The sequence below is a fragment of the Heterodontus francisci genome, chromosome 4, assembly GCF_036365525.1.
Source record: "Heterodontus francisci isolate sHetFra1 chromosome 4, sHetFra1.hap1, whole genome shotgun sequence".
NCBI lineage: Eukaryota > Metazoa > Chordata > Chondrichthyes > Heterodontiformes > Heterodontidae > Heterodontus > Heterodontus francisci.
In genome coordinates, this window is record NC_090374.1 from 15142922 (window position 1) to 15246040 (window position 103119).

A 103119-nucleotide genomic window follows, 5' to 3' on the forward strand; every position below is an offset into this window, starting at 1 on the left:
GCCGAATGGCCTACTCCTGCTCCTATTTTCTATGTTGGGCCTAGTTGGCCAATTAGGAGGAACGGTGGGCCTGGGGCGGCCAATTAGGAGGAACAGTGGGCCTGGGGCGGCCAACAAGCAGGACAAGGGCAGCAAATGCATGGGAACACCACCACCTGCAAGTTCCCCTCCATGTCACACACCATCCTGACTTGGAACTATATCGCTGTTCCTTCACTGTCGCTGGGTCAAAATCCTGGAACTCCCTTCCTAACAGCACTGTGGGTGTACCTACCCCACATGGACTGCAGCGGTTCAAGAAGACAGCTCACCACCACCTTCTCAAGGGCAATTAGGAGTGAGCCATAAATACTGGCCTGGCCAGCGACGCCCACATCCCATGAATGAATTAAAACAAAAAGGTGGGCCGGAGGTGGCCAATGAGGAGGATGGTGGGGCCCAAGGCGGCTAATTAGGAGGCCGTTGAGGTAAAATTGCCAAGACAGACTCACTGCCGGCAAGTGCAGGCTTGGGAGCCGCTTTTCACCCCAACATTGGGTGTCATTGCGAAGCCCCGCAATAAAATTCAGCCCATTCTCCCCACACAGATACTGAGAATTTCTGATTTCCAGTATTTCATTTATGTAAATAAGTTTCATAGTCACATTGGAACATCTGATTACTTATTACTTCCCTGGACTGATCTTGTAATTTAAATATGAAGCAAAGAACCAAATCCACTGCAAAACAAGTAGATTGGGGTTTTTTTAAAAAAAGAAAAGCAACCAGAAGAAAGTAGTTCTGGCACTGAACAGGTGAATAATGAAAGTGAGGGAACTAGACATTGACCAGCTCCCGGAACCATTCACTGACTCCCCACTCGGGGCTTCCCCATTGATAAGTGCAACGTGGTGTCTGAATTCGGACTTTCCAAACTTGTATCTTCCCCCACCCCCCAGAGATTTTTTTAAAAATACACACAGAAACTTCCAGCAATGCTACAACTGTCCCTTAGAAAAAAAGCAATAAGAAAAGGTGTCATTTAATTTGTTCCAGCTGCTCACACATAGGTCAAATCCCAGAGGATTCTACCCACAGAGGGAACGAGAATAAATTCCCCTTGGCAAAACAAAACAAGATCCCTTAAATTTAAATTAAAAGAAAAAATTCCACAAACAGTCAGGTCAGGTTCAGCCTCTTTGGAGAGTTCAGTCAACTGCTGTGTTAACTCTGCACATTTGCTGGTGAGTGAGGACAGGACTGTCGCTTATTACACTTTTTGCAACTGACTAGAGGAACTTACCCTTGAGAGAATGACACCAGTGAAGGAGGGACTTTCGGGACGCTTCACCATAACTCTGCTTTCGGTTATAAAGGAGGAAGCGACATGACTTCCTGGTTATATTGTGAAAGAGAAAGACTTTGAGACGGCTTCTGCAGTGTGTAACGATGAAAGCTCTATCCTTGCTGCTCCCAGTGCTGTTAGCTGTGCTAAGCTCCGGTATGTATTTGTGACTGGGTCTCTGGAATTAACCGACCACTCATACAGCCTCGGAGACGGGCAGAGTAAACAAGGTATAGGGAGGGGATGTTCTGTTAGATTAGCTCAGTGACGCGCGTTTCGATCAAGAAAAAAAATTGAGTGTAGAAAGTTGGGAACATTCCCCTCTTTTCCCTTTTCTCTAATTCTGTTTGCTGTTCCTCTGTGATATCTTTCAGTTCTCAGGACTTTTTAAAGGGTGAAATTGTGAAGACGGGTTTCATAAACTTGGCTTGTGTTCCCTCCAGTTTAAGGGTTGATTGAGGTTTTTGAATTGTTAAACGGGGGGGGGGGGGGGGGGGGGGTTTCTATGGGGGTGGATACCCATCTGGTAGATCTTGGTGTCATATATGACCCCGAGATGAGTTTCCAAACACATTTTAGCCCCATCACTAAGACCACACATTTCCAGCTCTGTAACATCGCCGGACTTTGCCCCATCTCAGCACATCTCCTGCTGAACTCCTCATTCATGTCTTTGTTACCTCTAGACTTGTCTATTCCTGGCTGGTCTCCCACATTCTACCCCCTGTTGTCTGTGTCTTATCGCAGCAAGTCCCTTTCCCCTATCACCCCTGTGCTCGCTGACCTACACTGGGTCCCGTTCAAGCAGCGCCTTGATTTTTACATTCTCAACCTTGTTTTCAAATCCCTCATGACCTCGCCCCTCCCATATCTCTGTCATCGCCTCCAGCCCCAAAACCCTCCCAGATATCTGTGCTAAAATTAGAGGTAGGTCAGGCAGGAGTGAAATCAGGAAGCACTTTTTATACAAGAGGTCGTGGAAATCTGGAACTTACTCCTTCAAAAGGCTGAATGTTGGGGGAGGGGGGTGTCAATTGAAGCCTGCAAGACTGAGATTGATAGGTTCTGTTCAGGTAAGGTTATCGACGAATAATGTAGTCTCACTTGTATTATCTGCATAGGCAGTGTCTAACCTGCTGAGCGTTTGCTGTTTTTGTGTGAGATTGTGGAGAATTGGGGATTTTGGGTTAAAACTAACTATTTAATAAGGAAAAAGGCAGAGGAATCATTTCTGAGGAGCTAAGAGGTGGAGAGGCGTATAAAGAAATAGGAGCGAGAATAGGCCATGTGGCTCCTCTAGCTTGCTCCACCATTCAGTATTGACCTGTACATGAGCTCCAGTTTCCCATCCTGTCCCCATATTCTCTTAGAGTCCAAAAATTTATCGATCTCAGCTTTGAATATACTCAATGACCAAGCATTCACAGGATTCCAAAGATTCTTTTTTTAAATTCATTCATGGGATGTAGGTGTCGCTGGCTAGGCCAGCATTTATTGCCCATCCCTAATTGCCCTTGAGAAGGTGGTGGTGAGCTGCCTTCTTGAACCGCTGAAGTCCATGTGGGGTAGGTACACCCACAGTGCTGTTAGGAAGGGAGTTCCAGCATTTTGACCCAGCGACAGTGAAGCAACGGCCGATATAGTTCCAAGTCAGGATGGTGTGTGACTTGGAGGGGAACTTGCAGGTGGTGGTATTCCCATGTATTTGTTGCCCTTGTCCTTCTAGTTGGTAGAGGTCGCAGGTTTGGAAGGTGCTGTCTAAGGAGCCTTGGTGCATTGCTGCAGTGCATCTTGTAGATGGTACACACTGCTGCCACTGTGCGTCAGTGGTGGAGGGAGTGAATGTTTGTAGATGGGGTGCCAATCAAGCGGGCTGCTTTCTCCTGGATGGTGTCGAGCTTCTTGAATGTTGTCGGAGCTGCACCCATCCAGGTAATTGGAGAGTATTCCATCACACTCCTGACTTGTGCCTTCTAGATGGTGGACAGGCTTTGGGGAGTCAGGAGGTGAGTTACTCGTCTCAGGACGTCTAGCCTCTGACCTGCTCTTGTAGCCACGGTATTTATATGGCTACTCCAATTCAGTTTCTGGTCAATGGTAGCCCCGAGGATGTTGATAGTGGGGGATTCAGTAATGGTAATGCCGTTGAATGTCAAGGGGAGATGGTTAGATTCTCTCTTGTTGGAGATGGTCATTACCTGGCACTTGTGTGGCGTGAATGTTACTTGCCACTTATCAGCCCAAGCCTGGATATTGTCCAGGTCTTGCTGCATTTCTACATGGACTGCTTCAGTATCTGAGGAGTCAGGAATGGTGTTGAACATTGTGCAATCATCAGCGAACATCCCATTTCTGACCTCATGATTGAAGGAAGGTCATTGATGAAGCAGCTGAAGATGGTTGGGCCGAGGACACTACCCTGAGGAACTCCTGCAGTGATGTCCTGGATCTCAGATGATTGACCTCCAACAACTACAACCATCTTCCTTTGCGATAGGTATGACTCCAGCCAGCGGAGGGTTTTCCTCTGATTCCCATTGACCTCAGTTTTACTAGGGCTCCTTGATGCCATACTCGGTCAAATGCTGTCTTGATGTCAAGGGCAGTCACTCTCACCTCACCTCTTGAGTTCAGCTCTTTTGTCCATGTTCGAACCAAGGCTGTAATGAGGTCAGGAGCTGAGTGGCCCTGGCGGAACCCAAACTGAGTGTCACTGAGCAGGTTATTGCGAAGTAAGTGCCGCTTGATGGCACTGTTGATGACACCTTCCATCACTTTACTGATGGGCAGCACAGTGGCGCAGTGGTTAGCACTGCAGCCTCACAGCTCCAGCAACCCGGGTTCAATTCTGGGTACTGCCTGTGTGGAGTTTGCAAGTTCTCCCTGTGTTTGCGTGGGTTTCCTTCGGGTGCTCCGGTTTCCTCCCACATGCCAAAGACTTGCAGGTTGATAGGTAAATTGGCCATTATAAATTGCCCCTAGTATAGGTAGGTGATAGGGAAATATAGGGACAGGTGGGGATGTGGTAGGAATATGGAATTAGTGTAGGATTAGTATAAATGGGTGGTTGATGGTCGGCGCAGACTCAGTGGGCCGAAGGGCCTGTTTCAGTGCTGTATCTCTAAATAAATAAAAAAAAAATAAGTTGGCTGATGGGGCAGTAATTGGCCGGGTTGGACTTGTCCTGCTTTTTGTGCACAGGACCTACCTGGGCAATTTTCCACATTGCAGGGTAGATGCCAGTGTTGTAGCTGTACTGGAACAGCTTGGCTAGGGGCGCGGCAAGTTCTGGAGCACAGGTCTTCAGTACAATTGTCACGGCCCATAGCCTTTGCAGTGTCCAGTTACTTCAGTTGTTTCTTGATATCACGCAGAGTGAATCGAATTGGCTGAAGTCTGGCATCTGTGATACTGGGGACTTCAGGAGGAGGCCAAGATAGATCATCAATTCGGCACTTCTGGCTGAAGATTGTTGCAAATGCTTCAGACTTATCTTTCGCACTGATGTGCTGGGCTCCCCCATCATTTGAGGATGGGAATATTTGTGGAGCCACCTCCTCCAGTTAGTTGTTTAATTGTCCACCACCATTCACGGCTGGATGTGGCAGGACTGCAGAGCTTAGATCTGATCCGTTGGTTATGGGATTGCTTAGCTCTGTCTATCGCATGCTGCTTACGCAGTTTGGCACGCAGATAGTCCTGTGTTGTAGCTTCACCAGGTTGACACCTCATTTTGAGGTATGCCTGGTGCTCCTGGCATGCCCTCCTGCACTCTTCATTAAACCAAGGTTGGTCTCCTGGCTTGATGGTAATGGTAGAGAGGGGGATATGTCGGGCCATGAGGTTACAGATTGTGGATGAGTACAATTCTGCTGCTGCTGATGGCCCACAGCGCCTCATGGATGCCCAGTTTTCCATTGCTAGATCTGTTCGAAATCTATCCCATTTAGCACGGTGATAGTGCCACACAACACGATGGAGGGTATCCTCAATGTGAAGGCGGGACTTCGTCTCCACAAGGACTGTGCGGTGGTCACTCCTACCAATACTGTCATGGACAGTTGCATCTGCAGCAGGCAGATTGGTGAGGACGAGGTCAAGTATGTTTTCCCCTCTTGTTGGTTCCCCCACCACCTGCTGCAGACCCAGTCTAGCAGATATGTCCTTTAGGACTCGGCCAGCTCAGTCAGTAGTAGTGCTACCGAGCCACTCTTGGTGATGGACATTGAAGTCCCCCACCCAGCGTACATTTTGTGCCCTTGCCACCCTCAGTGCTTCCTCCAAGTGCTGTTCAACATGGAGAAGTACTGACTGATCAGCTGAGGGAGGTAGGTGGTAATCAGCAGGAGGTTTCCTTGTCCATGTTTGACCTGATGCCATGAGACTTCATGGGGTCCAGAGTCGATGTTGAGGACACCCAGGGCAACTCCCTCCTTACTGTATACCACTGTGCCACCACCTCTGGTGGGTCTATCCTGCTGGTGGGACAGGACATACCCGGGGGTGGTGATGGCAGTGTCTGAGACATTGTCTGTAAGGTATGATTCCGTGAGTATGACTATGTCAGGCTGTTGCTTGACTAGTCTGTGTCACAGCTCTCCCAACTTTGGCACAAGCCCCCAGATGTTAGTCAGGAGGACTTTGCAGGGTCGACATGGCTGGGTTTGCCGTTGTTGTTTCCGGTGCCTAGGTCGATGCCGGGTGTCCGTCCGGTTTCATTCCTTTTTATTGACTTGGTAGCAGTTAGATACAACTGAGTGGCTTGCTAGGCCATTTTAGAGGACATGTAAGAGTCAACCACATTGCTGTGGGTCTGGAGTCACATGTAGGCCAGACCAGGTAAGGACAGCAGATTTCCTTCCCTAAAGGACATTAGTGAACCAGATGGGTTTTTACAACAATCGACAATGGTTTCATGGCCATCATTAGACTAGCTTTTTAATTCCAGATTTATTAATTGAATTCAAATTCCACCTTCTGCTGTGGTGGGATTTGAACCCATGTTCCCAGGGCAATACCTTGGTTCTCTGGGTTACTAGTCCAGTGACAATACCACTGCGCCATTGCCTCCTCTTTGAGTGAAGAAATATCTCCTCATCTCAGTCCTAAATAGTCGACCCCTGATTTCAAGACTGTGTGACCCCTAGTCCTAGAATTTCCAGCCAAGGAAAACAGCCTCTCAGGATCCAACCTGTTAAGTCCTCCAAGAATTTTACGTACTTCAGTGGTTTTGAACAATAAAGAGTCAGGGTGTGAAGCTACCCGGCCGGTTTCATACCAATCTATGAAGAGGTTGATTCAAAGCCCTCAGGCCCTTCCTCATTGCAATGTTAGAAGTGTTTGCTCATGGCTTCATCAATGGAATGTATAGTATGAACTGGAGAATGTCCCTAAATTGTTTGCGTACTGCGTCTTGTTGAGAACCCCTGATTTTATCTCATTCTTGCTGAAACCCTAACTGAGCCTCACCTTCTGTCTGTCTCCAAGACTATTTCTGCCTCTGAAGCTCAGTCCTCTCTATTCCCCTCCCATTCACATCTGAAACCTTTAACCATGCTTTATCTACTTTGAGGCATGATTTCCCCAGTATCCTGGTGTTTGGGCACTGAGTCAGATCTGCCACCAACTCCACTGAACATTCAACCTGTCCAAGACTCTACCATGGAAAGGATGTGAAGGATGAGAAGAGGGTACAGAGAATATTTACTAGAATGGTACCAGGGAAGAGGGAGTTCAGTTCCACGGAGAGACTAGGATTATTCTTCTTACAGCAGAGAGGTTTAAGGTGAGATTTAATAGAAGGGTCCAAAATTATGAAGGGTTTTGAGAGGGTAAATAGGGTAAAGCTGTTTCCACTGGCAGATGGATCAGTAACTGGAGAACACAGATATTTGCCAAAAAAGGCTGTGGGTGGAGTTGTTGGGGGGGGGGGGGGGGTGGGGGAGATGAGGTAATTGGATATATAATTAAAAAGGAAAAGATTTGCAAGGTTATATTGAAAGAGTGGAATAAATTGAATAGTTCAGGGAGGTGGTACAGGGATGATGGGCTGAATGGCCTCTTTCTGTAGGACTTATTGTGCTACCTTCTGTGTCTCCCATTGCATCCCGTTCAATCATCATCCTTTTCCTTAGACTTTCAAAGTACTTAATTGGCTGGAAAGTACTTTGGGACATCCTGAGGTGGTGAAAGGTGCTATATAAATGCAAGTCTTCCTTTCCTTAGTGACCCTGTTCCCCCAACATGCCAAATTCAAAGTCCTCGAGCTTGTTCACTGATCCCTCCATCACCTCCCTGGCTCTGCCAACTATTCCAACCTTCCACCAGTCTGCACCCCTTTGATTGCCCTACCTCCACTGACCTCCTACTAACCCCATCCACCCTCCCTTTGTTTCACTAACAAAGGGGGGGAACTTCAGCCGCCTCAGCCCGACCGAATCCCCTCCACCTCTGCTCAAAAGCCTTCCCAAACCTACCTTTTGGACCTAAGATTTTAACATCTCTGCAATTCTTCAGCTACTGCTCAGTATCTGTGGTTCTGCTGTGAAACACTTTGGGAAATTCCACAGTATTGACACAGTAAAACTGCAGATTAATGAGTTCCCTTTCCATCCTTGTAATTCCCACATGAATGTTGTTAAACTGCACAGTTTATTTCTTCCTTTATATAGCATTTCCACCCTGTTTTATGGGATTACATCTGGTTGGTGTGTGTACACGAAATGTATACTATTGAATAGTCTAAGCCTATAGTCTCTAATGAAGAGCTGGAACCTGTCATAGCCGCTAAGCGCATTGCACTGTTGAACTACAAGAAAGCCCCCAGCGATTTAACATCCGCAGCACTTAAAGCAGCCAGAAGCACTGCACAAAGAACAGCCAGGCGCTGTGCAAACGACTACTGGCAACACCTATGCAGTCATATTCAGCTGGACTCAGACACCGGAAACATCAGAGGAATGTATGATGGCATGAAGAGAGCTCTTGGGCCAACCATCAAGAAGATCGCCCCCCTCAAATCTAAATCAGGGGACATAATCACTGACCAACGCAAACAAATGGACCGCTGGGTTGAGCACTACCTAGAACTGTACTCCAGGGAGAATGCTGTCACTGAGACTGCCCTCAATGCAGCCCAGCCTCTACCAGTCATGGATGAGCTGGACATACAGCCAACCAAATCGGAACTCAGTGATGCCATTGATTCTCTAGCCAGCAGAAAAGCCCCTGGGAAGGACAGCATTACCCCTGAAATAATCAAGAGTGCCAAGCCTGCTATACTCTCAGCACTACATGAACTGCTTTGCCTGTGCTGGGACGAGGGAGCAGTACCACAGGACATGCGCGATGCCAATATCATCACCCTCTATAAAAACAAAGGTGACTGCAACAACTACCGTGGAATCTCCCTGCTCAGCATAGTGGGGAAAGTCTTTGCTCGAGTCCTGCTGAACAGGCTCCAGAAGCTGGCCGAGCGCGTCTACCCAGAGGCACAGTATGGCTTTCGTGCAGAGAGATCGACCGTTGACATGCTGTTCTCCCTTCGTCAGATACAGGAGAAATGCCGTGAACAACAGATGCCCCTCTACATTGCTTTCATTGATCTCACCAAAGCCTTTGACCTCGTCAGCAGACGTGGTCTCTTCAGACTACTAGAAAAGATTGGATGCCCACCAAAGCTACTAAGTATCATCACCTCATTCCATGACAATATGAAAGGCACAATTCAACATGGTGGCTCCTCATCAGAGCCCTTTCCTATCCTGAGTGGCGTGAAACAGGGCTGTGTTCTCGCACCCACACTTTTTGGGATTTTCTTCTCCCTGCTGCTTTCACATGCGTTCAAGTGCTCTGAAGAAGGAATTTTCCTCCACACAAGATCAGGGGGCAGGTTGTTCAACCTTGCCCGTCTAAGAGCCAAGTCCAAAGTACGGAAAGTCCTCATCAGGGAACTCCTCTTTGCTGACGATGCTGCTTTAACATCTCACACTGAAGAGTGCCTGCAGAGTCTCATCGACAGGTTTGCGGCTGCCTGCAATGAATTTGGCCTAACCATCAGCCTCAAGAAAACGAACATCATGGGGCAGGACGTCAGAAATGCTCCATCCATCAATATTGGCGACCACGCTCTGGAAGTGGTTCAAGAGTTCACCTACCTAGGCTCAACTATCACCAGTAACCTGTCTCTAGATTCAGAAATCAACAAGCGCATGGGTAAGGCTTCCACTGCTATGTCCAGACTGGCCAAGAGAGTGTGGGAAAATGGTGCACTGACACGGAACACAAAAGTCCGAGTGTATCAGGCCTGTGTCCTCAGTACCTTGCTCTATGGCAGCGAGGCCTGGACAATGTATGCCAGCCAAGAGCGACGTCTCAATTCATTCCATCTTTGCTGCCTCCGGAGAATACTTGGCATCAGGTGGCAGGACTATATCTCCAACACAGAAGTCCTTGAAGCGGCCAACATCCCCAGCTTATACACACTACTGAGTCAGCGGCGCTTGGGATGGCTTGGCCATGTGAGCCGCATGGAAGATGGCAGGATCCCCAAAGACACATTGTACAGCAAGCTCGCCACTGGTATCAGACCCACCGGCCGTCCACGTCTCCGCTTTAAAGACGTCTGCAAACGCGACATGAAATCCTGTGACATTGATCACAAGTTGTGGGAGTCAGTTGCCAGCATTCGCCAGAGCTGGCGGGCAGCCATAAAGGCAGGGCTAAAATGTGGCGAGTCGAAGAGACTTAGTAGTTGGCAGGAAAAAAGACAGAGGCGCAAGGGGAGAGCCAACTGTGTAACAGCCCCGACAAACAAATTTCTCTGCAGCACCTGTGGAAGAGCCTGTCACTCTAGAATTGGCATTTATAGCCACTCCAGGCGCTGCTTCACAAACCACTGACCACCTCCAGGCGCTTACCCATTGTCTCTCGAGATAAGGAGGCCCAAAAGAAAGAGTGTCTAGAGTTCAGAAGAATGACCTCATAGAAACAGATATGATTCAGAGAGGGTTTGATAGGATAGATGCTGGGAAGCTGTTTCCCCTGATCAGTCTTGGAATAAGGCATCTGCCATTTAGGACTGAGATGCAGAGAAATTTCTTCGCTTAGAGGATTATGAATCATTGGAATTCTCTATCCCAGAGAGAAGTGGATGCTCCCACATTGAGTATGTTCAACACTGCGATTGATAGATTTCTGGACTCTTAGGGGATCCAGGATAGGGCGATAAATCAAAGAGGTGCAGCTGAGGTTGACATGATTGTACTGAATGGTGGAGCAGACTCGAAGGGCCGAATGGCCAACTCCTTCTCCTGTTTCTTATGTTCTTGTGTATAATAAGCAGTGATAGAGGTGGGGAAGCCCCACCATAACTCATGAAAAAATTTGGCCATTACTTTATGGTGACTGCATTATTTAAATTCCGTGGGATTCCAGAAATGTGTTCAGAGATTTGGGGTTTTTATTCTGTAATTTCACCCTCTTGAAAACCACAAACTAGAGGTCAGGTCACATGCCAGGATTTGATAATAAATGAAATGCGTTGAGTGTTGTGTAGGCTGTGTATGTATCACATGACTGCAACACAACCCCCTACTTCCCATTGCTCGTTCTCACAATGTGAGGAATACAGAAATGTGTTGTGGCTTAACCACAATGAAGGAAATCTCCAGGATTAAGTTCCAGTCTTATTCTTGCCTTATGATTCATCAGAGTGAGAATCATGCAGCTCAGAAGGAGAACATTCAACCCATCATGCCAATCATAGAATAGTTACCACACAGGAGGAGGCCATTCAGCCTGGTGTGTCTATGCTTGCCCTCTGCAAGAGCAAGTCACCTAGTCCCACTCCCTTGCCACTTCCCAGTAGCGCTGCAGAGTTTTTTCTCTTCATTAACTTATCCAATTCTCTATTGAATAACACGATTAAATCTGCCTCCACCACACTCTCAGGCAGTGCAACCCAGATACAGCACAGAAACAGGCCTTTCGGCCCACCGTGTCCGTGCCAGCCATCAAGCCTATCTATTCTAATCCCATTTTCCAGCACTTGGCCCGTAACCTTGTATGCTATGGCGTTTCAAGTGCTCATCTAAATACCTCTTAAATGTTGTGAGGGTTCCTGCCTCTACCACCCCTTCAGGCAGTGTGTTCCAGGTTCCAACCACCCTCTGGGTGAAAAATCTTTTCCTCAAATCCCCTGTAAACCTCCTGCCCCTTACCTTAAATCTATGCCCCCTGGTTATTGACCCCTCTGCTAAGGGAAAAAGTTTCCTCCTATCTACCCTATCTATGCCCCTCATAATTTTGTATACCTCAATCATGTCCCCTCTCAACCTTCTCTGCTCCAAGAAAAACAACCCTAGCCTTTGCAGTCTCTCTTCATAGCTGAAATGCTCCAGCCCAGGCAACATCTTGGTGAATCTGCTCGGCACCCTCTCCAGTTCAATCACATCCTCCCGATATCACATGGAGATCTGCTGCATGCTGCAGTTGGTTCTTTTGCCAATCACCTTAAATTGGTGTCCTCTGGTTTATGGTTTTCAAGAGGGTGAAACTGCAGAATAAAAACCCTGAAACTCGGCGAACATTTCTGGAATCACACGGAATTTAAATAATTCAGTCACTGTAAAGTAATGGCCTATTTTTTCATGTGTTATAGAATACAGTGGGGTTTCCCCACTGCTTTCATTGTTCATTGTACACAGGAGCTTAAGAAACAGAAGAAGTAGTCGACCATTCGGCCCTTCGAGCCTGCTCATCCATTCAATATGATCATGGTTGATCCTCTACCTCATCTGCGCCTCCTTGGCTTATCCCCATATCCCTGGATTCCCATACAGCCAGAAATCTATCGATCTCAGTGTTGAATATACTCAATGTTAGAGCATCCACATCTCTTTGGCTTGAGAATTCCAAAGATTCACAATACTTAATGTGAAGAAATTTCTCCTCATCTCAGTCCTAAATAAGACTGTGACTCTGTGTTCTAGAGTCCCCAGTCAGGGGAACCAGCTTCCCAGCCTCTACCCTGTCAAGCCCTCTCTAAATGGTATATGACTCTCGGGAATATAGGCCTAGACTATTCAATAATATACATTTTGTGTATGTACATCAGCCAGATGTAATCCCTTAGAACAGGGTGGAAATAAACTGTGCAGTTTTACAACATTTAACAAAATTCTTGTGGGAATCACAAGGATGGAAAAGGAACTCATTAATTTGAAGTTTTACTGTGTTAATACTGTGGAATGTCCCAAAGTGTTTCACAGCAGAACCACAGATACTGAGCAGTAGCCGACGAATTTGTGCAGATGAAAGAGAAATAAAAAGGTCTTGCATTTATATAGTGCCTTTCACAACCACTGGATTTCCAAAATCGCAATTAGTGCTGAGGTTACTTTACATCCATCTGAAAGAGCAGACAGGGCCTTGATTTAACGTCCCATCCGAAAGATGGCACCTCCAACACTGCAGCATTCCCTCAGTACTGCACTGCAGCATCAGCCTTGATTTTTGTGCTCAAGTCCTGGAGCGAGACTTAGACCCACAGATTTCTGACTCAGAGGTGAGAGCCCGACCAACTGAACCACAGTTGAGACTATGAGCAAATGGCATCTGAAAATTTTGCAATTGTGCCCAGTACACCCAATTCCTAGTCATTTAAATATATCAAAAAAAGCAGTGGTCCCAGTACTGACCCCTGGGAAACCCCACTGTCTACCACCCTCCAGTCCGAAAAACAACCATTCACCACTATTCTCTGTTTTCTGTCTTTTAACAAACTTCATACCATGCTGCCACTGTCCTTTTTATCCCACGGGCTTCAATTTTGCTGACAAGCCTATTATGTGGCACTTTATTAAATGCCTTTTGGAAGTCTATGTACTCCACATCAACCACATTACCCTCATCAACCTTCTGTTACCTGATCAAAAAACTCAAGCAAGTTAGTTAAACACAATTTCCTTTAACAAATCCATGCTGGCTTTCCTTAACTAATCCATACTTGTCCAACTGACTGTTAATATTATCTTAGATTACCGTTTCTAAAAGCTTTCCCACCACTGAGGTTAAATTATCTTGGCCTGAAGTTGCTGGGTTTATCCCTATAAACAAGGGTGTAACATTTGCAATTCTTCAGTTCTTTGGAACCACCCCTCTATCTGAGCAAGATTGGAAGATTGTGGCCAGTTCCTCCGCAATTTCCTCCCTTAATTCCCTCAGTAAGCTAGGATGCATCCTTTCCAGTACCTGCTCTTCCACAGTTTTCAGCCCATCCAGTATCTCACAACATCCTATTTCGCTATGACTTAGGCAACATCTTCTTCCTTGGTAAAGACAGATGCAAAGTACATAGGAACATACGAAATAGGATCAGGAGTAGGCCATCCGGCCTATGTACTTGCCTGTGTACGTTGCCAATCTTAGAACATAGAACATTACAGCGCAGTACAGGCCCTTCGGCCCTCGATGTTGCGCTGACCTGTGAAACCATCTGACCTACACTATTCCATTTTCATCCATATGTCTATCCAATGACCACCTAAATGCCCTCAAAGTTGGCGAGTCTACTACTGTTGCAGGCAGGGCTTTCCACGCCCCTACTACTCTCTGAGTAAAGAAACTACCTCTGACATCTGTCCTATATCTATCACCCCTCAACTTAAAGCTATGTCCCCTCGTGTTTGCCATCACCATCCGAGGAAAAAGACTCTCACTATCCACCCTATCTAACCCTCTGATTATCTTATATGTCTCTATTAAGTCACCTCTCCTCCTCCTTCTCTCCATGAAAACAACCTCAAGTCCCTCAGCCTTTCCTCGTAAGACCTTCCCTCCATACCAGGCAACATCCTAGTAAATCTCCTCTGCACCCTTTCCAAAGCTTCCACATCCTTCCTATAATGCGGTGACCAGAACTGCACGCAATACTCCAGGTGCGGCCGCACCAGAGTTTTGTACAGCTGCAGCATGACCTCGTGGCTCCGAAACTCGATCCCCCTACTAATAAAAGCTAACACACCATATGCCTTCTTAACAGCCCTATTAACCTGGGTGGCAACTTTCAGGGATTTATGTACCTGGACACCAAGATCTCTCTGCTCATCTACACTACCAAGAATCTTCCCATTAGCCCAGTACTCTGCATTCTTGTTACTCCTTCCAAAGTGAATCACCTCACACTTTTCCGCATTAAACTCCATTTGCCATCTCTCAGCCCAGCTCTGCAGCCTATCTATGTCCCTCTGTAACCTACAACATCCTTCGGCACTATCCACAACTCCACCGACCTTCGTGTCATCCGCAAATTTACTAACCCACCCTTCTACACCCTCTTCCAGGTCATTTATAAAAATGACAAACAGCAGTGGCCCCAAAACAGATCCTTGCGGTACACCACTAGTAACTAAACTCCAGGATGAGCATTTGCCATCAACCACCACCCACTGTCTTCTTTCAGCTAACCAATTTCTGATCCAAAGCACTAAATCACCTTCAATCCCATACTTCCGTATTTTCTACAATAGCCTACCGTGGGGAACCTTATCAAACGCCTTACTGAAATCCATATACACCACATCCACGGCTTTACCCTCATCCACCTGTTTGGTCACCTTCTCGAAAAACTCAATAAGGTTTGTGAGGCACGACCTACCCTTCACAAAACCGTGCTGACTATCTCTAATGAACTTATTCTTTTAAAGATGATTATAAATCCTATCTCTTATAACCTTTTCCAATATTTTACCCACAACCGAAGTAAGGCTCACAGGTCTATAATTACCAGGGCTGTCTCTACTCCCCTTCTTGAACAAGGGGACAACATTTGCTATCCTCCAGTCTTCCGGCACTATTCCTGTCGACAATGACGACATAAAGATCAAGGTCAAAGGCTCTGCAATCTCCTCCCTGGCTTCCCAGAGAATCCTAGGATAAATCCCATCTGGCCCAGGGGACTTATCTATTTTCACACTTTCCAAAATTGCTAACACCTCCTCCTTGTGAACCTCAATCCCATCTAGCCTAGTAGTCTGAATCTCAGTATTCTCCTCGACAACATTTTCTTTCTCCACTGTAAATACTGACGAAAAATATTCATTTAACGCTTCCCCTATCTCCTCTGATTCCACACACAACTTCCCACTACTATCCTTGATTGGCCCTAATCTAACTCTAGTCATTCTTTTATTCCTGATATACCTATAGAAAGCCTTAGGGTTTTCCTTGATCCTATCCGCCAATGACTTCTCGTGTCCTCTCCTCGCTCTTCTTAGCTCTCCCTTTAGATCCTTCCTGGCTAGCTTGTAACTCTCAAGCGCCCTAACTGAGCCTTCACGTCTCATCCTAACATAAGCCTTCTTCTTCCTCTTGACAAGCTCTTCAACTTCTTTAGTAAACCACGGCTCCCTCGCTCGACAACTTCCTCCCTGCCTGACAGGTACGTACTTATCTTCTACCTCAATGCTATTTTTCCGCATGATCCCCATGTCCCTTGATATCTTTAATATCTAGAAATCTATCAATCTCTGTCTTGAACAATGACTGAGCCTCCACAGTCCTCTGGGGTAGAGAATTCCAAAGATTCACCACCCTCCGAGTGAAGAAATTCCTCCCCATCTGGCCTACCTCTTACTCTGAGACTGTGTCCTGGGTTCTAGAGCCCCTGCCAAGGGAAACATCCTTCCTGCATCAATCCTGTCGAGCCCTGTAAGAATTTTGTATGCTTCAATGAGATCACTACTCATTCTTCTAAACTCTGGAGAATTCAGGCTCAGTTTCCTCAATCTCTCCTCATGGGACAATCCCGCCATCCCAGGAATCATTCTGGTGAACCTTTGTTGCACTCCCTCTCTGGCAAATATATCCTTTCTTAGATAAGGAGACCAAAACTGTACACAATACTCCAGGTGCGGTCTCACCAAGACTCAAATCCTCTTGCAGTAAAGGCCAACATACCATTTGCCTTCCTGATTGCTTGCTGAACCTGCATGTTGGCTTTCAATGACTTATGAACAACGACGCCCTTTGGACATCAACACTTCCCAATCTCACACCATTTAAGAAATACTCTACATTTCTGTTTTTCCTACCAAAGTGGATAACTTCACATTTTTCCGCATATATTCCATCTGTCCTGTTATTGCCCACTCACTTAGCCTGTCTAAATCCCCTTGAAATCTCTTTGCATCCTCCTCACAACTCACATTCCCATCTAGTTTTGTGTCATCAGCAAACTTGGAAATATTACATTTGGTCTCCACATCCATATCATTGATATAGATTGTGAACAGCTCATTTAGTGCCATAGCTATGCTCTCTGCCTCCATTTGTCGGTCTGTAATCAGCCCGCCCCTCCTTTTACCACCCTTTTAATATTTATGTGCCTATTGAAGACTTTTGGATTCCCTTTTATGCTCGATGCCAGTCTCTTTGCATACTCTCTCTTTGCTGCTTTTATTGCCCTTTTTTGACTACCCTCCTGAACTTTCTATAATCAGCTTGGTTCTCACTTGTATTATCAACCTGGCATCTGTCATGTGCGCCCTTTTTCTGCTTCATTTTACTCTCTATCTCTTTCATCATCCAGGGAGCTTTGGCTTTGCCCTACCTTTCCCCCTCATGGGAATGTACATCATTGGACCCGAACCATCTTCTCTTTAAAGGCAGCCCATTGTTCCGTTACAGTTTTGCCTGCTAATCTTTGACGCCAATTTACCTGGGATAGATCCTTTTATCCTGCCAGTGAAATTGTCTCCCTCCAAATAATTATTTTACTCTGGATTGTTCCTTGTCCTTTTCCATAGCAAACCTAAACCTCGTGATACTATGATCACTGTCCGTTCAGTGTTCCCCTACTGACACTTGATCCACTTGACCCACCTCATTCTCGAGAACTAGATCCAGCAATGCCTCCTTTTGCATTGGGCTAGAAATGTACTGATCAAGAAAATTCTCCTGAACAACTTCAGAAATACTTCGCCCATCTGCCCTTTGCACTGTTACTATCCCAGTTTGCCAAACCTCTGGGTAGACAGTGATTCACTCATGAGGGACATTGGGAGGGATGGATAGAGTCACAGGTCAGGCTGTGATGCTTCCTTCTGTCCAAAGATGAATAGCTTGCCAGCACTCGTCGTTGGACTTGTACATGGTGAGCACCAACCTTGGACAGAAGCTGGAGCCTGGCCAGAGCTCATGGAGTTGCACTGGGGCATGAGTCACATGTGCAGTACAATACAGAATCTCTTAGGCTAATGCTCTGGGGACGTGGGTTCGAATCCCACTATGGCAATTGGTGAAATTTGAATTCAATTAATGAATCTGGAATTAAACACTAGTCTAATGATGAGCATGAAACTATTGTCGATTGTTGTAAAAACCCATCTGGTTCACTAATGTCCTTTAGGGAAGGAAATCTGCCGTTCTTACCTGGTCTGGTCTACATGTGACTCCAGACCCACAGCAATGTGGTTGACTCTTAAATGCCCTCTGAAATGGTCTAGCAAGCCACTCAGTTCAAGGGAAATTCGGGATGGGCAATAAATACTGTCCTAGCCAGTGACCCCCACATCCCACTAAACAAATAAAACAAAATTACTTTTCTCTGATGCCAGGTGCCCTGACCTGCTCTGGTGAGATTTGAAGTCACAACAAGAAATGTTGGAAATACCAGGCAGGTCTGGCAGCATCTGTGGAGAGAGAAGCAGAGTTAACATTTCAGGTCAGAAGAAGGGTCACTGGCCTGAAACGTTAACTGTGCTTCTCTTTCCACAGATGTTGCCAGACCTGCTGAGTATTTCCAGCATTTCTTATTTTTATTTCAGATTTCCAGCATCGGCGGTATTTTGCTTTTATTTGAACTCACAACTTCTGGGTGGCTAATACCAGAGCCACTGCATTACTGTACCCAATATTCAGTCACACCCCGAACTCTGTCCCTTCCTCCTGCATAGTGTCTGATACCCCCTCCAAGGTGACCCTGGAGAAGGACCAAAGGGTATCTGCCAAAGGCTTTCCATGACTGGAGTGTGGAGGGGAGAGTGCAAATAATAATGCAATTTATTTATAGTTTGGGTTTCTATTAGTTGTCCCCTCTTAAAAAGGGGGCACTTTTATCGTAGAATGGTTACAGCACAGAAGGAGGTTATTCGGCCCATCGTGTCCATGCTGCCTTTCTACAAAGGCAAATCAGTTAGTCCCACTCCCCTGCTCTTTCTCTGTAGCCCTGAAAATTTTTTCTCTTCAGATAAATATCCAATTCCGTTTTGAAAGCCACGATCGAACCTACCTGCACCACACACCCGAGCAGTGCATTCCAGATCCTAAACACTCGCTGTGTAAAAAAAAAAAGTTTGTCCTCATGTCGTCTTTGGTTCTTATGCCAATCGCCTTAAATCAGTGTCCTCTGGTTCTAGATCCTTCTGCCAATGGGAAGCTTCTCCTTACCTACACTGTCCGGAGCCCTCATGATTTCGATCTCCTCTATCAGATCTCCTCTCAACCTTGTCTTCTCTAAGGAGAACAATTGTTGATTTGTTTTGGCCTCCTTCTGGCTTCGAAATGAAAAGGCAAAGCAAACTGGTCATTTGGTTGAGGGACATTTAAACAAGCAGTTGATTGACTCACTAACTCTTGTATTCCTGCAGGAAGTGATAGAGTGTCAGTGTCTGTGGAAGTACCAAGGAGAGTGGATGGTAGTGCTGGGAACTCTGTCGTTCTCCCCTGCAAGTTCAGGTCTTCCTATGCGGATTACACTACCTTTGATATTACTGTCATCTGGAAGATGAAGGTGTTTTATACAGGACCAGTTCTCTTCAACTCGACTAACAGACTAAAGACCAGTAAAATATTTGAAAATGTAGTTCACACTAACATTAATGGCCGATACAGACTGGCTGGGGACCCCAGAAAGAAGGATGCTTCATTAGAGCTGAAGAATGCCATGTTAGATGACAACAGTGAGTATTTCTGTCGTGTGGAAGTGAAACGTCAGGGATTACCTCCTTACATGGATGAAACCAATCCTGGAACCATCCTGAAAATAACAGGTAAATTCAACATGAATTTAAATTGCTGGTGGATACTGAATAGAATTAGACCTGCCCTGAGTCTGATAGACAGGTGAAAATCTCTCTCTCTCTCTCTCTCTCTCTCTAGAGTCATTGTCTTTGGCTACCAACATTACCCCCATACCTTTTACTAGTGACTCCACACCTCCCTGGACACTATCTCAAGCTGAACCACGTCTGTTCAATCCCAAGCTGGGCTTCTAACCCCATATTCTCGATCACAAAGACCATCTAATTCCACCTCCATCCCCTCCCTCAGCCCATCAGCTGCTGAAACTGCCACCTGTGCCTTTCTCACCCCCAGACCCGATGGTTCTAGTGCTCCCCTGACCGACTGACTGACCTCCCATCCTCCTGGCCAGGTGGCTGCCTTGCTGGCCTCACGTTTTCAGCCGGAGGTCTTGGGGTCAAGGAGCCTGTGCCAGGTCACTGACTTCTTCTCACCTCTGGCTTGTGCATGTGCTGTTCCACCGAGTGAATATGTCCACTCCCCAGGCAGACGTGCAGCAAACGTACTTGTTTGAAGAAGTGTCCGCTCATCTTGACTCCAATGACGCCAGCAAATGTATCATCCTTGGTGGAGGGGAGAAATTTCAACAGTACTCTTGACTTGAGGGACTGCTCCGGCATCCCGCATAGCCGGGTGGCAATAGAGAGGGCAAGGGACTGCTCCGGTACCCCGTGCAGCCGGGTGGCAATAGAGAGGGCAAGGGACTGCTCCGGTATCCCGCATAGCCGGCTGACAATGGAGAGGGCAAGGGACTGCTCTGGTACCCCCCGCAGCTGACTGGCAATGGAGAGGGCAAGGGACTGCTCTGGTACCCCCCGCAGCTGACTGGCAATGGAGAGGGCAAGGGACTGCTCCGGTATCCCGCATAGCCGGCTGACAATGGAGAGGGCAAGGGACTGCTCTGGTACCCCCCGCAGCTGACTGGCAATGGAGAGGGCAAGGGACTGCTCCGGTACCACGCGTGGCTGCAGGGTCAAGGGGGATGGAGGGGAGTGATGGAGAGAGTGAGGGATTGCTCTGGTACCCCACCAGATTGTTGGGGGGAGGGGTGGTTGGAGTGATGAAGAGAGTGAACAGTACTCCACATGGATAGGGGTGGGTGGGGGGTTGATGGAGAGAGTGAGGGGCCACTCTGAGATCGGCCGGCTGACAATGGGGAAGTTGAGGAAACTGGTTAACTCCTACAACTCGATGGACGTCTGGGGAAATCTCCCTCCCGTACCAGCCCTTTCACTTTCATGCAGTCTGAAGGAGGAGGGTCAGGAATCGACCTCCTTTACATTTCTCAGGCGTTCATCTCTCGTGTTCTGGCAGCTTCTGTGCAGCTGGTGCCGTGCACTGCCCACCACCTGATGTGGGTGGAGCTGGTGCTACTCTCCATGTGAGTGGAGACATTTTAACAACCTGCTGCTGGAGGATGAACGGCTCCAGGACTCGGGATATGGACAAGGCCCGTGTCCATGTCTTCTGTCAGAAGTATGCGAGGGGGTCGACCAGGAGGCAGAAGACCAGGGTTGAGCGGTTGGAGTAGGAGGTGCTCGACCTGGAGTCCTGTCTTGGTCAGGCTGGTGAAGACCCGGTCCTGCAGAGGTCTGCAAAGAGAACAGCACGTTCATGAGGTTGCGTGTTCGATTCCTCCAAGACCTGGACCATGCCTCCCCCTGCTCCTACTTACTGGAGAAAAGGCAGGGGGTTTGTAAGCAGATCCTGGGGCTGCTGGCCGATGATGGATCCCTGGTCTCAGATATAGAGAGCATCGGTGCCCAGGTCCTGGCCTTTGCTCTCTACAGATCCATTCAGCGAGGCTGCTCGCAGAGATTTGTGGGAGGACCTGCCAAAGGTGGGCTTGGAGGGTACCGAGCATCTTGATGCTTCCCTCAGCCCTTGAGGGGCAAGTCCCCAGGGCTGGATGTACTGATTGTGGAGTCCCACAGCGGGTGGGGGGGGAGGGGGTCACCTACCCATGGGTCCTGGGGGAAAGTCTGGTGACCAGGGAAATTCCCCTCTCTTGGTGTAGGGCCATCATTGTCCTGCTGCTCTAATCTCCATCTGCTTAAGAACTGGTGCCCAGTCTCCTTCCTCAGCATGGACTACAAGATCTTTGCCTGGGCTATGTCTACCCGCCTGGGCTCTGTGCTGGCCCACATGATCCACCCTGACCAGTCCTACATGGTCCCGGGCCGGTCCATCCAAGACGACATCCACCTGCTCTGGGACCTGATCCACCTGTTCCAGAATACTGGTCTGTCAGTCGCCTTCCTTTCCTGAATCATGAGAAGACGTCCAACAGGGTTGATCACAACTATTTTTTAGGATTCTGCAGGCTTTTGGGTTCGGGACGCATTTCAGTGCCCAGATCCAGAGTGTCTGGTTAAGCTTAATGAGTCCTTGATGACACTTTGGGAGTGGAGTGCGTCAGGGGCACCCCATATCTTGCGGAGGAGATTGATGGGACTGGCTCTATGGGGGCTGGGTGGGTCATCCTCATGGCTTACACCAGTGACGTCCTCCTCATGGTCACGGATCCTGTTGACCAGTGGAGGATGTGCAAGTGTCAGCAGGTCTACTCCATGGTGTCCTCCGCCAGGATCAACTGAGAGAAATGTGCTGGACTCCTGGTGGGTCAGTGGCGGCTGGATTCCCTGCCGGAGGAGCTCAGGAGCATCATCCACCTCCTCTACCTGGGAGTCTATCTTCACCCTGCTGGGGAACTGGCAAGAGCTGAAGGCCAAGATCAGTATTTGCATAGCGCGTGGGACAGATCTGCTCCCAGTGCTGTCCGACAGGGGCCGAGCGCTGGACATAAACTAACTGGCGGCCGCGATGCTGTGGTACTGCTTGGTCACCTTGGTCTCCCCTCCCCCACCCCCCCCCCCCCCCACAGAGTTAGTCGCTAAGATACAGAAGAAACTGGTCGACTTCTTCTGGGACAAAAGGCAGCAACTGGCTCTCTGCCACGGTGCTGGGTCTCCCACTTCGGTCAGGTGCTGGTGTGCCTTCGCACCCAGGCAGTGACTTTTCACCTTCGACCCTGCATGTTGAGGACCCTCCTAGATGGTGCCGCTGGAGACGTATTTCTTCTGCCAGCTGCTTGGCATCAATTACGATGGGCAGCTGCTGTTTATTGCCCTGGGCCTCCTGTCTCCACGCCCCCTTGCAGGAGCTGCCTGTCTCTTACACGGAACTGATCAGGGTCTGGAATATGGTTGCCTCCAGCCGGAGCGTTCCCCATCAGAAGTGGTGGCTATCCTCCGGAAGCCGCGGTTCAGAAATCGATCCGTACAGGTTCATGTGACTGATGGAGGAGGGGACGCTGGCTGCCAAGGTGGCCAGAGTCAGGATAGACTGGGCTGGATGGTGCTGGAAGAGTTGGCATAAAGTGCATCCTTGGGTGGTGGTCCAGCTCATGGCCAAAGCTATTGAGAGTCTAAAGAAGTGGTGCTCAGCCCTGACTGCACTCGAGGTGTCGAGGTGGCTGAGGCGGGTGGAGGACTTTCCTCACAGCTGATCCCCGTTTAGACAGAACATCTCATTGGAAATCCCCTCCGTGCCATTCCACTCTGCACCGACTGGTCTCCTGTTCGGGCTGCTTTTGCACACCCTCCATTTCTCAACTCTCGTTGGCTATCCAGAGGAGGTGAGGGTCCCCGGTGGGAGGCTGTCCAGTTGGGAGTCTTGCCGATTTGGTGTGGAGGGTGTTGCATGCGGCAGTTCTGTGCACCAGGTTGTCAAAGTCGATTCACGGCCTCCCGGGCTGCCTGTAATTTCTGCGGCCTGGAGGAGCCCATGTTTTGCACCTTTGTCAGAGGTGAGAGGCTGCAGCCCCTCTTTTTCATTATCTGAGGAGGCTGCTCCTCAATTTCTGGCTGCACTTCAGTCCCAAGCTCCTGATCTTTGCCACCTGGTGCAGAGGGGAGTGGGCAGATCGGAGGATCTCCTCATGGGATTGCGTCTGGGCCTGGGAAAGTGGTCATCAATAGGTCCAGGCAGCGGGCAGTTGAATGGGTCATTTTCCCTGACTGCCTGCCTCTCTTCTATGGCAACATCCATGCACAGGTGTCCCTGGAGTTGGAGCACATGATGTCCGCTCGTACGCTTCAGGTTTTCCGTGACCAGTGGGCAACAGGAGGCTGGAGTGCATCATCGCCCCTGGGAATCTGATTAGTTCGGCTTGGTGTAAAATGTTTGGGATTTTTTTGTTACCGTATATTAGTGGGGCACCTTTCAGAAGGGGCACTTAGTTCCTTTTGATTGCCGACCTTCTGATTGGATCAGAAGAGGTATAAAAAGGAATAGACTGAAAGTTAGGTCAGACGGTGCATGTTTGCAATGTGTATCTCTGTAAATAAATGCTTATAAAGGGTGTAAAGATTGGCTCCAGTTCTATCCTTCACCACCTGGATTTCCGGAGCACAAAACATCCGCACCAAACTCTCCGTTCCTCTTGACTCTTGTGCATTGCTGTTCGATCAACCCAACTGTATTAAGTATTATGGAACCAAGGTGGGTAGAGGAAGTTAAAATTCAGATCAGTCATGACCTAATTGAATGACAGACAGGCTAGAGGGTCTGAATGGCCATTCTTTTACCTGTGTTCCTTCCTAGGAACCACCTTCAGCTACCCAGACCCCATGCTCTGGAATAAAAACAGAAAGTGCTGGAAATACTCAGCAGGTCAGGCAGCATCTGTGGAGAGAGAAGCAGAGTTAATATTTCAGGTCTGTGACCTTTCATCACAGAGTCACAGAATTGTTACAGTGCAGAAGGAGTCCATTCAGCCCATCATGTCTGTACCAGCTCTCAATGAGCATTTCACCAAGTGCCATTCCCACCTTTCTCCCTGTAACCCTGCACATTCTGCCTTTTCATATAACAGTCTAATTCCATTTTGAATACCTCGATTGAACCTGCCTCCAACACACTCTCAGGCAGTGCATTCAAGACCTTAACCATCAGAACTGGCAAAGGTTAGAAATGTAATAGGCTTTGAGAAAGTGAAAAGGTGGGGGGGGGGGGGGGGGGGGGGAGGGGGGAAGAAGAACAATAGGGAAGGTGTGTGATAGGGCAAAGGGCAGGAGAGATTAAATGACAAAGATGTCACGGCACAAAGGCAAAGGGAGTGCTAATACATAGATTAAAAGACAAAGCATTAGTCCAGAGAGAGTGTTCATGGCAGGACCCTGGAATTCCCTTGCCGAAGGTCTCCACCTCGCTGTTTTTCCTTAGGACTCTCTGTTGCAGCCAATGGAAAACCCAGCAGCCAATTTGCATGCAGCAAGCTTTCACAAAGTGGGTCATGGCCAGATAATCTATTCTGGTGATGTGGGTTGAGGGATAAATATATACCAGGATACCTGGGAGAACTCCCTGCTCTTTGAAATAGGGACTCTGGGATCCTTTATATCCACCTGAGATTAGCAGACAGGGCCTCAGTTTAACATCTCATCCAATAGACGGCACCACCAACAGTGCTGCACTCCCTCAGTACTGCAGTGTAAGTGTCAGTCTGCACTACAGGCTCAATTCTCCTAGAATAGGACTGAAGTATCATTTTTATATCTTCCTCTTTCCAGTCTCACAGATAATGTCCGGTCACATGCTTCCTCATCTAGCCCAGTGTGTCATTCAGTCTGGCTTCCTGTCTGTCTTTAAATACACTGGCTCGATGCGCTAGTCATGAGGTAGATTACTTCAGCGTCTTATTTTAACCACATATCTATCCGCTTTGTTCTCAGGTCCGCCAGCCATTCTCAACGTCTCTATCCAAACCATTAATGACACGCAGTTCACCATTGTGTGCATTGCCCAAGGAGAACCCTCTCCAAATATCATGTGGATTGATCCCCAGAACAACAGAATTCCCATGAATGGCAGCAACACGCCGGTAATGCGAGGTCCAGAGAAATATCAGATCATAGGGAGACTACATGACCCGAAGCTTGGAGGCAACTACAGCTGTGTGGCCACCAATGACCGGGGCAATGTCACCCACACCATCTACTTCACCAGCTTCAATGAACAGTGGCGTCTGCTCAAAATAATAATTTGTGCTTCGGCTGGAGGTCTCTGTCTGATAATCCTGATTGTTATTGTCGTAATGATCTGGAGGCGAAAGAGAGGTATGTTATTATAATTTAAGAATGTAATGTAACATTACAAAGGATAGGAGGGCCTCACCTCAAGTTACACAAGAAGCTACAAATCAAAAGGTGAGGGAACTGAAAGGAGATAGGAAATGAGAGGGAGAGGCATTGGAGGAGGTAGAAAATTGAAGGGAGAAACCTGGGAGGAGACAGGAAATTGGAGGGAGAAGCCAAGTCAGGATAGTGTGTGACTTGGAGGGGAACTTTCAGGTGGTCATAATCTCAGCTGCCCTTCGCAGGTTTGGAAGGTGCTGTCGAAGGAGCCTTGGTGCGTTGCTGCAGTGTATCTTGTAGATGGTACACGCTGCTGCTGTGCGGCGGTGGTGGAGGGAGTGAATGGTGTGACAATCAAGCGGGCTGCTTTGTCCTGGATGGTGTCGAGCTTCTTGAGTGTTGTTGGAGCTGCACCCATCCAGGCAAGTGGAGAGTGTTCCATCACACTCCTGACTTGTGCCTTGTAGATGATGGATAGGCTTTGGGGAGTCAGGAGGTGAGTTACTCGCTGCAGAATTCCCAGTTACAGATCTGCTCTTGTAGCCACAGTATTTATATGGCTGGTCCAGTTAGAACCATTTGCATGAGACAATGCACCAAACTAACTATTAACACCACAGTGAGAGCCTGGTAACTGAAATGCTTCAAATATTTTTCCTTTCTTTCCCCATTCAGGAACAGCAACGTTTACCCCACAGGCAAAAAGGTACGATTCTACCTTTCAGTTTTTCTAGATTAAATGTGTTCTATCTTCTTAATGTTATATCATTACAACAATCTATGTCAAATTAACATTTAATCTGCATGCCTTTTTTAGCTGTAGCCATATTAGACTCCCATGGGAATGGGCTTTAAATATCCCTCAGATTCCCATGGGAATGGAGCTCACAGCTGTTGAGAATTGATGCACACAATGGAATACAATACCTGCAAGGGCGGTGGAAGCAGATTCAATAATAACTTTCAAAAGGGAATTGGATAAATATTTGAAAAGGAAAAAAAATGCAGCTGTCTGGGGAAAGAGTAGGGGGATGGGACTAATCAGAAAACTCTTGCAAAGAGCCTGCTCAGGGTCGATGGGTTTCTGATTACATTCCAGTGAACCCTATTGGATTTCAGGATTGGATAAGGTATGACAGCGATTCCCTCCCTGACCGAATAGCCCGATGGCGCTTTCTGCCTTTGCTCCCAGGTGAATAATGCCAGGTGGGTTTGTTATTGGTGGCTGGTAGTGCTTAAAGACCTGTACCGCAATTAGAGAGCAATCCTCTGGGTGAAAAGGGGAGAACATTTAGGAAAATACTTATACTGTTTCACTTTGAAATTTCTGGGTACTTCTGACTTTAGGGAGAGCAATTTTAACCTAACTCTCTGATTGAGAAGCGGATAGTATCAGCAGCAATGCTAGTCTCACACCATCCGTCCGAATTTATACTCTACTGAAGTTGTTATTGTGTAATATCAGGCAGGGTGTCAAACTGGTATTCCGCCCAATCCCAGGGGTTTCCCTCCAGGTGAAACTGGTTAAAATAACTCTCCAGTCGCCGAGTCTGTGGGCCCTCTCTATCACAAAGATGAACTGCTTCCATCTCTGATATCATCTACCTTAGCCCATCTGCTGGTGAAACCTTATCTGTGCCTTTGTTGCCTCCAGACTCAACTAATCCAATGGTTTGCTGGCCAGCCTCCCATCCTGAAGTCAGCTCATCCATGACTCTGTGGTCCTTATCCTATCAGGAACCAAGCCCTCCTCGCCCGTCACTCCTGACCTCACTCACCTTGTTTGTCAGTCCTTTGATGCCTCAAAGTTTAAAATTTGCATCCTCGTGTTTTAATCCTTTTAATGTCTCTCATCTCCATCTCTGCAACTTCCTCGAGTCTTGCAAACATCTGAGAACTCTCCATTCCTCTGTCTCTGACCTTGATCCTCCATAATCCTCACCTCCACCCATGCTTTCAGATGCCTAGACCCCCCTGCTTGAGAGATCCCTCCCTAAACCCCTCCTCTTTTTACTCCTTTTAAGATGCTTAAATACCCATTTGACCAAGGTTTCATCACCAATCCTAATATGTTTTTGGCTCAACATCCAATTGTTTTGACCCTGCCTTGTGAAGCATCTTGCGGTGTTTTTCTACATTAAAATATTATATAAATGTAAGTTTTGTGCCATCACCACTGACACAGTTGGATAGTTGTGTGTCTATGGGTCACTGAGAGTGAGACCTGATATAACATGGGTTCAGTGGAACTTCTTGTGAATATTGTGTCTGTCCGTAATAACGTCTGTAGTTTGATTTCTTCTTTATAAATGCAAATCTTTCTTTTTCTTATCTCTTAGCTACCAGCCAGATTCATCCACGTATTGTAAAGTTAAACTGTATCAGCAGCAATCAACACCAGGTATCTGTGGATCCATTTATAGTGACTTCCAAAAATTAGATAACCATTCAATTATTTAACTTGAAGCTGGGATTATTCTCCTTAGAGCGGAGAAGTTTAAAGAGAGATTTGATGGAGGTATTTAAAATAATTTGAGGTTATGATAAAGTAAACGGGGAGAAACTTTCCAGTGACTGAAGGGTTTAGTAACCAGAGGTCACAGTTTGAAGCAAATTGGTAAAAGAACCCCAGAAGGGAGATGAGGAATTTGTGTTTTTTTTTTAAACTTAACGAGTTGATCTGATCTGGAATATACTGCCTGAAAAAGTGGTAGGAGCAGAATATGCTAGAAAGAATCTTGGAGCGGAATGTACTGGAAAGAAATAACAACAACAACTTGTATTTATATAGCACTTTTAATGTAATAAAATGTCCCAATGCACTTGACATGAACATTATCAAACAATATTTGACACTGAGGTACATAAGGTAATATTCGGTCGGATGACCAAAAGCTTGGTCAAAGAGTCATAGAGTTATACAGCACAGAAACAGGCCCTTCGGCCCATTGTGTCTGTGCTGTCCATCAAGCACCTATCTATTCTAATCCCATTTTCCCGCACATGGCCCGTAGCCTTGTATGCTATGGTGTTTCAAGTGCTCATCTAAATGCTTCACAAATGTTGTGAGGGTTCCTGCCTCTACCACCTCTTCTGGCAGTGCGTTCCAGATTCCAACCACCCTCTGGGTGAAAAAGGTTTTCCTCAAATCCCCTCTAAACCTCCTGCCTCTTACCTTAAATCTATGCCCCCTGGTTATTGACCCCTCCGCTAAGGGAAAATGTTTCTTCCTATCTACCCTATCAATGCCCCTCATAATTTTGTATACCTCAATCAGGTCCCCCCTCAGCCTTCTCCTGCGCCAAGGAAAACAACCCTAGCCTTTCCAGTCTCTCTGGTGGAGCGATTAAAATCGGGGATGCTCAAGAGGCCGGAATTAGAGGAGCACAGCTATCTCAGAGAGTTGTGGGTCTGGAGTAGATTACAGAGATAGGGAGGGGTGAGGCCATGGAGGGATTTGAAAACAAGGATGAGAATTTTAAAATCAAGACGTTACTTGACCGGGAGCTGATGTAGGTCAGCGAGCACAGGGGTGATAGGGGAACAGGACTCTGTGCGAGTTAAGACCCAGGCAGCAGAGTTTTGGATGACCTCAGGTTTACAGAGAGTAGAATGTGGGAGACCAGCCAGGAGAGCATTGGAGTAGTCTACAGGTAACAAAGGCATGAATGAGGGTTTCAGCAGCAGATGAGCTGAGACAGAGGCGAAGTCAGGCAATGTATACATTAAATATGTAAAGCTGTGTTAACTTGACAAGGTGAGAACTTTCTTCCAGACAGACAGTGAAATTATCCCCAATCCTGAAGTAAATTCCTTCCCTTTTACAGAGTCAACTTGCAATGCCGCAGAATCGCCTGAAATGAACAATCAATAATTGACCAGTTTTAGCGCATGTGACCCTTGACTGCACCTTGGGACTAGACATCGCAGAAGGGAGGTTACCCCAAAATACAACAACTCAAGATCTGTTTCAGCGGAAAGGGATCAGATTCTGCGTGAACCCGTCATCATAAAAATGACAGCCCTATTCTGTGCATTGATACAATATGTGCGTTTGGGTGAATTGAGACTTCTACGGGTGTTTTTTAGGATTAGCTGGTTCCCTTGATGCACGCGAAGAGCCATCAATCACCAAAGGAATCTACTGTCTGATGGAGGATCCACAGTCTCATCCTGTAGGGCAGAACATCCCAGTTACCCATGTGAACCTGTGGACAGGTTGGCAAGAGCTACTGATTTGGAGCATCGAGTGTGTGTGTGAGTGAGTGAGTGTGTATCTGTGCCCGGGCCGCCGCCTTGAACTGTTGCCGTCCTTTGTAGCGGTTTGATACAGCTGAATGTCTCAGTGGGCCACGTCCGAGTGAAGAGTCATCCATGTTGGTGTGAGACTGGAATCAGGGCAGCAGGTCTCCTTCCCTAAGGGACCTAGTGAGCTATTTTGGTTCTTATGACAATCCAACAGCTTCGTGGTCACTTATACTAATACCAGCCTTTAATATCTGGATTGAACTGAATTCAAATATTGCCATTTGAACTGGCGTGCTCTGGATTATTAGTGCAGTAACATGAACTCTGTGCTGTGATACAGTGATCATCAGGGTAGAATATTGGGAAGCAGCTTCATCTGCTGGGACAAGCCAGCCGATTAAGCTCTGGGTTAACGAGCAAATCCGAGACCTGAGAGGGCTAAATCTCAGTACCGAGTCCTAACTAGGAGAACTGTGAACCTACTGGATCATGGAATTTACCCCAGAGCATAGACTCAGCTCTTGAAATAACCAGAAACCAGAAATAACAGGGAGCCAGCGGCCCTAAACTATCCCTAACAGCCCTAACCCCAGAATCTAGCTTCCCCCGAAGGAACATAGCCAACAATGTAAAATGCATAATTGTATTAGAAGGGCAGTGTCGGTTTATGCTGGTTAAGGGTATCAAGCGATAAGGAGCAAAGATGGGGAAATGGAGTTGATGTAAAAGGTAAGCCGTGATCTTATTTAAAGCTTGAGGGGCTGATGGCCTCCTCCCATTTCTATGTTCCCACTGCTGCCAAGTTCATACCCACTTACGCTATCCTCTGTGAATACCTCACACTGATTGCCAAGAGTTCTTTTCTCCAGTTCTCCTTGGATAAGACGGTTTGGAATGCGTGTCACACCAAGGATGTGCATTCTAGCAACTAGGGTACACCATGCAGGCCTTCAAGCCTGTTCGGTCATTCAGTCAAATCGTAACTGGTCTGCATCCCAACATTCTGTTTTCTTTCTAGGTTGTAGGTGGCCAGTATAGCACTGTGCTGCCCCCCTCCATCACAGTCTGTAAATAAAGTATGCATTTTGTAATAGTAGTGCACTCATATAATCTGTCTCCTCTCAAGGTACTGAAAGACAATAATTTCCAATAGACCTGATTTGTATTTGGTGTTTCAGCTGAAAGAAGCTTCATCTGACTAGTATTTACTCATAAATCTGTTCCGAGTCACTTATCTTTCTTGAAAGTCTACATTGGGAAAAATAATCCCAATTTTAGGGCATTTTCAATCGTTTGTCTTACCAGTTAGTCATCAAAGCTCAGCTTCTCTGCACAAGCCAACATCTTCAGTGTTCCATTATTCAGGTAATATAATTGTGTGGCACATAATGGTCAAATATATTTTTATAATTTAAACCTTTAAACCTCTGTAGGCAGTTTCTGACCCTTTTTCTCACGTACACCACTGGATCTCTAGTAAAACTTTGTGTCCATTTTGGTGGGTTAGTGCATAAATGGTTGACAAAGAATCTTTTTTTTTTAATGGGATGTGCGCATTGCTGGCTAGGCCTGCATTTATTACCCATCCCTAATTGCCCTTAAGATGGTGCTGGTGAGCTGCCTTCTTGAACTGTTGCAGTCCATGTGGTGTAGGTACATCCACAGTGCTGTTAGGGAGGGAGCTCCAGGATTTTGACCCAGTGACAGTGAAGGAACGGCGATATAGTTTCACATCAGGTTGGTCTGTAGCTTGGAGGGGAAATTGCAGGAGGTGGTGTTTCCATGCATCTGCTGCCCTTATCCTTCTAGGTGGTAGAGGTCGCGGGTTTGGAAGGTGCTGTCGAAGGAGCCTTGGTGCGTTGCTGTAATGCATCTTGTAGGTGGTACACACTGCTGCCACTCTGCGTCAATGGTGGAGGGAGTGAATATTGAAGGTGGTGAATGGGTGCCAATTGTTACGACCTACCACCCCAGTCAAAGCCCCCAATCAAAATATACGATTCTGATCGTGGTGGGAGAAACACACTGTTAATTCAATCCACAGATCGCCTAACATATCATTTTAACTTTCCAAATTAAAGAAAGACCCAGCCAAATGGTACCATCTATTAACCCCTGAATGAGGCTAACCAAACCAGATGTCTTTAAATCAACAAATTAACTGTTTAATTGAAAAAAACTAATTTCTTAAACACTATGAAGATGTAAACAACATTTAAAATAGAAAAAATTGGATTCCTTGCAAATTTACAGTCCAATGTTGCTCGAAGTCCTCACTGCCGTCCAATGGGGGAGAAAGGTTTTTCAACAGTAGAACAGCCCATAGTCTAATTCCAGCAGTAATTGGTGCTTTCCTTCTCCAGCGATGGATTTCAACAATTAACAACTTGCAAACACTTTCAATAGAATCGATCTGGCTTTAGAGTTTTTGAGGGATAAAAGATTGTCGCAGTCGAACTTCCCTTCTTCAGTTTAAATTATCAGAGATCTCTGTTTTGGCTTGACTTTTTTAGAATTTTGAGAGATAATAATTAAACAGATTAAATTCTCTTCCTTCAGTTTAAATGGCTGGGAGCTCTTCTTTCAGGTGTTAACACCAGCTGTCTGTCTGTGTTCTGTCAGAACAGACTGACTTCAACTAAAAAGCAGTTCAAAAAATAATTGCAACATTGTATATCCAGTCACGGGTCCCTCAATGGTTGTTGCAGGGTAACCAGGATGCATTCTCTGAAGCTGGTTGGTTCCCTCGCCATATGGTTGTATCCAAGGGCAACCAAAATGCATTTTCTCTAACTCCTGAGACTTGCTTGTTCTTGAAGCTTTTTTTCCAACCTGAAAGGCACACTGCGTTCTTCACAAAAAAAAGCTACAGGACCATGACAAAATCAAGCAGGCTGCTTTGTCCTGGATGGTGTCAAACCTCTTGAGTGTTGTTAGAGCTGCACCCATCCAGGCAAGTGGAGAGTATTCCATCAGGATGGTGTGTGACTTGGAGGGGAACTTGCAGGTGGTGGTGTTCCCATGCATTTGCTGTCCTTGTCCTTCTAGGTTACAGAGGTCGTGGGTTTGGAAGGTGCTGTCTAAGGAGCCTTGGTGAGTTGCTGCAGTGCATCTTGTAAATGGTACACACTGCTGCCACTGTGCGTCGGTGGTGGAGGGAGTGAATGTTTATAGATGGGCTGCCAATCAAGCGGGCTGCTTCGTCCTGGATGGTGTCGAGCTTCTTGAGTGTTGTTGGAACTGCACCCATCCAGGCAAGTGGAGAGTATTCCATCACACTCCTGACTTGTGCCTTGTAGATGGTGGACAGACTTTGGGGAGTCAGGAGGTGAGTTACTCGCCTCAGGATTCCTAGCCTCTGACCTGCTCTTGTAGCCACAGTATTTATATGGCTACTCCTGTTCAGTTTCTGGTCAATAGTAGCCCCTAGGATGTTGATAGTGGGGGATTCAGCGATGGTAATGCCGTTGAATGTCAAGGGGCGATGGTTAAATTCTCTCATGTTGGAGATGGTCATTGCCTGGTCCCTGGGTGGTGCGAATGTTACTTGTCACTTATCAGCCTAAGCCTGGATGTTGTCCAGGTCTTGCTGCATCTGGACAGGGGCTGCTTCAGTATTTGAGGAGTCATGAATGGTGTTGAACATTGTGCAATCATCAGCGAACATCCCCACTTCTGACCTTGTGATGGAGGGTGTGTCTTTGATGAAGCAGCTGATGATGATTGGGCCTAGGACACTACCCTGAGGAACTCCTGCAGTGATGTCCTGGGACTGAGATGATTGACCTCTAACAACCACAACCATCTTCCTTTGCACTAGGTATGACTCCAACCAGCGGAGAGTTTTCCCCTGATTCCCATTTTGCTAGGGCTCCTTGATAGCATACTTGGTCAAATGCTGCCTTGATGTCAAGGGCAGTCACTCTCATCTCACTTGCCCATGTTTGGACCAAGGTTATAATGAGGTCCGGAGCTGAGTGGCCCTGGCGGAACCCAAACTGAGCAGGTTATTGCTAAGCAAGTGCCGCTTGATGGCACTGTCAATGATACCTTCCATCACTTTACTGATGATTGGGAGTAGACTGATGGAGCAGTAATTGGCCAGTTTGGACTTGTCCTGCTTTTTGTGTACAGGGCACGCTTGGGCAATCTTCTACATTGCCAGCATTGTAGCTGTACTGGAGCAGCTTAGAGCACAGGTCTTCAGTACTATTGCCGGAATGTTGTCAGGACCCATAGCCTTTGCAGTATCCAGTGCCTTCAGCCATTTCTTGATATCACATGGAGTGAATGGAATTGGCTGAAGACTGGCAGCTGTTATGCTGGAGACTTCAGGAGGAGGCCGAGATGGATCATCAACTTGGCACTTCTGGCTGAAGATTGTTGCAAATGCTTCAGCCTTATCTTTAGCACTGATGTGCTGGGCTCCCCCATCATTGAGGATGGGGATATTTGTGGAGCTTCTTCCTCCTGTTAGCTGTTTAATTGTCCACCACCATTCATGGCAGGACTGCAGAGCTTAGATCTGATTCATTGGTTATGGGATTGCTTAGCTCTATCGCATGCTGCTTACGCAGTTTGGTGTGCAAGTAGTCCTGTCTTGTAGCTTCACCAGGTTGACACCTCATTTTTAGATATGCCTGGTGTTGCTCCTGGCATGCCCTCTTTGTTGAACCGGGGTTGATCCCCTGGCTTGATGGTAATGGTGGAGTGGGGGATATGCTGGGCCATGAGGTTACAGATTGTGGTTGAGTATAATTCTACTGCTGCTGATGGCCCACAGCGCCTCATGGATGCCCTGTTTTGAGTTGCTAGATCTGGTCGAACTCTATCCCATTCATCACATTGAAGTCCCACGCCCCAGAGTACATTCTGTGCCCATGCTACTTCTTCCAATTGGTATTCAACATGGAGAAGCACTGATTCATCAGCAGGAGGTTTCCTTGACCTGATGCCATGAGACCTAGAGTCAGTATTGAGGACTGCCAGGGCAACTCCCTCCTGACTGTATACCACTGTGCTGCTACCTGAGGAATGGTAATGTCTGGGATAATTCCGTGAGTATGACAAGGTCAGGCTGTTGCTTGACTAGTTTTTGGGACAGCTCTCCCAATTTTGGCACAAGCCCCCCCAGATGTTATTAAGGAGAATTTGACAGGGCTGGGTTTGCCGTTGTCATTTCCATTGCCGAGGTCGATGCCGGCTGGTCTGTCTGGTTTCATTCCTTTTCTTAGGCTTTGTAGTAGTTTGATGCAACTGAGTGGTTTGCCAGGCCATTTCAGAGGGCATTTAAGAGTCAACCACAGTGAGGACAGCAGATTTCCTTCCCTAAAGGGCATTAGTGAACCAGATGGGTTTTTACAACAATCGTTTCATGGTCACCATTAGACTAGTTTTTTTAAAATTCTAGATTTATTAATTGATTCACATTTTACTATCTGCTGTGGTGGGATTTGAACCCATGTCCCTAGAGCTTTAGCCTAGGCCTCTGGTTACTAGTCCAGCATCATTACCACTATGCCACTGCCTCCCCATTATTGAGCTGGCCTGCCTGTATTTCTACAGTGCTGAGCACTTACTGGGAGCTGATTGGTGGCTACTCCAGACTCATTGGATCTTCCAGCACAGAAGGAGGCCATTCGGCCTATTGTGCCTTTGTCAGCTCTTATTAAATCTCCTCTGCACCCTCTTTAAGGCCTTGATATCCTTTTTTAAAGTGTGGTGGCCGGAATTGGGCACAATACTCCAGCTAAGGTCTAACCAGTCATTTAGGAAGGTTGAGCATTATTCCCTTGCTTTTCTACTGTATTCATCTCTTTATAAAGCCAATGATCCTGTAAGCGTTTTTGAACTGTTTCATCTGTTTGTCCTGCGACTTTCAATTGAGCCCCTTCAATCAACAGAGAGAAAAAAAATTTCTCCTGACCCAGCGGTTATAAAAGGATTGGATGTTAACTCAGCTGGGAAACGGAAACTAAGAGTTTCCCCCTGCATCTCCCCTGTCCCATTCCTGTTCTGGAATCATTAGATCCTGCCATTGTTTCCCCAGCGCCTTACGAAGATAAATCGACCTCAATCGCCCCTCAAAGCAGAGTCAATAATTAATACAGATTCAATGGAATGTCTTTTCATGACTTTTATTGGTTACTAGTTACATTTTCAGCATCAGGAATGCTTTGCAGGCTGGTGTGCTGGTTGCTCACTGTCTGCATTCAACTGGTTCCTGACTGGGGTAGAGATCACATCATACAGAAGGCAAGTGTCTTTACTGCAACAATGCCAATTTGCATTTATATAGCTCCGTTAACATAGTTAAACACCTCGCATCACAGGAGAGCCACATATGGAGATATTAGCACAGTTGATCAAAAGCTTGATCAAAGTGGCAGGTTTTAAGGAGGATCTTAAAGTAGGAGAGAGAAATGGAGAGGTTTAGGGAGAGAATTTCAGAGTTTGGGACACAAAGCAGCTGAAGGCATGGTCACCAAGGGGATTTGAAAACACCAATGAGAACTTTAAAATCGAGGGATTGCCAGTCTGGCAATCCCATGTAGAGTAAAGGCCTGCTCGGGTATAAAAGTGAAACCCGACCTGGGCCTGAACCCGAACACAGCCAATCCGAACCCGACCCGGGTCCGACCCGACCACAGCCAATCCGAACCCGAACCCGACCCGGGCCCCGACCTGACCACAGCCAACCCGAACCCGACCCGGGCCCCGACCCGACCCGACCACAGCCAATCCGAACCCGACCCGGGCCCCGACCTGACCACAGCCAATCCGAACCCGACCCGGGCCCCGAACCGACCACAGCCAACCCGAACCCGACCCGGGCCCCGACCCGACCACAGCCAATCCGAACACGACCCGGGCCCCGACCCGACCACAGCCAACCCGAACCCGACCCGGGCCCCGACCTGACCACAGCCAACCCGAACCCGACCCGGGCCCCGACCCGACCACAGCCAATCCGAACCCGACCCGGGCCCCGACCCGACCACAGCCAACCCGAACCCGACCCGGGCCCCGACCCGACCACAGCCAATCCGAACCCGACCCGGGCCCCGACCCGACCACAGCCAACCCGAACCCGACCCGGGCCCCGACCCGACCACAGCCAACCCGAACCCGACCCGGGCCCCGACCCGACCACAGCCAATCCGAACCCGACCCGGGCCCCGACCCGACCACAGCCAGTCCGAACCCAAACCTGACCCGGACCCGGGCCCGACCCAACCACAGCCAATCCAAATCTGAACCCGACCCGGGCCCCGACCTGACCACAGCCAATCCAAATCCGACCCAGGCCCAACCCGACCTGACCACAGCCAATCCGAACCCGAACCTGACCCGGGCCCGACCCGACCACAGCCAACCCGAACCCGACCACAGCCAATCCGAACCTGACCCGGGCCTGACCCGACCACAGCCAATCCGAACCCGAACCTGACCCGGGCCTGACCCGACCACAGCCAATCCGAACCTGAACCTGACCCGGGCCCGACCCGACCACAGCCAATCCGAACCCGAACCTGACCCGGGCCTGACCCGACCACAGCCAATCCGAACCCGAACCTGACCCGGGCCTGACCCGACCACAGCCAATCCGAACCCGAACCTGACCCGGGCCTGACCCGACCACAGCCAATCCGAACCTGAACCTGACCCGGGCCCGACCCGACCACAGCCAACCCGAACCCGACCACAGCCAATCCGAACCTGAACCTGACCCGGGCCCGACCCGACCACAGCCAACCCGAACCCGACCACAGCCAATCCGAACCCGAACCTGACCCGGGCCTGAACCGACCACAGCCAATCCGAACCCGAGCCCGACCTGACCACAGCCAACCCGAACCCGACCCGGGCCCCGACCCGACCACAGCCAATCCGAACCTGACCCGGGCCCGGGTCCTTTCATCTTTTTTCCCGCCAACCCAACCGGGTTGGCACAGTGGCGCAGTGGTTAGCACCGCAGCCTCACAGCTCCAGGGACCGGGTTCGATTCTGGGTACTGCCTGTGCGGAGTTTGCAAGTTCTCCCTGTGTCTGCGTGGGTTTCCTCCGGGTGCTCCGGTTTCCTCCCACATGCCAAAGACTTGCAGGTTGATAGGTTAATTGGCCATTATAAATTGCCCCTAGTATAGGTAGGTGGTAGGGAAATATATAGGGACAGGTGGGAATGTGATAGGAATATGGGATTAGTGTTCTTTCTTTTCTTTTTGGGCCTCCTTATCTCGAGAGACAATGGATACGCGCCTGGAGGTGGTCAGTGGTTTGTGAAGCAGCGCCTGGAGTGGCTATAAAGGCCAATTCTGGAGTGACAGGCTCTTCCACAGGTGCTGCAGAGAAATTTGTTTGTTGGGGCTGTTGCACAGTTGGCTCTCCCCTTGCGCCTCTGTCTTTTTTCCTGCCAACTACTAAGTCTCTTCGACTCGCCACAATTTAGCCCTGTCTTTATGGCTGCCCGCCAGCTCTGGCGAATGCTGGCAACTGACTCCCACGACTTGTGATCAATGTCACACGATTTCATGTCGCGTTTGCAGACGTCTTTATAACGGAGACATGGACGGCCGGTAGCTCTGATACCAGTGGCGAGCTCGCTGTACAATGTGTCTTTGGGGATCCTGCCATCTTCCATGCGGCTCACATGGCCAAGCCATCTCAAGCGCCGCTGACTCAGTAGTGTGTATAAGCTGGGGATGTTGGCCGCTTCAAGGACTTCTGTGTTGGAGATATAGTCCTGCCACCTGATGCCAAGTATTCTCCGAAGGCAGCGAAGATGGAATGAATTGAGACGTCGCTCTTGGCTGGCATACGTTGTCCAGGCCTCGCTGCCGTAGAGCAAGGTACTGAGGACACAGGCCTGATACACTCGGACTTTTGTGTTCCGTGTCAGTGCGCCATTTTCCCACACTCTCTTGGCCAGTCTGAACATAGCAGTGGAAGCCTTACCCATGCGCTTGTTGATTTCTGCATCTAGAGACAGGTTACTGGTGATAGTTGAGCCTAGGTAGGTGAACTCTTGAACCACTTCCAGAGCGTGGTCGCCAATATTGATGGATGGAGCATTTCTGACATCCTGCCCCATGATGTTCGTTTTCTTGAGGCTGATGGTTAGGCCAAATTCATTGCAGGCAGACGCAAACCTGTCGATGAGACTCTGCAGGCATTCTTCAGTGTGAGATGTTAGTGTAGGATTAGTGTAGGATTAGTATAAATGGGTGGTTGATGGTCGGCACAGACTCGGTGGGCCGAAGGGCCTGTTTCAGTGCTGTATCTCTAAACTAAACTAAACTAAACTAAACCCGACACGACCATTGCAATAAATTTAATTATACCAAACATGTTATTGTGCTCTACCTTGTCCAAATGGTAATACCAGTGATCCTGTTCATCTGTTCCAGCAGCAGGCTATTCCTGCAGATGGAGTTGTGGGGAATCATGGGTAAGCCTGATCCAGTGAGTTCCCAGAGGCAGCACTGTCCAGCCCGACCCGACCCGAGCCCGAATGCTGGACTGGGAATATAGACCTGACCGGACCCCCGCACCTGACACATGCAGTCGGGTCTAGTCAGGTTTGGGTTGGGTAGCCAGGATTTAATGTCGATCAGTGAGCACAAGGATAATGGCTGAATGGGATTTGGTGAGAGTTAGGATACAGGTAGCAGAGCTTTAAAAACTGAATATCATTCAATGATTTATATTGGTTATAAGCTATCATTTCAGTATATAAAGGTATATTTTTTCACATGGACAATGACTCAGAAATAAAGTCCCATTTGCAGATTGCATCATGGCTGAGGGTATTTTGTGACTTCAATTATCATTTCCCAATAATTTCTGAGCCACTCTATTATCAACATGCAACTGTCGCACTTTGCAGGTCTCCCCTGGTCTTACACAATAACCACTAGGAGGTGCTGGAGAGCCATTTAAAGTGGCCCTGCCATTAAACTCCGTCCCCTCTGGAAGGTGTCAGCTGTGGCTCAGTACGTAGCCGTCTCACTTCAGAAATTTGTGGGATCAAGTCCCACTCCAGAGACTTGAGCACATAATCTAGCCTGACAATCCCAGTGCAGTACCAAGGAATTGTTATACCATCAAAAAGTGCTGTTCTACAGCTAAAGCAAGAACAAAGAACAGTACAGCCCAGGAACAGGCCATTCGGCCCTCCAAGCCTGCGCCAATCTTGATGCCTGCCTAAACTAACACCTTCTGCACTTCCAGGGCCCGTATCCCTCTATTCCCATCCTATTCATATATTTGTCAAGATGTCTCTTAAACGTCACTATCGTATCTGCTTCCACCACCTCCCCTGGCAGCAAGTTCCAGGCACTCACCACCCTCTGTGTAAAAAACTTGCCTCGCACATCCCCTCTAAACTTTGCCCCTCGCACGTTAAACCTATGTCCCCTAGTAACTGACTCTTCCACCCTGGGAAAAAGCTTCTGACTATCCACTCTGTCCATGCCGCTCATAACTTTGTAAACCTTTATCATGTCGCCCCTCCACCTCTGTCGTTCCAGTGAAAACAATCTAAGTTTATCCAACCTCTCCTCATAGCTAATGCCCTCCAGACCAGGTAAACCTCTCCTGTACCCTCTCCAAAGCCTCCACATCCTTCTGGTAGTGTGGCAACCAGAATTGCCCGCAATATTCTAAGTGTGGCCTAACTAAAGTTCTGTAAAGCTGCAGCATGTCTTGCCAATTTTTATACTCTATGCCCCGACCGATGAAGGCAAGCATGCCGTATGCCTTCTTGACTACCTTATCCACCTGCGTTGCCACTTTTAGTGACCTGTGGACCTGTACGCCCAGATCTCTCTGCCTGTCAATACTCCTAAGGGTTCTGCCATTTACTGTATACCTCCCACCTGTATTAGATCTTCCAAAATGCATTACCTCACATTTGTCCGGATTAAACTCCATCTGCCATTTCTCTGCCCAAGTCTCGAACCTATCTATATCCTGCTGTATCCTCTGACAATCCTCATCACTATCCGCAACTCCACCAACCTTAAACCAAGGCCTCATCTGAAGGATGTAAAAGGTCCCAGGGCACTCTTCAAAGAGGAGCAAGGCAGTTCTCCCGGTCTCCTGGCCAATATTTATCTCTCAACCAACATCAGTAAAACAGATGATCTGGTCATTATCATATTGTTGTTTGTGGGATCTTGCCGTGTGAAAATTGGCTGCTGCGTTTCTACATTACAACAGTGACTGCACTTCAAAAGTACTTCATTGGCTGTAAGTGCTTTGGGATGTCCTGAGATCGTGCAAGGTGCTACAGAAAGGAAAATCTATCATTATTTGGAAGAATCTGGCTTTGTCTCTCCTGTACAGAAGATTCCTTGGCGGGGTTGCCGAGATTGGTAATTCATGAATCTTCCATTCTGGGGCACGCGGCACTGTGCATTGGAGTTCTGGTTCAATATTCACATTTTAACTTCATCAAAACTGTTATAAAACACAGGGAGCCTTGTCACACGCAGAGAATCACACATCACTCACATTGTGTGGTGGCCTTGATGACAGTCGCATAAATTACATCTGAAAAACAAACCACTCTGTTTTAGGATTATTTTCTAATTCTGTTTTTTGAGATTCTACAACTTTGTTCAGGCACAATTGAGAGGAAATCGTTCAAAATCTCATGGACTATTAAATGTGTATAGTCCGATTGGTTTGGCTGCAGCTACAACTAGAGCTGCCAGCCAACCATTGTGATCACATTGTTCTTAAATTGATTAATTGCTGACAAGAAAGCTAGTGTTCAAATCAAAACATGTACGTGTTAAACAAATACATGTATAACACATGTAAGGATCATTGTTCCTTGGCACCTCTAAGTTATTGCTAGACAAGTTCATTGGCACTATGTGGAAACTGGGACTGTGGAAAAAGGAGTTTGAACACATTAAGGAGGAGCTGTTGATCTGATAGGTCTCTCCCTTTTGTATAAGTTCACCACATTGTGTAAAACCCCAAATGATCCATTGAGAGTATGGTGGAATTGAACTTTCACCTTCCCCATAACCATGTGACAGATCTTGGAGGTGTGGGCTTGCTGCATTACAACAATGCCCACACCTCGAAAAGTACTTCATTGGCTGTGAAGCACCTTGGGGCAATCTGAGGACGTGAAAGGTGACATATAAATGCAAATTATTTAATAGGGATAGGTTGCTGTCTCTGTAGTCTATGGCTGGATTTTAATTAGGTGATGGGGATCCTGGCGACAGACAGAAGACAGGCAGTGGGGGTGGAGGAAGCACAGGGGCGACCCCTCCTCGATCCTTTGTGGACCCTCGGCTGAATTCAAAGGAGAGCAGGTAATTAATCGTCCAGTGCCTGGATCCCCATCCCCTTTAAGGGACAATCCGGCATTGCCAGCCAATCAGAGGGTCAGCTGCTCAGCAGTCCCAGCAGCGCCCCCAGGAGAGGTGACCACTGCTGGAACTGCATGGGGCCCGGGACCAGGGGCAACATTGGAGCCCCGAAGTGCAGGTAATTGTGGGGGGGTGGGGGGGGCTCATCGGGGCCACTCAGGCAGGCCCTGGCGAGGGGTGGGAGGGTAGTGGGTGTTGAGGGCAGGAGGTGTGTTGGCGCAGAGGTGGCCTTTTCCACCGGGGCCTCCTGCATGGGCCACAGATTGCCCTAGCAGGAGGCCCCCTCCTCAATAGCCCACTGGGTTGCCGCGTGGTTTTACTGAGCGATCTCCCCATATGTGGGGGGGGGGGGGGTGCTCCCACCAGCTGTTGGTAAAATAACAGCGGCAGCAGGAAGAGGCTTTTAAGTGTCCTTTAAGGGTCTCAATTGGCCTCTTGGTGGGTAGGCCATCCTTGGCATCTCTATACCCTGCCTTCCCTCGCTATTTTATGGGCCCCCTCCACCACTCTGCCCAGCCCTAGAGGGCCGATAAAATTCAGCCCTCTGTTACCAACCCTCCAGGCCCGTCCTGGTGTCCCCAGGAGTGAAAAAAAACTAATCTCTAGTACAGTGTCGTGAGTAACTCAGGAGACAGATTGTAGGGGCATTAAAAAAATTATTCATTTAAATAAAAATTCTTTGAATACTTTAGTCCTTTAGTTTTGAGAGTATCAGAGTATTGGGAATCATGGATCAAAAGTCACATGTTCCTCCAAAGCATGTAACACGATACTGCATCACAAAATATTATTTTCTGAAAGAAATCCAATTTGCATTTTAATGGTTTAATACTAACTGTGTCCTGTGTCTCCCTAGGAAACCTGTTCCATAGATTACTCACTGAAATATTGGTCTCCTTGTTAATCCCCACGAGAGTTTTAAATCTATGTCCCAAACACACGGTGCGTGGTTCCACACCATCCACTATGATTGAAACCAGTATCCATCAATATCTCTTGTGAGGGTGAGCTGCAGGTTGGCATGTCACCATAACTTTGCCACACATCCCAGGCTCCACTCCACCAATGACTGTGTTCAAAGGTAATAAAAGACCATATCAGAAGGATTGTGTATTTATCATCGACCATGATACTGGGGAGATTGTGCTTGAAAAACTCAGCAGCAGTATACAGGTGAAGAAAACCAGAGCTAAAGGGAGCAGTAAAATCCAGGCTCAATTGGAGTCGCAGGTGGTGCGAAGACCGCAGCCTTCCTCACAGTTTAATAAATAAGCCATGTGCTGGACCAAAAGCATCCCCTTCAAAGGACAACCCAACACCTGAACTCGATGACATAAAAAGAGAACTGAGAGCTGAAACAGATATTATTGAACAGACGTTCAACAGCAGTAGTTCCTCAGAATCAGGAAGTTCCTCTAGCAGCGCCGATAATTCTAGCAGTGATGTGGAAATGAAGTTCAACCTTCCGCTACATCACCACTGATGCATACTCAACCGCAACCCTACTCCCAGCCCCAACAACAACAGCAGCCACTATAGCAGTACCGGCAGTACAGTAACAGAAATGCTACTACAAATGGCACCCGCAGACCAGAAAGCTTATTAGCTTATGAGCACACTGAGAAATGACTTGCAATTGAGTGAATCTGGAAGGGACATAGCTAATCATGGGTGATTTTAATCTACAGATAGAATCGACCAATCAGATTGGCAAAAATAACCTTGAAGATGAGGTCCATGGAATGTTTTCGGGACAGTTTCTTATAGTGGCACATTCTCGAACCAACCAGAGAGCAGTCTACAGTCGAACTGGTAATGCGTAACGAGACAGGCTGACCTCATAGTAAAGGCGTCCCTAGGTAGCAGTGATCACAATATGAATAAATTTCGCATTCAGTTTGAGGGTGAGAATAGTGGATCTAAGGCTAGTGTTTTAAACTTAAGCAAGGGTAACTATGAGGGTTTGAGGATAGTGCTGGCTAAAGTAAACTGGGAAATTAGGTTAAGAGAAAGGTCAGTAGAGATGCAGTGGCAGACATTTAAGGAGATATTTCATAACTCTAAGCAAAGATACATTCCAGTGTGAAAGAAAGACTCTAGGGGAAGGATGCACCCATCCGGGGCTAACTAAGGAAGTTAAAGATAGTATCAAATTGAAAGAAACAGCATACAATTCAGTGTAGAGAGCTGGCAGTTCAGAAGATTGGACAGAATATTAAAAAAAAGTAAAGAATGACTAAAAGAATGGGAGAGAAATTAGAGTACGAGAGAAAGCTAGCTAGAAATATAAAAATGGATAGTAAGAGTTTCTGCAAGTATTTAAAAAGGAAAAAAGTAAGTAAAGTGAGTGTTGGTCCTCTAGAGAGTGAGTCTGGGGAATTAATAATGGAAAATAAGGAAGTGGTGGAGGAATTGAACAGATATTTTGCATCTGTCTTCACTGTAGAGGATACGAATAACATCCCAGAAATAATTGTGAATCAGAAGTTGAAAGGGAGGAACTTAAAACAATTACCATCACCAGGGCAAGGCTACTGAGGAAATTATTAGAACTAAAAGCTGACAAGTCCCCAGGTCCCAATGGACTTCATCCTGGGGTCTTAAAAGAAATGACTGCTGAGATAGTGGATGCATTGGTTTTAATTTTCCAAAATTCCCTGGATTCTGGAAAGGTCCCATCAGATTGGAAAATAGCAAATGTAATTCTGCTATTCAAGAAAGGAGGAAGACAGAAAGTCGGAAACTACAGGCCAGTTAGCTTAACACCTGTCATAGGGGAAATGCTGGAATCTATTATTAAGGAGGTTATAGCAGATCATTTAGAAAATCTCAATGCAATCAGGCAGAGTCAACATCGTTTTGGGAAAGGGAAATGGTGTTTAATGAATTTATTAGAGCTCTTTGAGGAAGTAACAAGCAATTTTGCTAAAGGGGAACCTGTGGTTGTGGTGTACTTGGACTTCCAAAAGGCATTTGACAAGGTGCCAAGTAAAAGGTTACTAAACAAAATAAGAGCCCATGGTATAGGGGGTAACATATTAGCATGGATAGAGGATTGGTTAGCTAACAGGAAACAGAGAGGAGGCATAAATGGGTCATTTTCAGGTTGGCAAGATGTAACTAGTGGAGTGCCACAGGGATCAGTGCTGGGGCCTCAACTATTTACAATCTATATCAATGACTTGGATGAAGGGAAAGAATGTATAGTTGCTAAATTTGCTGATGACACAAAGATAGGTAGGAAAGTAAATTGTGAAGAGGACATAAGGAGTCTGCAAAAGGATATAGATAGGTTAAGTGAGAGGGCAAAGATTTGGCAAATGGAATATAGTGTGGGCCAGTGTGAACTTGTCCACTTTGGCCGGAAAAATAGAAAAGCAACATATTATTTTGATGGAGAGAGATTGCAGAACTCTGAGACGCAGAGGGATCTGGGTGTCCTAGTACACCAAACACAAAAAGTTAGTATGCAGGTACAGCAAGTGATTAAGAAGGCAGACGCAATGTTATCGTTTATTGCAAGGGGAAATGGAATATAAAAGTAGAGATGTTTTGCTACAGTTGTACAGGGCATTGGTGAGACCACATCGAGAGTATTGTGTACAGTTTTGGTCTCCTTACTTGAGAAAGGATATAATTGCATTGGAAGCAGTTCAGAGAAGGTTCACTCAGCTGGTTCCTGGGATGAAAGGATTATCTTATGAGGAAAGACTGGACAGGTTGGGTCTGTATTCATTGGAGTTCAGAAGGATGAGAGGTGATCTTATTGAAACATATATGATCCTGAGGGGTCTTGACAGGGTGGATGTTGAAAGAATGTTTCCCCTTTTGGGAGAGACTATAACTAGGGGGCACAGTTTAAAAATATTTAAGACAGAGATGAGAGGAAATTCTTTCTCTCAGAGAGCCGTGAGATCATGGAACTCTCTTCCCTGGAGAGAGGTGGAGTCAGAGTCATTGAATGTTTTTAAAGCAGAGATGGACAGATTCTTGACAAACAAGGGAGTCAAAGTGTATCGGGGGGTAGGCAGAAAAGTGGAGTTCAGGCCACAAACAGATCAGCCATGATCTTATAGAATGGAGGAGCAGGCTCGAGGGGCCGAATGGCCTACTCCTACTCCTAGTTCATATGTTTGTATGACAATGATGATTGAAATTTTAAGAAAGTGGACCACTACCTCCATGATGACCTAACATGGAGATGACATTTTGCTGTGGAGGTTTACTGGCGCATTAGCTAGATTAATGAGTTTCTGTAAAAACTCATTTATTGTGTGCCATTACTGTAGGTTTAATATCAGACGTGAGTGTAGGGTGATTGATATGCATTTTATTTAAAAAAATATTTGACTGCTTTTTTAAAGTTAAAGGAAAATTTTGGTTTACTTGTATATTTTGTCAGGTATCCTAATCAATTTTCTGAAGGCTTATTGATAGGCACTTGAGGGAAATGAACCTGCAGGGCTATGGGGATAGAGTGGGGCAATGGGACTGACTGGATTGCTCAACAGAGGGCTGGCATGGACTTGATGGGCCAAATGGTTTCCTTATGTGCCGTAATGACTCTATGATTGATCAAATACATTTTCTACGGCAGCGGATATTGTGTCCTGCCACGGAGAGGCGGGACACGCCATTAACCAATTATTAATGTTCCTACAGTGCAATTAGGAGGCTGTCATTTTGACCGGCTGCCAGGCAGGAAACAGAACAAAACCCTTGCCAGTTCTTCAGCCACGTTCAGCCTCCCCCCCTCCCCCTCCCATCTTCTCATAAATATTGTTTCTGCAGATTCGTTTTAAATTAACCCCCACCATTCAAGTGCAGGTTGTGTCCTCTGGTTCTACTGTTCTGGTCAAGGTGAAACCATCTGTCATGGTTGACATTATCTACTCCCTTTAGAATGCGAAAAGGAACATCACATCACCCTGAACCTTCTCTCTGCAGTGAGAACATGCCCAGTTTATATAACTACCCCTCATCATCCAAACCTTCCAACTCCTCATTCATTAATAGGTTGTAATTGAACTGAGTAAGGCATGATCTAATGGCATTCAAAGGCAATTCTTGTTGTTTTACTTGTCTATTCTGCTTGAGGTGCTTTGGGTTTGTTGACCGTGCTTTTGAGAGCACCTTCTACCTCCTGCGCATCTTTAAAGACACATAGAGAAAATAACGATGAACCCAAATGTCCTCTGTTATTGACAATGTGCCCCATTGAATTGGTGATTGCACAACAAGCTAGATCCTAGTCAAGAGAATCCCATTGTCCAATCAACTGAAAGGCCATTTAACACAACAGGAACAAACGTGCTCAGCAATTACTCTGCAAGGCTAAAGATTCAGGATTTTGCCTTTTTAAACTAAAAACCTTGGGAGATGGGCAAATATTTCTCTGGGATGTGATCCCTGCATTTTCACCAGGATCACTCCCATTAGGGAGTGATCACTGCCCCTGACCCCCATCGTGTATGCAGGGTCAATGGGAAGTCATGTGAGTTCTCATGGACAAAGACGAGAGTGGTCCGAAAGGAAGAGTGCTAAATTGGGGGAAGGCCAACGATACCAAAATTCGGCAGGAGCTGGGAAATGTAGATTGGGAGCAGCTGTTTGAAGGTAAATCCACATTTGATATGTGGTCGGCTTTTAAAGAGAGGTTGATTAGCGTGCAGGAGAGACATGTTCCTGTGAAAATGAGGGATAGAAATGGCAAGATTAGGGAACCATGGATGACAGGTGAAATTGTGAGACTAGCTAAGAGGAAAAAGGAAGCATACATAAGGTCTAGGCGGCTGATGAAAGACGAAGCTTTGAAAGAATATTGGGAATGTAGGACCAATCTGAAACGAGGAATTAAGAGGGCTAAAAGGGGTCATGAAATATCTTTAGCAAACAGGGTTAAGGAAAATCCCAAAGCCTTTTATTCATATATAAGGAGAAAGAGGGTAACTAGAGAAAGGATTGGCCCACTAAAGGACAAAGGAGGAATGTTATGCTTGGACTCAGAGAAAATGGGTGAGATTCTAAACGAGTACTTTGCATCGGTATTCACCGAGGAGAGGGACATGACGGATGTTGAGGTTAGGAACAGATGTTTGATTACTCTAGGTCAAGTCGGCATAAGGAGGGAGGAAGTGTTGGGTATTCTAAAGGGCATTAAGGTGGACAAGTCCCCAGGTCCGGATGGGATCTATCCCAGGTTACTGAGGGAAGCGAGAGAGGAAATAGCTGGGGCCTTAACAGATATCTTTGCAGCATCCTTAAACACGGGTGAGGTCCCGGAGGACTGGAGAATTGCTAATGATGTCCCCTTGTTTAAGAAGGGTAGCAGGGATAATCCAGGTAATTATAGACCGGTGAGCCTGACGTCAGTGGTAGGGAAGCTGCTGGAGAAGATACTAAGGGATAGGATCTATTCTCATTTGGAAGAAAATGGGCTCATCAGTGATAGGCAACATGGTTTTGTGCAGGGAAGGTCATGTCTTACCAACTTAATAGAATTCTTTGAGGAAGTGACAAAGTTGATTGATGAGGGAAGGGCTGTCGATGTCATATACATGGACTTCAGTAAGGCGTTTGATAAGGTTCCCCATGGCAGGCTGATGGAGAAAGTGAAGGCGCTTGGGGTCCAAGGTGTACTAGCTAGATGGATAAAGAACTGGCTGGGCAACAGGAGACAGAGAGTAGCAGTAGAAGGGAGTTTCTCAAAATGGAGACGTGTGACCAGTGGTGTTCCACAGGGATCCGTGCTGGGACCACTGTTGTTTGTGATATACATTAATGATTTGGAGGAAAGTATAGGTGGACTGATTAGCAAGTTTGCAGACGACACTAAGATTGGTGGAGTAGCAGATAGTGAAGGGGACTGTCAGAGAATACAGCAGAATATAGATAGACTGGAGAGTTGGGCAGAGAAATGGCAGATGGAGTTCAATCAGGGCAAATGCGAGGTGATGCATTTTGGAAGATCCAATTCAAGAGTGAACTATACAGTAAATGGAAAAGTCCTGGGGAAAATTGATGTCCAGAGAGATTTGGGTGTTCAGGTCCACTGTTCCCTGAAGGTGGCAACGCAGGTAAATAGAGTGGTCAAGAAGGCATACGGCATGCTTTCCTTCATCGGACGGGGCATTGAGTACAAGAGTTGGCAGGTCATGTTACAGTTGTATAGGACTTTGGTTCGGCCACATTTGGAATACTGCGTACAGTTCTGGTCGCCACATTATCAAAAGGATGTGGATGCTTTGGAGAGGGTGCAGAGGAGGTTCACCAGGATGTTGCCTGGTATGGAGGGCGCTAGCTATGAAGAGAGGTTGAGTAGATTAGGATTATTTTCATTAGAAAGACGGAGGTTGAGGGGGGACCTGATTGAGGTGTACAAAATCATGAGAGGTATAGACAGGGTGGATAGCAAGAGGCTTTTTCCCAGAGTGGGGGTTTCAATTACTAGAGGACACGAGTTCAAAGTGAAAGGGGAAAAGTTTAGGGGGGATATGCGTGGAAAGTTCTTTACGCAGAGGGTGGTGGGCACCTGGAACGCATTGCCAGCGGAGGTGGTAGATGCGGGCACGATGGAGTCTTTTAAGATGTATCTAGATAGATACATGAATGGGCAGGAAGAAAAGAGATACAGAACCTTAGAAAATAGGCGACATGTTTAGAGAGAGGATCTGGATCGGCGCAGGCTTGGAGGGCCGAAGGGCCTGTTCCTGTGCTGTAATTATCTTTGTTCTTCTTTGAGTTCCACATATTGCCACGATGGGCAACCCTGACTGTCAATATTTAAAAGGTACTCCATCATGTCAGTTGTACTTATGTGAAAGGTTTACTCTTCAAATAAAGTAGAAATTATGGTTGGCTGCTATCTGTTCACTGCTAGCTCTGGAGTCACCATTCCTTACCTGTCTCTGCTTGGTGGGGTCTTAGAATATTTACATTGCCGTGGAGAGAGACATGTTCAGATTCCTGTGGATCTGTAAAGGACACAGTCAGTTACTTTCTTCTTTCATCCTTATCTTCAAAGCCTTTCTACAATTTATTGGTTATAATAATGAATCCAACTTGCATTTATATAGCACCTATAACAGAGTAAAATGTTCCAAGGCACTTTACAGGAGTGTTATCAAACAAAATTTGACAAGGGGATATTAGGACAGATTTGGTCAAAGAGGTAGGTTTTAAGGAATGACTTCAAGAAGAGGGAGGGAGAGAGGCGGACAGAGGCAGAGAGGTTTAGGGAGGGGATTCCGGAGCTTAGGACCCAGGCAGCTGAAGGCACGGCCGCCAATGGTACAGAAATTAAAATCAGGGATGTGCAAAGGGTCAGAATTGGAGGAGCACAGATATCTGTATTGTTGAAAATTGATATATCCTTTGCTGCTTCATTAAAATTAGTAGACAGGAATAAAAAGCAATCAAAAAGGCTATTTTGAAAATAGAGACATGTTGTCGAAGCTTTTCGTCTTGCACTCATCAGAACAATCCTCAAGAATACCAACGTATGGGAAAACAACAACATTATACAGAATGAGAAGAGAGTGATGATTGGTTGACAAGTGAATTCTGGTCGAGGCATTGCCAGGGAGAATGCACACTTTACGATGACTGATGGTTAACTGTCAAGCTTTGTTTGAAATTTAAACCAGGCAGCTTGACTCTGATTGGTCAAAGCATCGCCCTGAGGAATGAACCAGCGAATGGCTGTCACTTATTTTGTTTAGCTGAAACAGGCGCAATGTTTGTCAACGTTCTTTCTGTCTACAAAGAACATGGCCTTGTGCATTAATATATAGCTTCCAGTACGCGCAAATGTGCCACACTGCAAGCCCTACTGACAATCTTAAATTGGTTGTCAACGTAATTCTTAGCACATTGCGGATTATTTAGCAAACGTTGTCCAATTGCGGAATCACATCGAATGTTGGATATTGTGCTTTGAGTTTTGCAAGCACGGGGCTGGTTGGGTGCAGCCTGTACCTTGCCTGTTGCGAACAGTGGCAGGGACGTGTTGTTTGATATGATCCGCCAGTCTTTGGGACATACGGCCTATATACCTAGCATCACATTGGCATTGAAATTCATATATCACATTACTCATTTGTGTGATAGGCAGGGCATCTTTTTAGCTTGACAGCAGCATCCTGTCAGTGGCGAACACCACACATGTTGCTACCGTATAGCAGCAGCGTGAAACAGCTAGCTTTACCTGTTGCGTAAATTTTTGGGCTAGATTACCCTTCCAGGGTAATTTGAGGTAGACTGGGCACTTTTCAGGGCTGAAAATGAGGGCCTTCGGCCCGTTCATAAGTTTATGTGATATACAGCACAAAATGATTTGATCAGGGTAGCCATCATCACCCAGGATGTCTTTGATTTGTTCTGTTTCAGCATCAAGCATTCAGCATCTCCATGGTAACACCTCGACCAATCAGAGTTCACTTGCCAATTGATCAGCACTCTCTAAAACAGTATAAAGTTGTTGCTTTCCCTTACATTGGTTATTCTTGCGGATTGTCCTGATGAGTGCAAGATGAAAAGCTTCGACAACATGTCTCTTTTCAGCAATACTCGATTTCTGTGCTACTAAACAACTAATTCCAAAAGGAGTGCTGGGCTATTTAGGCGTCAAATCAGGAAGTGCTTCTTCACACAAAGAGCAGTGGAAATCTGGAAATCTCTCCCCAAAAAGACTGTGGACACTGGTGTCAGTCTGATATCGAAAGACATCTGTTCAATAAGGGTATTGAGAGGTATGGAGTTAAGGTCCTGAAATTTCTCCTGAATTCCCAGCTGTATTTATTAGAGACTGTCTTATATTTATAGCCCCTAGTTCTGATCTCCCCCAGAAATGGAAACTTTTTATATCTACCTTATCAAATCCTTTGACAATCTTAAAAACCTCTATTGGGTCACCCCTCAGTCTTCGTTCAGCCTGTTCAATCTTTCCTGATGTGTACAACCTCTCAGTGCTGGTATCATTCTGGTAAAACTTTTCTGAACTTTCTCCAGTGCCTCATTATCCATTTTATAATTATGGAGACCAGAACTGTGCACAGTAACTCCAAGTGTGGTTTAACCAAGGTTTTATATAAGTTCAACATAACCTCAGACAAAAACAAATTAATGCGGATGCTAGAAATCGGAAATAAAAACAAAAATTGCTGGAAATACACAGCAGATCTGGCAGCATCTGTGGAGAGTGAAACAGTGGCCAGAGCTTTCACAGACCTGACATTTTAACGTTGGGCGGGATTTTGCCAGTCAAAACAGGCAAGGCTGGAGGTGGCTGGAACTGTCAGCAGCAGGATTATAGTGCGGAGGAACTGGGTGCAGTGCTGCAAGAGGTTTAATGACCTTTTTCATTCTGGCAAGGTGAGTGCAAAGTGAGGCCCTGATAACAGGCCTTGGGGGTCTTCATGCTCCAGCAGACACAACAGTTGAGCAGCCTGAGGGCGGTGCTCCTGAACATGGGAGAAATGTGTGCCCAGCGGGATTACTTACTCAAAGCCCCTGTTGAGGACCTGGCAGCACTGATACAAGCAGCTTCTTCTGTAAATAGCATCAATCAGAGAGGCCAGCAGTGCCTTAGCTCGCTCCCTTTTGTCATTCCACAAAAGGGTGCATAATACACACAAGAGGAGAATGGAAATCGCCAGGGTGTCCCCACAGCACCAAATGGGGAGACAGTGGCATAGTGCTAATGTCACTGAACTAGTAATTCAGAGGCCCAGGCTAATTTCCTGAGTGCACAGGTTCAAATCCCACCACAGCAACTGGTGGAATTTAAATCAAATTCATTTAGTTCAATTAATTAATTAGAAAAAAATCTGGAATTGAACTCTAGTCTCTGTTATGGTGCTATGAAACTACCATCAATTGTCGTAAAAATCCATCTGGTTCACTAATGTCCTTTAGGGAAGGAAATCTGCTGTCCTTACCTGGTCTGGCCTACACGTGACTCCAGACGCACAGCAATGTGGTTGACTCTTAATTTCCCTCTGAAATGGTCGAGCAAGCCACTCAGTTGTCAAGGGCAATTAGGGATGGGCAATAAATGCTGGCCTTGCCAGTGATGTCCACATCCCATGAAGGAATATAAAATAAAAAGTAGGCAGTGGAGAGATAGGAATAGCTGGGGGAGAGAGTGAGATCTATCGATAAAGGGGATGGGGTCCACTCCTCCCCGTCTAACAGCACGCCCAAGACTCAGCTGCACTGGGAAGCTTCAGCACTGCACAGGCATCTGATGTCACAGAAGAGTTCTCATGATCTCCTTCTAATGTCTCCCACAGGGTCAGTCATGGAGGGAGAGGGTGAAAGTACAGCAGCATCACTAGGGGTCTCTCAAACATCCGAAACAGCAGACCTAGCACCGTCACATCATTTAAACACACTGTCCACCGGTGCAGATACACTCACAATGGTGGGCCTTTTGTGCAATTAGATTGGGTGGCACTAGGTGAAGAATATGGCACTAGTGTGCAGGAGGAAGTGACAGAGGCAGAGGCAGCTGTGGGAAGCCCCTCTTGGAGGACGGAGGACAGAAACAGCCATGTTCAGCTGGGCGCAGATGCACAGCCCCAGGAGTCACAAGAAAGGAGGCCCTACTTTGACCAGCAGTGAGAGATGTCATAGAGTCATAGACTTATACAGCACAGAAACAGGCCCTTCGGCCCATCGCATCTGCACCGACCATCACACCCATCCAATCTACTCCCACTTTCCCGCACTTCGAGTCATAGACTTATACAGCACAGAAACAGGCCAAATGTGTGCACTTATGTTGGAGTTCCCTGAGGCAATGCAGGATCATGGGCTGAGAATGGAGGAGTCCAGTCAGTTCATGCACACCACCATGGCTCAGGGGATTGAATGCAATGAGCTGCTCCATTGAGAGAGTGGCTAACCACATGGAGAGTTAAATGCGGCAGCACTAGGATTGGATGCAGGAACAGTGCACTGACATGCACAGAATGCACGCTCTGTAGCATGGACTGGTCAGTGGTGCTGATGGCGAAGAGATGCACGGAGCGGACTGGCTGGATTGCTGCGCAGAGAGCCAGCATGGACTCGATGAGCTGAATGGCCTCCTTCTGTGCCGTAAATGACTATAGCTATAACTGTGCCAGTTACACCCCGGCTGGTGGTCCCCTCCAGTCATCCAGAGTGTCATCCGAAGCCTGAGGCAGTCACCGATGAAGCTGTGGGAACCTCCCATCAAGGGGCACCGCCATCAACATCATCGACCTCCTTGGCCCCTCTGACTAAGGAGCCATGTATCCAGCATGGCCCAGTGATGGAGACCGCCCCTGCATTGATGCTGGTACAATAGCTTCTGGAGGATCTCCTACTGGCATCTCCACAACAAGGATGACCACTATGGGCATCTCAGCCACATGTAGACACACGCAAGCAGGCTGCCTCCACTCATCCGAGGTCACAATGGGCGCTCCGCATAGAAGTGGCCAAGACCGAAGGCTACTGCGTTCATCAGAGCACTGAGTGGTTCACTTGGGGTTTTTTCACTTGTTAATGTGCACTTTTTAACTTTTTGCTAACACTGTAAATGTTGACACATGTGAGCTTCCATTCTTTAATGGTAAAAACTGGAAAAGAGGGATAAGCTGGTGAAGGGAAGCAATGGTATTTGAACAAGAACAGTGAGACTGCTGGAGAGATGAGCACCATGCATTGGCAGTACAAGTGGATCTAATCAATAGAACTGCTCTCACAGGCAGATCAAAGTGAGTTCCAGAGCATCCAGTCCTCTTGGGTGAGAAGCGCTCAGATGCCAGATGTTCCCCGAAGTTGACACTATCCCGATGGGAGCTTTGACTCCTGAGCCAACCCCGCCACCTCTGTTCTGCATCTTCCTCTTCCTCGTCCTCCTCCGAGGAGCTGTGTTGTTTTCACGCCTCACCCTCTTCAAGGTCCAGGTCTCTCTGGAGAGCCATGTTATGGAGAATACAGTAGACGATCACAATGCGCAAGACCCTTGCAGAAGTGTACTGCAGGGCACCACCCGACTGGTCCAGGCATCGGAACTGCATCTTCAGAAGCCTGATGGTCTGCTCGATGGTGGTCCTAGTGAGCAGATGGCTTCACCTGTGATGCCTCTGTGGCTCCGTCTTGGGGTGACATAAAGGGGTGAGTAGCCATCTCTTCAAGGTATATCCCTTGTTATGGCCAGGTGAGAAAGAGGTCTAGGGTTCCCTTTCAGCCTTTACCTGGTCTTACTGTAACAGGGTTTAATTTTAAACACACCGTGTTTTTAGCTCCCTCTTGGTGAATCCTTGTTCACCGCTTTCCAATTATAAGGCAAAGAAACCAGCACAAACAGGCTTTCTTCGGTTTAAAGAAGAAAAGTTGAAATTTATTGAACTTGAGCTTAAACTCTAATTCGGTTAATGCCTACGGATACATGACGCGCCCACGCGAGCATGCATACGCGATACACACATGCAGATAGAGACAGAAAAGAGCAGAAGGAAAAATACGTGGAAATGTTTGAGGCAATATCTGAAGAGTTTTTGTTACAGTTCTTCAAACTCGCTGTAGAGTCCTTGATTGTAGGTAGATCCTGCTTTTTGTTGGGGCCCAGTATTCTTCTAAAACCTTGTTCACTGTGGGAGACTTTTCTCTCTTAGAGTTCATGTATCTTCAGTGGATTCAGAGGCTTGTGAGAAAGAGATGGGAGCAGACAGGAGAGATCGGCTCAGTCCAGGAGCAAACAGTGTTTCTAAGTTCAAACTGTTTGTACAATTCAGAAAAACCCAGGTTGCCAAGCAGGTTAATCATGTTACTAATTGGTCTGCCACGTCTTGGCTCTGTGGATTATATCATCTTAGCATGGTCTGGAATGCACTTCCCTGCCTTCAGTGTCTGGTGCTCAAAGTCCATTGTGGGTTAGATGGATAATGGGAGTAACCTCTCTTGTCCCTATTGGTATGTAAAAGTCTTCCAGTCAAGTGTCTGGCAGCCCTTGTAACAGGCCTCCTTTTCTTCACAGCAACAAGTTGAAATATAATGTCCTTGTGGCAAAATTATTATACCTCATTCTTGGCAGGTGGTGGTCTAGCATGACACTCTCGTCGGCTAGAATGCAGCCACGTTGTTCAGGGGATAGAATAAAGAACTGCAGCAACCTGGACTCCCGGAGGATAAAGGAGTTCTGGCATCGGCCAGGAAAGTGAATGCACACATGTCGGAGGCTTGTTGTGGTCGCAGACCAGCTGAATGTGCAGCGACTGGTACCCATTCCTGTTGATGAATTTCCCTGGCCAATCGCTTGGCACATTGATGGCCACAAGGGTGGAATCAATGATGCCCTGCATCATTTGGGGAATCCAGCAATGGAGGCGAATCCCACTGGCCTTTGTGCCTGCAAGGCCTCATCTATTTGAAATTGTATGTACTGCCCAGGTCTCACAAATAGGGCAGCAGTGACCTGCTAGCTGCAATGGGTTGCATCTTGTGAGAGGCCGCTTGTGAGAGGCCACTAAAGTCCATTGCTAATCCTTGGAAGGAGCCAAAGGCGAGGTAATTCAAGGCCACAATGACTTTGGAAGCGACTGTCGGGCATGGAGAACAGTACTGCAAGGTGTGAGGTCTTCCTCAACGAGGGCACAAATCTCAGTGTTCATCTGCTTAGAGAGGCGCAGTCTCCTGGGGCCTTATGGCTGGAGCTCTATCTCTGTTCCTGAGGATGTCGATCCTCATTGCCACTCGACCCAATATCTGAGTACCTTAATCCCATGTCTACCTGTTGCCTTGCTCACGCTCAGCTGCACTCACCCACCCTCCTCTGATGACCCCATGATCCCTGGAGGGTCATGACCTTTTCCGCTGCCCAAGTGTGCTCAGACCACTCGCTGTGCAACCTCTGCTCACCCGATGGCACCTGTGTGCCAGTGACTGAGTGACCCTCTTAGCCATGCACCCTTTTATTGGCCCAACTAATTGCATGGAGTGGCCATGACTGGCTCCTCATGACTGTGTGCTGCCTCATAGGAACATAAGAGCATAAGAAATAGGAGCAGGAGTAGGCCATTCAGCCCCTCAAGCCTGCTCTACCATTCAACTAGATCATGGCTGATCATCTACCTCAACATTACTTTCCTGCACTGTCCCCATGTCCCTTGATATATTTAACATCTAGAAATATAATGATTTCTGTCTTGAAAAATAGGCTCAACATTTGAGCCTCCACAGCCCTCTGAGGTAGAGAATTCCACAGATTCACCACCCTCTGAGTGAAGAAATTCCTCCTCTTCTCAGTCCTAAATGTCCTATCTCTTATTCTGAGATTGTGTCTCCTGGTTCCAGGCCCCCAGCCAGAGGAAAAATCCTTCCTTCATCCACCCTGTCGAGCCCTGTAAGAATTTTGTAAGTTTCAATGAGATCACCTCTCATTCTTCTAAACTCTAGAGAATACAGGCCCAGTATCCTCAATCTCTCCTCATGGGACAAACCCACCATCCCACGGAATAGTCTGGAGAACCTTCATTGCCCTCCCTCTATGGCAAGTATAGATAAGGAGATCAAAACAGTACACAATGCTCCAGGTGTGATCTCACCAAGGCTCTATACAATTGCAGCAAGACACCTTTAGTCCTGTACTCAAATCCTCTTGCAGTAAAGGCCATACCATTTCCCTTCCTAATTGCTTGCTGTACCGTATGTTAGCTTTCAGTGACTCATGAACAAGGACACCCAGGTCCTGAACAAGGACACCCAGGTCCTGAACAAGGACACCCAGGTCCTGAACAAGGATACCCAGGCCTCTAAGCACATGGACTGTTGCTGATACAGCATTCAACCCGTGTGTCCCCACCAACGTTCCAAACTGGCTCTTGACAAGATGGCAATAAGTTCATCAACAAGATTACTTGGCCACGTCTCCAAATTGGGCAGGTTGCCGGGGCCTGCCCTGAGGAAAGTGGCTGGCTGGTATGCCATCCGGCGGTGCCAATTTTCATGTCCGCCCATCTCCGCATGAGCCCCCATCAGGGCTGAAAAATCCTGCTCTCTGTTTCTCTCTCCACAGATGGTGCTAGACCTGCTGAGTATTTCCAGCAATTTCTATTTTTATTTAACATAACCTCTCTGCTTTTCTATTCTATCCCTCTAGAAACGAACCCCATTTCTTCGATAGTTTTTTAAAAATAGTCTTACTAACCTGTGTTGCTACTTTTAGTGATCTGTGTCCCTTTACCCCTAGACCTTGCTGTTCCTTTATCCCATTTAGATGCTTATTTTCCAAGGACGATGTGGCCTCAATAATCCTCCTACCAAAATGCACAACCTCACACTTATTTATGTTGAAGTTCGTTTGTCATTTGCACCCATTCTGCAAGTTTATTAATGCTTCGTTGTATTTTGCCGCAGTTCTCCTCTGTGTTAACTACACCTTCCAATTTGTCCACAAATTTTGAAATTGTAGTTCCAATTCCTACGTCCAAATTAATTATGTAAACTGTGAATAAGAGTGGTCCCATCCGCAGTCCTTAACCACTGCGCTCTATTTTCTGTTTTGAAGTGGATTTACCTGTCTCTGCTTGCTGTAATTTTGTAAAATTCACAACACTGTAAACAGGATTACTTTCAGCTCCCGGTGGATCTATCAAAGACAAAAATGGAAGAAAATATGGATTTTTTAAAATGGAGAAACACAGGTGAAATGACGACAATACTATCAAGGATGAAATAGTTGCAGAGAGAAGGAGGTAAATCACAAACTAATGATTGGGGATGCCAAACATGGCTTTTAAAAACCTTTAGCTTTTGAGTTTTAGCTGTGGCTCAGTGGATAGTGCTCTCACCGTCATGTCTGAAGATCATGGATTCAAATTCCATTCCAGATATTTGAGCACATAATCCAGACTGACACCCCTAAGTGCAATACTGAGGGAGTGCCGCCTTGTCAGAGGTGCCGTCCTTCAGATGAGACAAACTGAGGCTCCATCTGGTCTCTCAGTTAACAATCCCATGGCCACTTCTTTGAAGAAGAGCAGGGGTGTCCTCCCGGGTGCCCTGGCTAACATATATTTCTCAAACCTAAATTAGATTTAGCAGGTCATTATCCCATTGCTGTTTGTGGGAGCTTGCTGTGCACAAAATTGGCTGCCGTGTTTCCTGCATTCCAACAGTGACTGCGTTTCGAAAGCACTTTGGGACTTCCTGAGGTGGTGATAGTAGCTATATAAATGCAAGTTCTTTCTTTAAAAGCTGGTAGATTGTCGGATGGGACGACTCAGGTAAATAATATGTTTCATGTTTTTGTTGCCTGGGTAAATAAGCAGATTGATTCCCAGTCCTGTTTTAGACTGGGAGCAGGGCAGTAGGAGCAATCCAAATTGAACTACAGAATACACCATTCCATCATTCCGTCCACTGCCATTTAGATTGGGGTCTTCAGGTGGGCTTTAAGGCTTGTGCCTGAAGCAGGTGGGAACCTTTAGAATCATAGAATGGTGACAGCATCAAAGGAGGCCATTTGCCTCATCCTGTCCGTAATGGTTTTCTGCAAGAGCAATTTAGCTAGTCCCATTCCATCACCCTTGTCCTGTCGTCCAGCAATATTTTTTCTCTTCAGGTGCTTATCCAATTTCCTTTTGAAAGCCACAATTGAATCTGCCTTCACCACACTGTGTATTCCAGATCCTGACTACTTGCTGCGTAAAAATAGATTTTCCTCAAATTGTTTTTGGTTCTCTGAACAATCAGTGCCCTCTGGTTCTTGACCTTCCACCAATGGGAACAGTTTCTCTCTATCTACGCTGTTCAGACCCCTCATTTTTTTAACACTATCAAATCTCCTCTCAACCTTTCCTTCTCCAGACTTTCCACATAACTGAAGCCCCTCATCCCTGGGACCATTCTTGCAAATCTTTTCTGCACCCTCTCTAAAGTGCAGTGCCCAGAATTGGACACAATACTGTAGTTGAAGCCGGACTAGTGTTTGATAAAGGCTCATCATGCCCTCTCTGCTTTTGTACTCTATGCCTCTATTTATCAAGCCCAGGATACTGTATGTTTTATAAACCACTTTCTCAACCTGCCCTTCCACCTTCAATGATTTGTGCACATACACACCCAGGTCCCTCTGCTCCTGCACCCCCTTTAGAATTGTATCTATTATTTTATATTGCCATTCTTCATTCTTCCTATCAAAATGAATCACTTCACACTTCTCTGCATTAAATTTCATCTGCCACGTGTCTGCCTATTTCACTCGCCTGTCTATGTCCTCTTGAAGTCTATCACTATCCTCCTCACAGCTCACAATAGTTCCAGGTTTTGTGTCATCTGCAAATGTTGAAATTGTGCCCTGTACACCCATTATAGAACCTGTTGAGACTGAGGTCGAAAGAGTTTTGTTAGGTGACAGTACCGATGGATAAGGAGCTAAGGTAGGAAAATGGAGTTGAGGTACAGATCAGCCATGATTGTGATCGAATGGTTTGAGGGGCTGAATGGCCTCCTCCAGTTCCTATGTGGTTGGGGGGGTGGGGTTATTATAACTTGCAATGTAGTAGATATTGTGACACAGTGACCCAGTCTGACTTCCTTTACCATTTCCAACCTGTACCCACATCTTGCTTGCCATTTCAACACTCCCCCCTGCTCTCATGCTCACATCCCTACCCTGGGATTGCTGCAGTGTTCCAGTGAACATCAACGCAAGCTCGAGGAACAGCATCTCATTTTCCGATTAGGCACACTACAGCCTGCTGGACTGAACATTGAGTTCAATAATTTCAGGGAAGACGGGCCCCCCCATTTTACTTTTATTTAGTTATTTTTTATTTTTTACATTTTTTACAAAATTTTTTTTTCTTTTGTTAATTTCATTTCATTGTAGGTTGTTCAGTTTGCTTACCCACTGTTTTTTTTTCATGTTTGTACTTGCTGCTGTTCAATCCTCAGTTCGTTAACACCCTATCTGTACTAATGCTTTGTCTTTCAACACACCATTTACATATTGTTTGCCTTTGCTCCATGACCTTTTGCTCAGCTATGTGGCCTTGTCCAATCTACACCTTCTCCTTTGTTATCTCTTGCCCCACCCCCGCCTCACTTGCTTATAACCTTTGACATTTTTAATATTTGTCAGTTCCGAAGAAGGGTCACTGACCCGAAATGTTAACTCTGCTTCTCTTTCCACAGATGCTGCCAGACCTGCTGAGTGGCTCCAGCATTTCTTGTTTTTATTTCAGATTTCCAGCATCCGCAGTATTTTGCTTTTATATTACTGTACCCACATCTCTTGCTCTGAGTAAATCCAGACTGACTGAATTCCCACTGGAAGTGATTTCCTGCTTAATGACCCCTCCTGCCCTCCCCACAACAGCTCTTAATATTATTACTGTAGTCAGGGAAGGATGGACTTTGTGTAAATCCCAAGAGGCGGAGGAAATGTCTGGAAAATCAATCGTAATGGGGCAGATGATGTGACCTATTTTTGAAGAGGGGTTTTAGGCAAGATAATGTGGATATTGGAAATCTGAAATAAAAGCAGAAAGTAGCAGGGTAGATAGGGTGGATAGTGAGAGTCTTTTTCCTCGGATGGTGATGGCAAACACGAGGGGACATAGCTTTAAGTTGAGGGGTGATAGATATAGGACAGATGTTAGAGGTAGTTTCTTTACGCAGAGAGTAGTAGGGGCGTGGAACGCCCTGCCTGCAACAGTAGTAGACTCGCCAACTTTAAGGGCATTTAAGTGGTCATTGGATAGACATATGGATGAAAATGGAATAGTGTAGGTCAGATGGTTTCACAGGTCGGCGCAACATCGAGGGCCGAAGGGCCTGTACTGCGCTGTAATGTTCTAAAAAAAAAGTGCTGGAAATACTCAGCAGGTCTGGTATCATCTGTGGAGAGAGAAATAGAGTTAACGTTTCAGGTCGATGAGATTTTGTTAGAACTGGGAAAAGTTAGAGATAGGATAGGTTTTAAGCAAGCTTGGGTTTCCTCCGGGTGCTCAGGTTTCCTCCCACAGCCAAAGACTTGCAGGGTGATAGGTAAATTGGCCATTGTAAATTGCCCCTAGTGTAGGTAGGAGAATGTTAGGGAATATGGGATTAATGCAGGAGGGGATGTGGTAGGGAATATGGGATTAATGTAGGATTAGTTTAAATGGGTGGTTGATGGTCAGCACAGACTCGGTGGGCCGAAGGGCCTGTTTCAGTGCTGTATCTCTCTATGACTCTATGACTAAAATGGTGGGGGAGTGACGGTGAGAAAAAGAGAAAATCATATTGTGGGGAGACAAAACGCAGACTGGGTTTTCGCTTTGTGGAACGCCTCCACTCAGTCTGCAAGCATGACCCTGAGCTTCCAGTCGCCTGTCATTTTAATTCTCCATGTGGCTCCCACTCTGACCTCTCTGTTCTCAACTGCCTGCAGTGTTCCAATGAAGCTCAATGTAAGCTCGGGGAACAGCGCCTCATCTTTCGATTATGCACTTTACAGCCTTCCAGGCTCAACATTGAGTTCAATAATTTCAGACCGTAATCTCTGCCCCCATCTTGTTTCCTTTTCTTTGCTGAGTTTGGCTTTTCTCTCTTTTTTGTTTTCAGTCCATTATTCTGTCATTCTCCCCCGTCATATCTTTTGTTTCTTTACTTGTCTTTTCAGAGTCATGAGGGGTCTGGACAGAGTAGATAGAGAGAAACTGTTCCCACTCATGAAAGGATCGAGAACGAGAGGGCACAGATTTAAAGTAATTGGTTAAGAGAAGCAAAAGTGACTTGAGGAAAAACTTTTTCACGTAGCGAGTGGTTAAAGTCAGGAATGCGCTGCCTGAGAATGTGGTGGAGACAGGTTCAATTGAAGCATTCAAAAGGGAATTAGACTGTTATAGGAAAAGGAAGAATGTGCAGGGTTACAGGGAGAAGGTGGGGGAATGGAACTGAGTGAATTGCTCTTTTGGAGAGCCGGTGCAGATACGATGGGCTGAATGGCCTCCCTCTGCACTGTAATGATTTTGTGATTCTGTTGTTCCATCACCACTCCATCTGGCCTTGCACCATTAAACCGTTTGTCGTTTGCTCTCTCCTGCCCTCCACCCTATCTCAGACCTTCCCTTTTGTTATTTTTCCCACCCTCCCCCATTTCACTTGCTTAAAACTGGTTACATTCCGAACGTTTACATTTCCAACTTTTCCCAGTTCTGATAAAAGGTCACTGACCTGAAACATTAACTCTGTTTCTCTCTCCACTCACAATGCCTGACCTGCTGAGCAGTTCCAGTATTTTCTGTTTTTACTTTGAGCTTAAGGTATGTACATCTAAGAATGTTCTCAGTGCAAAGCAGGGGTTTGTCTCATTACCTGTCTCTGCTTGCTGTGACACGGTATCATGAGCAACACTGTTGCTTCCAGCTTCCTGCTGATCTGTCAAAGACACAGAAACGTAAGAGAGTATTTCCATAGAAATTGACAGAAATGACCATCAGGCAGTCGGCTATATAATAGCAGGTGATCTGCTCCATCAGTTTACTTACTAAGGATTCCCCTCCCCACACCTCCCACCCAGACAAGATCTAACAAGCCAGCTATTGTGCTGTGCATGAAATTGTGCCCAGACGACTCTCCAATATCTCTGTGCTCCTCTAACTCTTGCACATCCCAGTATTCACCGCTCCACCATTGGTGGCTGTACCTTCAGCCTTTAGCGGGTACTTTAGACAAAATTAAACTGACGGACATAGACATACATGAGCTACAGTTTGCAGATGACTGCAGTGCCATTGTCCACTCTGCACCAGGTTTGCAAGCCCTCTCAATCTCTTCAATTCTGCATACGAGAAACTCCTGGCCTTGAATGTCGCCAAAACAAAACTGATGTATTAACCCACACGAGGACCAATGGCAGAAACTCGTGACCCTGAGTAGACGTCATCCTCGAATCACGGGAATGCCGATGGACTAACAATCCAGACATCTGGACCAATGATTCAGAGATGTGACCAGAAGTCCAACATCTCAACATCCCTTTCAGATTTTCCTGTCAGTGACTGGTCATGGAGAACTTCCCGCGTCCACATAGCAGGAAGGCAATTAAGGTATTAAAGAGCCCAACAGACAGCAATTTTACTCGTTGTGTCCGATTTAACTAATGGAGCACAGGAACCATGGAGCTTCACAGCCTCGCCTGGTGAAAGGTGGTGACAAATACTCAGAGGAGTGCAGTCATAGCCAAGTTTGTGGCACCACAGGTGGCTCAGTTGCACAGGAGGGGAGGAAGAAGAGTGGAAGAGCAGTCGAGATAGGGGATTAATTGGTTATAGGAGCAAACAGGCGTTTCTGCGGCTGTAGATGTGACTCCAGGATGGTGTGTTGTCTCCCTGGTGTCAGGGTCAAGGATGTCACGGAGCAGCTGCAGGACGTTCTTCAGAGGTTGTGGTCCACATTGGTACCAATGACATAGGAACAGGGATGAGGTCCTAATAGCAGATTTTAGGGAGCTAGGAAGGAGATGAAAAAGCAGGACCTCAAAAGTTGTAATCTCGGGATTACTCCCAGTCTCACATGCTAGTGAGCATAGGAATAGGAGAATTGAACAATTGAACACATGGCTGGAGAACTGGTGTAGGAGGGAGGGCAAATGATTTCTGAGGCATTGGGTTGTTCCTGGGGCAGGTGGGACCTTTACAAGATGGACAGGTTGTATCTTAGCAGGACTGGGACGAATATCCTTGCAGGGAGATTTGCTAGTGCTGTTGGGGAGGGTTCAAACTAGATTATTAGGGGGATGGGAACCTGAGAGGGAGCTCAGATTGGAGGGAATCAAAACTGGTAACAGGAAGTAGAACAGTAGTAAGTGAAATTAGAAGACAGCCAAAGCAAAGGCAAACATCAATCGGATCAGAATGCAGAATCATGTTAAAAATGCAGAATTAAAGACACTCTACCTGAATGCACACAGCATTCACAACAATGTTGATGATTTGTCCACACAAATTCAGGTAAATGGATATGATTTAATTGCCATTACAGAGACGTGACTACAGGCTGACCAAGATCGGTAACTTGGATATTCATCATTTAGGAAAGATAGGCAAAAAAAGAAAAGGAGGTGGAGTTAGCACTCTTAATAAGGGATGAGGTCAGTACATTAGTGAGAGAGGATCTTAGATCAAAGGATCAAGACGTGGAATCTGTTTGGGTGGAGCTAAGAAACAGCAAGGGGCAGCAAACATTGGTGGGATTTGTTTCTTGGCCAATAGTGGTAATGTGAAGCATGGTATTAATCAGGATATTAGAGAAGCCAAGCCAAAAAGACGTCCTGCCTATCACACAAATGAGTAATGTGATATATGAATTTCAATGCCAGTCTGATACTAGGTATATAGGCCGTACGTCCCAAAGACTGGCAGATCGTATCAAACAACATGTCCCTTCTGCTATTCGCAACGGGCAAGGTACAGGCCGTACCCAACCAGCCCGTGGTTGCAAAACTCAAAACACAGTTTCCAATATTATATGTGATTCTGCGATTGGACAATATTTGCTAAATAATCCTCAGTGTGCTAAGAATTACGATTTAAGATAGTCAGTAGGGCTCACAGTGTGATGCATTTGTGCCTACTGGAAGCTACATATATTAATACACAGGGCCCTGTTCTTTGCAGGCAGAAAGAACATGTACACACATTATGCCTGTTTCAGCTAAACAAAATAAGTGACAGCCATTTGCTGGTTCATTCCTTAGGACAATGCCTTGACCAATTAGAGTCAAGCTGCCTGGTTTAAATTTCAAACAAAGCTTGGCAGTTAAACTGTCAGTCACCACAAACTGGTGCATTCTCCATGGCAATGCCTCCACCAATCTGATTCCACTTGCCAACCAATCAGCACTGTCTTCTCATACAGTATAAATTTGTTGCTTTCCCTTGCATGGGTATTCTGTGAATTGTCCTGATGAGTGCAAGATGAAAAGATTCGACAAAATGTCTCTGTTTTCAGAAATACTGAAATTAGTATTATTAATGAGGTAGTATTTGAAAAGTTAACCGGATTGAATGTTGATAAATCTCCTGGACCAAATGAGCTACATCCCAGAGTATTGAAGGAGGTGGTTATAGGGATAGTGGATGCATTGGTGGTTATCTTTCAAACTTCTATAGATTCTGGCAAGGTTCCTGTAGACTAAAAAGTAGCAAATGTAACCCCACTTTTTAAGAAGGGAGGGAGAGGGAGAATGGAGAACTACAGACCTGTTAGTTTGACATCAGTAGTGGGGAAAACGTAAGAATCTATTATAAAGGATGTGATAACTGGACACTTGGAAAATAACGGTAAAATTGTGCAGAGTTAACATGGATTTATGAAAGGGAAATCATGTTGGACAAACCTGTTGGAGGATTTTGAGGATGTAACTGGCAGAATAGATAAGGGGAAATTGGTGTATTTGAATTTGCAGAAGGCTGGATGGGAAGCTTTGGCAGGCCAGAGTCTGGTCCGCGGGTCATATGTTGGACAACCCTGGTCTTATTTAATTAAAGGGTGATCTAATTGAGGTGGTCAAGGTGATTAAAGGAGTTGATAGGGTAGATAGAGAGAAACTATGTCCTCTGGTGGGGGAGTCCAGAACAAGGGGACATAACCTTAAAAGTAGTGTTAGGCCATTCAAGGGTGATGTCAGGAAGCATCTCTTCACACAAAGAGTCATGATAATCTGGAATTCTCCCCGAAAAGCTGTTGAGACTGGGGAGTCAAATAGAAGTTTAAAAACTGAGATCTTTGTTAGGCAACGGTATTAGGGTTAAGATACAGATCAGCCATGTTCTAACTGAATGACAGAACAGGTTCAAGGGGCTGAATGGCCTCCTCCTGTTATGAAAACTAGAAGATGTCAGAATATTACTATGATGTTGCCACACCAGTCGAGTTTTTATTGTGAAGCTTACCTCTCTTCAACCACCAGATAGTAAAACAAATTAAAAGAAAGAAGATAATTAAAATGGCAGGCCAAATGTAGAGAACAATATTCAACTTGTCCTTTTCATCAGCGGAGAAGTGGATTTGACAGACGTCTCTCCCGTGTTCATTTACAGCCACACAGCTGTAGGTCCCTCTCAGTGTTGGGTTAAGAAACTCTCCTACAGTTTGATGTTTGTCCGGCACTCGTGTGACTGTTGCACTGTTGCTGTCCTCAGTCAATGTGTTGTTTTCAGGGTCAATCCATGTGATGTTGGCAGGTGGCTCCCCTTCAACCCTGCACATGATGGTGTCTCCACTTATATTATCATTCACAGCTGACAGTTCCAGGATGGTGGCTGGGGCTTGGGCAAGAAAGTTACAATGAGTTAACTCAGACTAACAGATATTGGCATTACGATTGCTGAATTCCCCACCATCAACATCATGGGGGTTACCATTGACCAGAAATTGAATTGGACCAGCCATATAAATGGCTCTTGTGGCTACAAGAGCAGGTCAGAGACTGAGAATTCTGCTGTGAGTAACTCACCTCCTGACTCCCCAAAGCCTGTCCACCATCTACAAGGCACAAGTCAGGAGTGTGATGGAATATTCTCCACTTGCCTGAATGGGTGCAGCTGCAACAACACTCAAGAAGCTCGACACCATCCAGGATAAAGCAGCCCGCTTGATTGGCACCCCATCCACCACCTTCAACATTCACTCCCTTCACACAATGGCAGCAGTGTGCACCATCTACAAGATGCACTGCAGCAACGCACCAAGGCTCCTTAGACAGCACCTTCCAAACCCGCAACCTCTACCACCTAGAAGGACAAGGGCAGCAAATGCATGGGAATACCCCCACCTGCAAGTTCCCCTCCAAGTCACACACCATCCTGACTTGGAACTATATCGTCGTTCCTTCACTGTCGCTGGGTCAAAATCCTGGAACTCCCTTCCTAACAGCACTGCGGATATATCTACCCCACATGGACTGCAGCGGTTTAAGGAGGCAGCTCACCACCACCTTAATAAATGCTGGCCTAGCCAGCGACGCCCACATCCCATGAATGAATAAATTTTTTTTTATAGGAACATAGGAGCAGGAGTTGGCCACTTAGCCACCCGAGCCTGTTCTTCCGTTCAATGAGATCAGGGCTGATCCGTGACCTGAATCTATACACCCACCTTTGCCCCATATTCCATAATAATTTTCGTTCACAAAAATCCATCAGTCCCAGTTTCGAAATTAACAATTGATTCAGCATCAATTGTCATTTGTGGAAGAGTTCCAGACTTCTACCGCCCTTTGTGTGTAGAAGTGTTTCCTAATTTCACTCCTGAAAGGACTGGCTCTAATGTTTAGACTATATCCCCAAGTCCTGGACTCCCCAACCAGAAAAAATAGTTTTTTTCTCTCTCTACCTTATCTGTTCCCCTGAATCGTTTGAAAACTTTGAACAAATCACCCCTTAACCTTCTAAATAAAACCCTAGTTTGTGCAATCTCTCCCTGTAATTTAACCCTTGGAGTCCAGGTATCATTCTGGTAAATCTATGTGGCACTCCCTCCAAGACCAGTATATTCTTCCTAAGGTGTGGTGCCCAGAATTGTTCACTGTACTCCAGGTGTGGTCTAACCAGGGCTTTGTATAGCTGAAACATGACTTCTACCCCTTTGTATTCCATTCCTCTAACATAAAGGCCAGAATTCCATTAGCCTTCTTGATTATTTGCTGGACCTGTTCATGACATTTTAATGATCTATGAACCTGGCCCCCCAAGTCACTATGGATCACCACTGTTTCTAACCTTTAACCTTGAACCAATATTAAAGGTGCATGGTGGCAAGATCCATTATGTGACACTGAGAAGCACATGCGCAGAGAGAGGTGGCAGCTAACATCCAGAGATTGAATTGTAATGTTTAGTGAGGGAATGGATTGACTCCTGATAAACGGGGACATGGGTTTGATGTTAATGGAACAGACGAATGGAATTAGCCTGAGAGAGTCTGTGGCCTAGAGAATGGATCCTCTAAACGGCCTCCTAAGCTCCGATATGGTGGACAGGAAGTGCTGCTCAACCTGAGCTGGAAAGACACCTCCCGCCCTGTTGGTCAAGGCCAATAATTCAGTGCACATTGTCCACAGATAGAAATAGCACTAAAGGGTCAGTGGAAGCCAGGGTTCATGAATTGGAACTACAGTGGTTTAGGTCTGTCTCAAGTCTCAGCTCATCCCTGGGATTGAATTTGCTCTTCTGTTTGTTCAACATGTTTTATCATTTACCCCACATTGTTGACATTGACGTTTCCTTACCGACAACCTGTAGTTTTATCCCATCCTGCGTCACATTTTCCCCTCCCCCATTCTTGACGTGTACATGACAGAAGTAGTCACTGGAGTCATTCAGCTGCAGGTCCTTCATCCGTATGGAGGCATTGCCTTGGGTTAGGTTTCCGATCAGTTCATACCGATTGTCTTCATTTACAGTAGCTAGGTCAGTATAGTAAGAACCAGGACTGCGGGTATGAGTGTGATTAAAAACAGTGAACTCTTTGTGTGGATTCTCCTTCATCCAGAGGACAGTGATGGAGGTCACATTCAAGTCAGGGAGATTGAAGGTGCAGGACAATAGAACATAGAACATACAGCACAGAACAGGCCCTTCGGCCCACAATGTTGTGCCGATCCTTTGTCCTCTGTCAAGGACAATTTAATCTATACCCCATCATTCTCCTTTATCCATATACCTATCCAAAAGCCTTTTGAAAGTCCCTAAAGTTTCTGACTCAACAACTTCCCCGGGCAAGGCATTCCATGCCTCGACCACTCTCTGGGTAAAGAACCTTCCCCTGACATCCCCCTTATATCTCCCACCCTTCACCTTAAATTTATGACCCCTTGTAACGCTTTGCTCCACCCGGGGAAAAAGTTTCTGACTGTCTACCCTATCTATTCCCCTGATCATCTTATAAACCTCTATCATGTCACCCCTCATCCTTCTCCTTTCTAATGAGAAGAGGCCTAGAATGTTCAGCCTTTCCTCGTAAGACTTATTCTCCATTCCAGGCAACATCCTGGTAAATCTCCTCTGCACCCTCTCCAAGGCTTCCACATCCTTCCTAAAATGAGGCGACCAGAACTGCACACAGTACTCCAAATGAGGCCTTACCAAGGTCCTGTACAGCTGCATCATCACCTCACGGCTCTTAAATTCAATCCCTCTGCTAATGAACGCTAACACCCCATATGCCTTCTTCACAGCCCTATCCACTTGAGTTGCAACTTTCAATGATCTATGCACATAGACCCCAAGGTCTCTCTGCTCCTCCACATGCCCAAGAACCCTACCGTTAACCCAGTATTTTGCATTCATGTTTGTCCTTCCAAAATGGACGACCTCACACTTTTCAGGGTTAAACTCCATCTGCCACTTTTCAGCCCAGCACTGCAACCTATCCAAGTCCCCCTGCAGACGACAATAGCCCTCCTCGGTATCCACAACTCCACCAACCTTTGTATCATCTGCAAATTTACTGACCCACCCTTCGACTTCCTCATCCAAGTCGTTAATAAAAATCACAAACAGGAGAGGACCCAGAACTGATCCCTGCGGCACGCCACTGGTAACTGGGCTCCAGGCTGAGTATTTACCATCTAAGACCACTCTCTGCCTTCTATCAGTTAGCCAATTCTTAATCCAACTGGCCACATTCCCCACTATCCCATGCCTCCTGACTTTCTCCATAAGTCTACCATGGGGGACCTTATCAAATGCCTTACTAAAATCCATGTACACCACATCCACTGGTTTACCCTCATCCACTTGCTTGGTCACCTGCTCAAAGAATTCAATCAGGCTTGTGAGGCAAGACCTACCCCTCACAAAACCGTGCTGACTGTCCCGAATCAAGCAGTGTCTTTCCAGATGCTCAGAAATCCTATCCCTCAGCACCTTTTCCATCAACTTGCCTACCACCGAAGTAAGACTAACTGGCCTGTAATTCCCAGGGTTGTTCCTATTCCCTTTCTTGAACAGGGGCACAACATTTGCCACCCTCCAATCACCTGGTACCACCCCCGTCAGCAGAGAAGATGAAAAGATCATTGCCAGCGGCTCTGCAATTTCATCCCTTGCTTCCCATAACATCCTTGGATATACCCCGTCAGGCCCGGGAGACTTGTCTATCTTCAAGTTATTCAAAAACCCCAACACATCTTCCCTCCTAACGAGCACTTCCTCGAGCTTACCAGTCTGTTTCACACCGTCCTCTTCAGTAATACACCCCTTCTCATTCGTAAATACCGAAGAGAAGTACTCATTCAAAACCTCACTTATCTCTTCCGGCTCAACACACAGTCTCCCGCTATTGTCCTTGACCGGACCTATGGTCCCCCTGGTCATCCTCATATTTCTGACATACGCGTAAAAGGCCTTGGGGTTTTCTTTTATCCTACCCGCCAAGCATTTTTCATGCCCTCTCTTAGCTCTCCTAATCCCTTTCTTCAGATCCTTCCTGGCCATCTTGTATCCCTCCAGAGCTATGCCTGTGCCCTTTTTCCTCAACTTTATATACGCATCCTTCTTCTTCCTAACAAGACTCTCAACCTCTCTTGTCAACCACGGTTCCCTCACATGACCATCCCTTCCCTGTCTGACAGGGACATGCTTATCAATGGCCCCTACTATCTGCTCCTTGAAAAAGTTCCACATTTCGACCGTGCCCTTCCCTGCCAGCATATGCTCCCAACTTATGCTCCTCAGTTCCTGCCTGACAGCATCATATCTACCCTTCCCCCAATTGTAAACCTTGCCCTGTTGCACATACCTATCCCTCTCCATTACCACAGTGAATGCTACAGAATTGTGATCACTATCTCCAAAGTGCTCGCCCACCAACAGCTCTATCACTTGCCCTGGTTCATTACCTAGTACCAAATCCAATATTGCCTCCCCTCTGGTCGGGCAGTCTACATACTGAGTCAGAAAAGCTTCCTGGACATACTGCACAAACACTACCCCATCCAAACTATTCGATCTAAAGAGTTGCCAATCAATATTTGGGAAGTTGAAATCCCCCATAATTACTACCCTGTGACTTCTGCTCCTTTCCAATGTGGCAGAATCTCCCTTCTTCCCAATCACTGGCCACATATTGTTCTTATTAGCTGAGGATAGAGAAGGGTTCCAAAGAAAGTACATTATTCTTTCGGGCAATTACATTGAATAGAGTTTATACAATGTATATCTTCCTGTGCACTGTGAGCTTATCTCTGATGGCAGTGCAGGAACACAACAGCAACCTGCTGTAATGTAATGAAACATCCCAAAAGCAGCATTATCAGACAAAACTTCACACTGAGTCACATAAGGAGATCTTCAGACAGGTCAAAGCTTGGTTAAAGTGGTAGGTTTTAAGGAGTGTCTTAAAAGAGGAGAGAGAGGTAGGTGGAGAAATGAGGAAGGGAATTCCAGAGTTTAGGCCTAGCCGGTTGAAGGTGAAAAGCAAATGTGTCGCGCAGGCAGCTTTTGGACACCGTTTGAGCTTGGACATAGACAGCTCATCTCTTAGCCACGTACTGGGCAGCAGTGTACCTCCCTCACGCTCGGCCTCTACACACCGTCCCCTCAGAGCAGGCAGGGCCCCAGACTGATTAACAAAGGTGGGAGTGAAAATCTTATACATTTCCTTTTCAAGTATTTATCCAATTCCCATCTGGAAGTTACGATCGAATCTGCTTCCACCGCCCTTTCAGGCAGCACATTCCAGATCACAACAACTAGCTGCGTAAAATAAAACTCATCTGTCTGTTTATCTCAAATTAACTCAAACCTGTGTCCTCCGGTTCCGGTTACCAACCCTCCTGTCCATGGGAACAGTTTCTCTAGATTTACTCTATTAGAACTCTTCATAGTGTTAAACAGCTCTACTAATTCTCATCCCTGCCATTCTAGTAAATCTCCTCCGCACTCTCTCCAAGTCCTTTACATCCTTTCTAAAGTGTGTTGCCCAGAATTTCACACATAATAACTTCCTTTTGTTCTCTAAACCTCCAGTAATAAAGCCAAGAATCCCTTATACTTTTTAACAGTGTTATCAAGTTGTCCTGCCACCTTCTATTGTTTGTTTATGTGAAGCCCCGGCTCTGTATCTCTCCATCCCCTTTAAAATTGCACCATTTAGTTTATATTGCTTCTCCTCATTCTGCCTTCCAAAAATAAAAAATCACTTCATCCTTTCTCACAACAAGCCAGCCCATGAAACATTGGAAGATCTTCCTCTTTGAAAAGACTTCCTCTTGTTCCAGTGAAGTAGAGCCCATGACTGAATGCAGAGGATCTTTTTCAATGTGAGACCTGACGAATTCCGGATCAAAATCAGACCTGATAACAACATGGACATTCCAGAAACATTTTGAGGTCTAACACCTCCAATGCAGGAGCATGGTTTGTGACTGGACAGACAGTGATTTAATGATTGTGTTGCAGGTTTAGTAATCTAAAGGCCTGGGTAAATAATTCTGTAAGTGTAAGTTCAAATCTCCCCATAGACATACAAACTTACCAATTCAGTTAGGAAAAAACTAAAATGCTGGCATCAGTAAAATGACCCATGAAGGTGTTGGATTTTTGTTTTTAAAAACAAAAACCAACTGTTCACTAATGTTCAGCTTGGCCTGGTCTAGATGTGATTTCACTTCCACCATCTCTGAAGGGTGATGAGGCATTGCCAGTGATGCCCACAAACCAAGAAGCAATTCTTAAAAACATACATGTATGTGCTCCAGTTGCTTCACAGCTCAATCTTATATCGAGTTTGAATTATTCCTTACCTATCATCTTGACAACTCCAAGCTCATGTTCAAATTTTGCTTTCTTTCTGTCTTTGGGATTCACACGACAAATATATTTGTTAATTGTGTCCTCTTTCCTCAGCTTTTTGATGATCATGGAAGCATTGTTCTCTCTCGGGTTCCCCGTCGCTTGGTAACTCTTGTTAATATTCTGGTGGATCAGATTCTGAAACCCATGGTTCTGCGAGTTTGGAGATGGATAATTTGTGTAATTAAAAATCGCTTTTGCATTTCCATCTTTCCACGTGACGGTGATGTTACCTTTATATCCAGGGTGAGGGTGAGTGAACTTGCAGAACAGGACCACAGGCTTCCCTTCCCTACCCGTCACCCTATCAGGGGTCTCCATGGTCCAGCCATGTTTACTGAGACCTGTGAGGACACATAGATTTCGTGTCAACCCTTAACTGAGGACAACAGTCAAACACAGCACAGACGAACCACAAAACATCCTGTTTGTCTAATGTCTTTCTGATCTTCTTTGGCCTCCTTATCTCGAGAGACCATGGGTAAGCGCCCGGAGGTGGTCAGTGGTGTGTGGAGCAGCGCCTGGAGTGGCTATAAAGGCCAATTCTAGAGTGACAGGCTCTTCCACAGGTGCTGCAGAAAAATTTGATTGTCGGGGCTGTTACACAGTTGGCTCTTCCCTTGCACCTCTGTCTTTTTTCCTGCCAACTGCTAAGTCTCTTCGACTCGCCACTCTTTAGCCCCGCCTTTATGGCTGTCCGCCAGCTCTGGCGAACGCTGGCAACTGACTCCCACAACTTGTGATCAATGTCACAGGATTTCATGTCGTGTTTGCAGACATCTTTAAAGCGGAGACATGGACGGCTGATGGGTCTGATACCAGTGGCGAGCTCGCTGTACAATGTGTCTTTGGGGATCCTGCCATCTTCCATGCGGCTCACATGGCCAAGCTATCTCAAGCGCCGCTGACTCAGTAGTCTGTATAAGCTGGGGATGTTGGCCGTCTCGAGGACTTCTGTGTTGGAGATACGGTCCTGCCACCTGATGCCAAGTATTCTCCGGAGGCAGCAAAGATGGAATGAATTGAGACGTCGCTCTTGGCTGACATACGTTGTCCAGGCCTCGCTGCCATAGAGCAAGGTACTGAGGACACAGGCTTGATACACTCGGACTTTTGTGTTCCGTGTCAGTGCGCCATTTTCCCACACTCTCTTGGCCAGTCTGGACATAGCAGTGGAAGCCTTTCCCATGCGCTTGTTGATTTCTGCATCTAGAGACAGATTACTGGTGATAGTTGAGCCTAGGTAGGTGAACTCTTGAACCACTTCCAGAGCGAGGTCGCCAATGTTGATGGATGGAGCATTTCTGACATCCTGCCCCATGATGTTCATTTTCTTGAGGCTGATGGTTAGGCCAAATTCATTGCAGGCAGCCGCAAACCTGTTGATGAGACTGTGCAGGCACTCTTCAGTGTGAGATGTTAAAGCAGCATCGTCAGCAAAGAGGAACAAAGAACAAAGAACAAAGAAAATTACAGCACAGGAACAGGCCCTTCAGCCCTCCAAGCCTGCGCCGATCCAGATCCTCTATCTAAACATGTCGCCTATTTTCTGAGGGTCTGTATCTCTTTGCTTCCTGCCCATTCATGTATCTGTCTAGATACATCTTAAAAGACGCTATCGTGCCCGCGTCTACCACCCCCGCTGGCAACGCATTCCAGGCACCCACCACCCTCTGTGTAAAGAACTATCCACGCATATCCCCCCTAAACTTTTCCCCTCTCACTTTGAACTCGTGACCCCTAGTAATTGAATCCCCCACTCTGGGAAAAAGCTTCTTGCTATCCACCCTGTCTATACCTCTCATGATTTTGTACACCTCAATCAGGTCCCCCCTCAACCTCCGTCTTTCTAATGAAAATAATCCTAATCTGCTCAACCTCTCTTCATAGCTAGCGCCCTCCATACCAGGCAACATCCTGGTGAACCTCCTCTGCACCCTCTCCAAAGCATCTACATCCTTTTGGTAATGTGGCGACCAGAACTGCACGCAGTATTCCAAATGTGGCCAAACCAAAGTCCTATACAACTGTAACATGACCTGCCAACTCTTGTACTCAATACCCCGTCCGATGAAGGAAAGCATGCCGTATGCCTTCTTGACCACTCTATTGACCTGCGTTGCCACCTTCAGGGAACAATGGACCTGAACACCCAAATCTCTCTGTACATCAATTTTCCCCAGGACTTTTCCACTTACTGTATAGTTCACTCTTGAATTGGATCTTCCAAAATGCATCACCTCGCATTTGCCCTGATTGAACTCCATCTGCCATTTCTCTGCCCAACTCTCCAATCTATCTATATTCTGCTGTATTCTCTGACAGTCCCCTTCACTATCTGCTACTCCACCAATCTTAGTGTCGTCTGCATCAGGAGTTCCCTGATGAGGACTTTCCATACTTTGGACTTCGCTCTTAGACGGGCAAGGTTGAACAACCTGCCCCCTGATCTTGTGTGGAGGAAAATTCCTTCTTCCGAGGACTTGAACGCATGTGAAAGCAGCAGGGAGAAGAAAATCCCAAAAAGTGTGGGTGTTTCACACCACTCAGGATAGGAAAGGGGTCTGATGAGGAGCCACCATGTTGAATTGTGCCTTTCATATTGTCATGGAATGAGGTGATGATACTTAGTAGCTTTGGTGGGCATCCAATCTTTTCTAGTAGTCTGAAGAGGCCACGTCTGCTGACGAGGTCAAAGGCTTTGGTGAGATCAATGAAAGCAATGTAGAGGGGCATCTGTTGTTCACGGCATTTCTCCTGTATCTGACGAAGGGAAAACAGCATGTCAACGGTCGATCTCTCTGCACGAAAACCACACTGTGCCTCAGGGTAGACGCGCTCGGCCAGCTTCTGGAGCCTGTTTAAAGCGACTCAAGCAAAGACTTTCCCCACTATGCTGAGCAGGGAGATTCCACGGTAGTTGTTGCAGTCACCGCGGTCACCTTTGTTTTTATAGAGGGTGATGATCTTGGCATCGCGCATGTCCTGGGGTACTGCTCACTCGTCCCAGCACAGGCATAGCAGTTCATGTAGTGCTGAGAGTATAGCAGGCTTGGCACTCTTGATTATTTCAGGGGTAATGCTGTCCTTCCCAGGGGCTTTTCCGCTGGCTAGAGAATCAATGGCATCACTGAGTTCCGATTTTGTTGGCTGTATACTGTGCTGAATTATGAGCAGTTGTGTGTTGTGTGTTCACGCTCAGTGGGAAATGGGTTGGAGTGCATCCATCTCACTGGACCAAGAGGAACAAAATAGAACCGGATAGAACTTCAGCAGCAGAAGTTGTTTCACACCCCCTGTCTGTAACTACACTTTCCTGGAGAGATTGTTAACCCAACAGAGTATTTGTCTTTAAAACAAAAGTAAAGAACTAACTTTCATTTACACAGCTTTCTTCAAAAACTCCTATATAACCAGTGAGATACTTTTGAAGCAAAAGAAAAATCCTGCAGTTGCTGGAAATTTGAAATCGAAAATGCTGGAAATACTCAGCATCTTGTGTGGAGAGAAACAGAGTTAACATTTCTGATCCTTATATCTCTAAACTTTCTCCAGTTCTCGACGTAACTGGTTTTAAGCAAATACAGAGGCAGGAAAAGCGGGGAGAGGAGGAGAGAGCAACGGGGAAAGTCCGTATGGCATGAGAAGGGAAACAAAAAGCAATGAAGGTGAACAAGGTAAAAGAGACAAATGGAAATCCGGTCGGAGAGAAGAGCAGAACTTCTTCAGAGTTGCCATTCCTGGAAGAGAAGTGGCAGTGAATTAAACACTAATACAAAGCAAAATACTGCAGTTGCAGGAAATCTGAAATAAAAACAGAAATTGCTGGAAATACTCAGTAGTCCCTGTTTTAAGAAAGGGGTAACGAAGCAGCCAATTATGCACAGCAGGATCCCACTAGCAACAATGAAATAAATGGCTATGTCATATGTGTTAGGTTCCTTGAGGGATAGATGCCCTGCCTGTGCTGGCACTTTCAGACACCTATCTCATTATTTCCACGCCACTGCACTTTCCCTGCAGCCCAAAAGAAATAAACAAAGAGCTTGCATTAACATATTTTATCTTTCTTGTACTACATATCTGCATTTATACATTATTTATGTAGTTCCTTTCACAATCTGAGAGTGTGTCAAAGAGCTTGACAACCAATGAAGTATTTCTGAGTGTTGGAATGTGGAAGACATTATTTGCTGCTGCTAATTAGCACACAGCAAAAATGCCAGAAACTGTAATAAACTAAACAACCAGATTTTTAAAATATTCTTTCATGGGATGTGGGTGTTACTGGCAAGGCCAGCATTTGTTGCTCATTCCTAATTACCCTTAACAACTATGTACCTGTGAGGCAGGGAGGAAGTTGTCGAGCGAGGGAGCCGTGGTTTACTAAAGAAGTTGAAGCGCTTGTCAAGAGGAAGAAGAAGGCTTATGTTAGGATGAGACGTGAAGGCTCAGTTAGGGCGCTTGAGAGTTACAAGCTAGCCAGGAAGGATCTAAAGGGAGAGCTAAGAAGAGCAAGGAGAGGACACGAGAAGTCATTGGCGGATAGGATCAGGGAAAACCCTAAGGCTTTCTATAGGTATATCAGGAATAAAAGAATGACCAGAGTTAGATTAGGGCCAATCAAGGATAGTAGTGGGAAGTTGTGTGTGGAATCAGAGGAGGTAGGGGAAGTGTTAAATGAATATTTTGCGTCAGTATTTACAGTAGAGAAAGAAAATGTTGTCGAGGAGAATACTGAGATTCAGGCTACTAGGCTAGATGGGATTGAGGTTCACAAGGAAGAGGTGTTGTCAATTTTGGAAAGTGTGAAAATAGATAAGTCCCTTGGGCCAGATGGGATTTATCCTAGGATTCTCCGGGAAGCTAGGGAGGAGATTGCAGAGCCTTTGTCCTTGATCTTTATGTCGTCATTGTCGACAGGAATAGTGCCGGAAGACTGGAGGATAGCAAATGTTGTCCCCTTGTTCAAGAAGGGGAGTAGAGACAGCCCTGGTACTTATAGACCTGTGAGCCTTACTTCGGTTGTGGGTAAAATGTTGGAAAAGGTTATAAGAGATAGGATTTATAATCATCTTGAAAAGAATAAGTTCATTAGCGATAGTCAGCATGGTTTTGTGACGGGTAGGTCGTGCCTCACAAACCTTATTGAGTTTTTCGAGAAGGTGACCAAACAGGTGGATGAGGGTAAAGCAGTGGATGTGGTGTATATGGATTTCAGTAAGGCGTTTGATAAGGTTCCCCATGGTCGGCTATTGCAGAAAATACGGAAGTATGGGGTTGAAGGTGATTTAGAGCTTTGGATCAGAAATTGGCTAGCTGAAAGAAGACAGAGGGTGGTGGTTGATGGCAAATGTTCATCCTGGAGTTTAGTTACCAGTGGTGTACCGCAAGGATCTGTTTTGGGGCCACTGCTGTTTGTCATTTTTATAAATGACCTGGAAGAGGGTGTAGAAGGGTGGGTTAGTAAATTTGCGGATGACAATAAGGTCGGTGGAGTTGTGGATAGTGCCGAAGGATGTTGTAGGGTACAGAGGGACATAGATAGGCTGCAGAGCTGGGCTGAGAGATGGCAAATGGAGTTTAATGCGGAAAAGTGCGAGGTGATTCACTTTGGAAGGAGTAACAGGAATGCAGAGTACTGGGCTAATGGGAAGATTCTTGGTAGTGTAGATGAACAGAGAGATCTTGGTGTCCAGGTGCATAAATCCCTGAAGGTTGCTACCCAGGTTAATAGGGCTGTTAAGAAGGCATATGGTGTGTTAGCTTTTATTAGTAGGGGGATCGAGTTTCGGAGCCACGAGGTCATGCTGCAGCTGTACAAAACTCTGGTGAGACCGCACCTTGAGTATTGCGTGCAGTTCTGGTCACCGCATTATAGGAAGGATGTGGAAGCTTTGGAAAGGGTGCAGAGGAGATTTACTAGGACGTTGCCTGGTATGGAGGGAAGGTCTTATGAGGAAAGGCTGAGGGACTTGAGGTTGTTTTCGTTGGAGAGAAGGAGGAGGAGAGGTGACTTAATAGAGACATATAAGATAATCAGAGGGTTAGATAGGGTGGATAGTGAGAGTCTTTTTCCTCGGATGGTGATGGCAAACACGAGGGGACATAGCTTTAAGTTGAGGGGTGATAGATATAGGACAGATGTTAGAGGTAGTTTCTTTACTCAGAGAGTAGTAGGGGCGTGGAACGCCCTGCCTGCAACAGTAGTAGACTCGCCAACTTTAAGGGCATTTAAGTGGTCATTGGATAGACATATGGCTGAAAATGGAATAGCGTAGGTCAGATGGTTTCACAGGTCGGCGCAACATCGAGGGCCGAAGGGCCTGTACTGCGCTGTAATGTTCTAATTCTAATTCTAACTGAGTGGCTTGTTTGGCCATTTCAGAAGGCAGTTAAGAGTTAACCACATTGCTGTGAGTCTGGAGTCACATGTAGGCCAGACCAGGTAAGGATGGCAGATTTCCTTCTCTAAAGGATATTAGTGAACTAGATGGGTTTTTACGACAATTGATGATAGTTTCATGGCAGCATTACTGACAGTAACTTTTAAATACAGATTTTTTAATGAATTATATTTAATAATTAATTGACTTTAAATTAGAGTCATACAGCACAGAAACAGGCCCTTCGGCCCACCGGGTCCATGCCGGCCATCAAGCCTTTCTATTCTAATCCCATTTTCCAGCACATGGGCCATAGCTGTGTATGTTATGGCGTTTCAAGTGCTCATTTAAATACTACTTAAATGTTGTGAGGATTCCTACCGCTAACACCCCTTCAGGCAGATTCCAAAAACCCTCTGGGTGAAATTTTCTTTCCTCAAATCCCCTCTAAACCTCCTGCCCCTTACATTAAATCTATGCCCTCTGGTTATTGACACCTCCACTAAGGGAAAAAGTTTCTTCCTATCTAACATATCTATGCCCCTCATAATTTTGTATACCTCAATCAGGTCCCCCCTCAGCCTTCTCTGCTCTAAGGAAAATATCCCTAGCCTATACAGTCTGTCTTCATAGAGTAAATACTCCAGCCCAGGCAACATCCTGGTGAATCTCCTCTGCACCCTCTCCAGTGCAATCACCACCTTCCTGTAGTGTGGCGACCAGAACTGTACACAGTACTCCAGCTGCGGCCTAACTGGCGTTTTGTACAGCCCCATCATAACCTCCCTGCTCTTATATTCTAGCCTCAGCTAATAAAGGCAAGTATCCCATATGCCTTCCTAACCACCTTATCTACCTGTGCTGCTGCCTTCAGTGATCTATGGACAAGTACACCAAGGTCCCTCTGACCCTCTGTACTTCTTAGGGTCCTTCCATCCATTGTATATTCCCTTGCCTTGTTAGTCCTCCCAAAATGCATCACCTCACACTTCTCAGGATTAAATTCCATTTGCCACAGCTCTGCCCATCTTACCAGCCATCTATATCGTCCTGTAATCTAAGCCTTTCCTCCTCACTATTTACGACACAACCAATTTTCATGTCATCTGCGTATTTACTGATCATCCCTCCTATATTCTCATCTAAATCATTAATGTACACTACAAACAGCAAGGGTCCCAGCACCGATCCCTGCAGTACACCACTGGTCACAGACTTCCACTCGCAAAAACAATCCTCGACCATCACCCTCTGCCTCCTGGCACTAAGCCAATTTCGGATCCAATTTGCCAAATTGCCCTGGATCCCATGGACACATCTTTTTACCCAATCTCCCATGTGGGACCTTATCAAAAGCCTTACTGAAGTCCATGTAGACTACATCAACAGCTTTACCCTCATCTACACATCTAGTCACCTCCTCGAAAAATTCAATCAAATTGGTTAGACACAATCTCCCCCTGACAAAGCCATGCTGACTATCCTTGATTAATCCCTACCTCTCCAAGTGGAGATTAATCCTGTCCCTCAGAATTTTTTCCAATAGTTTCCCTACCACTGATGTTAGACTCACCGGCCTGTAATTACCTGGTTTATCCCTACTACCCTTCTCGAATAATAGTACCACATTTACCGTCTTCCAGTCCTCTGGCACCTTTCATGTGGCCAGAGAGGATATGAAAATTTGTGTCAGAGCCCTTTCTCCCTTGCCTTATATAACATATTGGGATACATCTCAACTGGGCCTGGGGATTTATCCACTTTTAAGCCCACTAAAACCGCTAATACTTCCTCCCTTTCAATGTTAATATGTTCAAGTATATCACAATCCCCCTCCCTGATCTCTGCACCTACATTGCCCTTCTCCATAGTGAACACAGATGAAAAGTAATCATTTAAAACCTCACCTACGTCTTCTGGCTTTACACATAGATTGCCACTTTGGTTCCTAATGGACCCTGCTCTTTCCCTGGTTATTAGAAATACAGCACTGAAACAGGCCCTTCGGCCCACCGAGTCTGTGCCGACCATCAACCACCCATTTATACTAATCCTACACTAATCCCATATTCCTACCAAACATCCCCACCTGTCCCTATATTTCCCTACCACCTACCCATACTAGTGACAATTTATAATGGCCAATTTACCTACCATCCTGCAAGTCTTTTGGCTTGTGGGAGGAAACCGGAGCACCCAGAAAAAACCCACGCAGACACAGGGAGAACTTGCAAACTCCACACAGGCAGTACCCAGACTCGAACCCAGGTCCCTGGAGCTGTGAGGCTGCAGTGCTAACCACTGCACCACTGTGCTATCTTCTTGCCCTTAATATACTTATAAAATGTCTTGGGATTTTCTTTTATCTTGACCCAGTGTTTTTTCATGCCCCCTCTTCGCTCTCCTAATTACTTTTTAAAGTACCCCCCTACACTCTCTGTACTCCTCTCGGACCTCCTCTGTTTTCAGCCCTCTAAATCTGCCTCCTTTTTTTTTCCTTATCCAATCCGCTATATCCCTTGACATCCAGGGTTCCCTGGACTTATTGGCCCTACCCTTCACCTTAACGGGTACATGTTGGCCCTGAACTCTCACTATTTTCTTTTTGAATGACTCCCACTGGTCTGATGTAGACTTTCCTACAAGTAGCTGCTCCCAGGCAATTTTGTCCAGATCCTGTTTTATCATATTGAAATCGGCCTTCCCCCAATTCAGTACCTTTATTTCCGATCCATCTTTGTCCTTTTCCATAACTACCTTAAATCTTAGAGTTATGGTCACTATCCCCGAAATGTTCCCCCACTGACAATTCTACCACTTGTCCGGCTTCATTCCTGAGATTAGGTCCAGTACCGCTCCTTCTCTTGTAGGACTTTCTGCGTGCTGGCTCAAAAAGCTCTCCTGGATGCACTTTAAGAATTCCGCCCTCTTTAAGCCTTTTGCACCAAGACTTTCTTTTTTTTTCTTTTGGGCCTCCTTAACTCGAGAGACAATGGATACGCGCCTGGAGGTGGTCAGTTCTTTGTGAAGCAGCGCCTGGAGTGACTATAAAGGACAATTCTAGAGTGACAGACTCTTCCACAGGTGCTGCAGATAAAATTGGTTGTCGGGGCTGTTGCACAGTTGGCTCTCCCCTTGCGCCTCTGTCTTTTTTCCTGCCAACTACTAAGTCTCTTCGTCTCGCCACATTTTAGCCCTGTCTTTATGGCTGCCCGCCAGCTCTGGCGAACGCTGGCAACTGACTCCCACGACTTGTGATCAATGTCACAGGATTTCATGTCGCCTTTGCAGACGTCTTTAAAGCGGAGACATGGACGGCCGGTGGGTCTGATACCAGTGGCGAGCTCGCTGAACAATGTGTCTTTGGGGATCCTGCCATCTTCCATGCGGCTCACATGGCCCAGCTATCTCAAGCGCCGCTGACTCAGTAGTGTGTACAAGCTGGGGATGTTGGCCGCCTCGAGGACTTCTGTGTTGGAGATACGGTCCTGCCACCTGATGCCAAGTATTCTCCGGAGGCAGCGAAGATGAAATGAATTGAGACGTCGCTCTTGGCCCCAGTTAATATTGGGGAAGTTGAAATCCCCTACTATTATTACCCTATTATTTTTACACCTCTCTGGGATTTGAGTACATATCTGTTCCTCTATCTCTCCCAGACTGTTTGGAGGCCTGTAGTACACTCCCAGCAAAGTGATTGCCCCTTTTTGTTTTTAAGTTCTACGGATTTGGCTGCATTTGAGGAACCTTCTGAGATATCATCCCTCCTTACTGCAGTAATTGACTCCTTGATCAATAGTACAATGCCACCTCCTCTTTTACACCCCCTCTGTCACGCCTGAAGATTCTATACCCTGGAATATTGAGCTGCCAGTCCTGCCCTTCCCTCAACCATGTCTCTGTGTTAGCAAGAATATCATAATCCCATGTGTTAATCAATGCCCTCAATTCATCTGCCTTACTAGTAAGAATCCTTAAGTTAAAATAGATGCAATCCAGCCTTGCATTTTTCCCTTGTGCCTTAACCGGTCTATATTTGCTCTGCCTTTCAGACTGACTCAGTTTCTCTTCTATATTTGACTGTTCATCACCCCCTACTGTACCTCCACTCTGTATCCCATCCCCCTGCCAAATTAGTTTAAACCCCACCCCCCACCCACCCCACAACAGCACTAGCAAATATCCCAGCAAGGATGTTGGTCCCGTTCCAGTTCAGGTGCAACCCATCCAACTTGTACAGGTCCCACCTTTGCCAGAAACAGACCCAGTGATCCAGGAAACTAAAGCCCTCCCTCCTGCACCATCTCTTCAGCCACACATTCATCTGCTCTGTCCTGCTATTCCTATACTCACTCGCACGTGGCACTGAGAGTAATCCAGAGATTACAACCTTTGTGGTCCTGCTTTTTAATCTGCTACCTGGCTCCCTAAATTCTTGTTGCTGTGGTAGGATGTAAACCGGTGTCCCCAGGGCATTAGCCTGGGTCTCTAGATTATTAGCTTAATGACATTACCACTCTGCTTCACTTTTTCAGTGGTATTACTTAAGAAATAAATCTTGGCCAGGACACTAGTCTACTGTATCCTAATCACAGGTATCAAAGGCTATTTAATGGGATAGATTTATTTCTGTGTTCTGTCTAAATTCAGTTCAGATGATCTCACTCACACTGGCTCTAGCTCTAACCTCCAGCTCCTAATTCACACAATTCACCCCATTTCACACTCCCACTGGAACTGCCAGAGTGAACAAAGACCAAAGTCCGTTGAGTTCACCAGCTATCATCCTTGTCTTCACATGATGCAATGATAATGGTGTTCCTGAATAATTGTAATGATCAGTCTCTATCAATCAGTCTGTACAACCTGTCTTCATAATTTACCGTTTGAGTGCCGGTATCATTCTGGTGAATCTGTGCTGCACCCCCTTCCAAGGACAAGATATCCTTCCAGAGGGGCGGGGCCTGGAACTGAGATGTGGTCACATCAGAGCTTTATAATAACATAGAAGCAGAAAATGTAAGGCACAGAAGGAGGCCATTTGGCCCATTGGTCAGAGTTTTCCCATGGGCTTTGGGACCCTGCCATCGGGACCAAATGGGGGTCCCGAGCCCACCTCCATGGTCGCCATCCTATTAATGATGGCAGCCAATCCAATCCAGAGCCTCGGCAGCAGCACTGGGAGAGGTGAGCTCTGCTGAGGCAGGTCTGAGAGCACCATGGTGTTTCAAAATGGAGGCGCCCCCAGAGAGGTACAAATAATTAAATATTTTAGAGGGAGGAAGGCAGCGGGCCCCGCGGAGCAAAGTGGAAAGGCCTCTGGGGGGGCGGGGGGGGATAATCACTGGGGCAGTGAGGTGACCTTTCCTTCCTGCTACCCCTACATTGGGGAATGGAGCTTCTGGCTCTGATGACACCCCCTCCCCCCCCCACCTCCCCCCACCGCCTGCCACAGGGAGGCTGCCTCCATTGAGCTGGTGGCCTCCCCCACAGCTGGGTAGAGAAGGGGGGGGGGGGATGTGGGTGAGGGGGGGGGTCATCAATGGAAAAATGCTGGTGGCCCAAACTATTTCCCCTAATTGGGGCCTTAATTATTTAAATTGTCTGCCCGCCTTGGTGGAACAGCCAGCCAATCCGCATCCCAGCTTGACTTGGGAAACTCCCTGGCTGTGGGAATGTATTGGGGATCCATCCCGACACAGCTCCCCCGATTTACTGGCCACTCTCTGACTCTAACCCTCCACGGGTTCTCCATGCATCCGGAAATTTCTGCCTATCAAATCCGTGCCAGCCGAGACAGAGCTATCCAGCCTGGTCCCACTCTCCAGCTATTGGTCTATAGCCCAGTAGGATACAGCCCTTCTACTGCATATCCAAGTGTGATGGTTTCTGCCTTTACCACCCTTTCCGGCAGTGAATTCCAGACTTCCACCAGCTTCTGGATGAAAACAATTTACTCCTCAACTCACCTCTAATCCTTCCACCAATTTAAATCTGCATCCTTTGGTTGTTGACCTCTCTGCTAAGGGAAATAGGTCCTTCCTATTCACTCTATCGAGGCTCCTTTTAAGGTTATACACCTCAATTAAATTTTCCCTCAGCCTCCTCTGTTCCAAAGAAAACAACCCCAGCCTTTCTTCATAGCTAAAATTCCCCAGTCCTGACAACATCCTCGAAAACTTTTTCTGCACCCTCTCTAGTGCAATCACACCCTTCAAGTAATGCAGCGACCAGAACTGTCCGCAGTGCTCCAGCTTCAGTCTAACTAGTGTTTTACACTGTTCTAGCATAAACCCCCTTCTTTCATACTCTATGCCTCAGTTAACGAAGCAAATGATCCCATAAGCCTTCTTAGCCACTTTATGTACCTGTCCTGCCATCATTGTAATCTCTCATGTTTCAAATTACTATTATTTATAAAGAAAGTTAAACCAAGCACACACACGAGCACAAAAACACACACACGTTTAAGTATAAAGTACTTTTTTCCACTGGTAGGACAATTCTTGCCTCTATATCAGTACAATATTCAGTATAATACAAAGGAACCACGTCTTCTCAGTCTGCAGTGAGACCCAGTTCTTTCCTACACAGTAAAAGATTGTAACAGACAGAAAACAGACTCCAGTTTCTCACTGGAGAATACGCACGTTCTGCTGAGCCGGCCAGTGTGAGTGCACAAAACAAGATGCACAACATTTTCTTCACTCCTTCAGCGCACAGATCTCTCTGATGTCCCACCACTGACTCCCTGGAACTGAGACAGTTCCTCGCTATTTCTTGTTGCTTCCTTCTTAAACCTCAGGTTACCAAATAAGAAAAAAAAAACTTGTGATATTTGATAAGGATTGCAGACAGCTTCAGATGAGGAAGTAAAAGCAAGATACTGACCTGAAATGTTAATTCTGCTTCTCTCTCCACAGATGCTGCCAGACTGGCAATTCACCCACCAAGCTTAACTGAGTAACTCCAAACAAGGGGTTAGCTCTGGAGATAGGCCCGTGATCTGTCAGAGCAGGTATTGCCCCTCCCCACCGTCAGTCACTGTCTGCATCGTGGGTGCCACCGGTAAATAAGGGCAAATCGGATTTTTGGGTTAGAACGTGAATGGGATTGAGACCAAATCGCAGGACGTAATACTAAACTGTAAAGACTATCAATTATCTATATTTCGGCTGGTTTATTATCTGATTAGCAGCTCTGACACAGGCTCTCTACCCAAAACATCAACCTCTTCCCTTCTCAACTGCTGGCAGAGCTGCTGTGTATTTCCCCACTTTGATTTGTTGCTTCAGGGAGAGATACACAATGTAATGTATTTGTGTATTCTGCAGGGACTGTCTATAAACCAGCTTTACTGAGCCACTACCTGAAGTTTTACACCAAACTGAACCGGGAACATGGCGTTGTGGAAGATGTCTGGGTTAAGGTTCTCCAACACTCCAGCTGAGTGGTACAGAAACACAAACAACAAGGACAGAGGTGACAGAGTGACTTGTGTCCCACTGACTTTAGTCTGTTTCCAGAGTTTAATGTCTGGAATGTGTCCCCCTCACTGAGCAAGTAGAATCTGTGCTGTAACAATTCTGAATGCTGAATCTGACATAGAGTTTTCAATCCATCGACATCACACTGTTCTGACCGAGGCAGGAGCAGTGCACTCTTTATTCTAGTTCCACTTCTCCACAGGACACAACATATATTTAAATTTTCCCACTTACCAATACTGTCAATCATATCTCTATTTTTCCCAAAATAAAACACACCAATCAGGTTTCTGTAATAAACAACAAAATTATCAGTTTTTTCAAAACAAGTCTTAAGCGGTAACAAAGCAAAGCATACATGCACAGATTGAAATATTAAGAATATAAGAACACAAGAAATAGGAGCAGGAGTAGGCCATTCAGCCCCCCAAGCCTGCCCCACCATTCAATAAGATTATGGCTGATCTGTCCCAGGCCTCAACTCCTCTTTCAGGCCTGCCTCGACTCACCGACATTTCAAAAATCTATCTACCTCCTCCTTAAATACATTTAGTGACCTAGTCTCCACAACTCTGAGGCAGAGAATTCCAGAGATTCAGCACCCTCTGAGAGAAGAAATTCCTTCGCATCTCAGTTTTAAATATGTGACTCCTTATTCTGTAACTATGTCTCCTAGTTCGAGATTCCCCCACCAGTGGAAACATCTTCTCAACATCTAACCTGTCAAGCCCCCTTAGAATCTTATTTGTTTCAATGACATCACCTATCATTCTTCTAAACTCCAATGAATAAAGGCCTAACCTGCTTAGCCGTTCTTGATAAGACAACCCCTTCATCCCAGGAATCAGCCTAGTGAACCTTTTCTGAACTGCCTCCAATGCTAGTATATCCTTCCTTAAATACTGGGACCAAAACTGTACGCAGTACTCCAGGTGTGGCCTCACCAACACTCTGTACAGTTGTAACAAGACTTCCCTATTTCTAAACTCTAACCCCCCTAGCAATAAAGGTCAAAATTCCATTTGCCTTCCTAATTACTTGCTGCACCTGCATGCTAACCTTTTGTGTTTCATGTACAAGAACACCCAGATCCCTCTGTACTGCAGTATTTTGTAGTCTTTCTCCATCTAAATAATAATCTGCCTTTTTATTCTTCCTACCAAAGTGGATGACCTCACACTTTCCCACACTGAACACCATCTGCCAAGTTTTTGCCCACTCACTTAACCTATCTATATCCCTTTGCAGATTCTTTGTGTCCTCAATCACAACATGCCTTCCCACCTATTTTTGTATCGTCAGCAAATTTGGATACTCTTCACTCTGTCCCTTCCTCGAAGTCATTAATATAGATAGTAAATAGTTGAGGCCCTAGGACCGATCCTTGTTACGGCTTTCCAACCTGAAAAAGACCCATTGATCCCGACTCTCTGCCTTCTGTGTGTTAGCTAATCCTCAATCCATGCCAACACATTACCCCCAATACCCTGAGCTCCTGTTTTGTGTAATAACCTTTTATGTGGCACCTTATCGAACGCCTTCTGAAAATCCAAATACACTACATCTACCGGTTCACCTTTATCCACTCTGCTTGTTATATCCTCAAGGAACTCTAACAAATTTGTCAAACATGATTTCCCTTCCATAAAACCACGTTGATTCTGTTTGATTGCATTATGTTTTTCTAAATGTCCTGATATTTCTTCCTTAATAATGGACTCTAGCATTTTCCCAATGACAGATGTTGAGCTAACTGGTCTATAGTTTCCGGCTTTCTGTCTCCCTCCTTTCTTGAATAGGGACGTCACATTAGCAGTTTTCCAATCCGCTGGTACCCTACCAGTCAGTTTTGGTATATTATGACCAATGCCTCTGCTTTCTCTGCAGCAATTTCTTTTAAAACCCTTGGACGCAGGCCATCAGGTCCTGGCAACTTGTCTGTCTTTAGTCCCATCAGTTTGTCCAGCCCCCTTCCCTTGTGATAGAGATTGTTATAAGTTCCTCCCTCCCATTTACACCTTGTTCATCTATTACTGTTGGGATGTTTATAGTGTCCTCCACCGTGAAGACTGATGCAAAATATTGGTTTAAATTACCTGCCATTTCCCTGTTCCCTGTTATTAATTCCCCAGTCACATCTTCTAAGGGTCCCACACTTATCTGAGCTACTCTCTTCCTTTTTATATATTCGTAGAAGCTCTTACTGTTTGTTTTTATATTTCTTGCCAATTTACTCTCATAAACAATTTTCTCCCTCTTTATTAGTTTTTTAATCATCTGCTGGTTTCTAAAAAATTCCCAATCCTCTTTTTTACCTTAGCCCCTCACACTCACACGCACATATACCAGTTAACTGGAAAAATAAAGGAATTTGTATTTTAGAGCTCTATTACAAAAAAACAGACAAAAAGAAACACTCAGGCTAAATACTTGCTAATTCTTGAAGAAGAAAGAGAAGTTATGGAAAAATGTCTTTTGTTTTATTTTGGTGTCCCAAATGCATATACACAGCTGTCACTGGGATCTTCCTAGAACAGTTCTTTTCAGGTGACATTGAAGATCAGTTTGGGTAGGCTTCCAGGAAGTGCAGCAACAGAGGTTTCAGACACAGGCCTTACAGGAGGAATGCAGCCACAGTTTCAGTCTGCTTCTTACACTTGCTTTTCAGCTCCTTGAGAGATTGAAAACTGGCAGGCTTTTTCCAAACTGCTGGAACAGACCGAGTTGGTTCTGATGAAAGGTCACTGACCTGAAATGTTAACTCTGCTTCTCTCTCCACAGATGCTGCCAGACCTGCTGAGTATTTCCAGCATTTCTTGTTTTTATTCCTGAATGTTCTTTGTCTTGGAATTGATGAAGTGCTGCAGACTTCTTTGGTTCAAACCAAAGTTGGTGGAGGAGGTTCTGGTTCAGTTTCTTAGACGGGGAGTTTTCAAGGTCACCTTGCAATCTCTCTGCTCAGTCGTTTAAAAATGGTGGTGGCAATGCTCCTTGCTTGGCTGGATCAGTCTCACAGCTTCTCTAGCGAGAATGGCTTTCTGTCTGTCTGTCTGTCTGTCTGTCTCTCTCTCTCTGACTGCCCCTGAGAGAAATATCTTCCTTTAAGGTAAAAACCTATTAGGTTTCAGTTTCAGTCAGATGACTCAAGCCCTCTCCCCTGGGATGTTGATAGGAACATAAGAACATAGGAGCATGAGTAGGCCATTCAGCCCATCGAGCCTGCTCCACCATTCAATACGATCATTGCTGATCAAACACGTGAATGCCTTTTTCCAACCCTATTCACATATCCTTTTATGTCATTGGTATTTAAAAATCTGTCAATCTCTGCTTTAAACATACTCAATGACTGAGCTTCCACAGCCCTCGGGGGTAGAGAATTCCAAAAATTCACAACCCTCTGAATAAAGAAATTTCTCCTCATCTCTGTCCCAAGTGGCTTCCCCTTTATTTTGAAATTGTGTCCCCTGGTTCTAGACTCCCCAAACAGGGGAAACATCTGATCTGCATCTACCCTGACTATCCCTTTATGTGTTTTGTAGATTTCAATGAGATCACCTCTCATTCTTCAAAACTCTTGAGAATCCAGGTGCAGTTTCCCCCATGTCTCTTCATAGGACAGTCCTGCCACCCCGGGAACAAGTCTGGTGAACCTTTGTTGCACTCCCTCTGTTGTTCCAATGTTCCAGGATGTGGAGACCAGTGATACATAATGGCGTCTGAATGTGGTCCATTTTGATAATGTGGTATTATTTCACACCTATATTCTTGGCCTTGGCTTCAGAGTAAGTCTGTTTGAAAAAAGCCTTTGCTTCTTGATTATAGGAGTTGTTAGCATGGAATGAGCTGTTTTACTTGTCAACGTGCCTCCTCAAGGTGATTCCAGACATTCATAATGGTGCCTTCTTCAACAGACAAACATGTTGATTGGCAGTACAGGAGGGGATCACCTGACCTCTCCCTCCATGTTTTTGGGTAGCAAAGTGCCCATTATTATTGTAGTTTAGTTCAACAGTTTACTTTTATTTCATAATTCCTCCAGTTCACTTCATATTTCATTACTGTACCCTCCGTCAGCATCACACTCTGCAAAATACACAGAGTATTGAGTTTGAGAATCAGCAGAATATTAACAAGTGTTATAGTGTGATAGGGAATCTGAGGGAGAATGAAACCTCCATTATCATCAAACAGCTGAGGAAAGGGGGCACAAAAAATAGATATATGTGTCGTGTGGATCTCAACGACAAAGATAGATGTCATGTTAACACTTAACTATGGACAACAGTCTGACAGTCCATGGAGGACCCACAACAAACCATAATGGCCGGAATTTTACGCTAGGCAGACGGGAGCCGGACTCCGACGTAAGTGTCGGTGCCGAATCCGCTTCCGCCCAGCCTGCAGATCCGTCCCGTATTTTACGGATCCCCAGGCTTTAATTGTCCCGAGGAGGGACTTCCACCCACTTGAGGGAGGAGGTCCCGCCTCAGTGAGCTGCTGGCCAATCAGCGGGCCGGCAGCTTTTAGCCTCAGCAGCGTCACCGGGAGCGGTGGCCACTGCTGGGACTGCAGCCCAGCCGACCGAGGAGGATACCAAGGAGCCGGGACTGAAGGTAAGCTTGGGTTGCCTCACCAGGGGAATCGGTCATGCCCTGGTGAGGCTAGGGTGGTCGTTTGGGGGGGGGGGGGGGGGGCGGCGTCTTGGATCCCTGGGTTGTGTTGGAAGGTGGGGGCAGCCCTCAATCGGACACCCTGTGCCAGATTGCCAGGCACCCCCACCCCCCCCCCCCCGAGGTGCGGAAAGGCCGGCAGCTATAGCTGGGCAGCCTTTCACGTCCCTGGCACACTCTCTTGCCACGGGTAAAATACCCATAGAGGCGGGCGAGGGCCCTTAAGCGGCCGTTAAGTGGCCACTTAAGGGTCTTGATTGGCCTCGGGCGGGCGGGCCGCTTCTCACCATCCCGCCCCCTCCCCGCCGGACCTCCGTAAACTTGGTCGGAGACGGAATCGGGCGGTTAGGCCTCCCGGAGCCTGCTGCTCAATTTTACGCCGTCCCCACGCCACCATCCGGCCCTCTGGGGTGGCGTAAAATTCCAGCCAATGTTTTTCTGAACTCTAATGTCTTTCTGAAACTGCGTTGAACGATGGGCAGTTGTGTGCTGTGTGTTCATGCTCAGTAGGAAGTGGTTTGGAACGTGTTCATCCCATTGCAGAGAGCGGAACAAAATACACAGGGGAGGCTGGCAGCAGTGCAAGTTATTTCACATTTTCTGCCTGTGTTAGCACCTCAAGAAATACAAACTTAGATGATACAAGCTGTCCCCGTAATTTAACCCGTTTAGCTCCGGTATCATTTATATACCTTTGCGAGATACAGGGGTGATGTAATATAGAATTAAGGTTGAAAGAAAGGAACGGACATGGAAGAACAACTTTTACCACTGCTCATAAGGTTTCCATCGAGAAGGAAATGTTTACATGAACTTACCAGCAAGCATTTCAAAAGAGTGGCAGTGGGAAGGAGAGAGAGGGGGAGCGAGCGAGACCAGCGAGCAGTGTAAAAGAACTAGCCAGTCGAGGCTAGTCGAGGCCAGTCTAGGGCAGTCTCGGCCAGTCGAGGCCAGTCTAGGCCAGACTAAGCCAGTTGAGGCCAGTCGACGCCAGTCTAGACCAGTTGAGGTCAGTCTAGGCCAGTCAAGGCCTGTCTAGACCAGATCAGGACAGTTGAGGCCAGTCTAGGACAGTCGAGGCCAGTCTAGGCCAATCTAGGCCAGTTTAGGCCAATCTAGGACAGTCGAGGCCAATCTAGGACAGTTGAGGCCAATCTAGGACAGTTGAGGCCAGTCTAGGCCAGACTAAGCCAGTTGAGGCCAGTCGACGCCAGTCTAGACCAGTTGAGGTCAGTCTAGGACAGTCTCGGCCAGTCGAGGCCAATCCAGGCCATTTTAGGCCAATCTAGGCCAGTTTAGGCCAATCTAGGATAGTAGAGGCCAATCTAGGACAGTCGAAGCCAGTCTAGGCCGGACTAGGCTAGTCTAAGCCAGTCTAGGCCAGATGAGGCCAGTCTAGGCCAGTCAAGGGCAGTCTTGGCCAGTCTAGAACAGTCGAGGCCAGTAATGTCAGTTCTAGGCCAGTCTAGGCGACCAGAGCGGACCGACCTCATTCTGAGGAGAAAAAAAAGTCAAAGTGTGATGTCACAGGAAAACAGGTGATTGATTGGTGAGATTTTATCACTTATTTTTCAAAACGCGGGTATTTTTACTAATTGTAAGGTTTTATTTACTAATACTAGTAAAGCTTAATAGATTGGCTGGTGAATATTTCCCATTAATAAATTAAGTAAATAATTAGTTATTTAAAACACAATCAGAATGGCAGGGCAGGTGATGTGTTGTGACTGCAATATGTGGGAGCTAGTGGACACCCGTATGATTCACGGCAGACATGCCTGAAGTAAGTGTCTGCAACTCCAGGAGCTTCAGCTCAGAGTCAGTGAGCTGGAGGCCGAGCTACAGACACTGCGATGCATCAGGGAAGGGGAAAGTTACCTGTACATTTTGTTCCAGGAGGCAGCCACACCCCATAAGATGGGCCTTCTGATTTGGTCAGTGGTCAGGGACAGGAGGATGTGACTGCGAGTAAGGCAGGTAAAGGGATTGAGAAGGCAGAAGTGGAGGCAGCTCAGCCCTTGCAGCTGCCCAATAGGTTTGAGGTTCTTTCAGCTTGTATAGATGAGAGCAAGGGCTGCAGGGTGGATGAGCAAACTGACTATGGCACCGTGGTACAGGAAACCATTCAAGTGGGGACAGTAAATAGGAATGTAGTGGTAATAGGGGACAATATATCAGGGGATCAGGGGGATAGACACCATTCTCTGCAGATGAGAGCGAGAGTCCAGAGGCTGTGTTGCCTGCCCGGTGCCAGGGTTCAGGACATCTGCTCGGGGGTGGAGAGCAACTTGCAGTGGGAGAGGGAGGATCCAGTTGTTGTGGTCCACATGGATACCAATGGCATAGACAGGACTAGGAAAGAGGTTCTGCATAGGAAGTATGAGCAGCTAGGGGCTAAATTAAAAAGCAGAACCTCAAAGGTAATAATCTCCGGGTTATTACCTGAACCATGAGCAAATTGACGTCAGGTAAATGAAATGAGCCAGTTAAATGCATGGCTCAAAGATTGGTAGGGGAGAAATTGGTTTTGATTCATGGGGCACTGGCACCAGTACTGGGAAAAGTGGGAGCTGTACTGTTGGGATGGTCTACACCTGAACCATGCTAGGACCAGTGTTCTAGCGAGTCATATAGAGGTTGTGAACTAACAGAGTGGGGGGAGTGTTCGGGAGAGGTGGGATTTAGAAATCCAAAGAGAAAGATCAGGCATTTGAGCAATATAGCATTGTGGGTAAAGACAAGCAGAATGGGACAGGAAGGGACAGAGAGTTTAACTGAAGTTGTATATCAGCAAATAAGATTATTGAAGGGAATAGAAGCAAAGAAATGAAATTAAAGATTCTATATCTGAATGCGCGAAGCATCTGCAATAAGATAGATGAACTAGTGGCACAAATAGAGGTACATGATTTAGATCTAATCACCATAACCAATAACCATGGTTACATGGTGATCAAGGTTGGGAAATAAATATTCCAGGGTACACAATATTTCGGAAAGACAGACAGAATAGCAATGGAGGAGGGGTAGCACTGATATAAGGGCATTAGTGAGGAAGGATCTGGCCTCAGAAGATCATGAAGTAGAATCAGTATGGGTGGAAATAAGGAATAATAGCAAGAATCAGGGAACACTGGTGGGAGTAGTTTATAGGCCCCCGGACAGTAGTTATACTGATGGACAGAGCATTAAACAAGAAATTATTGGAGCTTGTAATAAAGGCAATGTAATAATTGTGGGGGATTTTAATTTTCATATAGACTGGGACAATGAAATTGGCAGGAGTGGTCTGGAAGATAAGTTTGTAGAATGTTTTCAGGACAGTTTCTTGGAGCAATACATTGTGCAGCCAACTAGGGATAAAACTATCTTAGATCTGGTACTGTGTAATGAAGCAGGATTAATAAGCAATATCATAGTAAAAGATACACTGGGAAACAGTGATCATAATACCATTGAATTCCATGTTACGTTTGAAAGTGAAATGCTCCAATCACAAACAAAAATCTTAAACGTAAATAAAGCCAATTATGTAGGCATGAGGGGAGAATTGGGTAAATGGACTAAAATGTATGTTAGCAAATGAACAGTGGGAAACCTTTAAAGAAACAATTCAAAATGTTCAACAAAAACACATTCTATTGAAAAACAAAAACTCAGTCTGAAAGACCCATCCGTGACTCACTCAGGAAGTTAAGGGCAATATCAGATTAAAAGATACTTACAATGTTGCAACAAATAGTAGCAAGTTTGAAGATTGGGAGTGTTTTAGAAACCAGCAAAGGGCCAGCAAAAAATTGATAAAAAAGGGGGGGAAAAGAATGAGAGTAAACTAGTCAGTAACATAGAAACAGATTGGAAGAGCTTTTATAGGTATATCAAATGGAAGAGAGTAGCTAAAGTAAACATTGGTCCCTTGGAAACAGAGACAGGAAAAATTATCATGGGGAAAGAGGAACTGGAAGAGGCATTAAACAAATATTTTATGTCTTTCTTCACAGTAGAAGGAATATTTTCTAAAATGTGTGCAACTGGTAAGTGTCACTGTTCAAAGCGACTTGGGTGTGCTTGTACAGGAACAGGAACACAGAAAGTTAACATGCAGGTATAATAAGCCATTAGGCATGTTGGCTTTTATTGCAAGGGGATTGGAGTATGGGAATAATGCATTAAGTATATTGCAACAGGGTTTTGGTGAGACCATGTCTGGAATACTGTGTGCAGTTTTGGTCCCCACACTGAAGAAAGGATATATTTGCATTGGAGAGAGTGCAGCGAAGGTTCATGAAATTGGTCCCTGGGATGAGAGGGTTGTCCTACAATGAGAAAAAAATTCTCTGGTGTTTAGAAGAATGAGAGGCGATCTCACTGAAACATATAAGATTCTAAAGGGGCTAGAAAGGGTAATCACTGAGATATTATTTTCGCTGGTCGGGGAATCAAACACACGGGGGCACAGTCTCAGAATACAGTGCCGATCACTAAGGACTGAGATGAGGAGAAATTACTTTCACTCAAAAGGTTGCGAATCTTTGGAATTCTCTACCCCAGAGGATTGTGGATGCTCCATCATTGAATAAATTTAAGGCTGGGATAGACAGATGTTTGGCCTCTCTGGGAATCAAGGGGTATGGCGAGTGGGTGGGAAGGTGGAGTTGAATCCTAACATCAGCCATGATCATTTTGAGTGGCGGAGCAGGCTCGATGGGCTGCATGGTCTACTTCGGCTCCTATTTCTTGTGTTCATGTGGTTTCAGCAGCAGATGAGCTGAGACGGGCGCTGTTACGGAGGTGGAACTGCACGGTCTTAGTGGTGGCACAAATATGAGGTTGGAAGCTCACCTCGGGGCCAAACCAAGGTTGCAAACAGACTGGCTTAATCTCAGACAGTTAGCAGGGAGAGGAATAGAGTCGGAAGCTAGAGAAAGGAGTTTGAAGTGGAGACTGGAAACAATGGCTTCAGTCTACGCACTATTTAATTGGAGGAAATTTCTGCTCATCCAGTACTGGATGTCGGATAAGCAGTCTGATAATTTAGCAACAGTGGAGGAGTCGACAGAGGTGGTGGTGAGGTAGGGCTGAGTGCCATCAGAAATAGGAGGGGGCCAAGGATAGATCCTTGGGGGGGCACCAGAGGTAACAGTATAGGAATAGGAAGAGAAGCCATTGCCAGTGATTCTCAGGCTGTGGTTAGATCGATAAGAATGGAAGCAGATGACAGCATCCCACTCATTTGGACAATAGTGGAGAGAGTTGGAGGAAGATGGTGTGGTCAACCGTGTCAAAGTCTGTAGACAGGTTGAGAATGACAATGAGGGAAAGTTTACCTTTGTCACAGTCCCATGGCTTGTCATTCGTGACTTTGATGAGAGCTGTTTCAGCACTGTAGCAGGGGCAGAAACCTGATTGGAGGGATTTAAACATGGAATTCCAGGAAAGATGGGAACAGATTTGGGAGGCGACAACACATTCAGTGACTTGGAGAGAAAAGGGAGGTTGGAGATGGCATGATAGTTTGCAAGGGAGGTAGGGTCAAGTGTTTTTTTTTGAATAGAGGGGTGATGACGGGTGATTTAAAGGAGAGAGGAGACAACAGCTGAAGAGGGAGAACCCTTAACAGTATCAGCTAACATGGGGACCAGGAGGGGAGGTTGGGTGATCAGCAGTTTAGTGGGAATAGGATCGAGGGAACAGGAAGTGGGTCTCATGGGCGCAGAGGGCATTAGAAGAGATAGGAGAGAAACTCGAGAAAGATGTGAGATCAGGGCTAGGGCAGGGGAACAGGGGGAGCATTATAGGATGTTTGGTCAGGTGGGAGAGTGGTAGGGAGGGATATGACAGAGGCGGCTGATCAGATGGTCTTGATCTTAGTGACAAAGAAGTCTTATTCTTGGAGGAGAGGGTGGTGGACAGGGAAGAGGGGTTTAAGAAAACAGTTTGCAGTAGAGAAAAGAAGCCGGGGGTTATTTTTGCATTCCAGGATGATCCTGGAATACTGAGCAGTTTTAGGAGACGAGAGTAGAACCAAATAGTGTTTTTTTATGGTCCAGCCAGATCTGGTGGTGGATGGATAAGACAGTTGTCCACCATATCCTTTCAAGTCTGCATCCCAGGGACTTCAGGGAGTGGAGATGAGGGACATAGCAGGGGGAATGGCCAGGATTAATGGGGGCTGGGGCATCAAAGATGGAGGTGAGGGTACCAGCAGAAATGGTGTGGCGAATGAAGGGTCAAAGGCTAGAGAGTTGAGATTGTGAAAGTACGGTTGTAAGTGAATAGGGGGAATAGTTTTTTTTCTGGGGACAGATACAGAATGAGGTAGGGTTGGGGTATGGAAGGGGGGATGTGGGTGGAGAGTGATACAAGGAAGTGATCAGAGATGGCCTTATCTGTGATCGATACGATGGAACTAACAAAACCACATGAGATGGCCAGGTCGAGGGGGAGGCTGTGAATATGAGTTGGTGAGTTTACATGCAGGGAGAGATTACGGGAGGATAAAAAGGCAGTGACCTCAGAAGAGAGAGGGAACCTGATAAGTTGTGATGGAGATTGAAATCACTGAAGATGAGGTGTTGCTCGGTGAGAGGCTGAGGGAGGAAATCAGTGAAGATATCTCAGTGAGATATCATATTTGTCATATTTGGGAGGGTGAAAGAGAACGATGATTTTGAGAAAGAGGTGTGAGGGGTGCAATAAGGTGAGATACTCAAAGAAGGATAAAGTGCCAAAGGAATAGGGGGTCAGGTCAAGGTGTGATCTGGTGATAAACGCCACACTGCCACTGTGACCGCCTGGGCAGGACATGTGGTGCAAGATGTAGCCAAGTGGGGTGGCTTCATTAATTGGCAAGATGCCATCACCCCTCGACCAGGTTTCCATTAAGGCCATGATATCAATGCGATCATTCACAATAAGTTCATGGATGATATGGGTCTTTTTCCCAAGTGAATGAATACTCTGGAGGGTGATATGTAGAGGAATGCACTGAAGCCACATGAATCCCAAAAGAGAAAAGTCTCCTACAGCGAACAAGGTTTTAGAAGAATACTGGGCCCCAACGAAAAGCAAGATCTACCTACAATCAAGGACTCTACAGTGAGCTCAAAGAACCGTAACAAAAACTCTTCAGATGTTGCCTCAAACCTTTCAACTTTATTTTTCTTCTGCTCTTTTCTGCCTCTATCTGCATGTGTGTATCACGCATACTTGCTGGCGTGGGCGCGTCGTGTATCCGTAGGCGTTAACCGAATTAGAGTTTAAGTTTAAGTTTAATAAATTTCAACTTTTCTTCTTTAAACCTAAGAAAGCCTGTTTGTGCTGGTTTCTTTGCCTTATAATTGGAAAGCGGTGAACCAGGATTCACCAAGGGGGAGCTAAAAACACGGTGTGTAAATTAAACCCTGTTACAGTAAGACCGGGTGAAGGCTGAGAGAGAACCCCAGACACCTTTCTCACCGGGTCATAACACAGATTAAACCAGTGGATTACAGAAACTGGAAAAGTTCTCGTGTATTCTAGAACATCAAGTTATTGCAACCAAAGTAAACGCCAAGGCTTTTTATGACACTGTGTTTCACAGAATCACAGAATAATACAGTGCAGAAGAGGCCCTTCGGCCCATCGAGTCTGCACCGATGCATTAAAACACCTGACCTGTCTACCTAATCCCATTTGCCAGCACTTGACCTTGTGTTTGATCAAGGTGAGGCCCCTTTAACCAGAGGGGTCAAACCGTGACATCACAGAGTATGTCTAACCCTCACACTCCTCATCACAGTGAGATCAGACATCACAGTCAGTTTGTAAACTGGGTTAATTTGAGGAAGGAGGCTGTACAAGCAGTTTGAATGAAGGAAAGGGAGCTGCACTGACCTTAACTAACTGGCTGATCTGTCTCGGAGTGAATGTGGTTGGAGAGAAGATCTGAACAGCTTTACTTTGTGATGGGAGAACAGAGAGAACTGAGAGAGGGAGGAAGGAAAACCTTCACAAGATGGTGCGACTCTGACAGAGGCAGCTATTGGAGCAAATAGGTACGTGATCAATAACTTCCAGTCTTTTGAGCTGTAGGTAATATTGTCTGAAGGCAGTCCTGTCTTTGGGATGTGTGGGGCAGGTGGCGGGGAAGGTGGGGTTGGGGGGGGGAGGTGGGAAACGAGGGATGGTAGTGGTTCTGTTTGTGTCAGGATGAGCAAGAGGAAATTTCTAACAAACTACCCAAAGATGGAGTAACAAAAGCACAAACAAGTGGATCACAATACACAATAAAGAGCAGCAAATCCTGCCTCAACTCAACTCAAAATACCACAAAGGAGGGAACAGTGCACCTGATATTCTCCTCACCCTATCCCTCTGTGTCCCATCCATTTCTCAGTACCAACTCCACTGCTTTTCATTTTTTGGTTTTATTTGACGGACAATAATAACACAGCCACTGGTCCATCTAGACACTGCTCCAATGATTGAAGATGGTGTGAAACCGACTCTCTCCTGCTTCTGCTTTATTTCCCATACCCACCAGGTCTACCACCACCACCTAGACTTAAATAAAAACAAGAAATGCTGGAACCACTCAGCAGGTCTGGCAGCATCTGTGGAAAGAGAAGCAGAGTTAACGTTTCGGGTCAGTGACCCTTCATCGGAACTGACCCGAAACGTTAAATCTGCTTCTCTTTCCACAGATGCTGCCAGACCTGCTGAGTGGTTCCAGCATTTCTTGTTTTTATTTCAGATTTCCAGCATCCGCAGTATTTTGTTTTTATTTTGTTTTTATACCACCTAGACTTACTTTGACATCTATTTTTATTGTCCATTTGGAAATTTGCCCCACACCCTCTTCCCCATCTTATCCCCCAGGCTGGACCTTCTCATCCGGCCCTCATGTCCCCCCATCTGCATCAAGCAGCAACTCTGCTCCAACTCCAGGTTCAGTTCAATATTACTCAGGACTAACTCCACTGGCACTGGCTAGCACCCAGTCCATACAGTCAGCTCTGACCAATATCGGCTGGAGCTCCACCTTGAAGAGGGGGAACGCTCCGGTTGTTGTCTCAATGATGTAGAGTGGGACCAGCTGGTTAAGGCCACTCGCCTTCCCGTCCCTACCATTCCCATCCCCTCAAGAGTCCGCCCCTGGCACCAGCCGGCTCTAAGGAGTCTGTGCCGACTGGTGCCAGTATCATGCTGGTTTCCCCAAGCACCGCCAGATAGTGTTGGTGGTCCTTCACCAGATGCATTCGTGATGCCCTCGGGTGACACCAACCCAGCCCCAGGACATTGGTCTCCAGTTGGCGCCAGCTTATCTGGGGGACTCCACCCTTGGGTGACTTGACCCCACTCAGGGTCACCTATGTTTGGGGTGATTGCCACTTTAGTGAGAGCAGTCGCAGGTCTTCATTCACTTTTATAGATCTGTGTCTGCCTCTTCACCACTGTGGACCCACCTTCAGCCACTCTCTACAATTCCTAAGGGACATCTAGGTTCCAAAGGCTCTCACTCCCAGGGAGGGTACCTGTGCCTCAGTGGCACCTCCCCCGAGTGGCAGGGGATCATGTTTCGAGGGTTTATCTCCATCGGCCCTTATGGTCATGGGCTGTTCCATCTGCCCTCATCTCTGTTCCCAGGGCCTGTGTCGGTTGAGCCTGAGGAAGCTTCCCGAAGGCCTCCCGCCTTCGGAAGTTGAGTTGGGAGCCTGAGTCAGACCACGACCTCCAGTCATTTGGGCTTTTTCATGTATTTAACACAAGGGTGACCTGGAGTCTGAAACCATGGCTTCAGGAAGTCCCTTCACTTAGGGGTTTGGGTCCATGCTTGGAGTTTTGCAAAAGGCCTCAAGCATCAACCTTTGCTGGATTATTTTTCCCTGGATAAGTGCCCTCCAGTTAAGGCCAAGTTAGGTACCTCCAGCACCCTGCTTCACACCTTGCAGTTTACTAGCATCTGGTCGACTGTAGTCGTGAAGGCGTCAGAAGGAAGGTTTCCTAGTTCCACCCACATGTGGGATTTGGCGGAGCTTCCTGCAGGGTTCGACACATTTCCCAAATTCTCTCCCACCAAATCCACTTACTGGCAGGTGAGATGGCACAGAGTGCGGACCACCTACAGAGAGTATCAACTGCAGCAGCTGGCTGTGTGGGTGCCCTCAACCCTCCAGTGGATCTTGCATTACCACTTAGCTTGGCCAAGCACCTTGGGCTTTCTTCAGGTGCTGCAGATGCCCCTTGGTGCTGAGGTCTTCTTCGGTGAGCAAGTGGAGGAGCGGCTACGGCAGAACCTTCAGGCATTCCTCAATTGGCACTTAAGGTGCGAACACTGCTCACTTTAAAACTTAGTCATTAGGTCCCTTCCACTCAATCCATCAATACACTCACTGTCACCAATCCACTCACCTCCAACTCTACGCTCACCCGCGCCTCCACTCACCTCTATCGCCTTCCCAGGTTGTATCCGGAACGGATACTTAAAGGGATGACGGTGGATAGGCAATGGCAAACATTTATAGAGCGCATGGATGAGCTGCAATAATTGTTTATTCCTGTCTGGTGCAAAAGTAAAACTGGAAAGGTAGCCAA

General features: G+C 46.4%; 2 protein-coding genes and 1 pseudogene across 2 annotated transcripts; 2 read left to right on the forward strand and 1 right to left on the reverse strand.

The window, feature by feature from the left end:
• Positions 1 to 1298: 1298 nt before the first annotated feature.
• On the forward strand, positions 1299 to 38081 carry LOC137368913 (sialic acid-binding Ig-like lectin 15). Its single transcript, XM_068029197.1, has 6 exons — positions 1299 to 1480; positions 18973 to 19374; positions 25141 to 25524; positions 26218 to 26248; positions 27882 to 27943; positions 29370 to 38081. Exons 1-6 carry the CDS (start codon positions 1429 to 1431, stop codon positions 29414 to 29416), a joined length of 978 nt encoding a protein of 325 aa, XP_067885298.1. The 5' UTR covers positions 1299 to 1428; the 3' UTR covers positions 29417 to 38081.
• Positions 38082 to 38889: 808 nt separating this feature from the next.
• LOC137368624 (CXADR-like membrane protein) lies at positions 38890 to 69742 on the reverse strand. The gene is made up of 6 exons (XM_068028765.1): positions 69432 to 69742; positions 67096 to 67470; positions 63515 to 63577; positions 58728 to 58799; positions 50083 to 50154; positions 38890 to 41342 (listed from the first exon to the last, which is right to left on the reverse strand). The coding sequence occupies exons 1-6, from the start codon at positions 69688 to 69690 to the stop codon at positions 41296 to 41298; spliced, it is 888 nt and encodes a 295-aa protein (XP_067884866.1). The 5' UTR covers positions 69691 to 69742; the 3' UTR covers positions 38890 to 41295.
• Positions 43108 to 43856, forward strand: LOC137368592 (ELL-associated factor 1 pseudogene; annotated as a pseudogene).
• Positions 69743 to 103119: the final 33377 nt, after the last annotated feature.

What these genes read in the sequence shown, in the direction of transcription:
- LOC137368913 (XM_068029197.1), top strand. Translation starts at nt 1,429, where the DNA reads ATGAAAGCTCTATCCTTGCTGCTCCCAGTGCTGTTAGCTGTGCTAAGC. An exon ending in AACCATCCTGAAAATAACAG is followed by an intron (nt 19,375 to 25,140) that starts GTAAATTCAACA and finishes CTTTGTTCTCAG; the next exon opens with GTCCGCCAGCCATTCTCAAC. An exon ending in GATCTGGAGGCGAAAGAGAG is followed by an intron (nt 25,525 to 26,217) that starts GTATGTTATTAT and finishes TTCCCCATTCAG; the next exon opens with GAACAGCAACGTTTACCCCA.
- LOC137368624 (XM_068028765.1), bottom strand. Translation starts at nt 69,690, where the DNA reads ATGAAGGAGAATCCACACAAAGAGTTCACTGTTTTTAATCACACTCAT. An exon ending in GATAAAACTACAGGTTGTCG is followed by an intron (nt 67,471 to 69,431) that starts GTAAGGAAACGT and finishes TTCTTGCCCAAG; the next exon opens with CCCCAGCCACCATCCTGGAA. An exon ending in ATTACAGCAAGCAGAGACAG is followed by an intron (nt 50,155 to 58,727) that starts GTAAATCCACTT and finishes TGTCCTTTACAG; the next exon opens with ATCCACAGGAATCTGAACAT.